This window comes from Panthera tigris, chromosome D1 (assembly GCF_018350195.1).
Source record: "Panthera tigris isolate Pti1 chromosome D1, P.tigris_Pti1_mat1.1, whole genome shotgun sequence".
Classification (NCBI taxonomy): domain Eukaryota; kingdom Metazoa; phylum Chordata; class Mammalia; order Carnivora; family Felidae; genus Panthera; species Panthera tigris.
The window spans coordinates 82,663-226,525 of record NC_056669.1 but is presented as its reverse complement, the minus strand read 5'-3'; the positions used below and the strand labels follow the sequence as shown (position 1 = coordinate 226,525).

Genomic DNA, 143,863 nt, shown 5'->3' with positions numbered 1-143,863 from the left:
AACATTACTTTGGCTATTTGGGGTCTTTTCTGGTTCCATACAAATTTTAGGATTGTTTGTTCTAGCTCTGTGAAGAATGCTGGTGTTATTTCATAGAGTTTGCATTGAATGTGTCTCTTGCTTTGGGTAGTATTGACATTTTATCAATAGTTGTTCTTCCAATCCATGAGCATGGAATGTTTTTCTATTTTTTTGTGTCTTCTTCAATTTCTTTCATAGACATTTTGTTGTTTTTTCTTTTAATTTTTTTAATGTTTGTTTTTGAGAGAGAGAGAGAGAGAGAGAGAGAGAACGAGAGATAGAGAGAGAGAGCGCATAAGCAGGGGAGGGGCAGAGAGAGAGGGAGACACAGAATCTGAAACAGGCTCCAGGCTCCTAGCTGTCAGCACAGAGCCTGACATGGGGCTCGAACCCACAAACTGGGGAGTCATCACCTGAGCCAAAGTTGGCGCTTAACCGACTGAGCCACCCAGGCACCCCTCTATTGTTTTCAGTGTACTAGTCTTTTACCTTTTTGGTTAGGTTTATCCCTAGGTATTTTATGGTTTTCAGTGCAATTGTAAATGAGATCAATTCCTTGATTTCTCTTTCTACTGGTTAATTATTGGAGTATAGAAATGCAATCAAGTTCTGTATAGCGATTTATATCCTGAGGCTTTCCTGAATTCCTTTACGAGTTCTAGCAGTTTTTTGGTGGAGTCTTTTGGATTTTCCACGGAGAGTATCATGTCTGCAAGGAGAGAAATTTGACTCCTCCTTGCCAATTTGGACACCTTGTATTGCTTTTTGTTGTCTGATTGCTGAGGCTGGGACTTCCAACAGTATGTTGAATAACAGTGGTGAGAGTGGTCATGCCTGTCATGTTCCTAACTTTAGGGGGAAAGCTCTCAGTTTTTCCCCATTGAAAATGATATTAGCTGTGGGACTTTTGTATCTGGACATTCTCATGTTGAGGCACGATCCTTCTATCCCTCCTTTCATGAGGGTTTTTTTTTTTCATCAAGAAAGGATGCTCTATTTTGTCAAATGCTTTTTAAGCATCTATTGAGAGGATCATGTGGTTCTTATCCTTTCTTTTATCAATGTGTTGTATCCCATTAGTTGATTTGCAGACATTGAATCAGTTGTGCCTCCCAGTAATAAATCCCACCTTATTGTGGGGATTCATTCTTTTTATGTATTGTTGGATCCAATTTGCTACTTTTTGTTGACAATTTTTGGATCCAGGTTCATAAGGGAAATTGGTCTGTAGTTTTCCTTCTTAGTGGGTTCTTTGTCCAGTTTGGATTCAAGGCCATACTGGACTCATAGAATGCGTTTGGAAGTGTTCCTTCCATTTCTGTGGCCATGATCTTATCTTTTTTTTTCATTTGGGATGCATTCCTCTTGTCTTGGAATTTTGGCTGAGTATTTGCCTTCTCTGTGTTATGAAAGCTCATGATGTTACCTGCCTGTGAGATGAATGGCTTTATGAAGAGGAGGTGATCTAGTGTCCAGGGACTGTCCCATCAGCGAGTGTCTGTGGTGTGTGTTGCATGCACTGTCTTGTGTTCTGGCTGCAATATCCTTCAGGCCAGTTGTACGGGCAATGTATGGTCCTTGGCCAGAATGTGGTGAGTCTTATCTAGTTCTGCTCTCATCTGCTTGTTAAATGAGACTTGAAACGACTGCCACTAGAAGTGAAGCCCTGCACAACTGTCTGGACAAGAGAGGTGGTGTGGTCATGGGCTTCATTTGGTCTTCTGGGGAAGGGGCCAGCTCCATTGGGTCTGAGGCAACCTTGAATGACCTAGAAGGGCAGTCTCGCCAGAGCATAGGAAGGTGAGGTTGGTGTAAGCAGCGTGGGCAGCCAGTGTGGGAATTGCCTGGTTTCCAGCATTTGGCTGTATGTTCATGCTGGGGGAAGAGGAGGACAATGGCGCCACCCAGCTCCTCTGTCCTAGCTCCTTTGTCCCCTCATTGTGAACACTACCTCTCAGGGGTGCTCTCCACGATGAGTGTATAATCTCCCCACTGTGTGCCCAGGCGATGTACAGACCTCTGTTTCCATGCCATCTGCCTGCAAGTTGTTTGCTGCCTTCTCTTCAGGAGTAGGCCAGTGCCCTAATGCCTGTATCCCAGCCAAGCCTGCTAACCTTTGAAACTCCACATTCTCGGGGTGCCTGGATGGCTTGGTTAAGTGTCTGAGTCTTGATCCTGTCTCAGATCATGACCTCGTGGTCGTGGGATTCTCTCTTTCCCTCTTGTCCCACCCCTCCCTTGCCTGTGCTCTCTTTCTCTCTCTCTCTCTCTCAAAATAAATAAACTTAAAACAAATTTAGTGGCATGGAGTACCTTATTTAGGCAAGATTGCCTCCCTGAGGGGAATGGAAGAGGTCTATGAGTTAAATTTCCAACACTGACTAGGAAATTCTTTGCTGACTGGTTAAAGGTTACATTCCTGCATGAATGAAATTAGGTTTAGTGACATGGGGCCTTGTAAGGGTTAAATTGTACTGTAGGGCTAACGCTTAGCTTGAAAGATAACAACTTTGTTCTGACACTGAAGGTCAAAAGATAACAGCCTCGCTTTTACTCTTGTAAATCATACTTCATACTCTTGTGAATCAGGCTCTACCAATGAAGGAAACAAAACCTCAAAAAAGAGCGTCAGAGACAAGGTCAAAGAGATCCACTGGTTGCAACTTAGTGGCAGAAAGTCTAAAATAATCACCTCATTCGATAACTGTTTCTGACTCATCTGGCAACTGTTTTTCTGTTCTGTTCCCAGATAATGATAAAACGATGTGATCGGCTTTAAAAACTCTGTACCCCGGCTGTTCAGGGCCACACTCTTATCAAGAGTGTTGGTCCTGATCGGTCGGCCTTGCCTCTCATTGTAATAAATTTTGTTGCAACTGTCACTGGTGCCCGTAGCATTCTGTTTCAGGAGTCGTGTGGATGCAACAGCCTTAACATAAGTAACTCCATGATGGGCCTGTGATTTTTCTTAACATTCCAAACACAAATTTTGACACATCCATTTTTTTATTAAAAATATAGCCCTAAATAATATTTTAGCTATCTACTGCTGGCCCGATGATCATATCCTGTAAAACTGTGACCATCTCCTAATCATAGATGAAGATCAACTCTGTGGCTCTAAGATCTTTGTGGCTCTAAGTTACGTTGATGTATGTTACTAAGACCTTTGTGAGTCTAGGTTACTGCTGGCCTTTTGACGTTTTGACCCAGGGACCCCCAACCAGGTTGCTGAGCCATCACTTAGGCACAGAAGCACCCTTTCCAAGTCAGCTCTCCCTAAAGCGTTGTCTTTTCCTCTGGTACTTCTGAGTCTTACCCTTTTGCAGATCACATGCTATGATGGACATCCCCTCATGCAAACATGTCAAAGTGGACCAGAGAAAGCTGCGTGCCTGTGACTGCCACTTCATGGTCACATCTTTTCCTTCTGAAACCCCTTGAACTCCCTATCGTTATTCCAGTCTTTGAATATCTCTTTGATTTGGAAATATTTGATACTCTTGTATTCCTGCCAAAAATATGCATGAAAATATTAAAACAAGGATTCTTTACAATAAGTGAGCCAGTCACAATGATTCATCTGGCCGTGTGTATATTTTTATTTTTGACAATGTTCAGGCATGATGTGAAGTACATCCTGAAAATCTGAGTGTCATTCATTATCTAGGATAACCGCCTTTATGAAAAGCCATTCAATGACATGCTCGTTCAAGATCACAAAAAACACTTAATTTACATACCACATAATACAGTGGTATATACATATGTTATTATCTTAAAATATGTAAAGTAGATGTTTCTATGAAGTGTGTATCATGCATTCAGTTTTCTGTACCATGAATGCTATTATTTAAATTAAACAATAGTAAGAACAGTAAGAATAGGTACATATCCATCACTAGTAACTAATACTGGAACTAGTCATATAATATAATGTGTTGAAAATATAAAAACCATGATTACTAATAATCTTTTCATTCGTGATGGGTTTGTAGTTACCAGAAAAATTGGGAAGATATTATTGAGTCTCCACATACATCAGACTCTTTTCTGACTATTGATGTCGTATGAGTTGGTACATGATCACAATCAACATCCCAAAGAGATATGGTAGTATTAACTAAAGTTTATATTTGTATTCAGATTGCTTCGGTTTTAACCTCTTCTGTCCCAGACTCATCCCAGCTGGCACATTACAGTCATCCTGTCTCCTTAGGTTCCACTTGGCCATGACTGCTTTTAGATTTTCTATATTTTTCATAATCTGCAAAGTTTTGAGGGTACGTTTGTAGAATGTATTTTGTAGAATGATCCTTGGTTGGGATATGTCTAACGTTTGTTCAAATGCTTAGGCCAGAGTTACTGTGTTTTGGACCAGAAGATCCAGAGGCATAATGCCATTCATAATTATCACTTCACATAAAGGTTGTTTACTCAGAAGATTGGGGTCTTTTGTGATTCCGTACAAATTTTAGGACTGTTCTATTTCTATGAAAAATGTTGTTGCTATTTTGATGGCGATTGCATTAATTGTGTCAGTTGCTTTGGGAAGTATAGACATTTTTTTTTTTAATTTTTTTTTTAATGTTTATTATTTATTTTTGAGACAGAGACAGAGCACGAACGGGGGAGGGTCAGAGAGAGGGAGACACAGAATCCGAAACAGGCTCCAGGCTCTGAGCAGTCAGCACAGAGCCCGACGCGGGGCCCGAACTCACATACCGCGAGATCGTGACCTGAGCCGAAGTCGGACGCTCAACCGACTGAGCCACCCAGGCGCCCTGGGAAGTATAGACATTTTAATGAAATTTGTACTTCAGATCCATGAGTATGGAATATCCTTCTATTTCTTTGTGTCATCTTGTATTTCTTTCATCACTGTTTTACAGTTTTCAGAGTATAAGTCGCTCACCACTTTGGTTAGATTTATTCATAGATACCTTATAATTTGGTGTACAACTGTAAATGGGACTGTTTTCTTAATTTCTCTTTCTACCACCTCATTATTGTTGTCTAGAATTGCAACAGATTTCTGTATAATGATTTTGTATCCTGTGGCATTGCTGAATTCATTTATCAGTTCTAGCAGTTATTGGGTGGACTCTTTAGGGTTTTCTATATATAGTGTCATGTAATCTGCAAAGTGTGAAAGTATCACTTCCAGATTTGGATTTATTTTATTTTATTTTATTTTATTTTATTTTATTTTATTTTATTTTATTTTACTTTACTTTAGTTTCTTTTTGTTTCATTTCGTTTATCTGCTGGCTGTGGCTTGGACTTCCAGTAAATTGTTTATTAACAGTGGTTAGAGTAAACATCCTTGTCTTCTTCCTGACCTTACAGGAAAAGCTCTCAGATTTTCCCCATTAAGGTTGATTATAGCTGAGGGGTTTTCATAGAAAACATTTATTATATTGATGTATGTTCCCTGTAAACCTATTTAGGGGGTTATAATCATGAATGGATGTTGTACTGTGTCAAATGCTTTTTTCTGCATGTATTTGAATGACAGTATGGTTCTTTTCTTTTAACGTTTATTAATTTTGAGAGAGACAGAGTGTGAGCAGGGGAGGGGCAGAGAGAGAGAGTGGGAGACACAGAATTTGATGGAGGCTCTTGGCTCTGAGCTTTGAGCACAGAGTCTGATGTGGGACTTGAACTTACCAATCATGGGGTCATGACCTGAGCTGATGTTGGCCTGTTAAAGGATTGAGCCATACAGGGGCCCCGATCGTATGGTTCTTATCCTTTCTCCTGTTGATATATTGTATCACATTGATTGATTTGCAAATATTGAACCATCCTTGCAGCTTGGGAACAAATCCCACTTAATTGTGGGATATATTTACAGTTGTTATATCTTCTTTTTGGACTGTACCCTTTACTGTTATATAGTGTCTTCCTCTGTCTCTTGTTATGTAGTTTTTTTTAAAGTGTATTTTTTCTGATACAAGTATTGCTACTCCAGCTTTTGTTTTTTCATCCGTTCTTACACCCTACATATCTAGATTGGAGCATTAATTGCATTTACCTTCAAAGAAATGATTGATGTGTATGTATTGCCATTTTATTACCTGTTTTCTTGTGGTTTCTAATGATTTTCTCCGATCCTTTGTTGTCTGTCTTTCATGTTTCGCTTATTTTCTTTAGTGATAGTTTTGATTTCTTTATCTTTTCTTAGCATATTTATGGCTAGTTTTAGTATATGGTTACTGTTAGGTGTTTATATAACCTCTTCTGCATTTAGCAGTTTGTATTAAGTTGATGGTCATTTACCTTGGAACCCATTATTATCTCCTCCCTAGGTTTTTTGTAGATGTTATTATATTTCAAATCCATTTCTCTGAGTTCCTTAACAGATTTTTTACAGAAATATTCATTTTTTTTACTTGATTTGTGTCTTCTACCTCTATACTGTCACTTTTAGTCTCTCCTTTCCACTCAAAGAGTCCCTCTTAATATATCTTGCAGGACTGGTTTAGTGGTACAAACACCTTTAGTTTTTGTTTGGGAAAGTTTGTGTCTCCTTCCATTCTGAATGGTAGCCTTGCTGTGTAGAGTATTCTTGGCTGCTGATTTTTCCATTCAGCACTTTGAATATGTGATGTTACTCATTTCTGGCTTGCCAAGTTTCTGTTCAGAAATCTGGTAGCTGGCCTTATGGGTCTTCCCTTCTAAGTTAAGGTCTCTTTTGTCTTGCTGCTTTTAAGAGTTTTTCTTTATTGTCACTGTAATTTGCAAGTTTGCTTATAATATGTCTGGGTGTTGGCCTGATTTTGTTGATTTTGATGGGAGTTCTCTAGTCTCCTAGATGTGGATGTTTGTTTACCTCCCCCCATAGGGAAGTTTTCAGCTATTATTTTCTCAAATAAGTTTTCTGCCCCTTTTCTCTTTATTCTGGGACTCTTACAATATGAATATTATTATGTTTGCTGTAGTCACTGAGTTCCCTTAGTCTCATCTCACGTTGCAGAATTCTGTTGTCTCTCTTTGGTTCAGTGTGATTAATTTCCATTACTCAGTCTTCAAGGTCACTGGTTTGTTCCTCTGCTTCTTCTATCCCTCTGTTCATTCCAGAAAGCATGTTTCTCCTTTATTGTGTCCTCAATGTGTACTGTGTTATTTCTTATCTCCCTCTTCTACTCATTTCGCAAATCCATTGAGTATCCTTATGATCATTGCCTTAAATTCTGTATCAGGTATATTATATCTCTGTGGCTTAGATCTCTGGCTGTGGCTTTGACTAGGTCTTTCATTGTGGATAAACATCTCTGTGTGTCCATTTTGTCTGTCTCTCTGGCTCTATTTCTCTGTGTTAAAAAGTCAGCTGTGCCTTCTGCTCTTGAAACTAATGCTATTATGAAGAATAGGTCCTGGAGACCTCAGCAGTGCACGTCTCCATTTATAGGACCAGGACCTCCAGGAGGATATCGTATGGGTATTGCTCACTCCCTGATGTTGTGTCTGGTTTACCTTTCCTTTCAGTGCAGATGTCTGCACTGATTGTGTGCCTGTTGTGGGCTGTGCTTGCTCTCAGTCGTGTTAGTGGGACCCAGGCAGGCCAGCTGTGGGGTGGTATGCCCGCTGGGTAAGGTGGGATCAGGGCAGGAGTATTAGCAAAATTTCACAGGACTACTAGTCCTATGCCAGATTTCCCGATGTCCTTTGGTGGCTGGGTACTGTGGACCAGCAGTGGAAGCTAGGGGCTTGAGGATATCCACAGACCTTGTCTGTGCCTGGGGACAAGTGGCTGGGTGAGAGATGAGGGTGCCTGGATATGCACAGCTGGGTGAGGTTCAGATGTGCACAGCATGCTGTAGCATCTTGTCGGACAGGGTGCTCTTGTGGTTTTAAGAATGTTTGCACTGAGACCAGCAGGCTTGGTGTGGTGAGTCCCCCAGGAGCCCTTGGGACTGGCACACTTCTAACGGGTTAGGTAGCAAGTGTCTGTGCAGCCTCACCCTCTGGTGGGTGCTTCTATGCTTATTCTGGGAGGCTGGGGGAGAAGAATGGTGACTGTGAGCTCCCTCATTGTTGGACAAGTCCTGCAAATACTCGAATCAGCATGAATACATCTGTCTCCTGTTGACTCGGTATTGTGTAAAATGCCATGTTTACGTTGCCTCCCTACACAGGCAAAGACCTGGCTATCACTCATCCTCCTGGATCACCCAGCGCTGGGTCAGCTGACCTCCAATGCTCCAGGATGTAAACTCAAGGGAATTCAGCCCCTCTGGGTTTTAATGCCAAATGTTATGGAGATTAGTCTTCCCTGTGTCAGCTCCCTGGTGTGAGGGCTCACTTTCTCTGCCCCTTCTGCAGACAGCCAGCCTCCACCTTTCTGGCCCTCCTAAACTTTCTGACGCAGCTTCTCTCTATTTAGGTGTGGAGTTTGTTCTGCCAGTCTTTGGATCGCTCTCTGGTTCATGGACTTGAATGTGGATGTTATGTAGTTGAAAACATGGGACAGGGTGAGCTCAGGGTCCTCATACTCTGTTATTATTAATTTTTTAAATGTCTTATCATTTTGGAGTTTTGAGACATGGACAGACAGACTCATATCACACATGCACTTCAGGATTATAAAGGAACTTTCACACATTTGCTTCTAGTATTTTATGTTTTGAAACTCTCTTTATTGAGGTATAATTTACATATGACAAATAGCCTCAAGTTAAAGGGTATAATTTGATGAGACATGAGGACACAGGACCATGGGTACAGCACCATGAAATCATATGGTTTCTCCCTAAACCTTCCATCATGATCCATTTGTGTCTAAAGCTAATGTTGCTTTTGAAGTAAGGTCTACTTTTTTTTCACGTCTTCAGATATTGTCCAGGTGTCTGAAAGCCTGCGTTGGGGTACCTCCTTTTCCAATAGTCTATATTTCCATAAGTATTGCATTCGGTCTACCTTTGGACTTCTTCTTTTCTTGTATCTCTCTGTATATTCACATACTTTTGTTGCACTACTTTAATGATGAGGCCTTCATCATTGCTTTAATTTTCACTAAGTGGTATGAACTGAAGTTCCACTCATGACAGAAAGCACAGGTTTCCTGTGTTAGGTATTCAAGAGCAAGGCAGATATCCTGAGCACTTGAGCTGAGAATGTCACTCTGTCTTTTTGCCAGCCCTCTTCCCTTCCCTGCAAGACAAGAATCTCCTTTGGTTCACACAGAAATGTGGGTGAAGTCAGTAGAAAACATTCCCTTCTCTCCTCTTCCTTTTATCTCTCAAACTCCTCTTTGCTACCCTCTGCCTTTCCCTTTCTCTGACTCAATCCCCCAAGGCACCTGCTCCACTCCAGCCATGATCAGGGTGTCCAGCTGCTGGCCTCTGCCCTGTCCATCCCTCAGTGAGAAATCTGGAGTAGGATTATGCAGTTCACAAGGCTGATCAAGAAATCTGATCCTCAGAGCCCTCCTGCACAAGGTTGCTGTCTGTGGAAACCTGCCATCTTGAGTGAGGATCTGACTCCCATGTGTGGCCTCCTCACCCATCTCCCACAGTCACTGCTCATCCCTGATCCTTACCCACGGTTAGAAATCAGCCATATGCTAGGGTCAGGTACCTGTCTCTCTGACCCCAAGGCACCAGGAGTCAGTGAATATTTCTAAAAAATGAGCAGGTATTCTCTCAGAGCACAAGAACCCCATGCATCTAGAGATAGGAAGTTACCACCACCCCCAAAAAGCTCTCTTGGGCTCCCCTGCACAAAGGGCTATCTTGCTACTATCCTCCATCACCACAATTTCTGCTAGTTTGTTACCTGTGTGTACAGGAACCACACTGTGTGCATTCAGTGGGGAGTGAGAGTAGGTCCTCCTAGAAGCAGACACTGAAACAGAGACATAATGGTGAAAGGTGTATTAAGGGATAATAAGATAAACAAAGTGGAGGGAGCAGGGTGGTCAGGGAAAGCTTGCAGGTAGATCTGACACATTTTAAGATATATAATCACCATACTCTGTCATCTCACACAGTCCTCTTCAAATTTCAAAATAGTTGTCGTATAAGGCAGTGAGATTTATGAGATTTGGGGTTATTTCCCTATGGTCTTATGTTTTCCTACATGCATTCTGTCTTCTGTAGTTTATCTGTGGCCTGAGATGAACACTTTAGTGTGTGGCTGTATCTGTGAGTCTTTATGTAATGGAATAAGATTGACTTCAGATCTCAGATGTAGATCTCTGATATCACATTCTCGTAATTATCGTTTCTTTGTCTGGTATGGCCTGAATTTTAATAGAAAAAGCGTGTCCTTGTCTTATTGTTTAAAATGGCAATTCCCAATCACTGGGCTGAGGTGTTAACAGTCTTAGTTTAATGAACTTCCGTGGCCATCTTTTTTTGATGATCATTTGTGTGGAGATATCTTAACTGAAACTGTGAGAAGGGTGAGTGGACACTTCCCAGATATTTTGCAGATGCATTCTGTATTCAATGTATTCTTTTTGTTATGTCCTTAGAAACAAATATTACCCATGTTTCACACATAACACACCTCAGGCTCTGTGTAGGTCACAATGAGAATTGGTATTCGGGCTGAGAGAGCAGGAACACAGGCAAAGCCTCGCGATATTGTGAGAGAAGTTTGAGGAGATAGATGCAAAGCTGTAGTCAGGGTGATGACAGGGGTCCAACAGGGGCGGCATCTGGCCAGCCCTGAATTGTAGGTTGACCGAGGCTGAAGGCCAATGCAGGCACTCAGCTGATCTAGATCCTGTCTTCACTTTTCGTCTCACTGAGGGATATGAACATAGGCAGACAAACATTTCCCTAAGACCAAGTTAAATTTCCTATGTATCCAGGGCATATTTTCACCCATAAGTATCCAGAACCTTCAGAAAATGCAGGGAGACAACAGCTTCTTTAGATGGTTACCTAGGTGCACTTTGACAAAAATGACATTTCAGAGATGAACCCTGCATCGTGCACTTAGAGTGATCCCACATAGCAGCTATGTGTGGACCTCATGCTCTCTGCTCAGGCTGTGGTCACGAATGGCCTCCAACTGCATCTCACTGACCCCAGCACCCTCCCCTCTGCACCTCCTCAAATTATGCTTTTGTCCTCAACTTCCCTTCTATTCCTGTGTGATTCAAGTTTCCCCCACTCCTTCACTGGTGTTTCCATTATGGTGACTACAAGGTCTCTGTCATATAATGCATGTGCCCCATTTCACACAGGACACCTGAGGGACCTATACTTAGCGGTGCATCTTATCTTTCACAGAACTCAAAAAATTGTATCTGTAAAATATGCAACTGTACTCCCAATACATCTGCCTTTGTGTAAAAATCCTCTTTCTTTTTGACAAGAGAAATGTACAGCTGACCTCATTACAGGGAACTGACACAGACCATTGTACATATGTCCTGAGAAACTTGAGATATGTTACACTGTCCTCAGGCAGGTTTGCATTGAATTTACAAGCCCTCACAAGCATCTCTACATCATTCCCTCCAAGTTTTTCACGAAGAAAGTGAATATGCTTTACAAGTTCTCATCCAGTTCAGGTCATCTTACCAAATGAAAGAGGTGGAGGAGAGGTGGCTAATAGCCCATGACTGGTGTAAAAGGACTGTCCATGGGGTATGACGTGCAAGGTGGTCGTGGGAAAGGACCAGGCTCTCTTCTATACTTAATGGCCCACAGAACATAAAGGTATAAGACTTCCGAGACTGTGTCATCCCCCTCTTTCCGAATAGTAGGATTAGGATTGTTATTTTGTTTTTAGTAGAGCATATAGAGGCTGAGCTTTAAGAGAGAAGTTGGGAATTCAGTTTTGAGAGTAGACAGCCTGTCCAAGAAAGCCTTGTAATTGGCTCTTAGTTTAGGTTGTGAGATGTTGTGGATACCTTGAGTCTGCCTGGATCTAGATGTGGGCCTTGTTCTGAGAACAGGTGAGCTAAATATCTAACCTGAGTTTGAGCAAACTGCAGTTTTTCTTTGGAGACTTTATGGGCCTTTTAAACCCAAATTTTTCCCAGGGGGGGGTGCTGTCTTCGTGTGAAGAGGCATGATCAGGGGAGAAAAGAAGCAAATCATCTAGACATTGTAACAAAGTATAGGCTCCAGAACACTTTCTATCATACAAATAAGCCTTTAAGGTTTGTGGGAAACATGAAGCACTCTGTGAAGCCCAGGGAGGTTGCAGTCCAGATGTATGGTCATTCCCTGCATGTGAAGGTAAAAAGATACTGGCTATCCTTATCAACTGGAATGCTAAAAACTACACCACATAGGTCAAGTACAGTGAAAACTTTGCTTTCAGGTGGAGTGAATGTTGGTAGAGTGTGAGGTTTGGAAGGAAGGGGATGTCGAGGGATTATAGTGCTATTTATTGCTCGGAGGTCCTGGACAAAATACTCTCCTCAGCATTGGGTTTTCTCACAGGTATGAGAGAGGTGTTATACGGACTACTGCAGAGGATCATGAGACCATGAGGCTTGTAACATTCTATTATGATGTTGATGCCTTGAAGGCCTTCTTAATTTATAGGATATTGATTAATTCTAGGGAGAAGTTTTGCAGGATCGATTTGAATCTTGATGGGAGGTACACTGTGGATTCTGCCAATATCAGTTGAAGATTTTGCCCATAGAGGATGGTAGCTGATCCAATAGGAATAAATGATCAGTACTTCCAGACTCACCTATAGTACCGGCACAGACACGGCACAGAAAAGGTGCCAAAGGATCATTTGTTTCCCCTTTTTGCTATTTTGGTTACTGTTGTCAAATTATAAGTCTTGGATCTCAAGTTCAGAGTATCTTCACATTATTTTAGAAAATCCTTCAAAGAATCCTCTTTGAGGATAGAGATTCCTGGTCTCCTGAGGGAGGCATTCAGTCAGTACTATCTTAAAGTTAGATCTATATTGTAAATGAGAGGGCAAATGGTCAAAATTTCCTCATGTAAGAGTTGTAAGTTAGGTGCCAACCTTCTGGACCTTAAAGGCGTCGAGAAAAGCAAGTTCTTGCAGACTTGCTCTCAGAGAGCTCTTCTTAGGAAAAGCCACCTGTTAGACCCTCATACCCTTGTTATCCAGGATTTTCAGAGATGAAAAATCTTCTCTTCAAGAGGAAGACACATTCAATGTATCTATTGACTAAAATGCTTCATGGTGAATTTGGTCCCATGAAGGTTCCATTTTTGTTGCAAGATTCTAAGCAAATAAAAGGGCCTGAGCAAAGTTGCAGACAACCCTGAGCAATATATACAAGTGTTCCAAAACCCAACCCAGGGTGCTGGGGAACGAAAAAGACACACACTATCCCTAACAAAGGGGACTTTAACACCCGTTTACTGTTTTTCCTAATACCTTCCGGTTACTGTAACTGCATGTGGGGGCTTCTTCCTCATTTATTTCCTGGATCAATGATTATGGTGATTAGAGCCAACTATCTCTAGTTGGTCTACCTCAGAATGGAGGGTTTCAGGAATGTTCCCAAGCTGCTGCCAAAACTCCTTTTAATCAGTGGAAGTTCTCTGTATTCTCTAGCCCGACATGGACTGCCTAATTCCACTTGTTGGTGGAAAAAAACCTGGCGTCTGCTCATCTGTTCAAGTTGACAGACTTTGGGACCAGGAGACCTCTCTCTCTGCCCTCTAGGCTTTTATCTGCCTCAGGCTTTTAGGCAGAATCTTGCCTCTTCTGTCTTCCACCCCTCCTCCTGTTTCTGCACCACCTTGGGTGAGACCTGCATAACTGGCTCCTATACCATCCTCAATGCCTCAGGCACCATTGGTTTCCTCTCCCACCCTCTAATGTCAGGGAGTGAAGAGCATTCCCTTGGACCACCCACTTCATATCTCCCCACCAGTGTCCCAGGTAAAAACTGGCAATAGGGAACAAATTGAGCTTCTTTTAACTGGATGCAAGAGAAACTTAATTAGGTATGTAAAGGAGTTTAAGTTTGTTGGCTTATAAAAAGTAGCGTTATCAACATTAAATACAAAATTTTATTCTATCTAGGTTTACTAAAGGTCAAATAAGCTCATGTTGTCTGTGTTGCAATTTGTTAGCCAAAAGGTTACTTAAAATGATGACTAATTCTTTCTCAAAGTTTTCATGGGTAATTGTGACGATAGCTTTCAAAGTCTTTGGTAACCTGAAAAGTATAAGTTTTGCTAGGATGATAAATTGAAATTGAATTCGTTGAATATCTAGGTCTTTTCCAAATGAGATAAAGTGCTAGAGCTCTGATTGCTAAACATAGGTTTGTGCTTTTTACTTCTTACTGCACAGAAACAAAGGATATTTGGGTCTTTCGAAAACATGCTTTTGCTTAATTGATAAATTTGCCATCTGCATAATTCTGCTGTAACAGTTTACAATTGATTATTACTTAGTTTTCACTGGAGACTAAGGTTTCTACGAGTTAAAATTCTGCTTAATATAATTAAGACGGATACAAATAAGAAATTTATTATGTAGAAAAGTAGGAGATATATAAGAAAGATATAAGGAATGGGAATAGATTTTTGTTGAAGATAAAAGAAAGTAATTTTGTCCCAAATGAGACTGGTTGTTTGAAGAAAAGGGGCTTAGGTCACAATCTGAAAGCAAAAGAAAGTTGTAGAAGGTTTGCGAGGGTAAATCTTTGGAAATAAATTTTATATGTGTTCAGGGTGGACTAAGGTTCAAATAAATGGATTTTAAAAGTACAGTGGTATAAGATTAAAATTCTGCCCTAGTCTCTGTCAAATAAAAGCAAAGGTTTCTTGGATTGTTGGTATGCTTTTGAGAAAAAAAAAAAAAAGGGTAAGCAAAGCCCCCCCCCCCATTTTGTCTGCCCAAAAAGATAGAAGAAATGTGATTTTAACCAAAAGGGCAGGACAGCATACTCTTTTGATTTGTTTTACTCTAGCCTTGGTTGAAATTTCCCCTCCTTTGATCCAAATCCTGGGGAGATGGTGACAGTGTCCTCGCTGCCAGACTCCAAATGCTCCACATTTGGGTTGTTTCTGTTTAGATAGGAATGGATGCCTGTGCCATTTAAGGGATCGATCACTATAATATATAAAGAGCTTGTACTAGAATACATAGGAGCCATTTTGCTACACTTAGCCCAGTGTCTGCCAGTTTGTAACAACCTAGATCCTCTAAATGGTGGAACATATTGCTCTGGGCACTGCTGAAAAAGGCAAGGAAATAGACCTGTACTTTGGCCCTTTTAGTCCTCTTGGCAGCCGATTTTGTCCTAAAAAATGGTTTTTGCAAGCCTTTTCAAATATATTTGTAAAGTCGATTACTGTTGGGCCAAAATAAAATTAGTGCATCCTTCAACATCCAGAGAAGTCTTGCTTGGTCGTAGTTGATACCCCCAAAGTCCTGCACATGGAAAACGGAGGGATAGGAGAAATCAGGGAAGACTAGGTCAATTCTAGGAGGTAGGGTCAAGCCTGGATTAGAGTGACTGCTCCCAGCATCTCATGAGACTGAGAAAGCTTTTGGCTGCCAGTCGAATAGCCAGACAAAATGTAGGGCTAGATGAGGCTTCTTCTCCTGTCCCACTATGAGGGTCAGGACATGAAGCTTCTCCTGGCCAGCTATGGAAAATTAAGATACGGGATGCCTCTTCCTCCTTTTCCTATAGATGGGCATTTCCCCAACCAAGGCCAATACTCCTGTGGGATGCATTCTGAAAAACTGGGATGATTTTGATCCATAAATTCTAAAAGAAAAAGATAAATACAACTCATTAATTATCATGGGGTTGGAGGCCCTATAGGGAACTTCCAGTTTCCTACTGGGCCCAGGTAATTACATCCCAAGATCCTACCTGGGACTATGACCATCCCATTAAGAAATGGTATTGCCACCACTTCCAAGCTTGTGCTTTAGAGACATTGATGAGGTCGAAGGTTAAGCCCTTAAATTATGTTAAATTAGGCACTATTTTACAAACACAAAATGGGAGCCTGATGGCCTTCCTAGAGAGGTTGAGGGAGGCTCTCTTTAAATATATGGCTATCTCCCCTGACACCCCTGAGTCTGAGATGATTTTAACGACAAATTTGTCACTCAATTGCCCCCAGATATTCAGAGGAAGCTGAAAAACTTGGCTATTGACCTGGAAGGGATACTGGAGGTGGTCTTATGAGCTGCCAATTGGGGACATTACAACTGAGATAAAAACAAATCAAAACAAAACAACAGGAAAGGAGACTTAAGGAAAAGCTGGGGCCTTAGTCATGGCCTTACACACTATGTCAGACAGAGGAAAATGGTCAGCAGAGGCAGGGCCTGAGGTGTGGCCTGAGCACAAGGTGGTTACCTCCTGTCTAGACAGAGAAGGTGGGGGAAGGGAAGAAGAGGACTCAGAAGCCACGTTTTGTGTTTTTAATCTATGCTTGCGTCATTTAGTTTGTAAATTGTATTTGGAGAGATGTAATTTTTGATTCTTGATAGTGTTTGGAAGCTTCAAAATACCTATTGAAATAGGCATCTCTTTCAGTTTTGTCAGTTTTAGGACCATAGTTGTTCAATTTAGCTTTGAGAAAATTAAATTTGAGATGACCGAAAGTTCCCCATCTTGGCCATTGAAGTTCTAAATTACTTCTGGTTAAGTCAATCTATTCATTTATAAATGTGCATATGGAGAGGGACCATAGTTTTTAAACATAAAACCATCCAGAGTCCCAGTAGGCAGGATGCCCTCAAAGCATTTTGATGTGTGGGATCCCATTTCTTAGAAATTTTTCAGGGATTCCCTATTTCCAGAAGGAATCAGACCCAAGGCTGGCACAGTTCCAGAGAGAACAGTCGAGCCCCAAACAGATCATAGACTGAAAGATAACATATTTCTAACTGGCAGAGTTCCAATGGGAACAGTCCAGTTGCAAAGGAGAATAGGAACAACGGCCTCACAATTCCGACTGGCACAGTTCCAACTGGAAAGGTCTGATTGTGAAGAGGACTCAGACTGAGGGCTAGCCCAGTTCAATTAGGTGCAGTCTGATTCAAAACAGGAATTAGACCAAAAGCTAGCACAGTGCCTTTAGACTGAAGACCAAACGAGTACCCTCTGAGATGATTAAAAAAAAAAAAAAAAAAAAAAAAAAAAAAAAGATCATATATAGATCCCAATTAAATCCTGGAGAACTGAGACATGAGATATGGAGCTTGAAATCCAAGATAAAACTTGTCCTTAAAACCCCAGGGTAGGCATGAAAGCAACTCAAAAAGGTCCATGGGTACTGCACCCGTTTGCTAGCCAGCTCTGGAGCAGTTGGGGTCTTCTCTGGAGCCCACTTCTGCTCACCAAGAATTGTCAACCTTAAAAATAGAAACCACCAGTTATTTTACCAGAAGAAGATGTTTTTATTGAGGTATGAAAGAGAATTGTAATCTGGGACATACAAGCTGTGGCAAAACCATAAGCAAGTACAGGAAACAAAGGAGAGGAATGCTTTTTTAAGGAGAAAGGGGGTAAGTAGGGAACGGTGATGAAAAGTCCATTGGAGTAAAATGGGGGTTTGAAATGTGGTGACTTCTCATTGTCTGAGCTGTTGCAGAGATGGTGTTGGTGAGGAAAGAGTTTCTCCCCTGTGGCTGGAGTAGTAGATTAGTGTCCACATGCAAGGTCAAGTCTTTGTAAGGTCAAGGCCTTCTCTTCCTGTTGTGTCTACAATTAATTTTCCATGGTAGGGTGGGAGAGCTGCCCCTACCAAAACATCCTGTATCCATTTTGTCAGGTTTCCCATTACTAATTTTCACAAGTTCATACATGTTTTTGATGAAATGTGAAAAAATCTTTTGAAGGTTTGGGTTTGAGAGAGCGAACGGCTAAGAAAGAATTCTTGAGATGTCTTTGGTGCAAAAATGTTTTTTGTTTTTTGTTTTTGTTTTTGTTTTTTTTTATAGCACAGGGACAGAACCTGTGGGCAGAAAGAGCTGTACTGGGATTTTTTTTTTAATTTTATTTTAAGGAGAGTGAGCACAAGTTGTGGAAAGTGGGCAGAGGCAGAGTGAGAGGGGAGAGAGGGGGAGAGAGAACCTCAAGGAGACTACATGCTCAGCTTCAAGCCTGATTTAGCTCTTCCTAATCTGGAAGAGCAAACATTAGAGAACAAATAATGTTTCAAACAAAAGTCATAAAAATCGTATTTTTTCAGTTCATTTAGTGTCATGTTGCTAATCTTTTGTTCAGTTTGAATGTAGCTTTTTAGTTCTAGAAATTCTTCACCATTTCACTTTTATGATTTTGAAGATATCAAAAAACCATATTTGTTTTTTAAAAAAGTTCTTTTTATGACTCTCCTTGAAGATGAAACTCCTTTTGCAAATTACAAATGACTGTAATGCACTTGACAAGAAAATTCAGTTATTTCTGTGACACAGAACACTTCAAAAATCAGAATATCAAGTGATGACCTTATTATCAAAGCATATTAAAACTTCTGGAATTTCATATATATATTTGAACACTTACAGCATTTACCCAAGCAATACAACCTAAGGTTTATCATTATTTGTTTGAGAGTTCTTTCCAAGTAATTTAACATACCAAATAAAAAAGCCTAATTAATCAAAAGGACTTCATTTACAATTCACATCTTGGGGAAGTTTGTTAAAACCCTCAGAGAATAAAATTCTCTATTTTTGAGAGAGACAGAGCACAAGCGGGGGAGGGGAAGGGAAAGAAGGAGACAGAGAATCCAAAGCAGGCTCCAGGCTCTGAGCTGTCAGCACAGAGCCTGATGTGGGGCCCAAACTCACAAATCGTGAGATCATGAACTGAGGTGAAGGTGGATGCTTAACTGAATGAGCCACTCAGGCAACCCAACCCTCAGAAAGTTTTAAAGTACATGTCTAAATAGGATTATGGTTTAATATAAAACTTAAAACTTAATTATTTATTTAATGAAGGTGGCAATAGATTTTGAAAGCAAATATGTAGGGTTATTTATATAGTTGTGAGTAAAACTTAGCTCCTTTCATATTGAGAAATTTTAACCATTTTTAAGTAACCAAAGACCTGGTAACGACAAAACAGAAACTTTGGTTATCTAGGGAGACAAAAGAGAAGAAAAAAACAACTTTGTTTACATTTTTTTTTTCATCAAGAGCCAACCAACAATCCAAGCAACCTTTGTCTTTTTTAACAGAGAGAAAAGTAGAATTTCAATCTTATACCAGTGTACTTGTTAAAATCCATTTATTTCAACCTTGTTCCAACAGCACATAAAATTCCTTTCCAAAGATTTCCCTTCATAAAACTTTTACAACCTTTTTTTAAAAAAAATTCACAGTTGCTTTCCTTATTTCCATCAAACCTAATTACATTTAGCAGAAGAATTTTAACTCTTTGAAAACTTAGTCTCCAGTGAAAACTAAGTAGTGACCATTTGTGAACTGTTACATCATAATTTTTCTAGATATGAAATTTTAAAACAGAGGTTTTTCCATAGTAGAAACTTTCATTAAAGCACAAAGCATATTTACCAACAAACCCAAGTATCCTCAGGTTCTGTGCAATAAGAAGCTGAAAGCACAAAACTACGTTCAGGAAACATTGCTTTCGTATTTTATCTCATTTGGAAAATGCTTAGATACCGATTGAATTCAACCCAATTTATCATTTAACTTAGCAAAACTTCAGCGTTTCAGGTTACCAAACCTCTTGATAGCTATCTTAACAATTACTCATGAGGGGCGCCTGGGTGGCTCAGTCGGTTGAGCGTCCGACTTCGGCTCAGGTCACGATCTCGTGGTCTGTGAGTTCAAGGCCCATGTCGGGCTCTGTGCTGACTGCTCAGAGCCTGGAGCCTGTTTCAGATTCTGTGTCTCCCTCTTTCTCTGACCCTCCCCCATTCATGCTCTGTCTCTCTCTGTCTCAAAATAAATAAACGTTAAAAAATTAAAAAAAAAAAAGAAAACAAAAACAAACGAAACAATTACTCATGAAAACTTTGAGACAGATGAGATTAACCATCATTTCAAGTCATCCCTTTGCTAAGAAATGGCCACAGAGATAACAGGAGCTTATGTGACCTTGAGCAAATGTTGGTAAAGTTTCACATTTCATGCTGACAACTCCAAAGACATGTCTATCTTAATTAAACCAACAAACTGAAATTAGTTTAAATGTTGAGTATGTTCCACCTGTGTCCACTTAAAAGTCAACCAATTTGTTCCCCATTGTCAATTTGTACCTGGGACATTGGTGGGGAATCTGAAGTGAGCATTTAAAGTCCAAGGGGTGCTCTTTTCTCTTCGACAGTGAAGGGAGCAGGAGGAGCCAATGGTGCCAGAGGCACCCAGGATGGTAGAGGAACGAGTCAGGCAGGCAGTACCCAAGGTGGTGCAGAAACAGGAGGAGGGGGAGGGGAAGGCAGGGATGGGAGACCATCTTCCTGCTGCCATTAAAGCTGGATGGAGGCAAGACAAAGCCCAGAGGGCAGAGAAAGGGCTTTTCTGGTCCTAACGCCTGTCATCAGACAGATGACCAGATGAAGATGTTTTTTCCACACAAAAAAGGGGAAATGGGCAGTCCATATCTGCCCAGAGAAGACAGGGAATTTCTCTGAAACAAAGGAGTTTTGGCAGCTGCTTGAGAATATTCCTTAAACTCCCTGTCCCAAGGTAGACTCACCAGAGACAATTGGCTCCAATTATCATAGCCATTAACCTGGGAAATGAATGAAGGAGTCGCTCCCACTTACAGCCAGAGGAACCTGAATCTGTAAGGAGGAACGAAGAATGTCAGCATCCCCTTTGATAGGGATGGCCTGTGTTTCTCCAGCAAGCTGGGTTTATTCAGAGGAGTCCTGTTTAGACAATCATCCAATATATCAGGAGGGAATTTATCAGCCTGGTTAGTGGCCAATCACATTCTGCAAGAGGCCCTTAGATCAGGGTCCCGATATAGGGCCATTCAGGCTTGGACATAGAGTACCTCAGTCCATGTGCCCTGTTTCCTGCAGAAGAGATCTAATGGAAAGGTTATACTGAAGCTTAATGTCCCATTAATGGGCCATTTCCCCTCATATCCTAAGGAATAATGAGGTCTTGCAGTGTTACAGAAGACTGTCCTTTTGTAAACCTTGCAATCCTAATTGGTTCCAGTCGGTTGAAAGGTAGGCCAAAGGAGAGTCCTTGGGAACCAATGAAGCAGCTAGAGAAGGTCCATTACTAAAAATTCACGCCATCCCCACCCTCGCTCCCACCCCCACAACTCCTGGGTGGAATCCCACACAGGTTATGTCTTTGACACTAGGTACCTATGTATGACATACCATAGTTTTCATTTGGGTTCACTCTTGGACTGTACATTCTGTTGGATTGGGCAACTTTTGATGACATGTATCCACCATTATACTATCATACCCACTAGTTTCACTGCCCTAAACATTCTCTGTGCTGCACCTATTCATCCATCCGCCTCCTTCTGCCCTAAGCCTTGACAGTCACTGACCTTTTTACTATCTCCATCATCATTCCTTCTCTAGAAAATCATATAGTTGGACTCATAGTGCATTTAGCCTTTTCAGACTGGCTTCTTCCACCTAATAACATCTGTTTAGGTTTTCCTCCATGATTTTTCATAACTTGATACATTATTTCTTTATAGCCCTGAATAATATTCCATTGTCTGGATGTACCACGGTTTTCTTTCTTTTTTTCTTAATTTTTTATGATTATTTATTTTTCAGAGAGAGAGAGAGAGAGACAGAGACAGAGCATGAGTGGGGGAGGGTCAGAGAGAGAGGGAGACACAGAATCCGAAGAAGGCTCCAGTCTCTGAACTGTCAGCACAGAGCCCGATGCGGGGCTAAAACCCACAGACTACAAGATCATGACCTGAGCTGAAGTCAGACACCTCACCGACTGAGCCACCCAGGCACCCCATGGATGTACCACGGTTTTCTTATCCGTTCGCCTACTGACAGACACCTTGGTTACTTCCCACTGTTGGAAATTATTATTAAAACTGCTCTTATCACCCATGTTCAGGGTTTTGTGTGGGTAAAAGTTTTCAACTTTTTGGATAAGTAACTGAGGACCACAATTATTGGATCGTAGGATAATGTTTTGTAAGAACCACCCAACTCTCTCAAAAGTGGCTATACCATCATTTTACAATCCCTCCAGGTATGTATGAGTTTCTGTGGCTCCACATCCACAACAACATTTGGTGTAATCAGTCTCCTAGATTCTGGCCATTCTAACAGGTGTACTGGTATATCACTGCTGTTTGAATTTGCATCTACCTTGTGACATATGATGTAGAGCACATTATCATATGCTTATTTATTATGTGTGTATCATTCTGTTGAAGCATCTGTAAAAGTCATAGCCCATTTTTCTATCAGGTTGTTTTTTTCTTTCTGTTGAGCTTGAAGAGTACTTGGCATATTTTATTTTATTTTATTTTATTTATTTTATTTTATTTATTTTATTTTATTTATTTTAAATATTTATTTATTTTTGAGACAGAGAGAGAGAGAGCATGAACAGGGGAGGGTCAGAGGAAGAGGGAGACATAGAATCTGAAAGAGGCTCCAGGCTCTGAGCTGTCAGCACAGAGCCTGACGCGGGGCTCGAACCCACAGACCACAAGATCATGACCTGAGCCAAAGCCGGACGCTTAACCGACTGAGTCACCCAGGCGCCCCAGGCATATTTTAGATAACAGTCCTTTACAGGTGTGTGCTTTACAAATATTTTCTATCAGTCTGTGGATTCTCTTTTTGTTCTTTGATGAGGATGACTTCTTACTTGGTTTTGCTCTTTAATTTTTTATTTGAAGTATTGGAATCCAAAACTTAATACTAGGGTTGAGAAAAAAAGCAAACTGTTTGAGAATTTGCCCTGAAAACATCTTGTGTATTTTACCTTACTTTGTGTAATAACTTTGAAGCTATAGTTCCAACTGTGTGCTCATTCCTGGCATAAAGTCATAATGAGTCAAGTGTTGATGCAGGAGAGTTTGGATGCAAATTTTCTGACAACAATTATGTGTCAACTATACTTTAATGTTTTGAAATCAATTCCTAATTGTACAATACTATCATGAAAATGTTTCTTTTTAAAAATTTTCTTTGGAGAGACAGCGCACATGAGCAGGGGGAGGAGCAGAGAGGGAGAGAGAGAGAATCCCAAGCACGTTCCATGCTCAGTGTGGAGTCCAACGCAGGTCTCCATCCCATGACCCTGGGATCATGACGTGAGCCAAAATGAAGTCAGACGCTCAACCAACTAAGCCACTCAAGCAACCCCAAAATGGTTCTTGTTTTATGAAAAATATTTGAAGGCTTCAGAAATGTTCTCAGGATACGGAATCTGCTCGTTTTCTTTTTTCTTAAAGGGCTTGTCACATCATTCCTCCTGTTCATTTTCTCTCCTTCCGATGTTTCTGATCTAACTCTATGACATCCTCCTTTGTCATTTTATGAATGATTCCAGTACTTTACAGCATCAGTCCTCTTAGCATCCTGAAATCTCACACCTCATAGACCATTGGCAGCAGAGGCCAGCATCAAGAATGTTGCAAGAAGGGTGAGGAATAGACACTTGAATGAATTAGAGAGGAATAAACGAGAACATTACCCAAGGACAAAACTTTCTACGGAAAGAATTTAGTGTGTTTTCAGTTGTACAAGGTTTAGTTGGATCCTGGGGGAAGCATGACTTAGTCATTGCAGTTGTGTGGAGGTTACATGTGGGTTAGGAAATGTGTGTGGTGCTGTGCTGATGCATGACAAAGCCATCACAGTGATCAGTGGTACATGCAACAGGTTCCATAGGATATATCATTGTGTTAGTGGCCAGTGCTGGTTCCCTCAGCATCATCCTACCCGTGGATCCTAATGAGGATCTGGATGATCTCTTCCGCATGGTTCAGTCTGAAGCAACTTACTGTTTTAGGGCTAAGATGAAATTTTCTAATGCCCACACCACCAGGGCCACGATAGTTGCTGCTTTCATCCCTTCTGAGATGGACAAGGCCTCTCAGGACTTTTCTACTCACTTCGAGGAGGAAGCGTGTGTGATGGAGCAAGGCCTCCCTCATCAGCCCTTCTTTGCTGCATGACGTGTGAGATCAACACCTGACCCTTCTAAGTCACTGCCTTCTTGTGCTCTACTATAAGGGGCTTTAAGAATGGTTAGTGGTCATTCAGGGAGAACATACCAAGTGGGAGAGGGCCTGGGGAGCCAACTAGGTGGCTGGAGGTGTCCTAAGCATCTTGATGTGGTAGGTGGTTCCACAGATGAATGCACATGTAAAAAATTCTTTGAACTGTTTTGCAGTATGTGTGCAAATTAAATTTTGTATTTTATAAACTCAAATATTATTTTAAAAACAATTTTGATAAGAATGAAGAGTACTTAAAAGAAAGTGCATCTAGCAGTGATGTTGGTAGAACCTTATGAATATACTAAAATCCACCACGATAAATTTCATGGTGTGCAAATATCTTTTTCTCTCTTTTTCTAAAAAAAAATTAAGGTACAAAATATCTACATAAAAGTGCTCAATGAATCATCCCACGGTATGTCAAGATCTCAATTAAAATATCCAACCCAGATTGATTCTGTGATCATTACAAGTTGTTCAGCTTCTCTGGAGCCTCAGATTATTCATCCTCCACTCAGCTTGTTGTCTTAATGTGACAGAGAAGGGGGAATGGATGTTGGATGATAGTTATCATCTTGGCTCTAAATGGCCTGGAAGGTCTAGACCAAGCCCACCTCTCAGTGACCCCTGACATCCAACCCCCGACACTCAGTAGTGTGTGCATGACCCTTCTGAGAGTTCCTCTGGTGCGAGCTGCCCCCTTCCAGGCACCCCACCCCACCTGGTAAAGTCCCATTTATCCTTCAGATATCAGGGCAAGTAGGACTTTTTAGGGAAGGTATCATTTTTCTCCTAAAATTGGTAATATCCTTCTAAACGTATCTTCGTGGCCTTATCTGGTCCTTCCCTTAATAGCACTTATTTTCATTTGTGGCTATTTTCTTACTACACGGTTATTAGGCTAAATTTTCTTCCTCTGCTGTATCTGAATCCCATGAGTCTGGGCCGTGTGTTCTGGTTCACCACGATGTACTTTGCTTAGAAGAGAATAGGCTTTCTGTTAGTATTCATGGAATGAATGAATGAATGAATGAATGAGTGAGTGAGTGAATGAATCAGAAGCTTGGATACAGACAAGGATGTAGGGGAACATATTCCTTCAGTTACATGTTCCTTCAATTGTTCCTTAGCACACGGGAAAGCTAGGTCTTGGATCTCAAGTTCAGAGTATCTCCACATTATTTTAGAAAATCCTTCAAAGTATAAGAAATGTTGACTTTGTTCATACCTCTGTGTGTTACCTGCCTACACGTTGGAGCGAGGCATATTTTTTTAAGTTTATTGGCTTATTTTGAGAGTGCAGGGAGAGGGAGGGGCACAGAGAGAGGAAGAGAGAGAGAATCCCTAGCAGGCTCCACACTCAGCGTAGAGCCTTATGTGGGGCTTGATCCTATGAACCTTAAGATCATGACCTGAGCCGAAATCAAGAGTCGGACATTTAATGGACTGAGCCACCCAGGCGCCCCAAGAGTGAGGCATTTTCATTAACCTAGAAACTCATAAGCTGAGGTAGCAATACAATAGGACATGTAGGAGGAAGTCTTCAACTTCAGATCAGAAAATCTTATTGACTTTGTTATGATTACAGTCCATGTGCCAAAAAAAACATGCAGCCTGAACATTAGGATGAAACAGGTGATAATTCAACTGAGTCCCAACACTAACTGGTGACATGGGACAAATTACTTCATATTTGAGTCTGTGTTACCTTAGAGAAACTGGGGAAGTAACTGTGTATTTTCTAATCCTTTATGAAGTCATGATGTATGGAAATGAATCTGCACTACGCTTGCATACTGTAACAGCTTAATCTGTGGTAACCTTCTTATCATTTTGAGAATGTAACTTACTGAGAGCAGGGACCCTATCTGTTTGTTCTCTACGGTGTCCCCAAGACGATGAATCATGTCTGATACATAGCAGGTACTTAACATTTGTTGAATGAATATTCGGTAGTCTTGGAGAGAAGGCAGAAGGAGGAATGGGACATGTTTGTAAAATAAAGTGATTTTTCTAGGAAAAAGTTTACATTATCCTACAGCACCCCATTTCCATGTATATTTAACAATAGAGAGTCTTTTCTTCTTTTTCCTAAAACATGCTCATATAATGAGGAATAGAATGCAGAGCTTCCCTGAAGGTTTCAGACAAAGCCCCAGAGCTCAGGGAGGACTAAATATGTGTCCTCTTCCCTGACCAGAGACAGTGAGGTAAGAAACTTTGGGGAGCATGCGACTATCATATTTCTTTTTTTTTATTGCTTATTATTTTTGAGAGGGCAGAGATAGAGTGTGAAAGGAGAAGAGGCAGAAAGACACTTAGACACAGAATTTAAAGCAGGCTCCAGGCTCTGAGCTGTCAACACAGAACGTAATACAGGGCTCGAACTCACAAACTGCTAGATCATGACCAGATCTGAAGTCGGATGCTTCACCCAGTCAGCCCCCCAGATGCCCTGTGACCGTCATATTTATTACATGGAGTGCCCATTCTTCATATTTGGGGCCCAAGACAGAGGCAGGTCACAGGTATCTGGGCTCCCTGAGACAGTTATCCCACATACCAAAGTAAGATGTGACACTCCAAAATATGACACTTGATGGCCTGGGTCACCCAGGCCTGCCAGCTGCTCAGAAACCGAGAAGGAGTCATTGATCCTCCAGGTGCTGAATCGGGTCAGTGAGGTGGAGAATGCCCTGATGGAATATCTGGCAGTAGCTGATTAAAAGGGAGGTAGGGACGAGGACACAGAGGGCATCATGTCTGTGTGTGGGCACCTGGAAGGCAGGTGCAGGAAAAAGATTTTCCAGGCCATATCTCCCCAGCCTCCCACCTAGGGTGGAGGGAGGGCAAAGTGCATATGCATGTGCATTTACGCTGTGTTGTCACCAGAGGGCATTGTGGCCCTAACTGTGTGTGACAGAAAATGATGCTTGTGAATGCTGCTTCTGCTGCTGCTGCTGCTGCCAATCTCCTGTTGAATGAGCCCTTACTATGTGCAAGCTCATTTCCCCCTTACAACACCCTAACTAGGTAAGGATTCTGGTACCCTTTTCTTAGTAGCAAAGAAACATAAAGAGTTTAAATAACTTGCCCAATCACAAAGCCCTTAAGTGGTGGAGGTTGAATGGGAATCTGAGAGGTCTGGCTTCAGAGCATGCATTCATTGATGCACCATGTGTGTGCTGAGTACTCACTATGTACAAGGCCCTGTGTCCTGCAGGTTTATGGTTGTAGGGTTATGGTTAGAGTTGGTATGAAGTTTAAGTGGAGGGGTATGTTTAAGGTCATGGTTAGTGTTAGGGGTAGGACCCAGGAGGTTCCAGGCGGTGAACCCCTAGCAGTGCAGTTGTCTCCACTGAGGGCTGAGTGGAGGCTGCATGGGAGCCTTCAGTTCAGACTTAGTCTTTTCATGCCAGGACCAGCCTCCCGTGTGTGCGACTCTTCAGTTGGGCCTCAGAAACTTCCTTGTGCAGTTCCATCCCGGCAGTGGAAATGATATGATGTTCCAAATCAAGTCTGAACAATACTGTAGGGATCGGGCCCTATGTGCATGGTGTTCTCAGAGTTAGGAAGTGGATCCCAATTGGGAGAGAGCCATAGATAGGGTGAGGGTTTGGTGCAGGGATATAAGAAGGGCCGAAGTGACACCAGTCCCGTTGTCTCCATGGAGGGTTGAATGAGGGCCCATGAATAGGTGTGGGTCAGGTGTAGGGTTAGCATTAGAGTTGGAGTGAGGTTGAGGTTGATGTATATGGTTCTGGTCACTATCAGGGTTAGGATTACTTCCCAGGTGGCTCCAGGTTCTGAACCACAGAAGTGCAGTGGTCTCCCCGGAGGGCTCATTGGAGGCATATGGGAGGGTGTCAGTCATGCTTAGTCTTTGTGTGCCAGGGAGAGCCTCCTTTGTGGGCCACTCTTTGGGTGAGTCTCAGAAACCCCCTTCTGCAACTGCATCTGGGCTTTGGATATTATATGGGTGATATTCCACATTCCATGCTGAGTAATCTCGCTCATCTTCTGGAACCCATGTGTGTGGTATCCTCAGACTTAAGAAATGGGTCTTCATCGGGAGAGAGCCTTAGTTAGACTAAGCGTTCTTTCCAGGGCCGAAAGCAGGGCCAAAGCTATACCAGTCCTGTTATTTCCGTGGTGGGCTGAATGAGAGCCCATGTGCGGGTGAGGGTTGGATGTAGAGTTAGCGTTAGATTTGGGGTGAGGTTTAGGTTGAGGACTATGATGAGGGTCACAGATAGGGTTAGGGGTAGGTCCAAGGAGCCCCCGGATGCTGAACCCCTAACAATGCAGTGGTCTCCATGGAAGGCTGAGTGGAGGCTGCATGGGAGCCTTCAGTTCAGACTTAGTCTTTTTGTGCCAGGGCCAAACTCCCTTGTGTGCAACTCTTTAGTTGGGCCTTAGCAACCTCCTTGTGTACCTCCATCCCGGCAGTGGAAATGACATCATGATGTTCCAATTCCATCCTGAACAGTACTGCAGGTGTTTGTGCCCTATGTGCGTGGTGTTCGCAGAGTTAGGAACTGGATCCCCATTGGAGAGAGACATAGCTAGGGTGGGGGTTCGATCCAGGGATATAAGCAAGGCCGAAGAGACATCAGTCCCGTTATCTCCATGTAGGGCTGAATGAGGACCCATGCATGCGTGCTGGCCAGGTGTAGGGTGAACGTTATAGGTGGTTTGAGGTTGAGGTTGATGTGTATGGTTTTGGTCACTATTAGGGTTGAGGTTATATCCCAGGTGGCTCCAGGCTTTGAAGCACCAGGAGTGCATGGTCTCCCCCAAGGGCTCAGTGGAGGGCACATAGGAGGGTATCTCTCATGCTTTGTCTTTGAGTGCCAGGGCGAGCCTCCTTTGTGGGCCACTCTTTGCTTTGCTGTCAGCAAACCCCTTCTGCAACTACATTTGGACATTTGATGTTACATGGTGATACTCCACGTTCCATGCCCAGTAGTTCATCTCCTCTTCTGGGCCCCATGATGTGTATGGTATCTTCAGAATTAAGAAATGGGTCATCATTGGGAGAGAGACTTAGTTAGAGTTAGGGTTCTTTCCAGGGCCAAAAGCAGGGCAGAATCTCACCAGTCATGTCACTTTCATGGAGGGATAAATGAGGGCCTGTGAGTGGGTGAGGGTCAGGTGTAGGGTTAGCATCAGAGTTGGGGTAAGGTTTACGTTGAGGAGTACAGTGAGGGTCAAGATTAGGGGTAGGGGTAGGTCTAAGAAGTCCCCAGATTCTGAACCCCAAGCAGTGCAGTGGTCTCCCTGGAGGGTTGAGTTGAGGACGTATGTTAGTGTGCCAGTCAGGCTTAGTCTTGGGACCTAGGGCCTGCCTTGGCTGTGGGACACTCTTTGGTTGGGCTTCAGCAACCCCCTTGAGCAGCTCCCTCTGGGCTTTTGAAATTACCTGGTGATGTTTCACGTCCCTTGGTGAGTACCACTGCACCGCCTCTGGACCCCATATGCGTGGTAATATCAGACTTAGGAATTTGGTCTTCATTGGGAGAGATGCTTAGCAGGGTTACGGTTCAGCCCTGTGATGTAGAGAGGGCTGAAGCTACACGAGTCCCATGATCGCCCTGGAGGGCTGATATGAGGTATTATGTACGAATGCAATTCAGGAGTAGGGTCATGGTTAGACATGGTGTGAGGTTTTGGTTGAGGGGTATGGTGAGGGTCACGGTTAGTATTAGGGTTAGGACCCAGGAGGTTCCAGGCGGTGAACCCCTAGTAGTGCAGTAGTCTTTATGGAGGGCTGAGTGGAAACTGCATGGGAACCTTCAGTTCAGACTTATTCTTTGAGGGCCAGGACCAGCCTCCCATGTATACCACTCTTCAGTGGGACCTCAGCAACCTCCTTGTGCAGCTTCATCCTGGCAGTGGAAATGACATGATGATCCTCCAAATGCATACTGAATAATAGTGCAGGGGTTTGGGCCCTATGTGTGTGGTGTTCTCAGAATGAGGAACTGGATCCCCATTGGGAGGGATCCATAGTTAGGGTGAGGGTTCGGGCAAGGGATAGAAGTGGGGCCGAAGCCACACCAGTCTTGTCATCTCTGTGGAGGGCACAATCAGGGGCCATGCACGGCTGTGGGTCAGGTGTAGGGTTAGCATTAGAGTTGGGGTGAGGTTGAGGTTGATGTGTATGTTTCCGTTCACTATTAGGGTTTGGCTTACGTCCCAGGTGGCTCCAGATGCTGAATCACAAGCAGTGCAGTGTTCTCCCCAGACAGCTCAGTGAATGGTCATGGGAGGGTTTCGGTCATGCTTAGTCTTTGAGTGCCATGGCGAGTCTCCTTTGTGGGCCACTCTTTGGTTGAGCCTCAACAACTGGTTCTGCAACTACATCTGGGCTTTGGATATTACATGGTGATACTCCATGTTTCATTCCAAGTAATCCTGCTCCTCCTCTGAACCCCATGTGTGTGGTATCCTCAGACATAAGAAATGGGTCACCATTGAGAGAGAGCCTTAGAGTAAGTGTTATGTCCAGGGCTGTAAGCAGGGCCCAAACTACACCAGTCTTGTTAAGTCCATGGAGAGCTCAATTAGAGCCCATGCACAGGTGAGGGTCAGGTGTAGAGTTAGTGTTAGAGGTGGGGTGAGGTTTAGGTTAAGGACTATGATGAGGGTCACAGATAGGGTTACAGAGAGTTCCAAGGAGGCCCCAGATGCTTAACCCCTAGCAGTGCAGTGGTCTCCACAGAGGGCTGAGTGGAGGCTGCATGGGATCCTTCAGTTCAGACTTAGTCTTTGCGTGCCAGGGCCAAACTCCTGTGTGTGCAACTCTTTAGTTGGGTCTCAGAAACCTCCTTGTGCAACTCCATCCCGGCAGTGGAAATGACATGATGATGTGCAAATTCCATACCGAATAATACTGCAAGGAATTTGGGCCCTGTGTACGTGGTGTTCTCAGCTTTACGAACTGGATCCCCATTGGGAGAGAGCCATAGCTAGGGTGAAGGTTTGGACAAGGGACATAAGCAGGGCTGAAGCAACACCAGTCCCTTTATGTCCATGGAGGGTTGAATGAGGGTCCATGCAAGGGTTCCTGTCAGGTGTATGGTTAGCGTTAGAGTTGGGGTGAGGTTGAGATTTATGTTTATGGTTCTGGTGACTTTAAGGGTTGGGGTTACGTCCAAGGTGGCTCCTGGTGCCGAACCCTCAGCAGTGCAGTGGTCTCTCCAGAGGGCTCAGTGGAGGACACAGGGGAGAGTGTCAGTCATGCTTATTCTTTGAGTGCCATGGCGAGCCTCCATTGTGGGTCACTCTTTGGTTGAGCCTCAGCAACTGCTTCTGCAACTACATCTGAGATTTGCATATTACATGGTGATAATCCACATCTGATATCCATTAATCCTGCTCCTCTTCTGGACACGCCATGTGTGTGGTGTCCTCATACTGAAGAATTGCGTGACCATTGGGAGAGAGCTTTATCTATAGTTAGGGTTCAATCAAGATGCGTGAGCTGGACTGAAGCGACAGTTGTCCCGTGATCTCCCTGGAGTGGTGAAATGAGGGCCCATGCGAGGATGTATGTCAATTATATGGTTATGTTTAGAGTAGGGGTGATTTTAATGTTGAGGGGTACGTTGAAGTTCACGGTTAGGGTTAAGTCCCAGGAAGATCCATGTGGAAACACCCCAGCATGGATGTGGTCTCCCAAAAGGGCTGAGTGAAAGCCCCATGGATCATGCTTGTCAGAATTTGTCTGTGAAGGCGAGGGCAAGCCTCTGGTGTGGGCAACTCTTCAGTTTGACCTCAGCATCCCCGTTGTGCAGCTCCATGAGGAAATTGGGAATGATATGATTATGCTCCACATTCCATGCTGAGTAATCCTGCACTGCTCTGGGCCCCAGGTGTGTGGTCTTCTCAGGAGTTGGATCTGCATCGGGAGTGTACCATAGTTAGGGATAAGTTTCGAACCAGGGACATATGTATAGCCAAACGACACTAATCCCATTATCTCCATTTATTTCTAAATGAGAGACCATGCACAGGGTGTGCATCATGTGTAGGGTTAGCGTTAGACTTAGAGTGAGTTGAGGATGATGTGTATGGTTCTGGTAAGTATTAGGGTTGGGTTTACGTCCCAGGTGGCCTCATGCACTGGGCCATCAGCAGTGCAGTGGTCTTCCCATAGGGCTCAGTAGACGGCACATGGCAGAGTATGGGTCGTGCTTAGTGTTTGCGTGCCAGGGCGAGCCTCCTTTGTGGACCACTCTTTGGTTTAGCCTCAGCAACCCCTTCTGCAATGACATCTGGGCTTTGGATATTACATGGTGATATAATCCTGCTGAGTAATCCTGCTCCTCTTCTGGACCCCATGTGTGTGGTATCCTCAAACTTAAAAATTGGGTCATCATTGGAGAGAGTCTTAGGTAGAGATATGGCTTGGTATAGTGACATAAGCAGGGCCGAAGCTACATCAGTTCCGTTATCTCCATGCAGGCCTGAATTACGGCCCATGAGCAGATGCGTGTCAGGTTTAGGTTTAGCATTAGAATTGGGGTGAAGTTTAGGTTGAGCATTATGGCATGGGTCATGCTTAGGGTTAGGGTTAGGTTCCAGGAGGCCCTAGGTGCTGAAACCCAAGCAGTGCAGCAGTATCCCTAGAGGGCTCAGTGGAGGGTGCCATTCAGGCTTAATCTCTAGGGGCTAGTGTCAGCCTCGGGTATAGGCCACACTTTGGTTGGGCCTCAGCAACCCCCTTGTGCAGCTCCTTCTGGGCTTTGGAAATTACCTGGTCATTTTCCACGTTCCATGCCGAGGAATCCAGCTCCTCTTCTGAACCCCACGTGTGTGGTCTCTCGGATTTCGGAATTGGATCACCATCAGCAGTGAGCCATAACTAGGTTGACGGTTCATGCCAGGAACATTGATAGGGCTGAGGTGACATTAGTCCCGTGTTTGCCCTTCAGGGCTGAAATGGGGGCCCATGCCTGAATGCTAGTCAGCTGTAGGGTTATTTTTAGAATTGGGGTGAGGTTACGTTGAAGAGTACGGTGAGGGTCACGGTTAAGGTTAGGGATAGGGCCAAGGAGGCCCCAGATTCTGAAATGCAAGCAGTGCAGTGGTCTGTACGGACAGCTGTGTGGAGGCTGCATGGTAGCCTTCAGTTCAGACTTATGCTATGTGTGCCAGGGCCAGCCTCCCATGTGTACCACTCTGCAGTTGGGCCTCAGCAACCTCCTTTTGCAGCTCCATCCTGGCAGTAGAAATGACATGATAATGTTCCAATACCATCCTGAATAATACTGCAGGGGTTTGGGGCTATGTGCCTGGTTTTCTCAGAGTTAGGAACCGGATCCACATTGGGAGAGAGCCTTAGTTAGAGTTAGGGTTCAGTCCAGGGCCGTAAGCATGGCTGAAACTACACCAGTCCCGTTGTCTCTGTGGGGGGCTAAATGAGGGCCCATGTGCGGGTGCGGATCAGATGTAGGGTTAGCATTAGTGTTGGGGTGAGGTTGAGGTTGAGGAGGACAACAAGGATCCTGGTTATGTTTAGGGTTAGGTTCCAGGAATCCCCAGATGCTGAACCCATAGCTGTGCAGTGGTCTCCCTGAAGGGCAGAGTGGAAGGTGCATGGAAGGGTGTCGTACAACTTAGTCTTTGGTTGCCAGGGCCAGCATCAGGTGTGGGCCACTCTTCAGTTGGGCCTCAGCAACCCCCTGTGCACCTTCCTCTAAACTTTGGAAATTACCTGGTGACGTTCCACTTTCCATGGAAAGTAATGCTGCACCGCTTCTGGGCCCACATGTGTGTGGTCATATCAGACTTATGAATTTGGTCCTCATCGGGAGAGAGTCTTAGCTAGTGTTAGGGTTTGGCCCAGGGACATAGATAGGGCTGAAGGGATAGGAGTCCCGTGATCGCCCTGGAAGGCTGAAGTGAGGGCCCATGCACTAATGCATGTAAGGTTTAGGATTATGGTTAGAGTTGGTGTGAACTTTAGGTTGAGGGGTATGATGAGGGTCACCATTACTGTTAGGGTTAGGTCCCAGGAGGTTCCAGGCAGTGAACTCCTAGCAGAGCAGTGGTCTCCACGGAGGGCTGAGTGGAAGCTGCATGGGAGCCTACAGTTCAGACTTAATCTTTGCATGCCAGGGCAGCATCCTATGTGTGACACTCTTCAGTTGGGCCTCAGCAACCTTCTTATACAGCTCCATCAGAGCAGTGCAAATGAAATGATGATATTCCAATCCCATTCTGAAGAATACTGCAGGGGTTTGGGCCCTATGTGCATGGTGTTCTCAGAGTTAGGAACTGGATCCCCATTGGGGGAGAGCCATAGCTAGGGTCACGATTCGGTCCAGGGACATAAGCAGGGCCAAAGCGACACCAGTCCCATTATCTACATGGAGGGCTGAATGAGCGCCCATGCAGGGGTGCAGGTCAGGTGTAGGGTTACCTTTAGAGTTAGGGTGAGGTTGAGGATGATGTGTATGGCTCCGGTAAATATAATGGTTAGGTTTGTCCTAGGTAGCTCCAGGCGCTGAAGCACCAGCAGTGCTGTGGTCTTCTCGGAGGGCTCAGTGGTGAGCACGTGGGAGGGTGTGGGTCATGCTTAGTCTTTGAGACCCAGGGCGAGCCTCCTTTGTGGGCCACACTTTGGTTGAGCCTCAGGAACAGCTTCTGAAACAACTTCCGGGCTTTGGATATTACCTGGTGATATTCCATATTCCATGCCGAGTAATCCGCCTCTTCTTCTGGACCCCATGTGTGAGGTATGCTTAGACTTAACAATCGGGTCACCATCTGGAGAGAGCTTTAGATAGAGTTGGGTTTCAGACAAAGGCCATAAGCAGGGCTGAAGCTACCCCATTCCACTTACCTCCATGGGGTGAAGAATGATGACCAGTATGCAGGTGAGGGTCAGTTGTAGGGTTAGCGTTAGTGTTGGAATGAGTTTGAGGTTCAGGGTATGGTGAGGGTCGTGGTTAGTGTTAGGGTTAGGGCCCAAGAATTTCCAGGCAGTGAACCCCTACCATCACAGTGGTCTCCACGGAAGGCTGAGTGGTGGCTGCATGGGAGCCTTCAGTTCAGACTATTCTTTGTGTTTCAAGGCCAGCCTCCCATGTGTGCCACACTTCATCTGGGTCTCAGCAACCTCCTGGGGCAGCTCCATCCCGGCAGTGGAAACGAAATGATGATGTTCCAATTCCATACCGAATAATACTGCAGGGGTTTTGACCTATATGTGTGGTGTTTCAGAATTAGGACCTGGATATCCATTGGGAGAGAACCACGGATAGGGTGAGGTTCCGTCCAGGGACATAAGCAGGGCTGAAGAGACACCAGTCCTGTTATCTCCATGGGGGCCTGTATGAGGGCCAATGCACGGGTGAGGGTCAGGTGTAGGGTTTGCATTAGAGTTGAGGTGAGGTATAGGTTGAGGAGTACGGGGAGAGTCACGGCTGGGGTTGGGGCTAGGTTCCAGGAGGCCCAGGTGCTAAAGCCAAGGCAGTGCAGTTGTTTCCTTGGGGGACTAAGAGGAGGGTGCATGGGACGGTGCCAGTCATGCTTAGACTTTGGGTGCCAAGGCCAGCCTCTTGTTAGCGTTAGACTTGGGGTGAGGTTCCGATTGAGGAGTATGGTTTGGGTCATGATTAAGGTGAGGGATAGCTCCTGGAGTCCCCAGGTGATGAACCCCATGCAGTGCGGTGGTCTCCCGGGATGGCTCAGTGGAGGGCGCACGGGAGGGTGCTGGTCAGGCTTCGTCTTTGGTTACCAGCGTCGCATGTGGGCCACTCTTCATTTGGGCCTCAGCAAGCATTTTTGCACCTCCCTCTGGTATTTGGACATGACATGGTGGTGGTCCACGTTCCATGTGGAGTAATCCTGAACCGCTTCTGGGCCCCATGTGCATGATACTCTCTGCGTTACGAATTGGATCCCCATTGGGATAGAGAAATAGCTAGGGTTACATTTTGATCCAGGGACATAAGCAAGGCTGAAGCAACAACATTCCATTTATCTCCATTGAGTCTGAGTGAGGGCCATGCGTGGTAGCAGGTCAGGGGTAGCGTTAGTGTTACAGCTGGGGTGAGGTTTATGTTGAGGAATATGGCTAGGGTCATGTTGAACGTTAGGGGTATGTTCCAGGAGGCGCATAAGTGCAGAAACCTAAGTAGTGCAGAGGTCTCCTAGAGGGTTGAGTGGAGGGCACAAAGGATGGTGCCATTCATTCTTAGTCTTAGGGTGTCAAGGCAATCCTCGGGTGTAGGATACTCCTTAGTTGGGCCTCAGTGGCGCCCTTGTGCAGCTGCCTCTGGGCTTTGGAAATGACATGGTGATGTTCCAGGTTCCGCGCCGAGTGATCCTGCACCGCTTCTCTACACCATGTGCGTGCTGTTGTCCATCACTGGAATTGGGTCCCCATGAGGAAGGAGACATAGCTAGGGTTAGGATTCAGTGCCGGGACATCACCAGGGCAGAGGGACTCCAGTCTCGTGAATTTCATGGAGGGCTGAAGTGAGAGCCCTTGCGAGGGTATGGGTCTGGTATACAGTTAGTGTGAGAGATAGGGTTAGGTTTTGGTTGAAGGTTATAGTTAGGGTTACGGTTAGGTTTAGAGTTAGGCCCCAGGAGTCTCCAGGCGCTGAACCCACAGCAGTGCACTTGTCTCCCTGAAGGGCTCGGCGAAGCGCACAATGGAGGCTGCCAGTCAGGATTAGTCTTTGGTTTCCAAGGGCAGACAAATGTTTCAGGCACTCTTCGGGTAACCCTGTTGAATCCTCGAGTGCAGTGGCAGCTGGGCTTTTGAAATGACATGATGATGTTCCACATTCCACACCGAGTATTCCTGCACTGATTCTCGACACCATGTGCGTGCTGATGTCAGACTTTGAATTGGGTCCCATGGGGATGGAGCCTTATCCAGGGTTAGGGTTCGGTGCAGGGAAGTCACCAGTGCCGAAACAACTCCAGTCTCGTGATTTCCCTTGAGGGCTGACCTGAGATACCGTGCGAAGGTGCGGCTCAAGTGTAGGGTTAGGGCTAGAAACAGGGTTACGATTAGGTTGAGAGTTATGGATAGGTGTACGGTTAGGGTTCTCATCAGTCCCTAGGCTCCAAGCACTGAATCCACAGCAGTGCAGTTGCCTCCCGGAATGACTGAGTGGAGTGCACAATGGAGGCTGCGGGTCAGGATTAGTCTTTGGGTCCCAAGGACAGACAACTGTATCCGGTCTGGTGTAAATATGTGTGTCTAGCGTGAGAGGTAGGGTTAGGTTTAGGTTGAGGTTTAGCGTACAGTTCTGGTTAGCATTCAGTTTAGGTCCCAGGAGGCTCCAGGCACTGAACCCACAGCAGAGTAGTTGTCTCCCTAAGAGGCTGAGTGGAGTATACAAGGGAGGGTGCTGGTCAGGATTATTTTTTGGGTTCCAAGGCCAGACAACTGTATGGGTCACATATCAGGCCTCAGGAATCCTCTTGTGCAGCTGCAGCCTCACTTGGAAATACATGGTGATGTCTACGTTCCATGCCGAGTGTTCGTGAACTGTTTCTGGTCCCCATGTGCATGCTGTTGTCAGTCTTTCGATATGGATCCCCATGGGGAGAGGGCCTTAGGTTTATAGTTTTATGGTTAGTGGGTAGAGTTAGAGCATTAAGGTTAGGGTTTTATGGTTAGAGTTAGAGGGTTAGTGTTAGAGGGTTAGTGTTAAAGGGTTAAGTTTAAGGTTAGGGTTAGTTTAGGTTATGTTTAAGTTAATGGTTAGTTAGAGTTAGGTGTAGGGTTAGGGGAAGGGTAGTGGCAGGATTTAGCATTAGGGTTATGGTTATGGTCAGGTTTTAGGTTTCTGGGTGGGATTTTGTCTAGTGATAGGGTTAGGAGTTGGGCAAGGCGTAGGTCATGCTTGCACCCCCACTTTGAGCGGGAAGGTGTTCATGCGTGGACACCACCCTCTATCTTCGAGGGATTGTGTTCATTCTATCACCCCAGTCTCTCTGCACTGCAGGTTGTTCTCACCTCGCCCCATTCCAGCTTTGCTCTGGAGTGTTTCACACCATAACCGCGCCCTCTCTTGGTATGTTAGGATTTCACATATCGCCCATTTCTTTTTTGGTGCATGGGTTGTGTTCACACATGCGACCCACCACACCCTCTGCGTAAGGTGGTATCGCCCATGAGCCTCACCACTCTTTAGATTGGGATTACTGATGCCAGTATTAAATCTTGAATATCTCTTTTCACTTTCACAGCTGAAAAAGCAGGCGTTTCATAAGATAAGGTTTATGGTAGCATTAATATTAGGTGTCAGTGTAAGGTTTAGGTCATGGTCGCAATCCCCCTTGTTGTGGGAGGGCTTCACGAATGTGTCCCATCTCCTCCCCTTTATCCGTGATGTAGCAGTGATATTCCTTTTGATTCAGATGTTTTCTTTGGCACCTGGGTGTCTCTTTGCGTTAAGTGTCCCACTTCGTCTTGGGTCATGGTCTCTCGGTCTGGTTTTGAGCCCTGGGTGGCTTCTGTGCTGATGGTTCTGAATCTGGAGCCTGCTTCAGATACCATCTGTCTCTCTCCTTCTCTGCCTATGCCCCACCTGTGTTCTTTGTCTCTTTCAAAAATTAATGTACCTAAAAGCATTTTCAATCCGATATTTTCTGGATGGCTCTTTTCAGTTTCATTCCTGAAGAAGCAGGGTGTCTGCCTCGTCCATTATTCTTTTGTTGTCTTTGGCGTAGCTGATGACATATACGACATTTCCCCAACCAGCATCAGGGGTGCGCAACATTTCTTCTATGAGCCGGACACCTCTCATCCACTGTAACACTGCATTCCTCTAGTGCATCCCACATGCTCCTGGATGCTGGACTGTAACTGTGGATGGTGTCACTGTCCCATAGTCTTCTGATGGTATTTCAGGAGGTTCTTCCTTCACATCTTTGGTTACCTGAGTGTCTTCTGACATCTTCTCTCATGTTTCCACTAGGCCGCTGCTACGATGCCCAACAGGGAACCCAAAGCAGAGAGGGATTCAGGAGCAGACCAGCTACTGCTTGGCTCCCACAAATGGTCCCCTTGGAACTCTTTATGGAAGAGGAGAAAACACCCACCACCACTGTTTCATAACCCTGCACCGAATGTGGAGACAACAACCACCTACCCCCAAAAGGAAACTCCAACAGGGTACATGTATCAAACCTAAGGTGTTGGTCATGTATTTTGGATCAATAAGTGAGTTTGTACTTTTGACTGGTAAGTGTACATCTAAATCCCTCAGAAGGAATATTCCCTGAAGTTACCCCAACCCCAAATGTTGGCCCAAGGGGAGATGTGTTGTCCCTATTTGTTGTATTGATGTTGTCTCTGTAGGCCAGTGAATTCAAGCTCCATAGGGTCTTGTCTTATTCCCGTCTCTTCATAGGAAGTTCCATTTCACTGATTGGAAGAGACAGTACAACCATCGTGTGGCCATTCATATGAGTCACTATTTAGGGAACAAGTGATTTTGTTACCTTTGCACGGCCATTTCACAAATGTCCCTGGGCAGGCAGGGCCTCTAAAACTACAAATGCTAGAGGTGATTTTATTGGTAAACAGGCAGGGTTTGTGTTCACTGAGTTCCTTTTATTTCTTTTCATTTTTCTTTGACTGCCTATCTGTGTTGGGTCAACAATTCGTTTGATATTGACTTTACAGTTAGGTTATTTTTATCTTATGGGTAATTCCATGGTTATCTGCTCTGATAGACGCTTCTGCAAGGACAAATACTTCTTGTTGCACATACTAGCATTATTGCTTCTATTGTGAAATTAACCAGGTCATAACTTAGGGGTTGGTTGCTTTTTTTCGTATTCAGATCTTAAGATCATATACCAGTGCCTGAGCCCTACTATGAATGCTCATCGTCACAGCCCTAACAACCGCCTACAGGACGTGAATCCTATCTTTCGCCCTTCTAGGACAGCCTGATACACGTACTTGGCGATGCAGGGGTGTAATGCTCGAACCCCTCATCGGCGATGGATGGGTGTCATGTTAGCACTCCCCCATCGGCAAGGGAGTAGTGATGCCACCACTAAATCTAACATTTCCTGAATAGTTTTCATCACTGTCAGAGCTGAAGAAGCAGTCTTATGTTACAGTTAGGGTTAGGGTTAGGATTAGAGTTAGAGTTAGGGGTTAGGATAAAGGTTAGGTCACACTTACACCCCCCGTTAGGTGTGGGAGGGAGGCACTCATGCACACTGCCACCCCTCAGCATGGGAGGGTGTCATCCATGTGCCGGCCCCCCCGTGGCGAGGGAGTAGTGATGACACTATTAAATATGATATTTCATGAATGGGTCTTTTCACTTTCATGGCTGAAGTAGCAGCATCTCTTATGATGAGGATTAGGGTTTGGATTACCCTGAGGGATAGGGTAAGGGTTAGGTCATGCTTGCACCCCCCGTTTGGCAAGGGAGGAAGGTCACACCTGACCCCCGCCACCCTTGGTGCCAAAGGGTGTTCAGGCATGCACCCTGCCTCCCCTCCACAAAGGAGTAGTGATGCCACTATTTAATGTGTTTTTTTATGAATGGCTCTTTTCACTTTCACAGCTGAAGAAGCAGGCATTTCTTAAGGTAAGGGTTATGGTTAGGATTGCCGTTCATGGTTCGGGTAAGGGATAGGCCATGCCTGCACCCTCCCTAGGAGTGGGAGGGAGTTCACACATGCTCCACGCCCACTCACATCTTGAGAGAGTGTTCATCAATAGGACCCAGCCCCCTTCAGCGGGGGAGCGTGTTGATGTATGAGCCTGCACCCCTCTAGTGTGCGAGGGTGTTCACGCATGGGCACCACAACCCTAGCCGAGGGAGGGCATTTGCCCCTGCGCCCTGCCCTCTTTGGCTGAGGAGGGTGTTCATGCATGCGCACAGTCCCCTTTGGCTTGGGAGGGTGTTCAGGTATGTGCACGCACATGCCTCCAGGTGCGGGAGGGGGTTCACGCATGTGCCCTGCCCCCCTTAGGTGCTGGAGAGGGACACTTGTGCACAGCACCACTACTCAGTAAGGGAGTAGTGACGTCACTATTAAATCTCATTTTTCATGGACGGCTGTTTTCACTTTCACAGCTGAAGAAGCATAATTCTCTTAAGGTCAGGGGTAGGGTTAGCATTACAGTTAGGGGTTAAGGTAAGGGTTAGGTCATGCTTGCTCTCCCCTCTCAGCATGGGAATGTTTCACGCATTACCCTGCTATCCTGAGCAAAGGAGAGTGTTCACCCTTTCACCCCACCCCCTGAGAGTGGTAAAATATTGAAGCATATGCTCCACTCCACTTCTGCTGGGGACGGCTTTCATACATGCGTAGGTCCCCACTTCAGGACAGATTGTTCATACATGTGCACCACCACCTCTCGGTGTGGGAGGGTGTTCACTCATGGGAACACCTCAACTATGCATGGGAGATGGTTCATGCATGTGTCTTGCCCACCTCAGCATGGGAGGGTTTTTACACATGTGCACAGCCCCACCTTGGTGTGGGAGGAGGTCACCCATGCAGAGGGCCACCCATCAATGAGCGAATAGTGATGCCACTATTAAATGTGACGTTTCATGAATGGTTCTTTTCCCTTTCACAGCTGAAGTAGCAGACAACTCTTAAGGTAAGGGTTCAGGTTAGCATTACCATTAATGGTTAGGGTAAGGGTTAGGTCATGCTTCCACACCCCCTCGTCACCAGAGTATATTCACGCAATAGCACTGCCCCTCAGTGCGGGAGAATATTCATGCATGTGCCCTGCCCCTTTCAGCGTGGTAGGGTGTTCACACATGTGCCCCATCCCCTTCCACTTGGTAGTGCGTTCATGCATTCGCACATTTGCACAAACCCCCCCAAGGTGAGGGAGGGTGTTGACACATGTGCCCTGTGTCCCTCCACATAGGAGGTAGTTCACACATGCTCCTCACCCCTTGGCGAGGGAGGGTGTCACCCAGGAACAGTGCCACCCCTCAGAGAGGGAGTAGTGTTGTCACCATTAAGTGTGACATTTCATCAATGATTCTTTTCACTTTCACAGCTGAAGAAGCACGCATCACTTAAGGTAAGGGTTAGGGTTAGCATTACATTTAGGGTTTAGGGTAAGGGTTAGGTCATTCTTGCTCCCCCTCTCTGCACGAGAGGTGTTTCACTCATGTTCCCTGCCCCAATCGGCACGTGAGGCTGTTCACGGATGTGCACAGCCCTCCCTCGGGGTAGAAGGATGTTCTCATGCACAACCCCCCTTTGCAACGGAGGGCGTTTGCACATGCACCCTGCCCCACTAGCACGGGAATTTGTTCTCATGTGTGTAAGGCCCCCCCTCCTGGCGTAAGGGCATTCACCCATGTGCACCATCCCCCCTTTGGCATGAGAAGGTGTTGACCTATGTGACTTGATACATCAAGTCCCACATTCTCATGGGAGAATATTCACGCATCTGCTCCGCCCCCCTGTGCCCGGGAGGGTGTTTTCATGCATGGGCACAACAACCCCTCAATGAGGGAGGGTGTTCACGCATGCGCCATGCATCCCTCAGCAAGGGAATGGTTCAAGCATTCGCCCCATACACACTTTGGCACGGAGGGTGTTGACCTATGCACCTCGCCCCCTCAGCACTGGAGGGTGTTCATAGATGTGCCCAGCCCCTGTCGTGGAAGAAGTGTGTTCACGTTTGTAAACAACACCGGCTAGGGGAGGAATGCCATTCGCACGTGGGCCACACCCCATACCATGGGGGGCTGTTCACACATGTGCACAGCTGTCCCTAAGGCGGAAGTGTGTTCACACATGCACAAAACTCCCGCTCAAAGATGTAGGGCATTTCCACATTAGCACAACCCCTATCAGCTAGGGAGGGCATTCATGCATGCTCCTTTAGCGCTACTGCTGTAGGCTCTACAGGCATGCGCACAGCTCCCCCTACTGGCAGGTGTTCACGCATGCGCACAGCCCCCCCCTTAATGAGGGAAGGCATTTGCACATGTGCCCCCCTTCCCTTGAGCAAGGAAGGGTGTTCAGACATGCGCAGAACCACCACGTCAGCCAGGGAGGTCGTTGGCGCATGCGCCCTGCCCCACTTAGCACAGGAGGTGCTTCAGGCTTCCGTCTGGCTCCCTGTCAGCATGTGAGTCGGCCACCCATGCACAGCGCCACCCCTCAGGGAGGAAGTACTGATGTCACTATTGAATGTAATGTTTTATGAATGGTTCTTTTCACTTTCAAAGCTGAAGAAACACGTATCTCTTAAGGTTATGTTTAGGGTTAACATTACCATCAGTGGTAGGGTTAGGGTTTGATCAAGCTTCCTTCCCCTGCCCATGGATTTCCAAGCATTAGCGTGTCCCCCTTTGGCATGGGAGCATGTTCACCCATAAGCCCAACCCCACTTTGGCACAGCAGGGTGTTGACATATGCGCCCCACACTTATTGTGGGAGGCTTCACGCACGGGCACTGCCACACCTAGGGACAGAAGGGTATTCACACATGTGCACAAACCCTCTCATTGTGGAATGTTGTTCATGCATGCGCTCAGCCCTCTCCAGGGGGAGAAGGCTCTCATATGCACCACGCCCCCTTGACATGGCAGGGTGTTCACGCATACAAACAAGCCCCTCTCTATGAGGGAGGGGTGCTTTCATGCATGTGCCATGCAACTCTGCGGCCAGGGAGGCCGTTGACATATGCTCCCCACTCCCCTCGCCAGAATGGTGTTCGTGCATATGCAAAGCCCCCACCCCGTCCGAAGGGGGTTCGGGCATGCCCACAACCCCCACTCTGTGAGGTAGACCGTTTGTACAGGCAACAACCCTCCCTCAGCAAGGGAGAGCATTCACGCTTGGTCCAATTCACCTGGGCGGGAAGGGTGTTCACACATGCACAGAATCCTCCTCAACGATGGAGGGCGTTCAAATATGCGCCCCACCCCACTTAACGCCAGAGGTGGTTCAGGATTCTGCCTTGTCCCTGGTTGGTGTATGAGATGGTCACTCATGCACACTGCCATCTTTCAGGGAGAGAGTAGTGATGTCACTATTAAATGTGATGATTCACGAATGGTTCTTTCACTTTCGCAGCTGAAGAAACATTCATGTCTTAAGGTAAGGGTTAGGGTTGGCACTGACATAAGGGGATGGTAAGTCTTAGGTCATCCTTCCTCCACCCTTGGTATGGAAGGTTTTCAAGCATTAGCGCTCCCCCTCCTTTGGACAGGCAGGGGTTGAAACATGCACCCTCCCACATCAAGGGTGGGGGGTTACCATTGTGCCATTGTCTCTGGAATGGAGGGGTGTCACTCATGTGCTCTCTCCCACCTCAGCATGGGAGGGGATCATGCATGTGTCCCTTCTGCATCCCTTCATCGGCGATGTAGCGTTGATGTTCCTCTTAGGTCACACGTATTTTGCACTGCCTCAGGCATTCAGTGGATTAAGTGTCCCACTTTGGTTCAGGTCATGGTCTCACAGTTTGTGAGTTCAAACCCTGGCTTCACCTCTGTGCTAATGACTCTGACCATGGAGCCTGCTTCAAATACTGTGTCTCACCCTCTGTCTGCCCCTTCCCCACGTGTGTTCTGTATCTGTCTTTCCCTCTCCCTCTCTATCTCTCTTCTCTATCTCTCTCTCAAAAAAAAAATGAAGCTAAAAACATTTGAAAGCAGATCCATCAGTCTATGTGTCTTCTTGCCCTATTCCCACCTCTTCACAGGAAGGTCCATTTCACCGATTGGAAGAGACAGTAAAACCCTTGTGTGGCCATTCATATGAGTCACTATTTAGGGAACAAGTGATTATGCTACCTTTGCACGGTCAGGATACCATGGCCATTTCACAAATGTCCCTGGGCAGGCAGGGCCTCTAAAACTACAAATGCTAGAGGTGATTTTACTGGTAAACTGGTGGGGTTTGTGTTCACTGAGTTCCTTTTACTTCTTTTCATCTTTCCTTGATGGCCTATCTGTGTTGCGTCAACAATTGGTTTGATATTGACTTTACAGTTAGGTTATTTTTATCTTATGGTTAACTATCCATGGTTATCCGCCCTGATAGAGCTTAGGCAAGTACAAATATTTCTTGTGGCACACACTAGCATTATTGTTTCTATTGTGAAATACACCCAGTGTTAACTTAGGAGTTGGTTGTCTATTTTTGATACTCAGATCTTAAGATCATATACCAGTGCCTGAGCTCTACTATGAATGCCCATGGCCATATCGCTAACAGCCGCCTACAGTGTGTGAATCATATATTTTGACCTTCAAGGACAGCCTTGATACCCCTACATCGGCAATACAGGGGTCTGATGCTTGCAGCCCTTCTGTGCCCCCTCATTGGCCACGTAGATATGTCACACCTGTGTCTCTTCCTGGGCCATGTAGGGGCAAGCCACCTGTGCCCCTTCATGGTCTATGTAGGGGTGTGCCGCCAGCACCCCTTCATGGCCACTATAGTGTTTGTACTGTCATGGTTTCCGGGACCCACCTGGGGTCTCCGGACATATCCCCATGGATAATGGGGAGCTTCTGTAGTCGTGTTCCTCTGCATTACACCTCCCCACAAGGCTCTCCTCTCCAGATAAATATTACAGGATCAGGAACCACTTTTCTTTGCAGTTTATTCCTGGTGGAAACATCTTGTCTTTGCTTAGCATGGCTGCTTTGACCTCTCCACCATCTCCTGGAGGTTCCCTTACCTTTGCGCTGCTCTTCACTCACTGCTTTTGGGTGTGCTCTCTGCCTCTGTCGCAGTCCTGCACCAGTGGTAATTTGTACCATGAGTGGCCACAGGAAACCGGTTGGAACTGGGACTCTGGGACTGGACTGCTCTTCCAGTAGAAGACATACAAGTAGCTTCCTTGATGGCAGAGTGGATACTGGACATTGGTGGTAAGAGGTGATTTCACATTTGCTCACATTACCACTAGTGCTGGTGTGGAGTGATGGAGGAGAGCACGCTGGAGGATCACGGGTGGAGTTGTCACTGTGACCATGGGGGGCAGTTACAGAGCCTGTCTGTGGTCAGTTTTGGGTGTCTGGGATATACGCAGGAAATTGGAGAGGTTGAAAGCAAGGGAAAAACACCAGAAAATGTATGACTTCATGAGGTGAGTGTCTTGTGTTTGTTGCCAAGAGAAGCAACTCCCCTGTCTGAGGAAAATAGTCCTATCCCACCCCAGGACCCCTAGAGAAAAGGTTTCAATGGCTTCACCTACGACAATACTGTCATGACCAAGAGCAGTGATCTTCACGCTCCACGTCTACCATCTGTGTTTACTTCCTGGAAAATAGAGGGATTCCAGTGTACTCCAAACGGAAGTGTGGGATCAGGTCCACGCATGTTCAGGTGTCCATGCAGGGGAGTTTCAGGATATTACCATTTAGCACTGGTAGTAGATGGGGGACGAGTATGGGAGTGGGTTCAAAGAGTATTACACCAAAGAGGGTGACATAAGATAGACCAGACATGGATACACGGTTCTTCCTGCAGGAAATGTAATTTAAAGTGTTGCCTGGAGAACTGGGAATGTTCATAATAATGACTCAATGGCTGCCTGCAGTCAACTAGGTTGAAATGCCAGAACTTCCCTGACTTTCTCAGGGAAGGAAGACTCCAAAGTCCAAGGGAGATGGGAATGGGGGCCTGTTGTGTGCACACTGTTGCGACCTGCACTACAAACACCGAGATCAGGGTCCTGAGGGTAGGGGAATGCAAGAAAGAAAAGAAGAGAAGCCAGTTTGGGAACACGAGGGTCCCCTGGGCTGATGGCCCAAGTGACGGCTTTATTGTTGCTGTACACAATCTTTTATATCAAGACTCTTATGGGTCAGGCCATTCTAAGAATAAACAGGTTTCACATGATCGCTGCCAGCCAAAACATTTAGTTTCGTGTACATTGTGAACTTTCTAAATGGGTCACGGCCAGGTCCTGTTGATAGATTACTAGCAAAACACAGTTCCCATGTTTGTTTCCATTTGACCCGGGTGGAAAAGGGGGGTAACATTACTGCCAACACCCACAGACCACAGGCTTCAGGAATTAGCTTTCTCAGCCTTGACAAGGCTTTCGTATGCCTTTGCAAGTGGGGGAATGGGAGGGGGAACCACCGGGTTGGCTGAGTCAACAGGGAGCCATTGCTCAACCCGATCTCAGCCTGGCACCGGGGTCCAGCCTCTCACAGCACACCTGCTATTGATGGCTTATGAGAACAAAATCATGTTCTCTCAGAGTTCTGGAGGCCAGGAGCCCGAAATCCCTTTACTGAGACTAAGGTGTCAGCAGGGCTGTACTCCCAGTGGAGACTCCAGAGCTCCAGGGGACCGTGAACTCCTTCCATCTAGTAGCTCCCGGTGGCCACCAAACTCCCTTGGCTTGTGACCACATTACCCCAGTCTGTCTCCATGGACACAGTGCCTCCTCTTTTGTCAAGTCTCCCTTTGCCTCTCTAAGGATGCTTGTCATTCCATCTAGGGCTCACGTAGGCAACCCAGGACTCAAGATCCTTAACTAGATCCCATCGATGGGAGTTAGATTCCAGCTATTAGGACTTGTTTTCTTTGAGTGCCATTGCACAGCCTAGTACGACGTGTCCTTCCATAGGGAGACAGCCAAACCATACTATCCCCCTGTGGTGGGTGCTCACCTGTGAGCAGTGCCAGTGCACACACTGCTGACAGACACTGCAGCAGGACCGAATCTCTGGAGAATTATGCCCAGAGTGGAAAAGCAAATCCTAAAAAGATCACATGCTTTTCGATTCAACTTGTATAATCTTCTCGATGTGACAAAATCATAAAAATGGTTAGCAGATCAGGGATTGCCAGGCATCACAAAGGTGATGGGTGCAGAAAGGAGGTGGGAATGTCTGCTGTAAGAGATTAACTTGGGAGTCCCTATGGAGGGCTTGATGCTCTGTTTCTCGTGTGCATCAGTATTGAAATGCTGGCCATGATCCCATTCTACAGGCAGAGAGAACGTAGGGCATCTTTATCGTGTTTCCTAATCACACACATTCCCAACAACCACAGCCACCCACTTGGCTACATCTATCCCCACGGCTCTGGCCGGTGTCCCGTTGACACAGTTGGGATGTATTCCTAAGGGAGGAATCCATCTCTTGCTAACACACTTCCCATACCACTTCCCTCTCTCCTGCACACCGCAGGTTTTCTCAGGACCTGGCCATCCAGTGCACCTGCAGCTGTTTCTCCCAGCCCACGGGAAGCTATCACTTCCTATCCAGCACCACCTCTTTGGTCTTCCTATGCCTAGCATTGCACGTGCCGGTGCCTGCAGACCTTCCCTTGTCTCTGTCAGCTGAGTCTGAATGGGCTTCCTCTCCCACTCGTCCCTAGTTCTCATCTCTTTAATTAATGACACACATCGCTGAAGGTCACAGTGAAGTCTCAACCCCCCAGTATGTGGATGACATGGCACCATTTTACAGACTCACTTGATTACTCCCTTTCTTTAAAAATTACTTCCTTCCTCCTCCCACCATCCGGGCCACTGCTCACCAGTGTCTGTGTTGGTTGGTACTCATCTTCTTCCCAACCCCCCCCCCCCCATCTGCTTTCAGTTCACCCTTACTCTGGTGTGATGGCAGCCAGCCTCAGGCTTCTATCTACCAGCAGCTGGGGCCTCCAAGTCATTATTCCCTGCCCCCAGCTCTTCATGTCTCCAGACTACTGACTCCAATGTATACCACAAAGGTGCTACCTTCCCCAGATTCTGCTACCTGCCTGAAGGCCTCTCCTATTCCCCTCCCCTTGTTTACTAGGCTGCAGCCACACCTGCCCCCTCCCTGCTCCCTGAGCACATCAGGCACATATTCCTGCTTCAGGTCTTTGCACTCACTTTTCCTCTCTCTGTCCGGAATGTTCTCCCACATGCCAACATGACATACTCCATCATTTCCGTCATATCTTTGCTCTGCCATCACCTGCTCAGTGGAGTCTCTGCTAGCTGTCTATCTAAAACCAAAAACTGCTCCTTCTCCGACCTGAACACTTGATATCCCTTCCCAGCTTTCTTTTTCTTCCTGGCCCTTGGCACCATCTGTTTTTCTTTCTTGCTTGCTGGATGTCGCCTACTGCAGTCCCTGCCAGAAAATCGGCTCCATGGGGTTCAAAGACCAAACTAGCTTGTTTAGGGCTCTTTCCTTAGGGCCCTAGAACAGTGTCTAACTCCTTCAAAGGCTCAAACATCATTTACTGAGCAAGTAAATATTGGGATTTCATATTACTTTGCTGGGTCCACCATCACAAAGTACCACAGCCTGGTGGCTTAAGCAACAGACATTGATTTATTTATTTTCTCACACTTTATTTTTTTAACGTTTATTTTTGAAACAGAGAGAGACAGTTCATGAATTGGGGAGGTTCAGAGAGAGAGAGAGAGGCACAGAATCTGAAACAGGCTCCAGGCTCTGAGCTGTCATCACATAGCCCAACGTGGGGCTTGAACTCATGAACTGCGAGATCATGACCTGGGCCAAAGTCGGACGCTTAACAGATTGAGCGACTCAGGTGCCTCCAACTTTCTCACACTTTAGATCAAGGTGTGGCCAGGGTGGGTGTCCTGTGTCCATGACTGGTGGACGACCTCCTCTACTGTCTTCACGTGGTCTTCCTTCTGTGTGTGTAGGTGCCTACTCTCTTCCTATACGACACCAGTTATGATTAGAGTCCCTCCCCACAATTGAGCTCATTGGAACTTCACTTTACCTTTCAAGATCTGGTATCCAAGTACAGTCCCATGGGTAGTTAGGACGTCAATGTATGGACTTAGGGGGCAAATGCATTCCATAACAGATTTCTGTCTGTTGTACCTAGTCAGTACCTACATGTTTTTTTTTCTCCATGCCCTTTTCCCCATTATTTGCTCACACAGTGCTAATCCCAGTTTGCCCTTAGCCCAAGTTATAACTCCGTTTATTTATTTGTATAGGCTTGCATCTTCCCTCTACCTCTATACTCCAAATTCCTGGCTGGCACTGGAATTACATCCTTAGCATGGACATCATAGCCTCCAGGTGAGGTAAGTATGATTATTCTCATTTTGAAAATCCACAATCTGAAGCTCAAGAGAGAGTAGGTCATGTTTCTGAGATCACAGTACTAGTAAGTGCTGTCCTTTGGATAACTTTGTTCTCATGGGCTCCAAAGCCCACTTTCTTTCATCTACCAAACTGTCCCCAAGATGAACGGGGAAAAGCCATACTTCAGCCTGGTATATTATAAGCAACGGTACATGTAAAGCTGCTGTCACATTCCAGGAAATGGGATTAAGTTTAGTATCTGAGTAATTATACCCATGGGTTGAATTTCAATGTCACATCCTTTTATTTTTTACTGCTGCAATTTCTGTTATCCTTAATGATTATATAAATGTATTCGTCCCTTTGAAAAATTTAGCCAGCAAGAATACTGAGTTTGTTTCCTTTGTAACAGTTCTCAATTATACAATGAATTCATAATGTCAAGATAATAGCTGTTATTTTTTCCTTCAATATAGAGGAAAAGGTCATTGCCTCTGTTGTAAGAGTTTACCATGTGTTCTTGGTAACATGACTGAGCTGTATTGGTGAAAAACCGTCGTAGACTTTGAAAGTCAGTTATTTATACTTAAGAGAGTATTGTTCTTTCTTTGGGTGCAGCTGGTTGTTGGAAATAGAACTTAGGAGTTTTCTGCATAGATTGTCTATTTCAGAATGAGCTTTGTTTTAAAAAGTATATTTGCATTCATGCGAGTTGTACAATTATTCCTTTGGGTTGCTAAGTAATACTCCATTGTGTATGTATATATACATACATATATATACCACATCTTTTTATCCATTCATCCATCAATGGACATTTGGGATTTTTCCATACTTTAGCTGTTGTTGGTAGTGCTGCTATAACCTTTGGGGTTCACTTGTTTCTTCGAAATGGCATATCTGTATCTCTTGGATCAATACCTAGTAGTGCTACTGCTGGGTTAGGGTAGTCCTCTTTTTCGTTTTGTGAGGAACCTACCTACTGTTTTCCAGAGTGGCTTCACCATTTTGCATTCCCGCCAGCAGTGCAAGAGTTCCTCTTTCATCACTTCCCTGCCAACATCTGTTGTTGCCTGAGTTGTTAATGTTAGTCATTCTAATAGGGGTGAGGTGTTATCTCATTGTGGTTTTGATTTGTATTTCCCTGATGATGAGTGATGTTGAGCATTTTTTCATGTCTCATTTGGCCATCTGGATGTCATCCTTGGAGAAGTGTTTGCTCATGTCTTTGCCCATTTCTTCACTGGATTACTTGTTTTTTGGGTGTTGAGTTCGATATGTTCTTTATAGATTTTGAGTACTAATCCTTTATCTCATATGTCGTTTGCAAATATTTTCTCCCTTTCTGTTGGTTGCCTTTTAGTTATGCTGATTGTTTCCTCCTCTGTTCAGAAGGGTTTTATTTTAATGAGGTCCTAATAGTTCATTTTTGCTTTTGTTTCCCTTGCCTCCGGAGACTTGTTGACTAAGAAGTTGTGGAAGCAAACATCAAAGAGGTTTCTGCCAGCTTTCTCTTCGAGGGTTTTTATGGCTTCCTATGTTACATTTAGGTCTTTCATCCATTTTGAGTGTCTTTCATCCATTTTGTGTCGTGAATTACATGGAGGGCTGAAGTGAGGGCATATGCGGGTCTGCTGTAGAGTTACTGTGACAGATAGGGTTAGGTGTAGGTTGAGGGTTATGGTGAGAGTTAAGGTTAGGGTTAGGGTTATGTCTGAGGAGACTCCAGGCCCTGACCCCACAGGAGAGCAATTGTCTGCCCGAAGGGCTGAGTGTACACAGGGAGGGTGCGAGTTAGGATTAGGCGTGGGTTCCAAGACCAAAGTATGGTCAACCCTTCAGGGATCCTCTCGTATCCCTGCAGGTACACTTTGGAATACCCCTCAGGTATCCTCTTGTGCAGCTGCAGGTGCACTTTGGAAATGACATGGTGATATTCCACATTCCATGCCGAGTATTTCTGTACTGATACTCGAACCCATGTACGTGCTGTTGTCAGACATTGGAATTGGGTCCCGATTGGGAGAGAGCATTAACATTGCTAAGTATTCGATCCAGGCACTTCACCAAGGCTGAAGCAACTCGAGTCTCATGACCTTCGTTTATACAATAGGGATCGGTTGAGGAATAAGCTTAGAGTTAGGGTTAGGTTAGAGTTAGAGTTAGGGTTAGCCCATGAGGCTCAAGGGGCTAAAACCACAGCGGTGCAGTTATCTCCCCAAAGTCCTGAGTTGAAGGCAAAATGGAGGGTGCTGGTCAACATTAGTCTGTGGTTTCCAAGACCAGTCAACTGTATGGGCCACTAGTCAGGTAGGCATCAGGAAACCTCTCGGGCAGCTGCAGCCAGGCCTTGGAAACGACATGCTAATGTACCAGGATCTAGTCCAATGATCCTTCATCTCTCTGAGACCAGGCATGTGGTGTTGTCAGATTCTGGTATTGGATCCCCATGGGGAGAGAGTATTAGCTAGGTTTGAAGTTCAGTCCAGGCTCGTCCCAGGGGGAAAGCAAATCCAGACTCGTTATATCCCTCAAGAGTTGAAGTGAGGGCCCAGGCAACGGGGAAGTTCGAGTGTAGGATAATCTCTGAGAAAGGGTTAGGCTTCCATTGACCATTGTGGTTAGATTTATGGTTAGGGTAAGGCCACAGGAGGCTCCAAGTGCTGAAGCCAGAGCACTGCAGTTGTATCCCCGCAGGGCTGAGTGGAGGGCACAAAGGAGGGTGCTGGTCAGAATCAGAATTTCTTTCAAAGGCCACAAAATTCTATGGGCCACAGGTCGGATAGGCCTCAGGAATTCTCTGGGGCGGATGCAGCCGGGCCTGGGAAACGACATGGTGAACTTCCAGGTTCCATGCGGAGTGACTGTGCAACGCTTCTGGACCCCAGGTGTGTGGTGTTGTCAGACGTTGGTATTCGGGCCCCATGGGGAGAGAGCCTTAGCTAGGGTTAAGGTTCGGTCCAGGGACTTCGCCATGGCCAAAGGGACTCCAGTTTCATGATCTCCCTCCAGGGCTGACCTGAGGTCCCATGAGAGAGTGCGACTCAAGTGTAGGAGTACCGTTCGAGGCTGGCTTAGTTTCACTGGAGGGTTCCGGTTAGGGGTAGGGTTAGATTTAGGGTTAGGTCCAGGAGGCTTCAGGAGCTGAACCCACAGCAGTACAGCAGTCTCCTCGAAGGGCTAAGTTGAGGGCCCAAGGGAGGGTGCGGGTCAGGATCAGTGTTTGGCTTCCAAGGCCACACAACTCTATGGGCCCCTGGTGGGGGAGGCCTCAGGAAGCCTCTCGGACAGCTGCAGCTGGGCCGTGAAATGACATGGTAGCTCCCAGGTTCCATGCTGAGTGACCCCGCAATGATTCTGCACTATAGGCGCGTGGTGTTGTCAGACTTTGGTTTGGGCACCATGGGGAGAGAGCCTTTGCTAGGGTTAGGGTCGGTAACAGACGTCGCCAGGGCCGAATCGACTGCAGTCTCATGATCTCCCTCGAGGGCTGAAGTGAGGGCCCATGTGATGGTGTGGCTAAAGTGTAGGGTTAGGGATCAAAGCCGGCTTAGGTTTTGGTGGAGGGTTCCGGTTAGGGATAGGGTTAGGTCCCAGGGGGCTCCAGGCGCCAAACCCACAGGGGTGCAGTGGTCTCCCCGAAGGGCTGAGTTGAGGACACAAGGGAGGGTGCCAGTCAGGATCAGTCTCTGGCTTCCAAGGCCACACAACTCTATGGGCCACTGGTCTGGGAGGCCTTCGGGACCTCTCGGGCAGCTGCAGCTGGAACTGGGAAATGACACAGTGAGCTTTCTGGTCCCATGCCGAGTAACCCCGCACCGCTTCTGGACCCCAGGCACGTGGTGTTTTCAGACTTTGGTATTGGGTCCCCATCAGGAGAGAGCCTTAGCTAGGGTTAGGGTTCGGTCCAGGGACGTCACCAGGGCCGAAGCAACTCTGGTCTCGTGATCTCCCTCGAGGGCTGAAGTGAGGGCCCATGCGACGGTGCAGATCAAGTGTAGGGTTAGGGTTCGATGCTGGTGTAGGTTTCGGTGGAGGGTTCCAGTTAGGGGTAGGGTTAGGGTTAGGGTTAGGTCCCAGGAGGCTCCAGGCGCCGAACCCACAGTGGTGAAGTTGTCTCTGCGAAGAGCTGAGTTTAGGACACAGGGAGGGAGCAAACCAGCATCAGTCTCTGGCTCCCAATGCCATACAACTGTGGTATTCGGTCCGCATGTGGAGATAGCCTTAGTTCCGTTTAGGCTTTGGGCCAGGGAAATCTCTAGGGCTAAGTGACACCAGTCCTGTGATCTGCCTGTGTCAATGATGTGTGGGCACATGCATGGTGCGAGTCAGGTTTAGGGTGAGTGTTAAAGATGAGGTGAGGTTTAGGTTCACGTATATACTGTGGGTCACCGTTAAGATTAGGGCTTGGTCACAGGGGGCTCGTGGCACTATACCCCCAGTAGGTCAGTTGTCCCCCCGCAGGGCTGAGTAGAGGGGTCTAAGGAGGGTCCCAGTCAGGCTGAGTTTTGGGTGCCAGGGCTACTCCTTGCTTAGACCTCAGGAAGTCCCCTGTGGAGCTCCTTCTGGTCTTTGGAAATGACCTTGTGTTATTCCAGGTTCCATGCTGAGTAATCCTCCTCCGCTCTGAAGCCCATGTCCATCATGTGCTCAGACTTAGGAATTGGGTCCCCATTAGGAGAAAGCTTTAGCCAAGGTTAACTTTCGGTCCAGGGACGTTGCCAGGGCCGAAGCGACATCATTGCCATGATCACCCTGGAAGGCTGAATGAGGGTCCATGCGCGGGTGCGGGTCATGTGCAGGGTTAGGTTTGAGTTGGGATGAGGCTTAGTTTGAGCGGTATGTGAGTTTCACAGTTAAGGTTAGGGTTAGGTCCCAGGAAGCTCCAAGCACTGAAACGTTGCAGGGTAGTGGTCTTCCCAGAGGATTGAGTGTAGGCCTCATTGGAGCGGTCTGTTCAGGCTTAATCTTTGTGATCCAGGGCCAGCTGTGTGTGCCATCTTCAGTTGGGTCTCATTATCCCCCTTGTGCAGCATCATGCGGGCATTGGAAATGTCATGATGATGTTCCATGTCCCATGCCAAGTAATCCTGCACCGCTTTGGGCCCATTGTTTGTGGTGTTCTCAGAGATAGGAATTGGGTCCCCATTCAGAGATATCCTTAACTAGGGTTAATGTTCTGTCCAGGGACTTCACCAGTGCCGAGGTGACACCATTCTTGTGTGTCATGTGTGTTGGGTTAGGGTTTGGGATTGGGTTTGGTGTTAGGGGTTAGGGTTACGGTTAGGGTTGGTGTTAGGTGTTAGTGTTAGGGGCTAGAATTAAGGCATTAAGGTTGGGTTTAGGGTTATGGTTAGTGTTTTGGATTATGGTTAAGTGTTAGGGTTTGGAGTTAGAGTTAGGTTTAGGCATTAGCTTTGGACTTGGGTTAGGCTTAGGTTTAGGGTTATGGTTTGGGTTTGAGAGTTAGGGTTATGGTTGATGGTAGAGTTAGGGTTAGGTGTTAGCGTTAGTGTTAGGGTTTGCGTTAGGTTTAGGAGTAAGGTGAGGTCTAGGTCTAGGACTTTGGTTTGGGTTATGGGTTAGGGGATTGGATTAGGGGTTAGCGTTAGGGTTAGTGTTAGAATTTTATGGTTAGGGTTAGTGTTAGTTTTTGGGTTTACAATTTTTGGGTTAGCAGGTAGAGTTAGACCAATAGGGTTAGGGTTTTAGGATTAGAGTTTTACGATTAGGGTAAGAGGGTTAGGGTTAGTACGGGATATGTTTACTTTTACGGTTCTGTAGGGTTAGGGTTGGGTTTAGAGCTAGGGATAGGGGCAGGGTTTAGTATTAGGGCTATGGTTAGGGTTAGCTGTTAGGTTTAGGACTTCTTGGGATTTGGGTTAGTGTTAGGGTTAGGGCTTCAACAAGAAGTAGGTCTTATTTGCACTCCCACCTGGAGCGGGAGGTTGTTCATTTAGGACACCGCCCTCCATCTGTGAGAGATTGCGTTCATTTTATCGCCCCTGTCTCCCTGCACTGGAGGTTGTTTTGCCTCGCCCCATTCCAGCTTGGTTGTGGAGTGTTTCATGCCATCACCCTGCCCTCTCTCAGTGTGGTAGGATTTCACTTATTGCCGTATCCATTTTTTTCCTTGGGTTGCATACTTTTAATCTTGATATCATTTATTTCTCCTCTGATTTGAATTATTTTCTTCATTCTGCTGTTTGTGAGTTGTGTTTGTTGTCCTCTGTCTGGCTTTTATAGTTATAAGTTCATGGAGTTTACTTCAGGGTGTTCTTTTTCTTGAGGCAGACCTGTATTGCTATAAACTTCCCTGGTAGAACCAGTTTTCTTGCTTTACAGAAATTTGGATTGCTGTGTTTTCATTTTCATTTGTTTCCATGTCATTTTGGATTTTGTCTTTGATTTCTTGGTTTAGGTATTGATTGTTTAGTAGCATGTTATTTAACCTCCATTTTTTTGCACCTTTTCAAGATTTTTTTTCTTGTTGTAGTCTTCTACTTTCATAGCATTGTGGTCTGAAAAGACACATGGTATGACGTCGATCTGTTTGATTTTGTTTTGGCTTGTTTTATGATGTAATATTTTATCGAGTGTGGGAATATTCCATGTGCACATGAAAAGAATGTGTATTGTGCTGTTTTAGGCTGGAATGTCTAAAATATAAGGTTTAAGTCCATCTGGTCTACTCTATCATTCAAAGTCACTACTTGTTGATTTTCTGATGGAATGATCTCTCTATTGATGTCATTTGGGTGTTATAGTGCCCCACTATGATTGTATGACTATCAGTTCTTTAGGTTTTGACTGTTTTGTGTATTTGGATGCTCTCAGGTTGAACGCTTATATGTTTACAATTGTTCTATCTTTTTGCTGGATGGTACTTTTTATTAGTATAGTGTCTTCTTTGTCTCTTGTTACAGTTTTCTTTTTAAATCTATTTTTTTATGATATAGGTATGGCTACTGCAGTTTTCTTTTGACACTTTTGTTTTTTAACTAGTCTTTTGTAGGTGGAAATAGATGGGTCCTATATTGTATTCATTCTATCATCCAGTGCTTTTTATTATGAAGAGAGAGAGCACAGGCATGGGAGGGCGGGGTGGGGGGAATGGGGGAAGAGAGAGACAAAGAGAGAAAGAGGGAGAGAGAGAATGAGAATGAGAATGAATCCTCACCAAGTTCCACGCTCAGTGCAGAGCTCAATTGGGGCTCAATCCCATGATCCTAGGATCATAACTAAGCTGAAATCAAGATTCGAAATTTCAAGCGATTGAGTAATCCACTTGTCCCTATCTGGCACCCGTTGCCTTTGATTTGAGCACTTATTCTGATACCATTCAAAGTAATAGACATGTACTTGTCCTATTATCACTTGATGTTGGTTGTTTCTGAATTTTTCTGATCCTTTCTTCTCTTTCTCTTTTTTTGGTTTGCTGGGTTTCATCACAATTTCACAGTTGAAATTGCTTATCTTTATACTCTGTATATGTATTAGTGGTGTTTGTTCGGTGGTTATTATGAGGTTTGTACCTAACCACTTCTGCATATAGAAGTCTATATTAAGTTGATAGTTGCTTAAGTTTGAACCGGTTCTTTACTCCTCTCCTCCCCGTGTTATAGCTATGTAGTTGTTCTTCTTTCAAAACCTTTCATATCCCGAATACCTTGACTGATGTTTTACAGATATACACATTTGTATTGCTTTTGCATTTTGCACTTTAATATGGTCACTTTCGGTGTTTCTTTTCCACTTAAAGAGTCCCCTTTAACATTTCTTGCAGGGGTGGTTTGTTGGTGTTGAGCTCGCTGAGTATTTATTTGGGAACCTCTTGATCTCTCCTCCCATTTGAATGATAGTGTTGTGGATAGACTCTCTTTGGCTGCAGATGTTTTCCATTCAGCACCTTTACCATACCATTCTGGTCACTTACAGTTTCAAAGTTTCTTCTGAAAAACATCCAGTGATAACCTTATGGGGTTTCCCTTGTAGGTAAATGTCATCATTTGTTTTTCTGCTGTGAAAATTTTTCTTGATCATGACATTTTGGGTTTTAATTACTATATGACTTGGTGTGGGTCTGCTTCTTTTGAATATATTGGGGGTTCTTTGTGCCTCCTGCTTCTGGATCTGTCTCCTTCTCCGCATTAGGGAAGTTTTCATCTATTGTGTCTTCAAATAAATTTTCTGATCCTAATTCCTCAGAGTTCTGAAAATGAGAAATAGGACAGAAAAGACCTATTGAAGGTTCTCTGATGATCCACTGGATTTGCATGCGTGGAGGATAGATTTGGGACTCAAATGAACAACCTACCTTTAACTTCAAAGAACTAGAAAAAAAAAACAACAATCTATGTCCAATGTTCTCAAAAGGGAGAAAGTAATCCATATGAGAGTGCAAACCAATGAAACTGAGACCATGAAGTCAATAGAAAATATGAAGAAGACCAACAGGGGTTTTCAGAAGAGTGAAACAAAATTGTCAAGACTATACATAGACTATGGTAAGACAGAGAGAGGACCCAATTCAAAAGAATTATAAATAAAAGATAAGACATTACGCCTTATACCAAAGAAACATAAAGGAGACAAAGAGATGACTATGGCCAAATTAGATGCCAGCAAACCGCCTGCCTAGAAGAAATGGATAGGTTCTTAGAAACACACAACCTACTAAGACTGTACCAGGAAGAAATAGAAAGTTTGCACAGACCCATTAAAGGAAGACTGTATCAATACAAGAAGATAACCAATGTAAGTAAGTTGAATCAGTAATTGAAGTTCTCCCAGGGAATAAAAGCCCAGGACCAGGTGGATTCACTGGTGAATTTGACCAAACGTTTGTAGAAGAACTAACAGCAGCCGTCTCACTGATTCAAAAGGAATGAACACCACCAAACTCATTTCCTGACACTGGAATTACCCTGGTGGGAAGCCAGAGAAGGATACTACCTGAACAGAAATCTATAGGCCAGTATCCCCGTGATGAATGTAGATGAATAATTCCCAATAATGTACAGGCAAACCAAATTCAGCATCACATTAAAAGGATCATTGACCGTGATGAAGGGTTTTTTCCCTGCAAAGGAAGGATGTTTCAGAAATGCAAATCAATCAGTGTGACCCCTCACATAATTGAATGAAAGAAAATCAACCAGAAACAATATTCTTAACTATAAATAGCAAACAGAGGGTTACTATAAGGGAGGTGGGCAGGGGGATGGGTTAAATGGGTGATGGGCTAAGGAGGGCACTAGTAGTGAGGATCACTGGGTGTTGTATGTAAGTGATGGATGACTACATTCTATATTTGAAACTAACATTACACAGTAAGCTAACCAACTGGAATATAAATAAAAACTTGAAAAAATAAATACTAAAGAAAGACATAAATACATTTAAACTAAACTAAATAAATAAATTTTAAAAAATAAAAAGAAAACTCATGTGACGATGTCAATAGACACACAAAAGAAGTCCCAAGAAATTTTGGTATCCATTTGTGCTAAGAAACTCTTTAAAATTCAGTGTAGAAGGAGCATATCTCACCATAAGAAAGGCCATGTATGTGAAGCCCACAGCTAATATCATATTCAATAGTGAAATTGTGAAAGATTTTCCACTAAAATCAGGCACAAGGCAAGGATGCCATATATATGTGAAGGGGATTGGGTGATGCAGGCTTCTGGTTATGCAATGTATGAATCACAGATAGAAGATATAGCATAGGGAACATAGAGAATGGTACTGGAGTAGTGATGCATGGTGACAGATGATAGCTACACCTATGTTAGCGTAGCAGAATGTATACATTTTTCCAATCACTATGTTGTTCATCTGAAACTAATGTAACATAGTGTGTCAGCTATTCCCAAATAACATGTTTTTTTTTTAAATAAGGTAAAGGACTGAAATAAAAAGTTTAATGTAACAGAACCTGTTAATATCTAATCAAGAAATGCAGTGAAGTTCCAAAATAGAAAGTCACCATATCAAATTCTGTATCATTCCTATACACTAACCCAATTATCTAAGAAGAAGTAAAGAAAACAATCCCATTTACAATAGCATCAAAAACAATAAAAATTATAGCAATACAGTTAGCCAAGGAAATGAAAATCTCTCTACAGAAAACTATAAAACCTGTGTGCAGGAATGGAGGAAATTCAATTTGGGTGAAAGAAAGAGGAGAACACACAAGTCAGTGAAAAGCCATCCCATGTCCAACTTTCGGAGGAATTAATATAGATACAATGTCCATATTACCCAAAGCCATCTAGAGATTCAGTGCAATCTCTATCAAGACTCCGATGCAATTTTTATGCAATTAGAAAATCATATCCTAAAATGTATTTGGAATCACACAAAGACCCCAAGTAGCCAACGCAAGAAAGAACAAAACAGGAGGCATCACATTTCTTGATTTCAAGCTTCATTCTAACACAAAGAAATCAGTTATGTTACTGGCATAAGCACACACACAAGACAATGGAACAGAAATTGAGAGCCCAAACTAAACCCAGGCATGCACAGTCACCTTGTATTTGACAAGGGAGTCAATAATACACAGTGGAGAAGAGTAGTCTCTTGAATAACTGGTGCTGGGAAAATTGGATATTCACATGTATAAGAACAAAGCTTGGCACTGTATGTTACACCACTCCCTAGAGAGTGAAAGGAAGAAACAGAGAGATGTGGTAAGAGAGAAACAGAGACAAAGAGGAAGTACAAGGTGGAAAGTAGAGACCTGGTCCAGGTAGGTGGACAGGGTTAGAGGGGCCAGGGGAGAGGGGATGTATGAAGTGGCTCTGAGTGCTGGGGCAGAAAGGGCTTGTATCATGGGCATCAGAGTTCCATGACCCCAAGACTCCAACATCCCTGGGTCCAAGTTCTGCAGAGGCCATTGGAATTGAAAAGATGGGTATCCCTCATTTCTTCGGGAATTGTGAGGCTCAGCCTCACGTTCTGTCATGGAGAGATGTCTTGAGGGAGATTGTGCTGCTCTTTGGCAGGTACACCCCAGAGCCTGCCCTGTGGGGAGGTGTCCCAGGGCCATCTCCCTCAATGCCCCAGGCCCTGTTGGATTTCCCCCCTCCCCCCACCAGCTGGCCTTCCTCAAGCTCTGGACTCAGCCATCAGGCATTGTGTTGCCCCCAGGTCTGGCAGTCTGGACCTGGCAGAGGTGGACTAGTAATATTGATAGAAAAATATTTGACAATAAGGTCCATATCCTCCCTCTGGGACTAGAGGTGTGCATCCATATCATAGGTTGCTATCCTCCTGTCCACAACAAATCTGAGGATTCCAGAAGGTAGGTGGACCCTTTAAAACACCATAGTCTTCTCTTACATCAAATTCAAAGACATTTTCTTGTCCCAGCTTTCTTTTAATTCTGAAGAGATGGCAATTAGTAATTGAAGGCATAGTGGTCCTATAGGATATTTACCTATATGACTGATGGACGTTATTTCATCCATCCGTATCCCTAAAGCACATTTCATTGGAAATATTAGCCAATGATACATACTGTAAATTCACAACAGATGTGTAGCTCCCTGTAAGTTGCATTCTGACCTTGTCACATATGTGTCATCAAAGATATTATTAGTGACTTTTCAGATAAGCTTTCAACATCAAGAAGGTGATGTTAGAGAATCTGGTATAAATGGGAATTCACAGATTCTAAATGAGGAATGATTTTTCATTTTTAATGTTTCTTTTTTTGAGAGAACCCAAGCTGGGGAGGGGGGAGAGAGTGGGAGACACTGAATCTGAGGCAGGCTCGAGGCTCTGAGCTCTCAGGACAGAGCCTGACGTGGGGCTCAAACTCATGGATGCAAAATCATGACTTGAGTCAAAGTCGGACGCTTAACCGACTAAGCCACCCAAGCGCCCCAGGAATGATAGTTTATTGGCAAAGTAGGAGAAATTGAAGATAGTGTAAAGCATGTCTATTTTTAATTGAAATATTGTTCACACATTTGTTGTGTTAGTTTTAGGCATACATTGTCGTCATTCCATTCCATATGTCTATACATTATGTTGTACTTAACCACAAGTGTAGCTATCATGTGAAAGCATGCAACAGTATTATGACAGGATTGACACCATTACATTGGCTGTCCCTTGTATCCCTAGGACTTATTCATTCCATAGCTGAAAGCCGGTATCTCTTTCTCTCAAGGTGTCCATTCTTTATCTAACCTAATTATTTTGGTGGTAAATAAAATTACTTCTTGTTCAGCATGTGTAAATTGGCAGTCTATTTTTCTGTGAACATTGCTTAAAACATTAAAAATGATGTCATTACGTTAATAAATTCTGTTTCATTCTTCGTTCACAAGAAAGGAGAAGAAAAGATTTCTTTGTGTTCCAGGCCCTGTCACTACAACCCTTCCCCATGTGGAGAACAGGCTTAGTTGCTCAGAGCACCTTTGGTCTCTCAGCTGAGCAACCAGGGCCTTCAACATTGAAGAAATTCCCATGGTGGTCAGCAGAGAGAGCTCGAGCACCACAGACCCGGAGGGGCGGGTTCCTCTGCTGGGCAGTGATAGCCAGCAGAGGGCACACCATCTGCTTTTCTGACCCAGGGCACCTCAGAGCAGGAAGGGCTTCTATTGCTCTCAGAGGACTCAGGCCTCTGCTGGCGCCTCAGTACAGACAGCAGAGCTGCATTTGCAGCAGGTTCTGCCACCAGCCCCAGGGGAGATCTTGGGAGCTTTGCAGCAACTTGGCATCTCCTGAGTCGCCAGAGAGAGGCTGTCTTGTTGTACTGAGTGCTGAGGAGGGGGCGCCAGGTGGCTTCACTGGGCAAGCTGGTTGCTGAGCTGCACAGGCCTTTGCATTTTCTGGGCTGTTCCCGTGTTTCATTCCACCCCTTCCAGGACAGTTTTTGAACAAGACGTATTTTACTAAAGGACTCGTGGATTGCGGGGTCTCATGACATCACCTCATAGATGCAGTCGATGGTTTGTTCCAGATTCAGGTTTGTTTCCGGGAAGAAACCCTAACAGAAATTCAGAAGCACGGGAGCTGCATTCAATTAGGACGTGGATACATGAAATGCTCATCTCAGGACCTTCTAGAAGAATGAGCTGGGACCCATGTTCCAAGTCCTGCTGGAACCAGAGACCGAGGTAAGGGCACAAACTGTCCCCACATCATACATGCTTTTTTAAAAATTTCATGGTTATTTTTCCAACCTAGTGAAGTGATTGAAAACTACAGAAAACTTGGTTTGTACCTGTCATTAGCCTTATGTTATCTTCTAATTTAAATTACAGTGAGTAAAGATACAGTGTAATATTAGTTTCAGGTGTACAATATAGAGCAACAATTCCACACGTCGCCCGGTGCTCATCCCAGGTGCACTTCTTAATCCCCAGCAGCTGTTTCACCCATTCCCCCACCTCGCTGTGGAACTCCTCAGTTTGTTTCCTAGTTAAGAGTCTGTTTGTCACTGTCTCCTCCCCCCCCCCCCCCGGCTTTGTTTTGTTTTATTGCCATGGGTTCGTGAAATCATCGGGTATATGTCTTTCTCTGACAGGCTTATTTCACCCAGCATAACATTCTCTCCCTCTATCCACCTCATGGCAAATGACAAGATTTCATGCTTTTACGGCTAAATAAAATTACATTCCATATACTACATCTCAATTTATTCATCATTGATGGATGCTTGGGCAGTTTCCATAATATGGCTGTTGTAGAAAATGCTTCTGTAAACATCAGGGTGCATGTATCCCTTTGAAGAATTATTTTTGTATTCTTTGTGTAAATACCTCGTAGTGAAATTGCTGGATCGTAAGGTAGTTCTATTTCCAGGTTTTGTTGTTGTTGTTTTTACAAATCTCCATGATGTTTTCCAGAGTGGCTGCATCAGTTTGCATTCCTCGCCACAGTGTAAGAGGTTTCCTCTTTCCCCATATCCTTGGCAACAACTGCTGTTTCATCATTCATTGATTTTAGTCATTCTGACAGATGTGATGTGTTATCTCATTGTACTTTTGAATTTAATTTCCCCGAAGATCAGTATTGTTGAGCATCTTTTCATGTGTCTCTTGGCTACGTGTATGTCTTCCTTGGGAAAATGTCTATTCGTGTCTTCTACCCATTTTTAATCAGATTTCTCATTTTTTGTGTGCTGTATAACTTTATATATTTTGGACACTAACCTTTTATCAGATGTCTTTGCAAGTATCATTCTGTAGGTGTTTTAGTTTTGTTGATTATTTCCTTGGTGATGGAAGCTTTTTATTTTTACGATGTCCCATTATTTTTGCTTGTGTTTCCCTTACCTCAGGAGATATATCTACAAAGACATTTGTACAGGCAATGTCAAATAAGATACTGCCTGTGTAAATTATCCTCTGGGATTTTTATGGTTTCAGGTTTCACACATAGGTCTTTATCCATGTTGGATTTATTTTTGTGTATGTTTTAAGAAAGTTGTCTGTTGTTTTGTTTTGTTTTGTTTTGCAGGTTGCTGTCCAGTTTTTCCAAAACCATATGTTGACGAGACTTTAAGTTTATGTATTTATTTTGAGAGAGAGAGAGCATGAAAAACAGGGGCAGAGAGAAATGGAGAGAGAGAATCCCATGCATGCTCTGCACTGCCCTGGATCATGGCGTGAACTGAATTCGCAATCACACGCTTTCGTGACTGAGCCACCCATGTGTCCCAAGACTATCTTTTTTTCCATTGGATATTCTTTCCTGCTTTGTTGAGAATTAATTGACCATATAGGTGTCCGTTCATTTCTGGGTTTCCATTCTATTCATCTATGCCTCTGTGTTTTGTTGTTGTTGTTGTTGTTGTTGTTGTTGTTGTTGTTTTGCCAGTACCATACTGTTTTGATCAGTACTGCTTTGTAATATAACCTAACGCCTGGAATTGTGATGTCTCCAGCTTTGCTTTTCTTCTTCAAGTTTTTTTTGGCAGTTTGGGGACTTTTGTCATTCCATACATTTTGAGATTATTTGTTCCAGGTCTGTGACAAATGTTTTTGTTAGTGTGATAGGGATTTCATTACATGTGTAGATTGTTTTGAGGAGTGTAGACATTGTAACAATATTTTGTTCTTGCCATCCATGAACATGAAATGTATTTCCATTTCTTTGTGTTCTCTTCCATTTCTTTCATCAGTGTTTCATAGCCTTGAGAGTACAGGTCTTTCACCTTTTTGGTTAGGTATATTCCTGGTATCTTGTGGTATTTGTGAACCTTTCAGTGGGATTGATCCCTTACTTTCTCTCTGTGTTAATTCATGATTCGTGTACAAAAATGCAATACATCTATGTAGCTTGATTTCTGTATATTGTGACTTGTCGAATTCATATATCAATTCTAGCAATTTTTAAGGTAGTCTTTCATGTTTTTTATAGAGCACATCATGTCAGTTCCAAATAGCAAAAGTGCTACTTCTTCCTTGCCGATTTGGATGCCTCTTATTTCTTTTTGTTGTCTGAGTGCTGTGGCTAGGATTTCCCGTACTATGTGAATAACAGTGGTGATAGGGGTCATCCTTGTCTTGTCCCTGACCTTGGAGGAAAAACCTTCAATTTTTCCCCATTGAGGATGAGATAAGCTGTGGGTTTTTCCTAGATGACTTTTATTATGTGCAGGTAGGTTGAGTCTCAATGTACTTTGCTGAGGGTTTTTATCATGAATGGATGTGACATTTTGTCAGGTGGTTTTCTTGCATCCGTTGAAAGCATCATATTGTTCTTATCCTTTCTTCTATTACTGTGGTGCATCATGTTGATTGATCTGTGAATGTGGAACCACCCTTGCAGCCCAGGGATATATGTCACTTGATTATGGTAAGTGATTCTGTTAATGTATTGTTGACTTTAATTTGAAGGTATGTTAATGAGAATTTCTGCATACATACTCATCAGGCTATTGGTATGCAGTTTTATTTAAAATTTTTTTAACATTTTTTAAAATGTTTATTTCTTTCCTTAGATAGAGTACATAAAAGTGAGGGAGGGGCAGAGAGACAGGGAGAGAGAGAATCCTGGTCATGCTCCACACTGTCATGGCAGGGCCCAACGTGGGACTCGAACCCATGCACCACAAGATAATGTCCTAATCCAAAATTAAGAGTTGGACAGTAAACCGACTGAGCCACACAGGCGCCGCTGCAGTTTTTGGTTTTAGTGGAGGCTTCATCTGGTTTTGGTATCAGGGTAATGATGGCCTCATACGGTGGATTTGTAAGTTTTCCTTCTTTTTTATTTTTTGTAATAATTCGAGGAGAATACATATTACCTCTTCCTTAAATGGATGGTAGAATTCATCACTGAAGCCATCTAACCCTGAACTCTTGTGTTGGGGGGAGATTTTTTTAATTACTGATGTGGTATCTTTCTGTTTTCAGATTTTAGATATTGTCCGTTTCAGGTTTGGTAGTTTGTGTGTTTCTAGGAATTTGTTCGTTTTTCTCAGAGTGTCCAATTTGTTGCATATAGTTGTTCATAATATTATCTTCTAATTGTATTTTTGTGGTGTTGACTGTTATTTCTCCTTTCTTATTTGTGATTTTATTTATTTGAGTCCTTTCTGTCTTTTTTTTGTGAAAAGTCTGCCTAGGAGGTTTTCAAGTTGATTACTGCTTTCAAAGAACCAGCGCCTGGTTTCATTGATTTGGTCTAGTGTCTTTTTGCTTTGTATATTCCTTACTTCTTCCTTAAACTCTATTATTTCCTTCCTTCTGCTGTTCTTTTTCTCATTCCTTTAGTTGTAAGTTAGGATTGTTTGAGATTTTTCTTGCTCTTTAAGGTAGGCTTCTATTGCTATATACTTCCATCATAGACTGCTTTTGCCACATTCCGAAGGGTTTTACCAGTGTATTTTCATTTTCATTTGTTTCAGTGTATTTTCTCATTGATTTCCTGTTTGACCCATTCATTTCGTAGCATGTTATTTAACCTCCCTTTATTTGTTTCCTTTCCTCCTTTGTGTGTGTGTGTGTGTGTGTGTGTGTGTGTGTGTGTGTGTGTGTGTATGAGTGTGGTTACCTTCCTAGCTTTGTGGTCAGAAAAGAAGCTTGGTCTGATCTCTGTCTTTGGGCACCTGTTGAGGCCTGATTTGTGACCTAGAATGTGATTACTTCTGGAGAATGCCCCATGTGCGCTTGAAAAGAATGTGTACTCTGTAATTTTAGTATGGAGTGTTCTGAATATATCTGTTAAATTCATCTGGTCCAGTGTGTCATTCAAAGCCATTGTTTCCTTGTTGATTTTCTGTTTATAGATTCTGTCCATTGATGTGAGTGATGTGTTAAAGTCCTCTACTATCGTTATATTATTATAAATGAGTTCCTTTATGGTTGTTGCTAAATGTTTTATATACTTGGCGATGGCATGTTGGGTGCATCAAAATTTACAATCATTGGATATTCTTGTTTGGCTGTCCCCTTTAGTATGAGATCGTGTCTGTCTTCATCTCATTATAGCTTTATTTATTTATTTATTTATTTATTTATCTTAATTTAAGTTAATTTAAGTCTTAGTTGACATACAGTGCATTCTCAGATTCAGGAGTAGTATTCAGTGATTCATCCCTTACATACAACACCCAGTGCTCATCACAACAAGTGCTCTCCTTAATACTCGTCCTCCATCTAGCCCAGTGCTGACCCATCTCCCTCCATCAACCTTCACTTTTTTTTCTCTAACATTAAGAGACTCATGTGGTTTGTTACCACGCTTCTCTTTTCCTGCCCCCTTCCCTAGTTTTCATGTGTTTTGTTTCATAAATTCCACATGAGTGAAATCATATATTTGTCTTTCTCTGATTGACATATTTCACTTAGCAAATACATTCGAGCTCCATCCACATCGTTGCAAATGGCAAGATTTCATTCTTCTTGAAGCTGAGTTATGTTTCATTGTACATACATATGTATGTATATATGAACATACACATATGTACATATGCATATACATACGTATACACACACACACACACACACACACACCACAACTTCTTTATACCTTCATCAGGTGATGGATACTTGGGCTTTCTCCATAGTTTGGCTACTGTTGATAATTCTGCTATAAATATTGGGTGCATGCAATGTCACTATTAGGTATTTACCCAAAAGGTACCAAAATAGAGTCTCGGTTTTAAAGTTTATTTTGCCTGATATAAGTATTGCTACTGGCTTTCTTTTGACATTATTGGCATGATAAATATTTCTTCATTCCCTCACTTCAAATCTGCAGGAGACTTAAGTCCAAATAAGGCTTTGTAGGCAGCATCTAGATAGACATTGTTTTTTGTTTGTTTGTTTGTTTGTTTGTTTGTTTGTTTTTTCCATTCTGACGCCCTATCCAATGTCTTTTGATTGGAGCATTTAGTCCATTTATATTCAGAGTGACTATTGATAGGTATATATTTAGTCCCATTCTACTAGTTGTTTTGTCATTGTTTCTTGATGTTTTCTCTGATCCTTTCTTGTCTGTAACACTTGTAGTCTTTCATTTCCACTCAAGAGCCTGATGTAAATATTCTTTTCTTTTGACTGGTGGTACATTTTTTACTTATTTTTAATATTTCTTTTTTTTAAATTTAAGCCCAAGTTAGTTACCTTATAGTGGAATACAGTTTCAGCAGTAGAATTTAGTGATCCATCAAGTACAAAATATACCCAATACTCATCCCAAGGGCCACCTCTAATGCCCATCACCCATTTAGCCCATACCCTTATTCAGTAACCCTCCAGGAACCCTGAGCTTCTTCCCTCTATTTAACAGTCTCCTATCATTTGACTCCCTCTCTATTTGTATCTTATTTTTGCAGTCTTTTCACTATGTTCATCAGTTTTATTCAATTCGACAGATGAGAGAAATCATAGGATGTGTGTCTTTCTCTGACATATTTTGCTTAGCATAATAAAGTCCGGTTCCATCCACGTTGTTGCAAATAGCGAGATTTCATTCTTTTTGATCGCCGAGTGATAGTCCATTGTATGAATATACCATATCTTCTTTATCCATTCATCTTTCAGTGGTCATTTGGGCTCTTGGCATAACTTAGCTATTGTTGATAATGCTGCTTTAAACATTGGAGTACATGTGCCACTTCGAGTCAGCGTTAGTGTATTCTTTGGATAAATACCTAGTAGTGCAATTGCTGGGTCCTAGTGTAGTTCTATTTTTTGTTTTTGTGACGACTCTCCATACTATTTTCCAGAGTGGCTACACCACTTTGCATTCCCATCAGCATTGCAAAAGGGTTCCCTTTCCCCCTATCCTTGCCAACATCTGTCGTTTCCTGAGATGTTAATTTTAGCCATTCTGACAGGTGTGAGGGGATATCTCATTTTGGTTTTGATTTGTATTTCAGTGATGACGAGTGAGACTGAGCATCTTTTCATGTGTGACCAATCTGGATGTCATCTTTCTTAAAGTGGCTCTTCATGTCTTTTGTCCATTTCTTCACTGGATTATTTGGTTTTTGACTGTTGAGTGTGGTAAGTTCTTTATCGATTTTGGATACTAACCCTTTATCTGATATGTTACCTGCAAATATCTTCTCCCATTCCATTCAGTTGCCTTTTAGTTTGGCTGATTGTGTCCCCTGCTGTGCAGAAGCTTTTTATCTTCAGGACCCAATAGTTCATTTTGGTTTTTATTGCCCTTGCTTCTGGAGACATGACAAGCGAGAAGTTGCTGCGGCCAGGATTAAGGAGGTACATTGCCTGTTATCTCCTCTAGGATTTTGATGGTTCCTGACTTACATTTAGATCTTTCATCCATTTTGAGGGGTTTGTGTGTGTGTATGTGTGTGTGTGTCGTTTAAGAAGTGTCCAGTTTCATTCTTCACACTGCCCAGTTTTCCTACTACCATTTACTGAAGAGACTCTTTTATTCCATTGGATCTTCTTCCTGTGTTATCAAAGATTAGTCCCATAAGTTTGAGGGTATATTTCTGGGTTCCATATACTGGTCATTGACGTCTGTCTCTGTTTCTGTGCCCGTACCATACTGTCTTGATGAATGCGGCTTTCTAATACACCACAAATCCAAAATAGTTATGTCTCCAGGTTTGTTTTCTTTTTCAACATGACTTTGGCTTTTGGTTTCTTTTCTGGATCCTCACACATTTTAGGGTTGTTAGTTCTTGCTCTGTGAAGAAAGCTCATGTTATTTTGATAGGGATTGCACTGAATGTGTCAATTGCTATGTTAGTATTGATATCTTAACAATGTTTGTTCTTCTAATACATGAGCACGGAAAGTTTTCCATTTCTTTGGGATTCTTCAAATTTCTCATAGAAAATTTATGATTTGTGCCTTGTGTCCCCAATGGAAGGGAGTCTGAGCAAGGGTTAGGGTTAGATCCAGGACGTTGCCAGGGCCAAAGCAGCAACTCCAGTCTCGTGATCTCCCTCGAGGGCAGAAGTAAGGGACCAGGTGACCCCGAGGGTCAAGTGTTTGATAAGGTTTCAAGATCAGCTTAGGATTCGGTTGAGGGTTCTGATTAGGGGTAGGGTTTGGGTTAGTACTCAGGAGGCTCCAGGTGCTGAACCCACAGCAGGGCAGTGGTCTCCCAAGTGGGCTACATTGAGGGCACAAGGGAGGAGCCGGTCAGGATTAAACTTTGGCTTGCAAGGTCACACAATTCCATGGGCCACTGGTCGGGTAGACCTCAGGAATCCTTTCGGGCAGTTGCAGCCGGGCCTGGGAAACGACATGGTGAGCTTCCAGGTTCTATGCCGAGTGACCCTGCACTGCTTCTGGACCCCATGTGTGGTGGTGTTCTCAGACTTAGGTATTGGGTACCCATGGGGAGAGTGCCTAACCTAGGGATACGGTCCGGTCCAGGGACGTCTCCAGGGCCAAAGGACCTCCAGTCTCCTGTTCTCCCTGGAGGGCTGAAGTGAGGGACCATGCGACGGGGCGGTCCAATTATAAGGTCAGGGTTAGAGGTCGGCTTAAGTATCCGTGGAGGGTACCGGTTCAGGGTAGGGTTAGGGTTAGGTCTATGTCCAAGGAAGCTCCAGGCGCTGAACCCACAGCAGGGCAGTAGTGTCCCCGGATGGCTCAGTTGAGGGCACAGCAGAGGGTGCCGGTCAGGATTAGTCTTTGGCTGCGAAGGCCACGCAAATCTATGGGTCCCTGTTCGGGGAGGCCTCAGGAATCCTCTCTGGCAACTGAAACCGGGCCTGGGAAACGACATGGTGAGCTTACAGGTTCCATGCTGAGTGACCCTGCACCGCCTTGAACCCCAGGCGCCTGGTGTTGTCAGAATTTGGTTGGGTACGGATGGGGAGGGAGCCTTAGCTAGGGTTAGGGTTCAGTCCAGGGACATTGCCAGGGCCGAAGCGACTCTAGTCTCGGGATCTCCCTCGAGGGATGAAGTGAGGGCCCATGCGACGGGGCATCTCAATGTGGGGTTAGGGTTCAAGGCCGGCTTAGGTTTCGTGGGAGGGTTCCAGTTAGGGGTAGGTTTCGGGTTAGGGATAGGTCCCAAGAGGCTCCAGGCGCCGAACCCACAGCAGTGCAGTGGTTTCCCCGAAAGGCTGAGTTGAGGGCACTAGGAAGGGTGCCAGTCAGCATCAGTCTCTGGCTTCCAAAGCCACACAACTCTAAGGGCCCCTGGTCAGGGAGGACTCAGGAATCCACTCGGGCAGCTGCAGCCGGGCCTGGGAAAAGACATGGTGAGCTTCCTGGTTCCATGCCGAGTGACCCTGCACCGCTGATCGACCCCAGGAGCATGGTGTTGTCAGACTTTGGGATTGGGTCCCCATTGGGAGAGAGCCATAGCTACGGTTAGGGTTCGGTCCAGTGACGTCGCCAGGGCCGAAGCGACTCCGGTCTCGTGATCTCCCTCGAGGGCTGAAGTGAGGGCCCATGCAATGGGGCGGCTCAAGTTCAGGGTTAGGGTTTGAGGCCAGCTTAGGGTTTGGTGGAAGGGTCCATTTAAGGGTAGGTTTAGGGTTAGGGTTAGGTGCCAGGAGGCTCCAGGCCCCGAACTCACAGCAAGGCAGCAGTCTCCCCGAAGGGTTGAGTTGAGGGCACAAGGGAGGGTGCCGGTCAGGATCAGTCTTTGGCTGCCAAGGCCACACAAGTCAATGGGCCCCTGGTCAGGGAGGCCTCTGGAATCCTCTCGGGCAGCTGCAGTCGGGCCTGGGAAACGACATGGTGAGCTTCCAGGTTCCATGACAGGTGAGCCTGCACCGCTTCTGGACCCCAGGCACGTGGTGTTGTCAGACGTTGGAATTGAGTCCCCATGAGGAGAGAGCCTTAGCTAGGGTTAGGGATATTTTCCACGGATGTCACCAGAGCTGAAGAGGCTCTAGTCTCGTGGTCTTCCTTGAGCACTGAGGTGAGGGCCCATGCGACGTTGTGACTCAAGTCTAGGGTTTGGTTTCGTGGTCAGCTTAGGTTTCAGTGGAGTGTTCTGGTTACGGGTAGGGATAGGGTTAGGGTTTGTTCCTAGGAGGATGTGGTGGTGACCCCTCAGCAGTGCAGTGTACTCCCCGGAGGGTTGAGTTTAGGGCATATGCGAGGGTGCCGCTCAGGATCAATCTTTGGCTTCCAAGACCACAACCTCTCTGGTCCCCTGTTGTGGGAGGCCTCAGGAATCCTCTCTGGCAGCTGTAGCCGGGTTGGGAAATTACATGTTGAGGTTCCAGGTTCCATGCCACGTTAGCCTGCACCTCTTCTGGACCCTTGGCACGTGGTGTTGTCAGACTGGGGTATTGGGTCCCCGTGGTTAGCTAGGGTTAGTGTTCGGTCCAGGGACGTCGCCAGGACCACTGCAACCCGAGACTCATGATCTCCCTCGAGGTCTGAAGTGAGGGCGTATGCGACAGTGGGGCTCAAGTATAGGGTTATGGTTCGAGGTCGGCTTAGACTTCGGTGGAGGATTCCGTTTAAGGGATGGGTTAGGATTAGGGTTAGGTCCCAGGAGGCTCCAGGCGCTGAACCCACATCAGTGCAGTGGTCTCCCCGAAGTTCTGAGTTGAGGGCACAGGGAGGGTGCCTGTCAAGACCACTCTTTGGCTTCCAATTTCACACAAATCTATGGCCCCTGGTAGGGTAAGCCTCAGGAATCCTTTCGGGCAGCTGCAGGTGGGCCTGGGAAGTAACATGGTGAGGTTCCAGGTTCCATTCCGAGTGACTCTTTACCACTTCTGGACCCTAGCCACGTGGTTTTGTGAGAGGTTTATGGTTCGGTCCAGGGAAGTCACCAGGGTCGAAGCGACATCAGTGTTTTGAATTCCATGTAAGGCTGAAATGTGGGCACATGCTCCAATGTGCATCTGTTGTAGTGTTAGTGTGATATATAGGGGTAGGTGTAGGGTGAGTATCCTGGTTATGGTAAACATTTGGTTTAGGGTTAGGTCCCTGGATGCTCCAGGTTGTTACCCCAGAGCAGAGTAGGTGTCTCCCCAAAGGGCTGAGTGGAGTCACCAGGGTGTGTGCCGGTCAGGATTATTCTATGTGTTCCAAGGCTAGACAAATGTAATTGCCACCCTTGGAGTAGGCTTCAGGAATCCTCTCGTGCCGCTGCCGTCGCGCTTTGTAAATGACATGGTGATATTCTAAGTTCCTTGTCGAGTATTTCTTCATTAATTCTGGAACCCATGTGCATGCTGTTATTAGAAAATACACAAATGTAGGGGCGCCTGGGTGGCTCAGTCGGTTAAGCGGCCGACTTCAGCTCAGGTCATGATCTCGCGGTCCGTGAGTTCGAGCCCCGCGTCGGGCTCTGTGCTGACAGCTCAGAGCCTGGAGCCTGTTTCAGATTCTGTGTCTCCCTCTCTCTCTGACCCTCCCCCGTTCATGCTCTGTCTCTCTGTCTCAAAAATAAATAAACGTTAAAAAATTTAAAAAAAAAAAAGAAAAAAAAAAGAAAATACACAAATGTATATTTTCTGATGGAATGATATCTCCCTTGATATCTTTGCAGTGTTAAAGTGCCCTTCTATGATTGTATGAGTATCAATTATTTACTTTAGGTTTTCAGTGTTTTGTGTATTGGATGCTCTCAGGTTGAGCACATATATGTGTACAATTGTTGTATCTTTCGTTGGATTATACCTTTTATCATTATACTGTCCTTTTTTCTCTCTTGTTAGAGTTTTATTTTTAAATCTATTTGTCTGATATAGGTATGGCTACTGCTGTTTTCTTTTGATAATTTACTTCTATAATTACTCTCTTATAGGTAGAGGATAGAGAGGTCCTATATTTCATTCATTCTCTCACCCAGTGCCTTTTATTAAGAGGAGAGAGAGCTCAGGGATGGGAGTGTGGGGTGGGGGGAATGAAGGAAGATAGATTGAATGAGAGAGAATGAGAGTGAGGATGAATCTTAAGCAAGTTCCATGCTCAGTGCAGAGCCTCATTGGGGCTCAATCCGGTGATCCTGGCATCATAGCGTGATCCAAAATCAAGAGTCAAAATCTCAAGTGATTGAGCCATCCAGGTGCCCCTATCTGTCACCCTGTGCCTTTGATTTGAGCATTTATTCTCTTTCCTTCAAAGTAATTGATAGACGTATACTTGTCCTTTTATTACTTGATGACTGTTGTTTCTGAATCTTTCTGATCCTTTCTCCTCTTTCTCTTTTTTAGGGTTTGCTGGGTTTCTTTAGTACCACAGTTGAAATTGCTTGTCTTTATAGTCTGCATATGTATTGGTGGTGTTTGATTTGTGGTTATTATTAGGTTTGTACCTAACCACTTGTGCATATAGAAGTCTATATTAAGTTGATAGTTGTTTAAGTTTGAACCAGTTCTTTACTCCTCTCCTTCCCGTGTTGTAGATATGTAGTATCATATTTCAAAACCTTTCATATCGCGAATACCTTGGCTGATGTTTTACAGATATACTCATTTTTATTGCTTTTGCGTTTTGCACTTTAATACTGTCACTTTAGGTGTTTCTTTTCCACTTAAAGAGTCCCTTTTAACATTTCTTGCAGGGGTGGTTTGTTGGTTGTAAAATCCCTGAGTATTTATTTGGGAACCTCTTGATCTTTCCGTCCATCTGAATGATAGTGTTGTGGATAGACTCTCTTTGGCTGCAGATGTTATCCATTCAGCACCTTTACCATACCGTGCTGCTCACTTACAGTTTCAAAGTTTCTTCTGAAAAACATCCAGTGATAACCTTATGGGGTTTCTCTTGTAGGTAATTGTCATCTTTTGTTTTCCTGCTGTTAAATTTTTTTCTTTATCACGGCATTTTGCATTTTAATTACTAGGTGACTTGATGTGGATCTGCTTCTGTTGAATATTTTGGGGATTCTTTGTGACTCCTGCTTCTGGATCTGTTTCATTCCCCGCATTAAGGAAGTTTTCATCTATTGTGTCTTCAAATAAATTTTCTGGTTCCATTTCTCAGAGTTTGGAGGATGAGAAATAGGGCAGGAGAGACCTATTGAAGGTTCTCTGATGAGTCACTGGTTTTGCATTAGTGGGGGATAGATTTGGGACTCAAATGAACAACCTACCTTTAACTTAAAAGAACTAGAAAAAAACAACAATCTGCAATGTCCAATGTTCTCAAAAGGGAGGAAGTAATGCATATGAGAGTGGAAACCAATGAAACTGAGACCATGAAATCAATAGAAAATATGAAGACCAAAAGTGGGTTTTCTGAAGAGTGAAACAAAATTTTCAAGATTATACATAGACTATGCTAAGGCAGAGAGAGGACCCAACTCAAAATAATTATAAATAAAAGTGTAGACATTACACCTGATACCAAAGAAACATTAAGGAGACAAAGAGGCGACCATGGCCAAATTAGATGCCAGCAAACCGCCTACCTAGAAGAAATGGATAGGTTCTTAGAAACACACAACCTACCAAGACTGTATCAGGAAAAAATAGAAGGTTTGCACAGACCCATTAAAGGAAGACTGCATCAATACAAGAAGATAACCAAAGTAAGTAAATGGAAACAGTAATCGAAATTCTCTCAGGGAAGAAAAGCCCAGGACCAGGTAGATTCACTGGTGAATGTGACCAAACGTTTGTAGAAGAAATAACGGTAGTCCTCTCACTGATTCAAAAGGAATGAACACCATAAACTCATTTCATGAGAATGGAATTACCCTTGTAGGAAACCAGAAAAGGATACTACCTGAACAGAAAACTATAGGCCAATATTCCCATGATGAATATAGATGAATAATTCCCAGTGATATACAGGCAAACCAAATTCAGCATCACATTAAAAGGATCATTGACCGTGATGTAGGGTTTTTTCCCTGTAAAGGAAGTATGTTTCAGAAATGCAAATCAATAAATGTGACTCCTCACATACTTGAATGAAAGAAAAATCAACCAGAAACCAGACTCTTAACTATAAATAGCAAACAGAGGATTACTAGAAGGGAGGTGGGCAGGGGCATGGGTTAAATGGGTGATGGGCTAAGGAGGGCGCTAGTAGTGAGGAACACTGGGTGTTGTATGTGATGGATGACTACATTGTATACCTGAAACTAACATTACACTGTATGCTAACCAACTGGAATTTAAATAAAAACTTGAAAAAATAAATACTAAAGAAATACATAAATAAATTTAAACTAAATAAAATAAATACATTTTTTAAAATTTTCTTAATGTTTATTTATTTTTGACAGCGAGAGAGAGAGAGAGAGAGAGAGAGAGAGAGAGAGAGAGCATGATCAGGGGAGGGGCAGAGAGAGAGTGAGACACAGAATCCGAAGCAGGCTCCAGGCTCTGAGCTGTCAGCACAGAGCCTGATGCGGGGATGGAACCCATAGACCGTGAGATCATGATGTGAATCAAAGTCGGATGCTCAACCAACCGAGCCACCCAGACGCCCCATACATTTTAAAAATTAAAAAGAAAACCCTGTGACGATGTCAATAGACACAAAAAAAAAGTTCTGAGAAAATTTGGTATCCATTTGTGCTAAAATACTCTTTAAAAATTCCCCGTAGAGGGAACATATCTCAACATAAGAAAGGCCATGTATGTGAAGCCCATATGTAACATCATACTCAATAATGAAATTGTGAAAGATTTTCCTCTAAGATCAGGAACAAGACAAGGATGCCATATATATGTGAAGGGGATTGGGTGATGCAGGCTTCTGGTTATGGAATAATAAATTACAGATGGAAGATATAGCATAGGGAACATTGAGAATGGTACTGGGATAGTGATGCATGGTGACAGATTGTAGCTACAACTGTGTTAGCGTATCAGAATGTATACACTTGTCCAATCACTATGTTGTTCATCTGAAACTAATGTAACATAGTGTATCAGCTATTCCCAAATAACATCATTTTTTTAGTAAGGTAAAAGAATGAAATAAAGTTCAGTGTAAAAGAACTTGTTAATATCTAATCAAGAAATGCATTAAAGTTCCAAACTAGAAAGACACCGTATCAAATTCTGTAGCTTTCCTATACACTAACCAAATTATCTAAGAAGAAAAGAAAACAATCTATTTGCAATAGCATCAAAAACAATAAACTTTATAGGAATAAATTTAGCCAAGGAAGTGAAAGATCTCTCTACAGAAAAGTGTAACACCCATGTACAGAAATGGAAGAAATTCAATTTGGATGAAAGAAACAGGACAACAGATAAGTCAGTGAAAAGCCATCCCACGTCCATCTTTCAGAGGAATTAATACAGATACAATGTCCATATTACCCATAGCCATCTAGAGATTCAGTGCAATCTTTATCAAGACTCCAATGCAATTTGTATGCAATTAGAAAAACATATCCTAAAATGTATTTGGAACCAAAAAAAAAGACCCCAAGTAGCCAATGCAAGAAGGATCAAAACAGGAGGCATCACACTTCTTGATTGCAAGCTGAATTCTAACACAAAGAAATCAGGTATGTCACTGGCATAAGCACACACACAAGACAATGGAACGGAAATTGAGAGCCCAAACTAAACCCTTGCATGCACAGTCAACTAGAATTTGACAAGGGAGTCAAGAATACACAGTGGAGAAGGGTAGTCTCTTGAATAACTGGGACTGGGAAAATTGGATATTCACGTGTATAAGAATAAAGCTTAGCACCTTGTGTTATACCACCCCAAGAATTAACTTGAAATGGATTAAATATGTAAATGAACAGTATGGAAACAAAATTCTTCCTCATCGCTTCAGCTCTTACTATGCCAAGACGGAGCTGTTGAGGTGGTGAAGGGCTGGGTGGAGAGTAGTCCTGGACATAGAAGCCTGTGTGTGTGGAACAGACTTTCTTTAGTAGTCTGGAAGTATCCCTCTGATCCTTTAAGACTAGCCACTTCCTTCCCCACATTGCAGACACAGCTAGTACCATGTTGCCAGCAATGTACTGCTTTGTCTCCTCCAACTCTTAGAAATTCTAGGTGGGACCCAGTGGGAAGGGTGGAGTTTAGTGGCACTGATGCTGCCCTGTTGAAACCAGGTGGAGAGGAAAGAGACATGTGTCATTCGGCTTCATTGGGATTCAGGTATGTTGGTGTTGGTGTTGGTGTTGGATTTTTCACCTTTTACCCTACCACATCTCAAAAGTTTAATTTCTGTCCTGCAGGTCCACGTGGTTTCCAGGATGTTTCCTCCTTTCCTAGAAGTGCCCCCCATGTCATACCCCATGGGCTGACCTTTATCACCACCCATGGGCTTAGGGTCACCCCCACCTTCTCCAAACTGGAGTCCTCTGGGACCTCACCTTCCTCCTCCACCATGTGGAAAGATGATATGACCAGTATGAGTTGACTTATAAAACACGTTTTGTCTTTTACTTGTTATGTGTTTGGAGAAGATGCAGTGATGGCACCACAGGGCTTTCAGGTCAGCCTGAGTGAGGACGTTGTAATGTTCTTCAAGTTTCTCAGGACATGCATGAAATGGGCAGTCATTTCCACATAGTGAGATGGGCAACACGTGTCTCTGATAGAGAAGGAAAGAGGCCTTATACATGCTGACAGACATAGCACTCCCTAGGATGTAGCTTGTACAGAGACCATGTGCTGGGCTCTCTGAGGGATGAAACACACCCCTAACATACTTTCTAGCGAGTTGAGACCTGAGCTGTTCACAGCTGCTTGATTAGTTATAAAAACACCTGAACCAGGGCCCTGTGAACCTTCCTCAAGAGACAGGATCAGAATTCCCTCTTGTCCTCAAGGGTCACCTGAGGCACATGAAAAACGCTCTGTCCCTGGTAAGGGATGCGAGAGTGTGAATGAGTTGAATATAATGAAACATGTTGTGAATGGTTTGATTTTCTTCTACACAGTCTATGCAAGTCAGAATCAACCTCCATCCACCTCCATCCTTTATGAGACCTAAGACGTGATGCAGCTCCCTCCCATGGGAAACATCATTTGTGTCTCTACCAAGGATGCAGAGAAAGACAAGGTAAATTCTGTTGCCCGTTTCAGTTGAAATGCTTTCTGGAAACTTTTATCTGGCCTTGTCTGGTTTTCTTTGTCCTCTGGTGTCTTTACTGTTTGATTTATGTGCTCCCAAGCCTCCAGACCTCTCCAATGTAACATCGTCATGTTAGCTAGTGCCTCTGGACACCACAAGTGTGTGGAGGCTGAGGACCACGTGGCTCTCACTTAGCATTTGTGGAAATAACTTGAGGATGACACTTCACTGTACCCTCAAGTCTTCTGAAGCGTCTGACTCCTTCCGCACCTTCTTTACATGGGATTATCCTGATTATTTTCATTTTTTCCTATTTCAGTGTAGGCCATGAATTTGTTCAGAATGTCTGCTATGAGCCTCATGACTGGAATAGATAAAAACTCTTTCCAACATTATATTGTGTGCTTTGTGCAGTGCTGAGGGTTCTTAGAAAAAATTCAGAATTCATTACTGGTCCTTCTGTGTTGGTAAATGTACAAGAGAGAATTTCTCCAGTTGTCCCCTAGGTGGAAATATTCTGAATTTTCAAGAAGTGGCACGTGTAATAAAAAAATGTACGTGGAACTGCAGTCGTGAAGGGAGAGAATCAGTGATTACCTGCAGGGCCAATACCTCACAGAGTTCTTCAGTTGTGTTTATATGAGCAGGTCCTCTTGTGTCCCGGGAGCAGTTGTAATTGGTACTTTGTGTCATGATACCTTAAGGGAGTTTTGCACCTGAAATTGAGACATGTTTCTGTTCGTTCTTTTATGTAGAATTTCTACCTCCCGTTTACAATGGCACAAAATAGCTCTGCAACTCATATTGTATTTAAAAGCTGAATTACCTGTGAATTAAGATAAACATACTTGAGGCCAATGAATATGTACAGGTAATGTGTTTCCCTCAAAAACACATTTCCAGGCCCCGTGCAGGACTCCAGGAATCCCCATCTCCTCAGAGGTCTCTGTGGCCTTGCACAGAAGATGTCTTTTTCAGGGAGGGAAGCAGAGTGAGGACAGAAATGGGATGGCAGGTTGAGCTTTGACCTTGGGGTGGCCATGGATCTCTGTGTGGTTCTGGTCATTTCTTTCATTACTTCATGTTCTGTCTGTTTTCAATGTGCAAATAAAAAGTCTGCAGATCTGGAGGAAGAGGACACCAGAGGGGTCCTGGACACAGATGCCTGCCTCTCTGGAATACGTTCCTTTATTAGACTGGCATTACTGCCATCAATCTTCTAGAATAGGACTCCTTGGCTTTCTGCATTTGTAAACATGTGCAGTGACGTGTGGCGACAGTAGTTTTTCCTTGTGGCATCTGGTAACTTCAGGCTATAGGTGGGACCTCATGGGAGGGTAGGGTTTTCTGACACCGATGCTCTGTTCTACTAGAACCCATGAATGAACAAGGGGTCAGGTGTTGACACCTGCTTCATTGTGTTTCAGCTCCTGTGGGCATTCTGCTTCTGTCTGTCATACCAACACACCTGTCACTTCTGTTCTGTAGGTCCCTATGGATGCAAGAGGACCTCCTTCTTTCCCAGGTCCATCCCCCACAGATACCCTTTATCACTGTTCATGGGTTCTATGGGCTACCTCCAGCTCCTTGGTGTTCTCAGTGACAGGACCCACCACCTCCACCTCGACTATTTGTGAGATGAACTGAGCTGTATGAGTTGACATGTTCAGCATGTTCAGCTTCTATGTTGTTGAGTCTTTGAGAAGACGTAGAGATGGCCTCACATGCTTTGTAATGCAAGGGTGCTGCTGGATGTGGACACTGTTAAGATTCCTCAAGTTTCTCAGGACATACATATGTTGGGCTGTCATTTCCATTATTGAGCTGGGCTGCATATATCCTTTATGGAGAAGGAAAGAGTCTTTTAATAGAAAAGCAGGCATATCAGTTCTGCAGATGTGCCCAGTACACAGTCCATGTCCCTGGCTCTGTGAGAGATGAGGCAAACCCTTACCATCAGGGGCTTCAACTGTCCTAATGGGGAGAGAGTCACATGCATTAAATTACATGGAGATTCTGGTCTACAATAATGGCAGCTCCAGTAATGGGTCCTCAAGGACAAGAGACGGAGACATGAATCTCATGGGAATGAATTGGAGACTGTGCATGAGAAGGGAGAGCTGAGATGGTGCAGAGGGGAGGGTGTTGGACTCAGTGAGATGGAGTTGGAGGCCATTTGTGGCAGGGCCCACACCTGGGCAGGGAGAGTGAGCGCAGGGTGACATCCACACCGAGCTGCTGTATGAGTTCAAGGATAGTTCATGCAGGTATCATCTCTGAAATGTCATTGTGGCCAAAGTGCACCTAGTTCATTATCTAAATAAAGACTGTTGTTTCCCTTGGAGGTTCTCCTGAAGGTTCTGGATCCTTGTGAAAGAATGCCCTGGAGATTTGTAGTTTACCTTGGTTCTTATGGGATGCTTGTCTGCTAAGTTTGTGTGCCTCTGTGATACTAAATGTGATGAAAGGTTGTAGATTATCTGTGTGGCTTCCTTGGCCTTCAGCCTGAATAGGACTCTTAGCAGGGAAATCAGGGTTGACCAGGAAACGCCCCTGCTGGAATCTTGTCACCGCACCCCTCAACCTACTGTCATGACCCTGAATGAAGGTTTGCACCTCTGAAACTTCCCTCACAATTTCCAGAGGCACCGCCTGTGATCCTGCTGTCTCAGCCCTAATGCCAGCTCTCAGTGGGGCCATCTCATAGCCTCAGCATTGTAATCTGAGAAGCAGGAACAATGTTGGTCTCTGAGGTCAGTGCGATGAAGAGGTGGTTAAGCACATAAGGAATTTGTAAAATGTATGGGATGAGTGGGCATTCACCCTTCTCAGGGTGGAAATGAATGTATCTGCACACAGAGGATAATCAACAGATGTTCATTCAGTTTCATGAAACTAAGGATATAATGCCTGAGGTTGGGAGATTGGCAATTCCTGTTTCAAAAGATACAACAAAGACCCGTGTGTTTTTTCTATTAAAATTCAGGTCCTGCTTTACAAAGAAGGAAAATATAAGTATGAGAATGTGTATATTCAGGCATCTACACCTAAGATCTGAGGTAGACACACAAATGCAGCCACACAAATATGTGCTCATCCAAGGCCACAGATGTATTGTAGAAGACAAAATGCATACAAGAGAACAGAAGATCCCTTTGCAATGACTCAAAATCACTTTGACGTAGAGGACAATCTGTTTGAAATTTGAAGAGGACGATGAACCATTACAAACCAGCTGTGGTTATTATATATTTAGAGACGGTGTCTAATCTGTCCCTTGGTCTGAATGCTTTCCCTGACCACCCTGTCCACTCCACTTTGTCCTTCCTAATGTCCCCTAATACACTTGTCTCAGTTGTGTTTCTGTGTCAGCGTCTGCTTCCAGGAAAATCAACACTCATTCCCCATCAAGTGTACACTTTGGGGTTCCTGTATACACAGTTAGCCAACACATAGTATGTACACGATTGGTGGAAGAAGACAGATCATTCTTTGGGGTTGTAATGCCTGGAAGGGACCTATAGTTCCATCTGAGGAGTTGGATACATCCTTTAGGGAGATCTGGTCGCGGTTGTTATATCTGTAGATAGATACTCATGAGCACGCAGCGTGCGTGCTAGTTGATGGGGTTTGTGCTGATGAGGAGGGCAGGTATCTGTCTCCAGGAAAGGGTCTCTTGCGATGGTGAGGAATGGATTCAGGAGACCAGTAAGGAGGCCTTGCATTAACTCAGCTCTTGTGCCCTTGTGCACCTTCCAGCTGCCCCCATTAGCACCAATCCAGGTGGCCTCCAAGGGGGCAAATGGCGCAGCTTTTGTGGTGAGTCACATGATATCCCACAAAGCTTCCCCTGTTGCCTTATTGAGGGATGAGGAGGGCAGAGCTCCATGGTCTGAGTTAGGTTCCTTCGACACCACCCAGGAGAGTTGGGTGTAAGCATATGGCTCCTTCTACATAGGCCAAACCAATCCACTTTGCCCCAGGGACACTGAACCCTGTGAGCCCCTTTTTCCTCCCAGCTTAGGGAAGCAGCCATCCCTCCAGGAGCTTTTGGGTCATGGCTGGGCCACCAACGGTAAATGTCTGGCTGTCCACATGCTGCCAGCATTGCTCTAGCAAATGTCAACATGAGCAGCTGCTGTACAGGGGATTCTCCTCCATTATGATCAGGGCCTGGGGCAAAACAAGACATGAGAGAGGGAGAGACAGGAGTGCCCTGCGCTCCTGGACAGGGCTGCATGCGCAGAGCAGATATCCTGAAACCTGGGGAGAGGTGGAGAAAGAGACAGGCAGGGAGAGAGACACTGAATTTGTGATAGGGGAATTGGGCAAGTCCTAGAGAGTGAAAGGAAGAAATAGAGAGAGATGTGGTTAGAGAGAACAGAGACAAAGAGGAAGTACAAGGAGAAAGTAGAGACCTGGTCCAGGAATATGGATGGGGTGAGGCGGGCCAGGGGAGAGGGGATGTATGAAGTGTCTCTGAGTGCTGGGGTAGAAATGACAGGTATCATGGGCATCAGTGTTCCATGACTCCAACATCCCTGGGGCCAAGCTTTTCAGAGGCTATTGCATTTGAAAAGATGGGTATCCCTCATTTCTCCTGGAATTGTGGGGGCACAGCCTCATGTTCTGTCATGGAGAGGCATGTCTTGAGGGAGAGCGTGCTGCTCTTTGGCAGGTAAACGCCAGAGCCTGGCCTGTGGGGAGGGGACCCGGACTCATCTCCCTCATTGCCCCAGGCCCTGTTGGATTTTCCCGGCGCTCCTAACCAGCTGGTCTTCCTCATGTTCTGAATCCAGATATCAGGCATTGTGTTGCCCCCAGTTCCAGCAGTCTGGACCTGGCAGAGTTGAACTGCTGATATTATAAAAAAGTATTTGACAAGAAGGTCCATATTCTCCCTCTGGAACTAGCGGTGTGCATCAAGATCGTGGGTTTCTATCCTCATATCCACTGCCAAACTGAGGATGCCAGATGGTAGGTGAACCTTTTAAAACACCATAGTCTTCTCTTAAATCAAATTCAAAGACATTTTCTTGTCCCAACTTTCTTTTAATTTTGAAGAGATGACAATTAGTAATTGAAGGCATAATGGTCCTATAGGAATTTGACCTCTATGACTGATGGACATTATTTCATACATCTGTATCCCTAAAGCACATTTCATTGGAAATATTAGCCAAGGATACATACAGTAAATTCATAACAGATGCTTAGCTCCCTGTAAGTTGCATTCTGACCCTGCCACATATGTGTCATCAAAGATATTAGTGACTATTCAGATAAGCTCTCAACATCAAGATGGTGATGTTAGAGAATCTGGTATAAATGGAATTTCACAGATTCTAAATTAGGAATGATTTTTTTTAAATTTATAATATTTCTGTTTTTCTTTTTTGGAGAGAGTCTGAGGGAGGAAGGGGGGAGAGAGCAGGAGACACCGAATCTGGGGCAAGCTCCAGGCTCTGAGCTGTCAGGATGGAACCTGACACAGGGCTCAATCTCATGGACTGCAAGATCATGACCTGAGGGGAAGTCGGACGCCTAACTGACTAAGCCACCCAAGCGCCCCAGGAATGATAGTTTATTGGCAAAAAAAAAAAAAAGATAAATTAAAGATAGCGTAAAGGATGTCGACTTTTAATTGAAATATTCTTCACACATTTGTTGTATTAGTTTTAGGCATACATTTCAGTCATTCCATATGTCTATAAATTATGTTGTACTTCAGCACAAGTGTAACTATCCTGTGAAAGCATGCAACAGTACTATTACAGGATTGACTCCATTCCATTGACTGTCCCTTGTATCCCTAGGACTCATTTATTCCATAGCTGGAAGCAGTTACCTCTCTCTCTCAAAGGTGTCAATTCTTTATCTAACCTAAACACTCTGGTGGTAAACACAATTACTTGCTCAGCATGTGTAAATTGGCGGTCTATTTTTCTGTGGACATTGCTTAAAACATTACAAATGATGTCATTGTGTTAATAAAATTGGTTTCATTCTTCACTCAAAATAAAGGAGAAGGAAAAGATTTCTTTGTGTCCCAGTCCCTGTCACTAAGACCCTTCCCAATGTGGAGAACAGGCTGAGTTGCCCAGAGCACCTTCAGTCCCTCAGCTGAGCGACCAGGGCCTTCAACATTGCAGGAATTCCCATGGTAGCAGAGAGAGCTCAAGCACCACAGACCCGGAGGGGCGGGTTCCTCTGCTGGGCAGTGATGGCCAGCAGAGGGCGCACCATCGGCTTTTCTGACCCAGGGCACCTCAGAGCAGGAAGGGCTGCTGTTGCTCCCAGAGGGCACAGGGCCTCTGGCGCTGTCTCAGGACAGAGAGCAGAGCTGCGTTTCCAGCGGGTTCTGCCGCCTGCGCCAGGGGAGACCTTGCGAGCTTTGCATCAACTTGGCATCTCCTGAGTCGCCAGAGAGAAGCTGCCTTGTTGTACTGAGTGCTGAGGAGGGGGCGCTGGGTGGCTTCCCTGGGCAAGCTGGTTGCTAAGCAGCACAGGCCCTTGCATTTTGTGGGCTGTTTCCGTGTTTCATTCCTCCACATCCCAGACAGTATTTGAACAAGACCTATTTTACTAAAGGTCTCGTGGATTGCGGGGTCCCACGACATCACCTCATAGATGCAGTCGATGGTTTGTTCCAGATTCAGGCTTGTTTCCGGTAAGAAACCCTGACAGAAATTCAGAAGAATAGGACGTGAATACACGGAATGTTCTTCTCAGGACCTTCTAGAAGAATGAGCTGGGACCCACTTTCCAAGTCCTGCTGGAACCAGAGACCGAGGTAAGGGCACAAACTTTCCCCCACATCATACATGCTTTTTAAAAAATTTATGGTTATTTTTCCAACCTAATTAAGTGATTGAAAACTACAGAAAACCTGGTAGGTAGGTGTCTTAACCTTATGTGATCTTTTACTTTAAGTTGCACTTAGTAAACATGGAGTGTAATATTAGTTTCAGGTGTACAATATAGAGCAACACTTCCACGCGTCACCTGGTGCTCATCCCAGGTGCACTTCTTAATCCCCAGCAGCTGTTTCAACCATTCCCCCACCTCACTGTGGAACCCCTCAGTTTGTTTTCTAGTTAAGAGTCTGTTTGTTTGTCACTGTCTCCTCCCCGCCCCCCTTTGTTTCATTTCATTTCCATGTGTTAGTGAAATCATCTGCTATTTGTGTTTCTCTGACAGGCTTATTTCACCCAGCATAACACTCTCTCGCTCCACCCACCTCGTGCAAAATGACAAGATTTCATGTTTTTACGGCTAAATAATATTACATACCATATACTACATCTCAGTTTAATCATCAGTTGATGGATGCTTGATCAGTTTCCGTAATTTGGCTGTTGTAAAAAATGCTGCTGTAAACATCATGGTGCATGTATCCCTTTGAAGAATTATTTTTGTATTCTTTCTTTAAATACCTCGTAGTGAAATTGCTGCATCGTAACATAGTTCTATTTCCATTTTTTTTTTTTTTGACGAATCTCCATGATGTTTTCCAGAGTGGCTGCACCAGTTTGCATTCCTTTCCACAATGCAAGAGGGTTTCTCTTTCCCCACATCCTTGACAACACCTGCTGTTTCATCATTCATTGATTTTAGTCATTCTGACAGATGTGACATGTTATTGTACTTTTGAATTGTATTTCCCTGAAGATGAGTAATGCTGAGCATCTTTTCATGTGTCTCTTGGCTATGTTTATGTCTTCCTTGGGAAAATGTCCATTCATGTCATCTGCCCATTTTTAATTGGATTTCTCATTTTGGGGGTGCTATATAACTTTATATATTTTGGACGGTAACCCTTTATCAGATGTCGTTTACAAATATTCTGTAGGTGTTTTAGGTTTGTTGATTATTTCCTTTGTGACAGAAGCTTTTTACTTTTATGAAGTCCCATTATTTTTGCTTGTGTTTCCCTTACCTCAGGAGATATATCTACAAAGATGTTTGTACAGCCAATGTCAAATAAGATACTGCCTGTGTTAGGTATCCTCTGGGATTTTTATGGTTTCAGGTTTCACACATAGTTCTTTATTCATGTTGGATTTATTTTTGTGTATGTTGTAAGAAAGTGGTCCGTTTGTGTTTTTGGTTTGTGTTGCAGGTTGCTGTCTAGTTTTTCCAAAACGATATGTTGAGGAGACTTTTTAAAGTTTATGTATTTATTTTTGAGAGAGAGAGAGAGAGAGAGAGAGAGAGAGAGAACATGCAGAAGAGGGGCAGAGAGAAATGAAGAGAGAGAATCCCACGCATGCTCTGCACTCTCCTGAGATCATGACCTGAGCTGAATCCACAATCACATGCTTTGCAGCCACCCATGTGTCCCAAGAGTGTCTTTTTTTCCCCCATTGGATATCCTTTCCTGCTTTGTTGAGAATTAATTGACCATATATGTGTGAGTTCATTTCTGGGTTTCCATTCTATTGATCTCTGCGTCTGAGTTTTTGTTGTTGTTTTTGTTGTTTGCCAGTACCATACAGTTCTGTTCAGTACAGCTTTGTAATATACCCTAAAGTCTAGAAGCGTGATGTCTCCAGCTTTAGTTTTGGTCTTCAATTTCTTTTGGCTGTTTGGGGTCTTTGTCATTCCATACAAATTTTGGGATTATTTGTTCTAGTTCTGTAACAAATGTTTTGTTTGTGTGATAGGGATTTCATTATATGTGTAGATTGTTTTGTGGAGTGTAGACCTTTTAACAGTATTTTGTTCTTCCTATCCGTGAACATGAAATGTATTTCCTTTTCTTCGTGTCCTCTTCCATTTCTTTCATCAGTGTTTCATAGCCTTTAGAGTACAGATCTTTTACCTCTTTGGTTAGGGTTATTCCAGGTATCTGGGGTATTTGGTGCACCTGTCAATGGGAATGATCCCTTGTTTTCTCTTTCTGTTAATTCATTATTCGTCTACAGAAATGCAGTAGATTTATGTACATTGATTTCTGTATATTTTGATTTGTTGAATTCATATACCAATTCTAACAATTTTGGGGGGAGTCTTTCATGTTTTTTTATAGAGAGCATCATGTCAGTTCCAAATAGCAAAAGTTCTATTTCTTCCTTGCCAATTTGGATGTTTCTTATTTCTTCTTGTTGTCTGACTGCTGTGGCTAGGACTTCTAGTACTCTGTGGAATAACAGTGGTGAGAGGGATGTCCCTGTCTTGTCCCTGACCTTGGAGGAAAAACTTTCAATTTTTCCCCATTGAGGATGAGCTGAGCTGTGGGTTTTTCATAAATGACCTTTATATGTGCAGGTAGGTTGAGTCCCAATCTACTTGCTAGGGGGTTTTATCGTGAATGGATGTGACATTTTGTCGAATCGTTTCCTGCATGTCTTGAAAACATCATATTGTTCTTATCCTTTCTTCTATTACTGTGGTGCATCATGTTGATTGATCTGTGAATACGCAACCACGCTTGCAGCCCAGGAATATATCCCACTTGATTATGGTAAATGATTCTATTAATGTATTGTTGACTTTACTCTGAAGGTATTTTGATGTGAATTTATGCATACGTACTCATCGCGGTATTGGTCTGTAGTTTTATTTAAAAACTTTTTAACATATTTAAAATATTTATTTAGAGACATATTGTACATAAAAGTGAGGGAGGGGCAGAGAGACAGGGAGAGAGAGAATCCTGGCCATTCTCCACACTGTCAGCACAGGGTCCAACGTGGGCATCGAACCCATGCGCTGCAAGATAATGTCCTAATCCGAAATTAAGAGTTGGACACTAAACCGACCGAGCCACACAGGTGCCCCGGCAGTTTTAGGTTTTAGTGGAGGCTTTATCTGGTTTTGGTATCAGGGTAATGGTGGTCTCATAAGATGAGTTTGTAAGTTTTCCTTCTTTTTTTATTTTTTGTAATAATTCAAGAAAAATACATATTATCTCTTCCTTAAATGGATGGTAGAATTCATTAGTGAAGCCATCTGGCACTGAACTCTTGTGTTGGGGGGAAATTCATTTTATTACTGATTTGATTTCTTTCTGTTTTCAGATTTTTTATATCTTCCCGTTTCAGTTTTGGTAGTTTGTGTGTTTCTAGGTATTTGTCCATTTTTCTCAGAGTGTCCAATTTGTTGCATATAGTTTTTCATAATATTATCTTCTAATTGTATTTTTGTGGTGTTGACTGTTATTTCTTCTGTGTTATTTGAGATTTTATTTACTTGAGTCCTTTCCTTCTTCTTTGTGAAAAGTATGCCTAAGAGGTCTTCATGTTGATTACTGTTCTCAAAGAACCAGCCCCTGGTTTCATTGATTTGGTCTAGTGTCTTTTTTTTTTTTTTTCTAACGTTTATTTATTTTTTTGAGACAGAGAGAGACAGAGCATGAACAGGGGAGGAGCAGAGAGAGAGGGAGACACAGAATCCGAAACAGGCTCCAGGCCCTGAGCTGTCAGCACAGAGCCCGACGCGGGGCTCGAACTCATGGAGCGTGAGATCATGACCTGAGCCGAAGTCGGACGTTTAACCGACCAAGCCACCCAGGCGCCCCTGGTCTAGTGTCTTTTTGGTTTCTATATCCCTTATTTCTGCCTTAATCTCTATTATTTCCTTCCTTTGGCTGTTCTTCTCATTCTTTTAGTTATAAGTTAGGATTGTTTGGTATTTTTCTTGCTTTTAATGGTAGGCTTGTACTGCTGTATACTTCCATCATAGACTGCTTCTGCCACATTCCAAATATTTTTTCGAGTGTATTTTCATTTTCATTTGTTTCAGTGTATTTTCTCATTGATTTCCTGTTTGACCCATTCATTTGGTAGCATGTTATTTAACCTCCCTTTATTTGTGGCCTTTTCCCCTGTGTGTGTGTGTGCGTGTGCGTGTGCGTGTGTGTGTGTGTGTGTGTGCGCGCGCGCGCGTGCATGGTTAACTTCGAGATTCCTAGCTTTGTGGTCAGAAAAAATGCTTGGTCTGATATCTGTCTTTGGGTACCTGTTGAGGTCTGATTTGTGACCTAGAATGTGATCAATTCTGGAGAATGCCCCATTTGCACTTGAAAAGAATGTGTACTCTGTCATTTTAGTATGGAGTGTTCTGAATATATCTGTTAAACCCATCTGGTCCAGTGTGTCATTCAAAGCCATTGTTTCCTTGTTGATTTTCTGTTTACAGGTTCTGTCCATCGATGTGAGTGATGTGATAAAGTCCTCTACTATCGTTACATTATTATAAATGAGTTCTTTTATGGTTGTTGTTAAATATATACTTGGTGGTTGCATGTTAGGGGCATCAAAATGTACAATCATTGGATCTTTTTGTTTGGTTGTGCCCTTTAGTATGAGATAGGGTTCATCTTCATCTCTTGTTACAGCTTTATTTTTTTTTTTAAATTTAAGTCTTAGTTGACATACAGTGCATTCTCAGATTTGGGAGTAGTGTTCACTGATTCATCCCTTACATACAACACCCAGTGCTCATCACAACAAGTGCTCTTCTTAATACAGGTCCCCCATATAGCCCAGAGCTGACCCATCACCCTCCATGAACCTTCACTTATTTTCTTTATCATTAAGAGACAGATGTGGTTTGTTACCACTCTTCTCTTTTCCTGCCCTCTTCCCATGTTTTCATGTTTTGTATCTTCAATTCCACGTGAGTGAAATCATATATTTGTGTTTCTCTGATTGGCACATTTCACTTAGCATAACACATTCTAGCTCCATCCACATCGTTGCAAATGGCAGGATTTCATTCTTTTTGAAGCTGAGACATATTTGATTGTATATACGTATGTATGTATGTATGCACGTACGTATGTATATATACATACGTATATGTATGTATGTATGAACATATGTATATATGTACATACATACATATACACACATGCATATACATGAATACAGAGACACACACATGCACAGGCCCCACAACTTCTTTATACCTTCATTAGTTGATGGATACTTGGGCTTTCTCCATAATTTGGCTACTGTTGATAAAGCTGCTATACATATTGGGTGCATGCAATTTTACTACTTGGTATTGACCTAAAGGGTACCAAACTACAGTCTCGGGTTAAAGTTTTTTTGTCCGATATATGTATTGCTAATGGGTTTCTTTTGATATTATTGGCATGATAAATGTTTTTTCATTCCCTCAATTTAAATCTGCAGGTGACTTAAGTCCAAATAAGGCTTTGTAGACAGCACCTAGATAGGCCTTGGGTGGTTTTTTTTGTTTGTTTGATTGTTTCTTTTCTTTTTCTTTTTTCTTTCTTTTTTTTTTTTTTTTTTTTTTTTTTTTTTTGGTCCATTCTGACTCCCTATCCAAGGTCTTTTGATTGGACCATTTAGTCGATTTACATTCAGAGTAATTATTGATAGGTATATATTTAGTGCCCTACTAGTTGTTTTGCCATTGTATCTTGTTTTCTCTGATCCTTTCTTGTCTGTAACAATTTTGGTCTTTCATTCCCACTCAAACACCCCGATTTAAATATTCTTTTCTTTTGACTGGTAGTATATTTCTCTACTTAGTTTTAATATTTCTTCTTTTTTAAAATTTAAGCTCAAGTTAGTTACCTTATAGTGGAACACAGTTTCAGGATTAGAATTTAGTGATCCATCAATTACAAAATATATCCAGTACTCATCCCAAGTGCTGTCACTAATGCCCATCACCCATTTAGCCCATACCCCTATTCAGTAACCCTACCAGGAACTCTGAGCTTCTTCCCTATATTTAATGGTGTCTTATCGTTTGACTCCATCTCTGTTTGTATCTTATTTTTCCTTTCTTTTCACTACATTCTTCAGTGTTATGAATTCTCTCATCTGTGGAATTTAATATGATGTGTGTCTTTCTCTGACATATTTTGCTTATCATAATAAAGTCCAGTTCACTCCACGTTGTTGCAAATAGCAAGATTTCACTCCTTTTGATCGCCGAGTAATATTCCATTGTATGAATATACCACATCTTCTTTATCCATTCATCTGTCAATGGTCAATTGGCCTCTTTGCATAATGTAGCTATTGTTGATAATGCTGCTATAAACATTGGAGTGCATGTGCTACTTCGAGTCAGCGTTAGTATATCCTTTGTGTAAATACCTAGTAGTGCAATTGCTGGGTCCTAGTGCAGTTCTATTTTTGGTTTTTGTAATGAATCTCCATACTATTTTCCAGAGTGGCTACACCATTTTGCATTTCCACCATCATTGCAAAAGCCTTCCCTATGCATTCTTGCCAACATCTGTCGTTTCCTGAGATGTTAATTTTAGCCATTCTGATAGGCGTGAGGGGATATCTCATTGTGGTTTTGATGTGTATTTCACTTATGAGGAATGAGGTTGAGCATCTTTTCACGTGTGACAAATCTGGATATCATGTTTGTTAAAGTGTCTCCTCATGTCTTTTGCCCATTTCTTCACTGGATTATATGGTTTTTGGGTGTTGGGTGTGATTAAGTTCTTGATAGATTTTGGATACTAACCCTTTATCTGATATGTCACCTGCAAATATCTTCTCCCATTCCATTCAGTTGCCTTTTAGATTTGCTGATTGTGTCCTCTGCTCTGTAGAAGCTTTTTATCTTGAGGTCCAAATAGTTTATTTTGGTTTTTATTGACCTTGCTTCTGGAGACATGACAAGCAAGAAGTTGATCCTGTGGCCAGGATCAAAGAGGTAGGTTGCCTGTTTTCTCCTCTAGGATTTTGATGGTTTCCTGTCTTACATTTAGATCTTTCATCCATTTTGAGATGTGTGTGTGTGTGTGTGTGTGTGTGTGTGTGTGTGTGTGTGTGTGTGAGAGAGAGAGAGAGAGAGAGAGAGAGAGAGAGAGAGTAGTTTAAGAACATAGTCCAGGTTCATACTTCTCACTGTCCAATTTTCCCAGTACCATTTGCTGAAGAGTCTCTTCTTTTTCCTTTGGATATTCTTTCCTGCTTTGTGAAATATTACTCAGCCATATGTTTGAGGGTCCATTTCTGGGTTCCCTATTCTGGTCCTTTGCTCTATGTGTCCGTTTTTGTGCCCATACCATACTGTCTTGATGATTCGGGCTTTCTAATGCACCATAAAGTCCAGAATTGTAATGTCTCCATCTTTGTTTTTCTTTTTCAACATTACTTTGGCCCTTTGGGGTCTTTTCTGGTTCCATACAATTTTAGGATTGTTGTTTCTAGCTCTGTGAAAAATACTGGTGTTATTTTGATAGGAATTGCATTGAATTTGTCGATTGCTTTGGGTAGTATTGGCATTTTAACAATATTTGTTCTTCTAATCCATGTGTATGGGATGTTTTTTTCATTTCTTTATGTCTTCCTCAACTTCTTTTATAGACGTTGTATGGTTTGTTCTTTTAATTTTTTTAATGTTTATTTGTTTTTGAGAGAGAGAGAGAGAGTGCAAGCGAGAGCGCATGAGAAGGGGAGGGGCTGAGAGAGAGAGACAGGGAGACACAGACTCTGAGGCAAGCTCCAGACTCTGAGCTGTCAGCGCAGAGCCCGTCGAGGGACTCAATCCCACAAATGCAGGATCATGTCCACAACCGAAGTCGGCACTTAACCGACTGAGCCACACAGGAGACCCTCTAATGTTTAACTGTACTGATCTTTTCCCTCTTTGGTTGGGTTTATCCCTGGGTAAATTTTATGGTTTTCAGTGCAGTTGTAAAGACATCAATTCCTTGATTTCTCTTTCTGTTGATTCATTACTGGTGTATAGAAATGCAATCAACTTCTGCATATTGATTTTATATTCTGATACTTTCCTGAATTCCTGTATCAATCCTGGAAGTTTTTGGGTGGGGTTGTTTGGATTTTCCACGGAGAGTATCGTGTCTGTGTGCAGGGAAAGATTGACTCATCCTTGCCAACTTGGACACCTTGTATTCTTTTTGATGTCTGATTGCTGAGGCTTGGACTTCTAACAGTATGGTGAATAACAGTGCTGAGAGTGGACATCCCTGTCGTGTTCCTGACCTTAGGGGGAAAGCTCTCTGTTTTTTTGCCATTGAAGATGATATTAGCTGTGGGACTTTTGTATCTAGATATTCTCATGTTGAGGCACGATACTTCTATCCCTCCTTTCATGAGTTTTTTTTTTTTTTTTCAGGAAGAAAGGATGTTGCTGCATTTTGTCAAACGTTTATTCTGCATCTATTGAGAGGATCATGTGGTTGTTATCCTTTCTTTTATCAATGTGATGTATCGCATCAGTTGATTTGCAGATATTGAATTGGTTGTGTATCCCAGGAATAAAATCCACCTCATTGTGATGAATGATCCTTTTTATGTATTGTTGGATCCGGTTTGCTACTTTTTGTTGAGAATTTTTGCATCCAGGGTCATCAGGTACTTGGCCTGTGTTTTCCTTTCTGGTGGGGTCTTTGTCCAGTTTGGACCAAGGCCATGCGGGCCTCATAGAATGAGTTTGGAAGTGTTCCTTCCATTTCTCTGGCCATCACCTTATCTTGTTCTTTCATTTGGGATGCATTCCTCTTGTCTTGGCATTTTGGTTGAGTATATGCCTTCTCTGTTACCAAATCTCATTATGTTACCTGCCTCTGGGATGAAGGGCTTTATGAAGAGGAGATCATCTAGTTTCCAGGGCCTGGCACATCAGGGATTGCCTTTGGTGTGTGTTGCATGCATTGTTTTGTGTTCTGACTGCTCTATCCTTCAAGCCAGTTGTATGAGCAATGTATGGTCCTTGGCCAGAATGTGGTGAGACTTATCTAAGTCTGCTCCGATCTTCTTGTTAAATGAGACTTGAAACGATTGCCACTAGAAGTGAAGCCCTGCAGAACTGTCTGGTCAAGAGAGGTTGTCTGGTCATAGGCTTCCACTGGTGTTCTGGGGAATGGGCCAGCTCCATTGGGACTGAGGCAAGCTTCAATGACCTAGAAGGCCAGTCTCGCCAGAACACAGGAAGTTGGGGTTGGTGTAAGGAGCTTAGGCGCCCAGTGTGGGGATTGCCTTGTTTCCAGCAGATGGCTCTGTGTTTTTGTTTTGTTTTGTTTTGTTTTTTTTTGGCGGGGGCGGGGGGTGGTGTACAGAGCAGGGAAATGGTTCCACGCAGCTCCTCTGTCCTAGCTCTTTGTCCCCTCATTGTGAACACTGCTTCTCAGGGATGCTCTCCACGATGAGTGTGTAATCTCCCCAGTGTGTGCACCAGGCGTTGTACAGATCAGTTTCCATGCCATCTGCCTGCACGTTGTTGGCTGCCTTCTCGTCAGGAGTAGGCCAGTGCCATCATGGCTGTATCCCATCCAAGACTGCTAACCTTTGAAACTCCACATTCTTGGGGTGCCTGGATGGCTTGCTTAAGTGTCTGACTCTTGATCCTGGCTCAGATCATGACCTCTTGGTTGTGGTAATCTCTTTCCCTGTTGTCTTGCCCCTCTCTTGCATGTGCTCTCTTTGTCTCTCTCTAACTTGAATAAACTTAAAAAAAAAAGTGGCATGGAATACCTTATTTAGGCAAGACTGCCTCTCTGAGGGGAATGGCAGGGATCTATCAGTTAAATTTCCAGCACAGACTAGGAAATTCTTTGCTGACTGGTTAAAGGTTACATTCCTGCATGAATGAAATTAGGTTTAGTGACATGTGGCCTTAAAGTAAGTAACTCCATGATGGGCCTGTGATTTTTCTTAACATTCCAAACCCACATTTTTACACATACATTTTTTTCAATTAAATGTATAGCCCTAACTAATATTTTAGCCATCTACTGCCGGCCCAAAGATCATATCCTGTGAAACTGTGACCATTTCCTAATCATAGGTGAAGATCGACTTTGTGGCTCTAAGATCTTTGTAGCTCTAAGTTACTTTGATCTATGTTACTAAGATCTTTGTGAGTCTAGGTTACTGCTGGCCTTTTGAAGTCTTTGACGCAGGGACCCCCAGCCAGGTTGCTGACCCATCACTTAGGCACAGAAGCACACTTTCGAAGTCACCCCGCGCTAAAGTGTTGTCTTTCCCTCTTGTACTTCTGGGACTTACCCTTTGGCAAGTCACATATCTCATGCAAACATGTCAAATGGGCCCAGAGAAAGCTGCTTGCCTGTGACTCCCCCTTCATGGTCACATCTTATCCTTCTGAAACCCCTTGAACTCCCTATCGTTCTTCCAGTCTTTGAATATCTCTTTGATTTGGAAATATTTGATTCTCTTGTATTCCTGCTAAAGATATGCGTGAAAATATTAAAGCAAGGGTTCTTTACAATAAGTGAGCCAGTCACAATGCTTCATCTGGCCGCGTGTATGTTTTTATTTTTGACAATGTTCAGGCATGATGTGACGTACATCCTGTAAAATCTGAGTATCATTCATTATCTAGCATAACCACCTTTATGGAAAGCCATTCAATGACATGCTCGTTCAAGATCAGAAAAATACTTAATTTACATACCACATAATAGAGTGGTATATGCATACGCTATTATCTTAAAATATGTAAAGTAGATGTTTCTATGAAGTGTTTATCATGCATTCAGTTTTCTGTACTATGAATGCTATTATTTAAATTAAACAATAGTAAGAACAACAAGAATAGGTACATGGCCATCACTAGTAACTAATACTGGAACTAGTTATATAATCTTATGTGTTGAAAAACCATGATTACTAATAATCTTTTCTTTCATGATGGGTTTCTAGTTACCAAAAAAAAATAATTGGGAAGATAATACTGAGTATCCACATACATCAGGCTGTTTTCTCACTATTGATGTCATAATGGTTGGTACATGATCACAATCAATATATCAAAGAGATATGGTAGTATGAAGTAAAGTTTATATTTGTATTCAGATTGCTTCGGTTTTAACCTCTCCTAGCCCAGACTCATCCCACCTGGCACATTACAGTCATCCTGTCTCCTCAGGCTCCACTTGGCCATGACAATTTTTAGATTTTTCCATATTTTTCATAAGGTGCAAAGTTTTGAGGGTACGTTTGTAGAATGTATTTTGTAGAATGATCCTTGGTTGGGATATGTCTAACGTTTGTTCAAATGCTTAAGCCAGAGTTACTGTGTTTTGGAGCAGAAGATCCGGAGGCATAGTGCCATCCATAATTATCACTTCACATAAAGATTGTTTACTCTGAAGATTGGGGTCTTTTTTTGTTCCATACAAATTTTAGGACTGTTCTCGTTCTGTGAAAACTGCTGTTGGTATTTTGATGGAAATTGCACTAATTGTGTCAATTGCTTTGGGAAGTATAGACATTTTCACTATATTTGTGCTTCTGATCCGTGAGTACGGAATGTCCTTCCATTTCTTTGTGTCATCTTGAATTTCTTTCATCACTGTTTTATACTTTTCAGAGTATAGGTCGCTCACCACTTTGGTTAGATTTATTCATAGATATCTTATTTTTGGTGTACGACTGTAAATGGGACAGTTTTCTTAATTTCAATTTCTACTGCTTCTGTATTGTCTACAAATGCAACAGATTTCTGTACAATGATGTTGTATCCTGTGACATTGCTGAATTCATTTATCAGTTCTAGCAGTTATTGGGTGGACTCTTTAGGGTTTTCTATATATAGTGTCATGTAATCTGCAAATCGTTTCGTTTCGTTTGTCTGCTGGCTGTGGCTAGGACTTCCAGTAATTTGTGTACTAAAAGTGGTAAGAGTAAACATCCTTGTCTTCTTCCTGACCTTACAGGAAAAGCTCTCAGATTTTCCCCATTAAGGTTGATTATAACTGCAGGGTTTTCATAGATCACCTTTATGACGTTAATGTATGTTTCCTGTAAACCTACTTTAGGGGGTTACATGCATGAACGGATGTTGTACTTTGTCAAATGTTCCTTTCTGCATGTATTGAAATGACTGTATGCTTCTTTCCTTTTAATGTTTATTAATTTTGAGAGAGACAGAGCGTGAGCAGGGGAGGGGCAGAGAGAGAGGGAGACATAGAATTCGAAGGAGGCTCTTGGATCTGAGCTTTCAGCACTGAGTCTGACACGGGACTTGAACTCAGGAATCATGAAGTCATGACCTGAGCTGATTTCAGACTGTTAAAGGATGAGCCACCCAGATGCCCCGATCATCTGGTTCTTATCCTTTCTCCTGTTGATGTATTGTATCACATTGATTGATTTGCGAATATTGAACCACCTTTGTAGCTTGGGAATAAATCCCACTTAATTGTGGGATATATTTACAGTTGTTATATCTTCTTTTTGGATTGTACCATTTACTGTTATATACTGTCCTCCTCTGTCTCTTGTAATGTACTTTTTTGAGTGTATTTTTTCTGATACAAGTATTGCCACCCCAGCTTTCTTTTGACATTCATTTGTGTGATGTTTCTCTATCCTCACTATCATTCTTGAGGTGTAAAGTGGGTCACTTGTAGGCATCTGAATCTGTTTTGTTTTTTCATCCATTCTTACACCCTACCTCTGTAGATTGGAGCATTCACTCCATTTCCCTTCAAAATTTATTGATATGTATATATGCATTGCCATTTTGTTGCCTGTTTTGTTGTGGTTTCTAATGATTTTCTCTGATCCTTTCTTGCCTTTCTTTCATGTATTGCTTATTTTCTTTAGTGATATATTTTGATTTCTTTATCTCTATTCTTAGCATATTTATGACTGGTTTTAGGATATGGCTACTGTTAAGTGTTTATATAACCTCTTCTGCATTTAGCAGTTTGTATTAAGTTGATGGTCATTTACCTTTGAACTCATTACTTTCTCCTCCCTAGGTTTTTGGTAGATGTTATTATATTTCAAATCCATTTCTCTGAGTACTTTAACTGATTTTTTTCCAGAAATGTTCATTTTTTACTTGAATTGTGTCTTCTACCTCTATACTGTCACTGTTGGTCTTTCATTTCCACTCAAAGAATCCCTCTTAATATTTCTTGCAGGGCTGGTTTAGTTTTACAAACTCCTTTAGTTTTTGTTTGGGGAAGTCTGTGTCTCCTTCATCCTGAAAGATAGCCTTGCTGAATAGAGTATTCTTGGCTGCTGATTTTTCCATTCAGCACTTTGAATATGTGATGTCACTCACTTCTGGCTTGCCAAGTTTCTGTTCAGAAATATGTAGCTAGCCTTATGGGTCTTCCCTTCTAAGTTAAGGACTGTTTTGCTGCTTTTACGAGTTTTTTCTTTATTCTCACCCTAATTTGTAAGTTTCTTTACAATAGGTTTGTGTGTTGGCCTGATTTTGATGGGAGTTCTCTAGTCTCCTGGATGTGGATGTTCGTTTTCCTCCCCCAATTAGGGAAGTTTTCAGCTATTGTTTCCTCAAATAAATTTTCTTCCCCATTTTCTCTTCCTTCTGGGACTCCTACAATATGAATACTATTATCTTTCCTGTAGTCACTGAGTTCCCTTAGTCCCACCTCACGTTGCAGAATTCTTTTCTCTCTCTTTGGTTCAGTGTGATTAATTTCCATTACTCAGTCTTCGAAGTCACTAGTTTGTTCGGCTCCTTCTTCCATCCCCTGTTCATTCCAGCAAGCATGTTTCTCCTTTATTGTGTCCTCAGTGTCTAAATGTGTTATATCTTATCTCTGTCAGGGATCTCACTCTTCTACTCATTTCGCAACTCCAGTGAGTATCCTTATGATCATTGCTTTAAATTCTGTATCAGGTATGTTATTTATATCTCTTTGGCTTAGATCTCTGGCTGTGGCTTTGACTAGGTCTTTCATTGTAGATAAACATCTCTGTGTGTCCATTTTGTTTGTCGCTCTGGCTCTATTTCTCTGTGTTAAGAAAGTAAGCTGTGCCTTCTCATCTTGAAATTAATGCCGTTATGAAGAAGAGGTCCTGGAGCCCTCAGCAGTGCACGTCTCCATTTATAGGACCTGGACCTTCAGGAGGATATTGTATGGGTATTGCTCACTCCCTGCTGTTCTGTCTGGGTTACTTTTCCTTTCAGTGCAGGGGTCTGCAATGATTGCGTGCCCGTTGTGGGCTGTGCTTGCTCTCAGTGGGGTCAGTGGGACCCAGGCCGGCCAGCTGAGCCAAGAATCAAGAATCAGCATGAATACATACGTCTCCTGTGGCCTGGGCACTGTGTAAAATGCCATGTTTACATTGCCTCTCTACACAGGCAGGGACCTGGCTATCACTCATCCTTCTGGATCACCCAGTGCTGGGTCAGCTGACCTCCAAAGTGCCAGGATCTAAACTCAAGGGAATTCAGCTCCCCTGGGTTTTAATGCCAAATGTTATGGAGATTAGTCTTCCCTGGGTCAGCTCCCTGGTGTGAGGGCTCACTTTCTCTGCTCCTTCTGCAGACATCCAACCTCCACCTTTCTGACCTTCCTAACCTTCCTGATGCAGCTTCTATTTAGGTGTGGAATTTGTTGTGCCAGTCTTGGATCCCTCTCTGGTTCATGGACTTGGATGTGGAAGTTATGTAGTTGAAAACATGGGACATGGTGAGCTCAGGGTCTGCTTACTCTGCTATTATTAATTTTTTAAATGTCTTATTATTCTGGATTTTTGAGACAGTGGCAGACTCATATCACCCGTGCACTTCAGGATTAGAAAGGAACGTTCCCACATTTGCTTCTAGTATTTTGTGCTTTGAAACTCTCTTTAATGAGGTATAATTTACATATAACAAAGAGCCTCAAATTAAAGGGTATAATTTGATGAGACTTGATCTCATGGATACAGCACCATGAAGTCATATGGTTGCTCTCTAAACCTTAAATCATGATCCCTTTGTGTCTAGCGCTAACGTCGCTTTTGAAGTAAGGACTACTTTTTTTTTTTTTTTTTTAACATTTTCAGATATTGCCCACATGTCTGAATGCCTGCACTAGGGAACCTACCTCCTTTTCTGATAGACTGTATTCCGTAAGTATTGCAGTCAGTCTACCTTTGGACTTTATCCTGTGTTGTATCTTTCAGTCTGTTCACTTAATTTTGTTGAGTACTTTAATGCTGAGGGATTCATAATTGGATTGATTTTCACTAAATGGTATGAGCTGCAGTTCCAATCATGACAGAAAGCACATGCTTCCTGTGTTAGGTGTCCAAGAGCAAGGCAGATACCCTGGGCATTTGAGCTGAGTATGTCACTCTGTCTTTTTGCCAGCCCTCTTCCGTTTCCTGGGAGACAAGGGTCTCGTTTTGGTCACACAGAAATGTAGGTGAAGTCAGCAGAGAAGGGTCCCTTCTCTTCTCTTCCGTTTTTCTCTCAAACTCCCTGTCACTACCTTCTGCCTGTCCCTTTCCCTGACTTAATCCCCCAGGCCCACTGCTCCACTCCAGCCATGATCAGGGTGTCCTCCAGCTGCTGGCCTCTGCTCTAGCCATCGCTCAGTGAGGAAACTACAGGAGGATTATGTAGTTCATGGGTCTGATCAAGAAATCTCTGCTCCTCAGAGTCCTCCTACATGTGGTGCTGTCTGTGGAGACCTGGCATGCGGGGCATGGGTCTGACCCTCACTCCTCTCCACAGTCACTGCTGGTCCCTCATCCTTCTCCACCATTAGAACTCGGCCATTTCCTAAGGACAGATACCTGTCTATCTGACCCCAAGGCACAATGGAGTCAGGGAATATTTCCAGAATAATTGAGCATAAGCACCCCATCAATCTAGATATAGGAAGTTCCCATCACCCCGGAAAACTCCCTCAGGCTCCCCTGCACAAAGGGGGATCTTGCTTCTATCCTCCATCACCACCATTTCTGGCACTTTGTTACCTGTGTGTACAGGAACCCCACTGTGTGCACTCAGTGGGGAGCGAGAGTAGATGGCCCTAGAAGCAGACGCTGACACAGAGACAAAACGATGAAAGGTAGATTATGGGACAGTAGGAAGGACAAAGTGGAGGGGACATGATGGGCAGGGAAAACATTCAGGTAGATCTGACACCTTCTTAAAATGTATATACAAACACGATTGTCTGTCACCGTGCACAGTCCTCTTCAAATTTCAAAAGAGTTGTCCTATAAGGCAAAGAGATTTTGGTTTATTTCCCTGTGATCTTATGTTTTCCTACATGCATTCTGTCTTCTGTAGTTTATCTGTGGCCTCAGATGAACACTTTAGTGTGTGGCTGCATCTGTGAGATTATGTGTAATAGAAAATGATTGTCTTGGGGCACCTGGGTGGCGCAGTCGGTTAAGCGTCCGACTTCAGCCAGGTCACGATCTCGCGGTCCGTGAGTTCGAGCCCCGCGTCAGGCTCTGGGCTGATGGCTCAGGGTCTGGAGCCTGTTTCTGATTCTGTGTCTCCCTCTCTCTCTGCCCCTCCCCCGTTCATGCTCTGTCTCTCTCTGTCCCAAAAATAAATAAAAAACGTTGAAAAAAAATTAAAAAAAAATGATTGTCTTCAGATCTAGGTCTCTGAATGTACACATTCTCATAATTATCTTTTCTTTCATTGTGTGACAGGGCCCGAATTCTAATAGAAAAACGAGGGACATTGTCTTATTTTTTAAAACAGTGATTCCCACTCCCTGGGATGAGTTGTTAACAGTCTTAGTTTAGTGAACTCCCGAGACCATCTATTTTGGAGGATCATTGTGTGGAGATATCTTAATTGAAACTGTGAGAAGCGTGAGAGGACACTTCCCAGAGATTTTGCAGATGCTTTCTGCACTGAATGTCTTCTTTTTCTCTTGTTCTTAGAAACAAATATTACCCCTTAGAAACAAATATAACACAGCTGAGGCTCTGTGTAGGTCCCACTGAGAACTGGTATTAAGGCTGAGACAGCAGGAACACAGGCAAAGCATCATAATATTATGAGAGAAGTTTGAGGAGATGCAAAGCTGTAGTCAGGGTGATGACAGGGGTCCAGCAGTGGTGGCATCTGGCCAGCCCTGAATTGTAGGTTGACCCAGGCTGAAGGCCAATGCAGGCACTCAGCTGATCTAGACCCTGTCTCCACTTTTAGTCTCACTGAGGGATATGAACTTGGGCATACAGCATTTTCATAAGACCAAGTTAAATTCCCCATATCTCCAGAGCTTTTTTCCCCCACAAATATCCAGAACCTTGAGGAAAATCCAGGGATACAACAATCTTTTTAGAGGATTACCTGCGTGCACTTTGGCAACATGCTGACATTTTAGAGATGAACACTGGATTGTGCACTGAGAGCGATCCCACATAGCAGCTCCATATGGACCTCATACTCCCTGCTCAGTCTGGGGCCAGGAATGACCTCCAACTGCATTTCACTGACCCCCAACACCCTCCCCTCTGCACCTCCTCAAACTCTGCTTACTGTGCTCAACTTCCCTTCTATTCCTGTATGATTCAAGGTCCCCCCGTTTTTGCACTGGATCCTTCATTGGTGTTTCCATTATGGTGATCACAAGGGCTGCATCATTTAATGAATGTCCCTCTTTCTTTTTTTTTATTTTTTCAATATATGAAGTTTATTGTCAAATTGGTTTCCATACAACATCCAGTGCTCATCCCAAAAGGTGCCCTCCCCAATACCCATCACCCACCCTCTCCTCCCTCCCACCCCCCATCAACCCTCAGTTTGTTCTCAGTTTTTAAGAGTCTCTTATGCTTTGGCTCTCTCCCACTCTAACCTCCTCTTTTTTTTCCTTCCCCTCCCCCATGGGTTTCTGTTAAGTTTCTCAGGATCCACCTAAGAGTGAAAACATATGGTGTCTGTCTTTCTCTGTATGGCTTATTTCACTTAGCATAACACTCTCCAGTTCCATCCACGTTGCTACAAAGGGCCATATTTCATTCTTTCTCATTTTCACGTAGTATTCCATTGCGTATATAAACCACAATTTCTTTATCCATTCATCAGTTGATGGACATTTAGGCTCTTTCCATAATTTGGCTATTGTTGAGAGTACTGCTATAAACATTGGGGTACAAGTGTCCTTATGCATCAGTACTCCTGTATCCCTTGGGTAAATTCCTAGCAGTGCTATTGCTGGGTCATAGGGTAGGTCTATTTTCAACTTTTTGAGGAACCTCCACACTGTTTCCCAGAGTGGCTGCACCAGTTAGCATTCCCACCAACAATGCAAGAAGGTTCCTGTTTCTCCACCTCCTCTCCAGCATCTATAGTCTCCTGATTTGTTCATTTTGGCCACTCTGACTGGCGTGAGGTGATATCTGAGTGTGGTTTTTATTTGTATTTCCCTGATGAGGAGCGACGTTGAGCATCTTTTCATGTGCCTGTTGGCCATCCGGATGTCTTCTTGAATGCCCCTCTTTCACACAGGACACCTGATGCTCCAAAATTTAGGGGTGCACCTCATTCATTACAGAACCTAACACATTGTGTCTCCAAAATACACACCAGTACTGCTGATACGTCTGCTTTTGTGTAAAAACTCCTCTTTCATTTGACAAGAGAAACGTATAGCTCACTGTATTACAGGGACATGACACTGCCCATTGTATGTATGTCCTGAGAAACTTGAGATATGCTACGGTGTCCTCAGGCAGTTTGTTGTTGGATTGCCAAGACTCACAACCATCTCTACATCATTGCCACAAAGTCAATCATGAAGAAGATGAATATACTTTACCAGCCACTCATCCAGTTCAGGTCATCTTAACAAATAGAGTAGGTGGAGGAGGGGGATGTGGCCTATAGCTCATGACTGGAGGTGAAGGGTGGTCCACAGGGTACAGCCTGCAAGGAAATCCTGGGAAAGGACCAGGACTCTTGCATACAAAATAGCCTGCAGAAAAGAAATGAAAGGTAAGTTCATAGGACAGAACCGAGCACCAACACCAGCAAAAAGCGGAAACCCAAAGCAGCAGTGCTCATATCCTACTAGCTTCCCCACCACCAGGTTCCAAGAGGGCAGCATCAGTGCCAAAATCTCTACCCATACTTTGGGTTCCACTTACAGCTTTGGGGTGGGAAGAGGATGTGATTGGGGTAAACTAATGTCCCCACGTGTCTGGAAACATAGAAACAGCAAGCGTCCTTTTCCTAGAAGATTTATAGGCTGAATACTAAATTAACAAAGTAGCATATTCCAGATAGGAAGTCAACTATGTCCAGGATCACACTCCACCCTTCATCCCCTCCACCACAGAGGCTGTTTATTGTGTATGTGAAGAACTACAGAATGAGAAGGAATGACAAAGCCAGTGTCCACACATGGAATCATAGCCCTCGTGGCTCAAAGTTCTGCCTCTAAGCCCCTGCCTGTGTCCAAACTACTGTCCCGACAATGGGATCTCCTCCTCTCTGGAAGTGCTATCCATGGGCACAGTGAGGGCCTGTAGAGGACCTGGGAAAGCATGCTCTTAGAGAAACAGGTAGCCTATACATGTTAGTTGGGTTCAGCTAATTTATTTGAATTCAGAGGTACTTCTCAGCTTAAGTGCAGTACACTTTGCAGGGTAATTGTGTCCTCTGGAAAAATGAGCTGAAATTCTAAAAGACAAAATTAACACAAATGCACTTTGATGTCTGGTGTAAGTTTCCATGTTTTAGCTGTACCTGTGACACAGGACACGAGAGAATGTGCTCATGTGAACACAAGTGAAGGACACCGTGGGGACTTGACACACAGGTAATTTTGGATTTTTTCTCTTCACAACTTAAGTTTCAGTGCATGTTTTCTATGGCAAATATGCCACCTCTTATAGTTCAGATATTTGTGCCCAGGGCACACCTGAAGGGACTCTGGACAGCATGTTTACCAAAATGCTGATGGGTATGAAATTTACTTTGTCTAAGACCATTGTAAATGACACATACAAAAATATAAGTTGGAGTAAAGGCAGTTCGCATTTTCAAATTTTAAGGATACCCACAGATTTTTCTGAGCATGTTAAAACCCTCAATAGAAGGAAACAGGAGAGGAAGAAACAGCAAGAGCAATGATTCCACATTGAGGAGATCCACAAAGAATGAGGCAAGGTAGGAGACTTCCAAGTGGAGTGTGGTGTCATCCTCCTTGATTTATTCCAGGAACACATTGGAAAAGCCCTATGGTTCTCACCCTTAAGCACGCTTAGCTTCTAAAGTTACCACAAAGAGATGCCAGCTGGAAAATAGGGAATCCCATAGACTCGGTGATAAAGGTTTTGCATTTGGGAAAAAAAAAAAAAAACAGCAGAGAGGCCATACTTCACACAAACCAGAGACAATGGCAGGAGAGTGTCCTGTACAGAAAGATGTGGCTGTCCGTAAAGACTTAGAACTGAAAATGGCCACAGTATTTACTTTGTGCTTCTTGGTAGTTTTGGCAGAGCCAGTGTCGATGTCACTCTTGGTTGTGACACCTACTTCTGGACCTGCAAAAAGCTCTAGAAGAGATGGAGGTTTATTCTGACTTGAGTAGACTGTTTGGAGGTCAAAAAAAACCCCAAAAAACCCTCCCCTCATACTTCCATCAACTTAAACTCTTTGTCCCAGTGAGATCCCAAATTACATGCACAGGGTGTCCCACATGCCTCCGGTGATACCCAAAAAGAACTTGAAGAACCATCCCTTATAACTTGATGAAGACTCCTAAAAGCCCTGATTCAGATGTATTCATCACTCATAGAACAACTATGGATGGCTGTGAGCACAACTAGATGGATGTATGTTACATTGTGCCTCATGCCTCACAGATCCCAGCAAGTGGACTGTGTACAGGGCATTTCTGCTGAAGCGCTATGTCTGCTTTTCTGCATACGGCCCCATTCCTTTTCCACAAGAGATGCCTGTACCAACCCATGGTGGGGGAAATGACAAAGATGAGATCCTGAGCAACTTGAGGAATATGGTAATGGCAGCAGACACATTCCCGTTGCATCACAATGGTCTGTGGTACCGCCTCTGCACCTTGGCCCAAGACCTAACAGCAACAAAATAAGGTGAGTGTGTTTTAGAGTCAAATCCTAGTGCTTAGATCATCTTACCAAGTGTTGCAGGTGGAGGGGTTCCGGGTGGCCTCAGGGCCACTAAGGTTCAGGAGGTGGACGTGCCTAATAGTCCATGGGGGTGGGGCATGTCTAGGGTAGGGCATGCAGAATCATCCAGTTAACGGAGGAGGTCCCCAGGATCCAGACCTCCCTGCAGAACAGAAGTGACAGCTACATCCATATGCCAGACAAGAGAACAAATACCAAAAGCAGCTGTAACCCAGAGAAGAAGGTGTCAGCACCTGCCACCTCTCTACCACCAGGATCCAAGAGAGTAGCATCAGTACCTGAAAAGTCTGTCCCTGCCACTGGATACCACCTACAGCTTGGGGTAGTAGATGCAAGAGGTTGACCTACTGCCACCACACATCATTGCCCATGTCTGCGGAAGTAAAATGGCAAGGGTCCTGTCCTAGAGGGTTAACAGAAGTAATTACAGATTAATGAAGTAGCATTCTCCCGACAGGCAGCCATCGATGTCCAGGTTCACCCTGCATCCCTCCTCTACGGAGACTCCAGATGCTCTGCTTTTGCTATATTAAGAACACAAAAAAAATGATTGGGAATAAACGACTCATATTCTGCTCATGGAATCACAGCCACTCCTGGCAAAACGTTCTGCAGCCGGACCCTCACTGTGCCTCCTCTGGTCCTCTCCCTGAGAAAGGAGTCTTCCCTCTTGAAGTGTTGTCAAAGGCCTCGGAGACCTCTGGGGAGTGGAGGATGCCTGGAATCTTGCAGGGGATGAGAGTCTTCTGTGAAGAACGAGTTACTTGTGGTGAATGTCTACAAAGTTCAGATGTGTTCATCTTAATTCATAGGGAATTCTGACTTTAAGCATACTAAAGGACACAGAGTAGTTATGTGCAACAGAAAAAAAGAGGGAGAAATTCACATAACAGATTTCATGCAAGTGTTTTGGTATAAAACTGGTATGTGTCATGAGATTATATCAGCTCTAACAGTGACTGGGGACACAACCAGAAACTGCTTATAGAAACACAACAGAACGACACAGTGTTCAAATTGTTTTTTACCTAAGGTATAGCTGGAGGATTCCAGACAAGTCATTTACCAACAAAGACAGAAAGGTGTTGACATTGGCTTTCTCTATGACCACTCTAAATGGCACAGGGCACATAATAAAAAGTTGGAGTCATGATGTCGTTTCTAACAGGTTCATCTCCTAGCGAGAATCAAGAAAGGAAGACACAGCAGCCACACTGTTCCCACAGAGGTGAGGTCTGGAAGGGATCACCCAGGCCGGGAGACCTCTGTTTGGAGTGTGCAGTCATCCTCCTCTCATTATTTCCTGAAACTCATGGAAAAACCTTAAGGTACTCAGTCTCTAAGCGCTTTTGGCTTCTAAACTTACCACAGAAAGCTGACAGACTAAAAATTGAGAAGCCTGTGGGCTCCTGGGTTATGAGTGTGCATTTGGAAAAGAAAGAATGAACAGACATATCACACAACACGCAAAATGAGACAAGGCCGGGGGAGCATGCTGTACATAAAGATGAGGGTTTCCCAAAAGAGTTACAACTGAGAATGGCCCTGGCATTTACCTTGTCCTTGTATGCATTCTTGGTACAGTCAGAGCCGCTGTAACCCACAAAGGTTTCAGCAGTTTCTCGATCTACTAAAGACCCTAGAAGGGACAGAGGTTTATTCTGCTTTTAGAGGACTGTGCGGAATGAAAACAATCCCTCAACTCATTCCTCAAATATCTTAAACTTTTCCCTATGGTCAGGTCCCCAAGGATAAGGGGGAGAACCATCCTCTCACCTTGATAAAGACCTCATGGTGCCCTAGTTCATGTTGTTTCATAATTAATCACATAATTGTGGACAGGCCAGGCAAACTAGCAATTTAGAATTCACCAGTAAAACAGTTTTCTCAGTATACATCATGGGAAATCACGATTCCATTACAGATCAAGAATTAATCTGAGGATGCTTGGATTCAGCATCCAACTCTTAATTTTGGCTCAGGTCACGATCTCACAGCTTGTGAATTCAAGCCCAGCATTGGGTTCCTCACTGACAGTGTGGCGCCTGCTTGGCATTCTGTCTATGCGTCTCTCAAAATAAATAAAATTAACAAAAAAGAATAACATTGAGAATACTGGTTTGGTGTATATCCTCAATGAGTCCTCAAGAAGGGTGCATTTCTTCAGGCTTCAGGCAAATTGTTCAATCTCCCAGCTTATCTACAAGCTACCTTCCACATGAGAGCAGTTAGTATATAAGGAAAGACTAATTTGACACTATCAAGAAAAGGAAAACTGTCAGAAGTTAGCAGTGAACCTGCAGAGTTGCACTGATACCATCAGAGGACTAAGCTAAGCTTTATGGAACTTGAAATGAGGGATGTAGGGCTACAGTTCCCAAAACAAACAAAAAGAAAGACTGTTAAAACTAGTGAATAAATGACCTTCTCCTCAAATAAACTAAAGTCTTCGTATTGTGTCCGGGTGGGAAGAAGGTTTCCAGGCTCTTCAGACACCGGGATGTTAGAGGAGGTGGGAGGGTCACCGTCAGAGGAGGGGCATGAACTCCACCAGTCACAGGGACAAGTGCCTCACTGTCTGCGGCAGCAGAGGAGAACACCCTTCTGTCACCCCTTCAGACCACCTGCCGTCCTTACTGCTTGTGATTCTTTCCAGACCACACGATGATCACACACAGGAACAGGCTGCACAGCAGAAATTAGACTGCGGCACATCACAACGTGCTCCTTACCTCTCCGTGGAGGGTTCTTGCAGTGATTGGTTTCTGCCTCGTGTATCCCTCAGGCAGTCTCTTTGCTTCCATCCCGTCCAGTCTTGGATACAGAAAAATAATGGACTTCTATAAGAGTTGCAACACCGCGTCGTCTACTAGACAACAAACAGTGCAGGCGTCATCCCTGGAAACACCCATAAAAACGCAAGTCAAATGACCACACCTGTATTTCAAGTAAGCGACCTCCCTGCCCTGCTCCACCATCTCCCTGTCCCAGATCTGAGTCTTGATCTGGGGGAGAAAAAACACATACACCTTCAGTCGGAAGGTGGTGCCACACTGTGCACCAAAGAAAGAGGAGGAAACAAGAAAACACTTACCTAGTTGTCCTGAGCATTCTTCTCATGAACTGCAAGCTGAAAAAGCCAACAATGAAAAGCCCGTGGTCAGGGATTCCAAGGGCCACTACACTCACCCGCGTGAGGTGCTAAGGGTTCAGTATGTCAGGCAGAACTCAGGTTACCTGGTATCTAAAGGGGAGCTCTGCCTGCTGCAGCTGTTCCCGTGTTTGTTCAATTTGTTGCCTGTGAGTTACAATTGCTCTTGTCAGATAAGGCCCGATATTGGGTATGATTTTAAATAAGCTGCCCACGTTCCCAACAACCTCATATTTGTCCCAGGATACAATTTATTCTTACACATGAAACACTTTGCACATGATTATCAATGACCAGTAGGATCAAAGCTATTGTTACATCTTTTCCTTACTCATTATTCCATGCCTGTAGGGTTCAGAGTTCATAGAATTCCTTCCCATTTTCAATCTTTCTCTAACTCATCATGTGACAAGTGTCTTTTATCATAAAGATCTATTCTTCTATAACTTATATCTTCATCATGTTTCCCAGGGTTGCAAAGATGAGGGCCATGAAATGGCACTACCACGTTGATGGATATGATTCATTGTATGACACACTGCTTTCCTACATATGATGACAATTGACACCACCTCCGAGGAATGTTAGCATGGACAAAGTTTCCACACAGTCTGGCCACTACTTGAGATCTGCTAATGTTTAGAAACTTAATTGTTTTATTCTTTCTAAACTTACCTTTTTTATCTGTTAATACTCTATGCATATGTTGACTTTAAACACTGCACAAAGATTAAAAACCAAAAAATGAACAGCGGTTTCATGAGCTGCTGGTAATTACTAGCTGAACTCACTTGTACTTGTTTATTTCTTCTGTAGCTATTTTCTTTTTTTTCCTAATGTTTATTTTTGAGACAGAGAGAGAGTGAGCACATGCATAAGCGGGGGAGGGACAGAGAGAGATGTAACAGAATCTGAAACAGGCTCCAGGCTCTGATCTGTCAGCACAGAGCCTGACACGGGGCTCGAACTCCTGGACTGTGAAATTATGACCTGAGCTGAAGTTGGATGCTTAAACGACTGAGCCACCCAGGCGCCCCTTAAGTAGCTATTTTCAAATTTTACCTGCAGCTGCCAGCTGATTCTTCTTTGCCACCAGTTCACAGTGTCATTTTCAGCTTCCTATGATGGGAAAGATACATACACAGTCAGGAACAAGGTCCAGAGGTTCTCCCTTTTTACCTCCCAGCACTCTTGAAGTCCTATGCAAATATCCCTTCCCCCACTTCTCCCATAAATGCACAGACTGACAACCCAATCAGAGAAATGAAGTGAACACCCCATTTAAGTTCAAGAAAATTCAACTTCTGTCTGCTGCCACGTCTCTACTATTGGAACTGTCTTTCTAGTTTTCGTTTCCTCTCCTTTATCATAAAGTCATCAAATAACATTGTACTTTGTGCCTTCCCAGAGTTGGTCTTTTGTTTGAGATGGTGAAGACTCATTTCATCAGTGAGTGAAAAACCATATCTGACCAACTGTACCCATTAGGATGAAGCAGGGGATCATCACTAGTCTTACACCTCCATGGGGAGCCCTGATTCTCAGTCCAAAAGTTGTACCATGACACAGGCAATCACCTGAAAGACGACCTTCCAGAATATGGTTTCACTAACATTGCAGCTCACTCCCAGACATCGCTAGAGTTCAGGACTGCAACCCCTGCCTCCACCTTCAAAAGGCCAATCTTAGAACAACATCATCTCCTGACGTACAACATGACATGAACTGTCACACAGTCTGGGATTACTTCCAAGAAAGAGATTTCAGGTGGAAAACTCTCAACTTCATGGAGCCAAATCTACTTTAACAAGACTCATTCCATTGATAATGAAGGCAGCAAAAGGCAATGCTTGGCAAGGCTGGGTTGCTGTGTTACCCTCAGACTATTTTCTTTGTGGTGTTGATTGAGATGGTTTCAACTTGACACTTGATGTACTCAAGAATCACATGCAAAATTGAAAATCTCTTAGAAAATGACACAAAAGCACTAGACAGAGAAAGGCACATGCATTTCCTTCTGGCCTCTCAGGCAGTCCTTCGGCAAATGCTCACTGGAGTGGTTGTAATGTAGTGGCTCTGTTGTAAGGGGTTGAAGATAGAGAGGTGGTCAGGGTGCTGCACCCACTCACAGAAAGTGCTTACGAGTTAACAAAAACAAGATGCCAGTGAGACAGAGCAAGCCCTAACCCCAGCCCCAGCTGTGGGAAGGACAAATATAAGGTGAGTCTCCAGAGAAGAGAAGACTTCATTTTCCAACACGAGTGAGGGACTCTAAAGTCCCGCATCTCCTCCTGAGAACAAAAGGAAATACTGTACAAAGGAGGAAACATGTTACTGAATGCACCAAGTGTCTGACAACCCCACAAAGACACACAAGACCAAGATGGAGAAGAAGGAAGCCCAGGACAAAGCCAGCCTGGCAGTTGGACCCAAACTCCCTAGGACTCATCATTGAGGTGGGGGGCATACATTTGAATGGCAAAGAAGCTGAACAACTTTATGGGCACAGACTTAGAAGTAAACAAGTGTAGTTCAGGGGCGGCCAGCAAAGATGAGCCCTAGTGAAGCTGCGGGCTTTGGCCAAGACTCAGAAGAGTTACACTTAAAAAATCAGGGGACAGGAAACAACTTGACTTTCTTAGGGATTGGGCCTGCAGTGAGCAATCTCACTGGCAGTATGGATGCAGGGATTCAGTACTGCTGGTACCCCTACCCACTTTCCAGAAAGCAACTTCCATAGTTTCTGCAGCAAGATAATTCATTTTTTTTCCCCACACATTTTTGACCCATGTCTGGTCCTGAAGAAAAATGACCTAATTGCTGGGTGACAAAACAGTGTGATGCGATTGAAACCTGTAGGACAGTGTAGGTGGATCCAGAGTGGATCCAGGTATTAAAGTTATTAATGATGGTACCTTCCCTCTTCCACCCCCAAAACATGACACAATGTGTGGCAAGCACTTAGGACAGAAAGGAAAATGCAGGTTACATTACAGAAAGCAAGGTAGGAAGGGAAGGTCCAATACTACTGAATGCATTGGGCAAAAATACTCTGGACCCAGTTCCAAAAGAAATACAATTATCTCTACTGGCTGCCATGTTCTCCCATACAATCCGGTCCTTGTGACAGTTCTCACATGAACATCTTACTTTTCTAAATTTTTTTTAACGTTTATTCATTTTTTGATAGAGACAGAGTGCGAGTTGGGTAGGGCCAGAGGAAGATATAGAATCCAAAGCAAGCTCCAGGCTCTGAACTGTCAACACAGAGCCCGACATGGGGCTTGAACTCATGGACCGTGAGATCATGACCTGAGCCGAATTTGGACGTTCAACCGACTGAGCCACCCAAGCGCCCCCATGTTACTTTTTTGTAGGCACTTTTCTTTGTTCATAGAATTCTTCCAGGTTATGTGCTTTCTCCTTCAGCTGTTTGACTTTTGCTTCCTTTGTGGCTTTCACAGACCTCAATGCATCACACTTGTCTTCCAGGGCATTTTTATTTTCTGGAAAAAAAAAAAAGTGTTTTCTTGATAAACGTGCACATGACCTGAGTCTTGATTTTGGTGAGACAGAAAAAAGGCAAGAACCACGAAGGCATGAAAGTATTCTTTCCCTTACCAATGCAAAGTCATTGCCATCATACGGGGATTTCTCCCCAACAGAAAATATAACTTCTAGTTGACAGTTATTGGACCTGAAGGCTCTTAGCTCTACATCCTTGAATTCAACATTTGCATCTTGTGGTTAAGACAGATATGAGGAAAGACTTTCACGGAAAACTGATCACACAACAATTTGTACCTCACACAGCAAGATCGTGCATTGCAATCAACAAACACCTTGAGGCATGAATATAACTAGAAGACAAAGATGATGGAAAATAGTTCATGTCTAACAACTCATGGCTTTCTTAGTGGTATACATATGTATGTATGTATGTATGCATGTTTCTCCCCCATTCACGTTGAAAATTTACTATTCAGCATTCAGAGAGAAAGAGACTATTGAGCACCTGGGTGGCTCAGTCAGTTGAGCATCAGATTCTTGATTTTGGGTCAGGTCATGATTGTAGGATCATGTGACCCAGACCTGTGTTGGGCTCCACACTGAGTGTGAATCCTGCTTAAGATTCTCTCTCTTTCCCTCTGCCCCTCTCCCCCACTTGCATGCCCCCTCACTAAAATTTAAAAAAAATCATAAAGCATAATTTAAACATATTTTTTAAAGGGAAAGGATTATACACTTTGGCTATCACCCTTTCTCTCTCAACTATATTTGGGTATTTTCTACATATCTTGGAGGGCAAAGTTGAACGATGTGATAATTACCTAGTTGTGAAAATAAAAGATAACTCCTAGTCCTTGAAATAGCAAATCTCATCTTGGCGGTCCTAGTAAAATTCCAGCTCATTGGTCAGAAAGAGTTTTGGCTCCCAGAGGCCCATTGTCTACTGTGGTAAATGGCAGGCAAATATGCTGTGCTCACTTCACCCAATGAACAAAAACCCTCCAAAGCCAAATTACGGTAAAACTCAGCAGCCAACTCTTAACCACTTCCTGATTCTTCACATTTCTTTCTCTCTGAGTTTTCAAGGTAGCAAGTGCACTTTGAACGGTGTCATTTAAAATTTCATTAAAGTGGGTGCCTGGGAGGCTCATTCAGTTAAGCATCTGACTTCAGCTCAGGTCGTCATCTCATGGTTTGTGAGTTTGAGCCCTGTGTCGGACTCTGTGCTGACAGCTCAGAGCCTGAGGCCCGCTTCGGATTCTTTGTCTCCCTCTCTCTCTGCCCCTCCCCCGCTCATGCTTTGTCTCTCTCTCTCTAAAATAAGTAAACATAAATAATTTTATGTTTACTTGTACTCAACAAGTACAAAAAGATAGAGATCACACCGTGCACAGTTTCAGACCCCAATGCTATGAAACTCGAAATCAACCACCAGAAAAAATTTGGAAAGATAACAAATACTTGTAGAATAAAGAACATCCTACTGAACAATGAATAGTGGAATGCAAGCTGCTGCAGCCACTCTGGAAAACAGTATGGAGGCTCCTCAAAAACCTAAAAAGAGAACTATCCTACGACACAGCAATTGCAATACTAGGCATTTATCTAAGGGACACAGGTGTGCTGTTTTGAAGGGACACATGCACCCCCATGATTATAGCACCACTATCAACAATAGCCAAAGTATGCAAAAAGCCCAAATGTCCATCGATGGATGAATGGATACAGACGTACATACACACACACACACGGTATGTATATGTGTGTGTGTGCGTGTGTGTGTGTATACACATACATACATACACACACCCTGGAATATTACTTAGCCATCAAAAAGAATAAAATCTTGCCATTTGAAACTACATGGATGGAGAGCCTCCTGGGACCTAACACTAACCGTAAACATAACCCTAACCATAACCCTCACCCTACACTTAACCCTATCTAGCACATGAAAAGTAAACCGGATCCACAGCCGCACATGTGCCCTCATTTCAGACCTCCATGGAATCAATAACATTGGTGTCGCTTCAGCCTTAGCAACTTCCCTGTACCGAACACTTACCCTAGCTAAGTGTCTATCCCCATGGAAACCCAATTCCAAAGTCTGACAACAGCACGCACACGGGTTCGAGAATCGGTGCAACAATACCCGGAATTGAACATGGAACATCACCACCATTTCTTTTGCAAGGTGTGATTGCAGCTGCACGACAGGATTCCTGAGGCCTATTCCAAGGGTGGCCCAAACATCTCTCTGGTCTTGGATCTTATGAACTGATACTGACCGGCACGCTCCCTTATGTACTCCACTCAGCCCTTCGGGGAGACAACTGCACTGTTGTGGGTTCAGTGCCTGGAGCCTCCTGGGACCTAAAACTAACCCTACCATAACCCTAAACATAACCTCAACTTACACCTAACCCTATCTCTAATTGAACCCTATACTTGACCCCCACCTGCTCTAGGGCCCTCAACACAGCCCTCGAGGGAGATCATTAGACTGGAGTCGCTTCAGCCCTGTCGACTTCCTTGGACTGAACCCTAACCCTAGCTAAGGCTTTCTCCCCATGGGGACGCAATTCTAAAATCTGACAACAGCACCCACAAGGATTCGAGAATCGGTGCAAAAATACTCAGCATGGAACATGGAACATAACCATGTCATTTCAAAAGCACGACTGCAGTTGCACAAGAGGATTCCTGAGGCCTACCCGAAGGGTGGCCCATACATATGCCTGGCCTTGGAACCCAAAGACTAATCCTGACAGGCACCCTCCCTTGTGTCCTACACTCAGCCCTTCGGGGATACAATTGTTCTGCTGTGCGTTCAGTGCCTGGAGCTTGCTGGGTTAGGACCTAACCCTAACCCTAATCATAACCCTAATCGTAAACTTCAACCTACACCTAACCCTATCTCTAACCCAAACACTACACTTGACCTGCACACTCGCATGGACACTCAATTCAGCCCTCCAGCGAGATCACGAGACTGGAGTCTCTTCGGCCATGGCCACACCGCTGGAACGAACTCTAACCCTAGCTCTGGCTCTGTATGCATTGGGACCCAATTCCAATGTCTGACAACAGCTCTCACACTGGTTCAAGAATTGGTCCAGAAATAGTTGGCATGGAACTTGGAACATCACCATGTCACTTCCAAAGCACGACTGCAGCTGCACGGGAGGAATCCTGAGGCCTACCCAAAGGGTGGCCCATACATTTGTTTGGTCTAGGAACCCAAATACGAAGACTGACGGGCACCCTCCCTTGTGTACTACACTCAGCTCTTCAGGTTGACACCTGCTCTGTTTGGGGTCAGTGTCTGGAGTCTCGTGGGACCTAAACTTAAACCTAACAGTACCCCTAACCATAAATATCACCCTACACCGAACCCTATCTATCTCATTAAGTCTACACCAGACCCACAGCTGCGCATGTGCCCTGACTTCAGAGCTCCATGGAATTCACAACACTGGAGTTGCTTTGGCCCTGGTGACATTCCTGGACCAAACCCTAAACCTATATAAGTGTCTCTCCCATGGGGAAACAAGTCCAAAATCTGACAATAGCACACACAAGGTTCGAAAACAGGTGTAGAAATACTTGGCACGGAATATATATCATCACCATGTTATTTCCAAACCATAACCCTAACTGCACCCCTAACAATTACCCTCACCCTACACCTACCCCTATATCTAACCCTACCCTACATTGAACCACACCCTCGCATGTGCCCTCAATTCAGCCCTCGAGGGAGATCACGAAAATGGAGTTGCTTCAGGACTGGCAACTTCCCTGGACCAAACCCTAATGCTAGCTAAGGCTCGGGACCCAATTCCAAAGTCTGACAACAGTACACAAATGGGCTCGAGAATCAGTGCAGAAATACTTGGCATGGAACGTGGAACATCACCATGTCATTTCCAAAGCGCGACTGCAGCTGCACGAGAAGCTTCCTGAGTCCTACACGAAGGGTGACACATACATTTCTCTGGCTTTGGAAGACAAAGGCTAATCCTGACCGGCACCCTCCCTTGTGTACTCCACTCAGCCCCTCGGGTTAACACCAGCTCTGCTATGGGATCAGTGTCTGGTGTCTTCTGGGACCTAAAACTAACCCTAATCCTAACATAATCCTTACCCTACACCTAACCCTATCAACCTCAATAAGCTACACCAGACCCATAGCCACGCACGTACCCTCACTTCAGCCCCCCATGGAATTCACAAAACTGCTATGGCTTCTGCCATGGTGACGCCCCTGGACTGAAACCTAACCCTAACTGAGGCTCTGTCCCCATGGGGACCCAATTCCAAAGTCTGACAAGAGCACGCACATAGGTTCGAGTATCAGTGCAGAAATACTTGACATGGAACGTGGAACATCACTATGTCATTTTCAAGGCGGAACTGCAGCTGAACGAGAGGATTCCTGAGGCCTATATGAAGCTTGCCCAATATTTGTTTGGCATTGGAAACCAAAGACTAATCCTGACTGACACCTTCCTTTGTGTACTCCACTCAGCCCATCGTGGAGACAACTGCTCTGCGGTGGGGTCAGTGCCTAGAGACTCCTGGGACCTAACCCTAGCCCTAAAGTAACCCTAACCATAACCTTCACCCTACACCTAACCCTAACATTAACCCAAATCCTACACTTGACCCGAACTGTCACATGGGCCCTCAATTCAGTCCTCGAGGAAGATCACGAAACTGGAGTCGATTCACTCCTGCTGACTTCCCTGGACCTAACACAAACCCTAGGTAAGGCTCTCTCCCCGTCAGAACCCAATTCCAAGTCTGACAACAGTATGCACACGGTTTCGAGAATCTGTACACAAATACTCGACATGGAATGTGGAACATCACTATCTCATTTCAAGCGCGACTGCAGCTGCACGAGACGAATCCTGAGGCCTACCTGAAGGGTGACTCTTACATTTGTCTGGACTTGGAACCCAAAGACTAGTCCTGACTGACACCCTCCCTTGGGGACACCACTCACCCCTTCGTGGAGACAACACCACTGTTGTGGGTTCAGTGCCTAGAGCCTCCTGAGACATAACCCTAACCCTAATCGTAACCCTAAACACAACCTTCACCCTACACCTAACCCTATCTAGCACACTAACTCTAAACCAGATTCACAGCCGCGTATGTGCCCTCACTTCAGCCCTCCATGGAATTCAAAACACTGGTGTCGCTTCGGACTTGGCGACTTCCCTATACTGAACCCTGACCCTAGCTAAGTGTCTATCCCCATGGGGACTCATTTACAAAGTCTGACATCAGCACATACATGGGATCGAGAATTGGTGCATAAATACTAGGCATGAAACGTGGAACATCACCATGTCATATGCAAAGCACGACAGCAGCTGCACGAGAAGAATCCTGAGGCCTAACCGAAGGGTGGGCCATATGTTTGTCTGGCTTTGGAACCCAAAGATTAATGCTAACGAAAACCCTCCCTTCTGTACTGCACTCAGGCCTTCAGGAAGACAACTGCTTTGCTGTAGAGTCACTGCCTTCACTCACCTGGGACCTAACCCTAACGGTGAACCGAAACATAACCCTCACCCTAAACCTAACTGTATCTAGCACACTAACTCTGCAGCAGACTCACAGCCACACATCAGCCCTCCATTGAATTCACAACAGTGGTGTTGTTTCAGCCTGGCGACAACCCTGGATGGAACCATACCCTAGCTAAGGCTCTTACCCATGGGCACCCAAAACCAAAGTCTGACAACACCACAAGCCTGGGGTCCAGAAGCAGTGCAGGATCATTCCGGATAGAACCTGGAACCTCAGCATGTTGTTTCTCAGGCCCAGCTGCAGCTTTCCGAAAGGATTGCTGAGGCCTACACGACCAATGGTCCATACAGTTGTCTGGAATTGGAACGGAAATACTAAAAATGACCAGCATCCTCCCATGTGCCCTCAACCCAGCCCTTCGGGGAGACAACTGCACTGCTGTGGACTGAGTGCCAGGAGCTTCCTGGGACCTAACACTATTCCTAACCAGAACCCTCAACCGAAACCTAATGCTACACTTGACCCGCACCGTCACATGGGCCCTCACTTCAGCCCTCGAGGGAGATCACGTGACTTGAGTCGCTTTGCATCTGGGGACATCCCTGGACCGAACCCTAACCCTAGCTAGGGCTCTCTCCCCATGGGGACCCACCAACGTCTCGCAACAGCATGTGCTTGGGGGCCAGAAGCGATGTAGGGTCCTTCGGCATAGAAACTGGAACATCACCAAGTCATTTCCAAGGCCTGAGTACAGGTGCACAAGAGAATTCCTGAGTCCTAACTGATGAGTGGTCCATAGAATTGTATGGTCTGGGACCCAAAGACTAATCCTGAGCGGCACCCTCCCTTGTGCCCTCAACTCAGCCTTTCAGGGAGACAACTGCTCTGCTGTGGGTTCAGTGTAGGGAGAATCCTGGGACCTAACCCTAACCCTAACCAGAACCCTCAACAGAAACCTAACGGTATCTCGAACCCAAACCCATGACTCACACCGTTGCATGGACCCTCAATTCAGCCATTGAGGGAGATCACGAGACTGGAGTCGCTTCGGCCCTGGTGTTGTCTCTGGACCGAACCTTAACACTAGTTAAGGCTCTCTCCCCATAAGGACCCAATACCAAAGTGACAACACCACGCGCCTATGGTCCAGAAGCGGTGCAGGATCACTCAGCATAGAATCTGGAACATCACCATGTCATTTCCAAGGCCCGGTGGCAGCTGTCCAAGAGTATTCCTGAGGCCTACCCGAACACTGGCCCACAGTGTTGTCTGGCCTTGGAATCCAAAGACTCATCCTGAGGGCACCCTCCCTTGTGCACTCAATTCAGCCCTTCGGGGAGTCAATTGCACTGCTGTGGCTTCAGCGCCTAGAGCCTGTTGGGACCTAATGCTAACCAGAACTCTCAAGCAAAACCTAACCCTAACTCGAAAACTAACCCTACATTGAGCACACCGTCACATGGGCTCTCACTTCAGCCCTCGATGGAGATCACAAGACTGTAGTGGCTTTGGCCCTGGCGACGTCCCTAGACCGAAACCTATCACAAGCTAAGATTCTTTCCCAGTGGGGACCTCATACCAAACTCTGACAACACCAAGCGCCTGGGGTGCAGAAATGGTGCAGGATCACTCAACATATACTCTGGATCATCACCATGTCGTTTCCAAAACCCGGCTGCAGCTATCTGAGAGGAATCCTGATGCCTACCCAACAAGTGGCCCATAGAGATATCTGGAATAGGAACCCAAAGACTAATCCTGACCAGCACCCTCCCTTGAGCCCTCAACTCAGCCCATTGGGTAGACAACCACACTGCTGTAGGTTCAGTGCCTGGAGCCTCTTGGGACCTAACCATAACCCTAACCCCAACCAGAACCGCCAACCAAAACCTAACCTAGTCTCGAACCCTAACCGTACACTTGACCCGTACCATCACCTAGGCCCTCACTTCAGCCCTCGAGGAAGATCACGAGACGGGAGTTGCTTCAGCTCTGGTGACGTCCCTGGACCAAACCCTAACCCTAGCTAAGGCTCTCTTCCCATGGGGACTGAATACCAAAATCTGAAAACACCACACGCCTGGGGTCCAGAAGCGGTGCAGGATCACTCCACATAGAACCTGTAACATCACCATGTCATTTCCAAGGCTGGGATTCAGGTGCTCGAAAGTATTCCTGAGGCCTAACCGACCAGTGGCCCATAGAATTGTCTGGCCTTGGAACCCAAAGACAAATCCTGACCGGCACCCTCCCTTGTGCCCTCAACTCAGCCCTTCAGGGAGACAAGTGCACTGCTATGTGTTTAGCGCCTTGAACCTCCTGGGAACAAACCCCGAACCCTACTTCTAACCCTAATCAGAAACCTCAACTGAAACCAAACCTAACTCGAACCCAAACCCTACAATTGCTCCGCATCGTCATATTGGCCCTCACTTCAGACCTCGAGGGAGATGACAAGACTGGTTTCACTTGGAGCTGGAAACGTCACTGGACCGAACCCTAACCCTAGATAAGGCTCTCTCGCTATTAGACCCAATAACAATGTATGACAACACCACATGCCTGGGGAACACAAGCGGTGCAGCATCACTCCTCATAGGACACATAATACACTATGTCCTTTTGAAGGACCGGTTGGAGCTCCAGAGAGATTTCCAGAGGCCTACCTGACTGGTGGCCCATACAGTTGTCTAGCCTTGGAACTCAAAGACTAATCCTAATCGGCACCCTCCATTGTTCCTTCAAATTAGACTTTCAGGGAAACAACTGCACTGCTCTGGTTTCAGCGACTAGATCTCCTGGAACTTAACCCTAAGCCTATGCCTAAACCTAACAGAACCCTCAACCGAATCCTAACACTATCTCAACCCTAACCGTACAGTTGAGAAGCAACGTCGCATGGGTCCGCAATTCAGCCCTAGAGGGAGATCACGAAACTAGAGTCGCTTACGCCCTGGCGACGTCCGTGTAACAAACCATAACCCTAGTTAAGGCTCTCTACCCATGCAGACCCAATAACAAAGTATGACAAAACCACGCCCTAGGTACAGGAGTGGTGCAGGATCACTTGGCTTAGAACCTGGAACATCACCATGTTGTTTCCAAAAGCTGGCTGCAGCTGCCCAAGAATATTCCTGAGGACTGCTAGAACATTCTCCCATACAGTTGTCTGGATTGGAACCAAAAGACTAATCCTGACAGGAAACTGACCTTGGAACCTCTACTCAGCCCTTTGGGGAGACAACTGCAATGCTGTGGGATCAGTCCCTGCAATGTGCTAGGACCTAATCCTAACTACTATTCCTAACCCTAACCCAAACACAAACCCTAACCTGAATCATAGCCCTAAATCCTATCCCTAACACAAACCATGGCACTGACCTACCCTAACCCGAACCGCAACAATGATACTAACCCTAAACCCTACACCGAAACGCTGAACCCTAAACCCCAAATCCTAATCCAAATCCTAACTGTAACCATAAACTTAAACCCTAGACCTGAACACTAAACTCTAACCCTAATCCGTAAACCATAAATCCTAAACACTAACCCTAAACCAAACACTGACCCTGACCATAACCCTAAAACCTAACCACTAACACGTAACCACGAAAACCTAAAACCTACCCCAAAACCTAAAACCTAAACTCTAAACAATAAAACCTAAATCCTAACCCCTATCCCCTGACCCTGACACTACCCTGACCGTGACCCTAACCCTGAAGCTAATGCTGATACTAACACCTAAGCCCTACCCTAACACTAACCATCACCCCAACCCTAGCCCCTAAACCCTAAACCTAACCTTCACCCTAATCCTAACATTTAAATCTAACCATCTAATCCTAATCCTAACCCTAACCCCGAACCGCTAACCCTAACCCCTAACCCTAACCCCATGGAAAGTCCTTCATCACCAGTCATGGGCTATGAACTACCCCCCCCCCATCCTCTGCCTCCTCTATTTGGGTAGATAAACTGAAGTGGTTAGGGATTTCTAAAGCATATTCATCTACTTCGTGAAACACTTTGTGGGAAAAATGTAGAGATGGTTGTTAGGGCTTGGCAATTCAACTGCAAAACTGCCTGAGGACTTTGTAACATATCTCAAGTTTCTCAGGACATATGTTCAATGGACTGTATCATTTCCCCATAATGAGGTCAGCTTTAGGTTTCTCCTGTCAAAAAGAAAGAGGATTTTTACACAAAGACAGATGTATCGGGCGTACTGGTGCATATTTTACAGACACAATGTTTTGAGTTCTGTGAAGAATGAGATGCACCACTAAGTGTAGGTGCCTTAGGTGTCCTGTGTGAAATGGGGCACATGCATTATATGACACAGACCTTGTGGTCACCATAATGGAAGCACCAGTGAAGGAGTGGGAGAAACTTGAATCACACAGGAATAGAAATTTGAGAAATTAGAGGACAGTAAGCAGAGTTTGAGGAAGTGCAGAGGGGAGGGTACTGGGTTCAGTAAGATGCAGTTGCAGGCCATTCCTGACCACAGCCTGAGCAGGGAGCATGAGTTCCACACGGAGCTACTATGTGGGATCACTCTCAGTGCACAATGCAAGGTTCCTCTCCAAAATGTCATATTTGTCAAAGTGCACCCAGGTGATCATCTAAAAAGGTTGTTGTCTCCCTGCGTTGTCTGAAGGTTCTGGATATTTATGGGTGAAAAAATGCCCTGGATATATAGGAAATTTAACTTGGTCTTAAGGAAATGCTTGTCTGCCTAAGTTCATATCCTTCAGTGAGACTAAAAGTGAAGACAGGATCTAGATCAGCTGAGTGCCTGCATTGGCCTTTAGCCTGGGTAAACCTACAATTCAGGGATGCCAAGATGCCACCCCTGCTGGACCCCTGACATAACCTGACTACGGCTTTGCATCTATCTCCTTAAACTTCTTTCACAATATCCCGAGCGTTTCCCTGTGTTCCTGTTATCTCAGCCAGAACACCAATTATCAGTGGGACCTACACAGAGCCTGAGATGGGTTATCTGTGAAAGAGGGCTAATATTTGTTTCTAAGGACATAATGAAAAGAAGACATTGAATACAGAATGCATCTGCAAAATGTCTGGGAAATGTCCACTCACCCTTCTCACAGTTTCAATTAAGATATCTCCACACAAATGATCATCAAAAAAAGATGGTCACAGAAGTTCATTAAACTAAGACGGTTAATGCCTCAGCCCAGGGATTGGGGATCGCCACTTTAAAGAAGACAACGGCACACTTATTCTATTAAGATTCAGGCCTTACCAGACAAAGAAAGAAAAAGATAATTACGAGAATGTGTATATCAGAGTTCTACATCTGAGATCTGGAGACAATCATATTCCATTACATATAGACTTGCAGATGCATCCACACACTAAAGTGTTCATCTGAGGCCACAGATTAAGTACCGAAGAGGGAATGCATATAGGAAAACATAAGACCATAGGGAAATAACCCAAAATCTCGTAAATCTCACTGTCTTATATGACAACTATTTTGAAATTTGAAGAGGACTGTGTGAGGTGACAGAGTATGGTGATTATATATCTTAAAAATGTGTCAGATCTGCCCGCATGCTTTCTCTGCTCACCCTGCGCTCTCCACTTTGTTTTTCTTAGTATCCCTTAATAGTACTTTTACTGTTCTGTCTCTGTTTCAGTGTTTGCTTCTAGGAGGACCTACTCTCACCCCCCATCGAATGCACAGAGTGCGGTTCCTATACACACAGGTAACAAACTAGCAGAAATTGCAGTGATGGAGGATAGTAGCAAGATCGCCCTTTTTGCAGAGGAGCCCGAGATAGTTTTCTGGGGTGATGGTAACTTCCTATATCTAGATGCATGGGGTGCTTGTGCTCATTTATTTTAGAAATATTCACTGACTCCTGGTGCTTGGGGTCAGATAGACAGGTACCTGACCCTAGCATATGGCTGATTTCTAATGGTGGGTAAGGATCAGGGACCAGCAGTGACTGTGGGAGATGAGTGAGGGGGCCACACATGGCGTCAGATCCTCACCCAGGATGCCATGTCTCCACGACAGCAACCTTGTGCAGGAGGGCTCTGAGGATCACATATTTCTTGATCAGTCCTGTGAAATGCATAATCCTACTCCAGATTTCTCACTGAGGGATGGACAGGGCAGAGGCCAGCAGCTGGAGGACACCCTGATCATGGCTGGAGTGGAACAGTGGGCCTGAGAGAATGAGTCAGAGAAAGGGAAAGGCAGAAGATAGTGGCAAGGATTTTGAGATATAAAGGGAAGAGGAGAGAAGGCAACGTTTTCTACTGACTTCACCCACATTTCCGTGTGAACAAAAGGAGATTCTTGTCTCGCAGGGAAGGGAAGAGGGCTGGCAAAAAGACAGGGTGACATTCTCAGCTCAAGTGCTCAGGATATCTGCCTTGCTCTTGAATACATATCACAGGAAGCCTGTGCCTTCTGTCATAAGTGGAACTGCAGCTCATACCATTTGGTGAAAATTAAAGCGATGATGAAGACCTCATCATTAAAGTATTGCAACGAGAGCATGTGAACATACAGAGAGATACAATAGAAGCAAAAGTCCAAGGTAAACCGACTTCAAAACTTATGGGAATATAGACTATTGGAAAAGGAGATACCCCAATGCCAGCTTTCAGACACCTGGGCAATATGTGAAAACGTGGAAAAAAAAGTAGTCCTTACTTCAAAAGCAACATTAGCATTAGACACAAAGGGATCATGATGGAAGGTTTAGGGAGAAACCATATGATTTCATGGTGCTGTACCCATAGTCCTGTACCCTCAATCTCATCAAAGTATACCCTTTAACTTGAGGTTTGTTATATGTAATCATATCTCATTAAAGAGAGTTTCAAAACATAAAATAATAGAAGCAAATGTGGGAAAGTTCCTTTCCAATCCTGAAGTGCATGTGTGATATGAGTCTGTCTTCCCATGTCTCAAAAATCCAAAATAATAAGACATTTAAAAAATTAATAATAGCAAAGTAAGAGGACCCTGAGCTCACCCTGTCCCATATTTTCAATGCATAACATCCACATTCAAGTCCATGAACCAAAGAGCGATCCAAAGACTGGCAGAACAAACTCCACACCGAAGTAGAGAGAAGCTGCATCAGAAAGGTTAGGAATGTCAGAAAGGTGGAGGCTGTCTGCCTGCAGAAGGGGCAGAAAAAGTGAGCCCTCACACCAGGGAGGTCATACAGGGAAGACTAATCTCCATAACATTGGGCATTAAAACTTAGAGGGGCTGAATGCCTTTGTGTTCAGATACAGGAGGTTTGGAGGTCAGCTGACCCAGCACTGGGAGATCCAGGAGGATGAGTGATAGCGATATCCCTGCATGTGTAGAGAGGCAATGTAAACATGGCATTTTACACAATGCCGAGGAAACAGGAGACAGATATATTCATGCTGATTCTGGAGTGTGTTGGAGGACTTCTCCAACAATGAGGGAGCTCACAGGCACCACTCTTCTCCCCCAGCCTCCCAGAATAAGCATAGAAGCACCCACAAGAGGGTGAGGCTGCACAGACACTTGCTAACTAACCCATTAGCAGTGCACCAGTCCCAAGGGTTCACTAGGGGACTCACCAAACCAAGCCTGCTGGTCTCAGGGCAAACATTTTTCAAACCACAAGGGCACCCTGTCTGACAAGCTGCATGCATAGCTGCCACAACATGCTGTGCACATCTGCACCTCACCCAGCTGTACATATCCAGGCACCCTCATCTGTCTCACTAAGCCACATGTCCCCAGGCACAGACATGCTCTGTGCATATCCTCAAGCTCCTAGCTTCCACCGCTGGGCCACAGCCCCCAGCCACCAAAGGACAGCGGGAAATCTGGCATAGGACTTGTAGCCCTGTGAAATTTTGCTAACACTCCTGCCCTGTGCCCAAGTTATCCAGCGGACATACCACCCCACAGCTGGCCTGCCTGGGTCCCACTAACACCACTGAGACAAAGCACAGCCCAAAACAGCACGCAGTCAGTGCAGACACCTGCACTAACAGGAAAAGTAACCCAGACACAGCAGCAGGCTGTGAACAGTACCTATACGATAGCCTCCTGAAGGTCCAGGTCCTATAAACGGAGATGTGCACTGCTGAGTTCTCCAGGACCTCTTCTTCATGACGTTATTAGTTTCAAGAGCAGAAGGTACAGCTGACTTTCTTAACACAGACAAATAGAGACAGAGAGACAGACAAAATGGACACACAGAGATGTTTATCCACAATGAAAGACCTAGTCAAAGTCACAGCCAGAGATCTAAGCCAAAGAGATGTAGGTAACATACCTGATACAGATTTGAAAGCAATGATCATAAGGGTACTCATTAGAGTTGTGAAATGAGTAGAAGAGTGAGACTGACTAAGATAAGAAATAGTACAGTAGACATTGAGGACACGATAAAGGAGAGACATGCTTGCTGTAACTAACAAAGGGATGGAAGAAGGAGAGGAGCAAACCAGTGTCCTCGAAGACTGAGTAATGGAAATTAATCACATTGAACCAAAGAGAGAGAACAGAATTCTGCAACGTGAGATGAGACTAAGGGAGCTCAGTGACTACAGCAAAGATAACAATATTGATATTGTAGGAGTCTCAGAAGAAAGAGAAAAGGCGGCAGAAAATTTATTTGTGGAAACAATAGCTGAAAAATGCCCTAATTGGGGGAGGAAACAAACATCCCCATGCGGGAGGCTAGAGAATTCACATCGAAATGAACAAAATCAGGCCAACATCCAGACATATTGTAAGCAAACTTGCAAATTACAGTGACAATAAAGAAAAACTCTTAAATGCAGCAACACAAAGAGACCTTCACTTAGAAGGGAAGACCCATAAGGCTAGCTACCAGATTTCTGAACAGATACTTGGCAAGCGAGAAGCAAGTGACATCACATATTCAGAGTGCTGAATGGAAAAATCAGCAGCCAAGAATACTCTATCCAGCAAGTCTATCATTCAGAATGGAAGGAGACACAGACTTTCCCAAACAAAAACTAAAGGTGTTTGTACCACTAAATCAGTCCTGCAAGAAATATGAAGAGGGACTCTTTGAGTGGAAAGGAGAGACCAAAACTGACACTATAGAGGTAAAAGACACAAATCAAGTAAAACATGAATATTTTTGTACAAAATAGTTAAGGAACTCAGAGATATGGATTTGAAATATAATAACATCTACCAAAAACCTAGGGAGAAGAACATAATGGGTTCCAAAGTAAATGACCATCAGCTTCGTACAAACTGCTAAACGCAGAAGAGGTTATGTAAATAACCCAGCAGTAACCATATATCAAAAACAAGTCACAAATATGCTAAGAATAAAGATAAATAAATTAAAATACTTCACTAAAGAAAATAAGCAAAACATGAAAGACAGACAAGAAAGGATCGGAGAAAATCATTAGAAACCACAAGAAAACAGGTAATATAATGGCAATACATACATACATACATAGCAATCATTTCTTTGAAGGTAAATGGAATGAATGCTCCAATCTAGAGACATAGGGTGTAAGAACGGATGAAAAAAAAAATTAGAGTAGCAATACTTGTATCAGAAAAAATACACTTAAAACAAAGTACATAACAAGAGACAGAGGAGGACGTTATATAACAGTAAAGGGTACAGTCCAAAAGGAGATATAACAACTGTAAATATATCCCACAATTAAGTGGGATTTATTCCCAAGCTGAAAGGGTGGTTCAGTATTTGCAAATCAATGTGATACAATATATCAACAGGAGAAAGGATAAGAACCATATGATCGGGGCACCTGGGTGGCTCAATCCTTTAGCAGTCTGACATCAGCTCAGGTCATGACCCCATGATTCGTGAGTTCAAGTCCCACATCAGACTCTGTGCTGAAAGCTCAGAGCCAAGAGCCTCCATCGAACTCTGTGTCTCCCACTCTCTTTCTGCCCCTTCCCTGCTCACACTCTGTCTCTCTCAAAATTAATAAACGTTAAAAGAAAAGAACCATACGGTCATTTCAATACATGAAGAAAAAGCATTTGACATACTACAACATCCATTCATGATTATAACCCCCTAAAGTAGGTTTACAGGGAACATACATCAATGCAATAAATGTTTTCTATGAAAACCCTGAAGCTATAATCAACCTTAATGGAGAAAATCTGAGAGCTTTTCCTATAAGGTCGGGGAAAACACAAGGATGTTTACTCTTACCACTTTTAATAAACATAGCACTGGAAGTCCAAGCTACAGCCAGCAGATAAATCAAATGAAATGAAACTAAACAAAACGAAACGAAACGAAACAACGTAAATTAAAGTAAAAGAAAAGAAAAGAAAAAAAAGAAAAGAAAAGACAAAAGAAAAGAAAAGAAAAGAAAAGAAAAGAAAAGAAAAGAAAGGAAGAAAAGAAAAACTAATCCAAATCTGGAAGAAGTGAATCTTTCACACTTTGCCGATTACATGACACTATATATAGAAAACCCCAAAGAGTCCACCCAATAACTGCTAGAAGTGATAAATGAATACAGCAATGTCACCGGATACAAAATCATTGTACAGAAATCTGTTGCATTTCTAGACAATAACGAATCAGTAGAGAGAGAAATTAAGAAAACAGTCCCATTTACAGTTGTACACCAAATAATAAGGTATCTATGAATAAATCTATCCAAGGTGGTGAGCGACCTATACTCTGAAAATTATAAAAAAGTGATGAAAGAAATACAAGATGACACAAAAAAGTGGAAGTATATTCCATACTCATGGATCGGAAGTACAAATTTCATGGAAATGTCTATATTTCCCAAAGCAACTGACACAATTAATGCAATCGCCATCAAAATAGCAACAACATTTTTCATAGAACTAGAACAGTCTTAAAATTTGTACAGAACCACAAAAGACCCAAATCTTCAGAGTAAACAACCTTTATGTGAAGTGATAATTATGGATGGAACTATGCCTCTGGATCTTCTGCTCCAAAACACAGTAGTCAGCCTAAGCATTTGAACAAACGTTAGACATATCTTAACCAAAGATCATTCTACAAAATACATTCTACAAACGTACCCTCAAAACTTTGCAGATCATGAAAAATATGGAAAAATCTAAAAATTGTCATGGCCAAGTGGAGCCTGAGGAGACAGGATGACTGTAATGTGCCAGCTGGGATGAGTCTGGGACAGAAGAGGTTAAAACTGAAGCAATCTGAATACAAATATAAAGTTAGTTAATACTACCATATCTCTTTGGGATATTGACTGTGATCATGTATCGACTTAGAGGACATCAATAGTCAGAAAACACTCTGATGTATGTGGAGACTCAATAATATCTTCCCAATTTTTCTGGTAACTAGAAGCCCACCACGATTGAAAATATTATTAGTAATCATGGTTTTATGTTTTCAACACCTAATATTATATGAATAGTTCTAGTATTATTTACTAGTGATGGCCATGTACCTAGTCTTGTTGTTCTTACTATTGTGTAATTTAAATAATAGCATTCATGGTACAGAAAACTGAATGCATGATATACGCTTCATAGAAACATCCACTTTACATATTTTAAGATAATAACGTATGTATACACCACTGTATTATGTGGTATGTAAATTAAGTGTTTTTCGGATCTTGAATGAACATGTCATTAAATGGCTTTCCATAAAGTCGGTTATCCTAGATAATGAATGATACTCAGATTTTACAGGATGTACTTCACATCATGCCTGAAGAGTGTCCAAAAAAGAAAACATACGTACACACGGCCAGATGGATCATTGTGACTGGCTCACTTATTGTAAAGAATCCTTGCTTTAATATTTTCACGCATATTTTTAGCAGGAATACAAGAGAATGAAATATTTCCAAATCAAAGAGATGTTCAAAGTCTGGAAGAATGATAGGGTGTTCAAGGGGTTTCAGAAGGAAAAGATGTGACAATGAAGTGGCAGTCACAGGCAAGCAGGTTTTTCTCACCCACTTTGACAGGTTTTCATGAGGGGATGTCCATCACAGCATGTGATCTGCAAAAGGGTAAGACCCAGAAGCACCAGAGGGAAGACACACTTTAGGAAGAGGTGACTTGGAAAGGGTGCTTCTGTGCCTAAGTGATGGCTCAGAAACCTAGCTGGGTGTCCCTGGGTCAAAGATTTCAGGCGGCCAGCAGTAACCTAGACTCACAAAGATCTAAGTAACATACATCAATGTAATTTAGAGTCACAAAACTCTTAGAGCCACAGAGTTGATCTTCATCTATGATTAGGAGATGGTCACAGTTTTACAGGATATGATCATCGGGCTGGCAGTAGATGGCTAAAATATTATTTAGGGTTATGTTTTTAATAAAAAAAATTGATGTGCAAAAATATGGGTTTGGAATGTAAAGAAAACTCACAGGACCATCATGGAGTTACTTACCTTAAGGCCTCATGTCACTATCCCTAAATTCATTCCTGTAGGAATGTAACCTTTAACCAGTCAGCAATGAAATTCCTAGTCATTGCTGGAAATTTAACTGACAGACCCCCACCATTCCCTCAGGGAGGAAATCTCGCCTAAATAAGGTATTCCATGCCACTAAATTTGTTTTAAGTTTATTTATTTTGAGAGAGAGAGAGAGAAAGAGAGCACATGCAAGGGAGGGGCAGGAATAGAGGGAGAGAGAGAAGCCCATGACCACGAGGTCATGATCTGAGCCAGGATCAAGACTCGGACACTTAACCAAGCGATCCAGACCCCGAGAATGTGGAGTTTCAAAGGTTAGCAGTCTTGGCTGGGATACAGCCCTGAGGGCACTGGCCTAATCCTTGAGAAAAGGCAGCAAACTACTTACAGGCAGATGGTATGGAAACAGTGACCTGTACATCGCCTGGTGCACGCAGTGGGGAGATTATACACTCATCATGGAGAGCATCCCTGAGAGGCAGTGTTCACAACAAGGGGACAAAGGAGCTAGGACAGAGGAGGTGTGTGGGACCATTTTCCTCCTCTTCCCCACAGCATAAACACAGAACCATCTGCTGGAAACAATGTCATCCCCACACTGGCTGCCTAACATGCTTACATCAACCCCACATTCCTGTGCTCTGGTGAGACTGGCCTTCTAGGTCAATCAGGCTTGCTTCAGTCCCAATGGAGGTGTCCCCTTCCCCAGGAGACCAGCGGAAGCCCATGACCACATCACCTCTCTTGACCAGACAGTTCTGCAGAGCTTCACTTCGAGTGGCAGTCATTTCAAGTCTCATTTAAGAAGCAGATCGGAGCTGACCTAGATAAAACTCAGCACATTCTGGCCAAGGACCATACATTGTCCATACAACTGGCCTGAAGGACAGTGCAGCCAGAACACAAAACAGTGTATGCAACACACACCACAGACACTCCCTGATGGTCAGACCCTGGACACTAGGTGACCTCCTTTTCATAAAGCCATTCATCTCACAGGCAGCTAACATAATGAGCTTTTGTAACACAGAGAAGGCAAATACTCAGCCAAAATGCCAAGACAAGAGGAATGCATCCCAAATGAAAGAAAAAGATACGGTCATGGCCAGAGAAATGGAAGGAACACTTCCAAACTCATTCTATGAGGCCAGCTTGGCCTTGAGTCCAAACTGGACAAAGACCCCACCAGAAAAGAAAACTACAGACCAATTTCCCTGATGAACCTGGATGCAAAAATTCTCAACAAAAAGTAGTGAACCGGATCCAACAATACATACAAATAATTATTCACCACAATGAATTGGATTTATTCCTGGGATGCACCACCCATTCAATATCTGCAAATCAACTGATGTGATACATCACATTGATAAAAGAAAGGATAACAACCATATGATCCTCTCAATAGATGCAGAAAGAGCATTTGACACAATGCAGCATCCTTTCTTGATGAAAAAAAAAAAGTACTCATGAAAGGAAGGATAGAAAGATCTTGTCTGAATATCAGTATGTCCAGATACAAAAGTCCCACAGCTAATATCATCTTCATTGAGGAAAAACTGAGAGCTTTCCCCCTAAGGTCAGGAACACGACTGGGATGTCCACTCTCACCACTATTATTCCACAAACTGTTGGAAGTCCTAACCTCAGCAAGCAGACAACAAAAAGAAATACAAGGCGTCCAAATTGGCAAGGAGGGTCAAACTTTCCCTCTTCACAGACATGATACTTTCCAAGGAAATCCAAAAGACTCCATGGAAAAACTGTTAGGACTGATACTGGAATTCAGGAAAGTCTCAGGATATAAAATCAATATACAGAAGTTGACTGCATTTCTATACACCAATAATGAGTCAGCAGAGAGAAATCAAGGATTGATGTACTTTACAACTGCACTGAAAACCATCAAATACCCAGGGGTAAACATAACCAAAGAGGTAAAAGATCGGTACACTTAAAACAATAGAGGGGCACCTGGGTGGCTCAGTCGGTTAAGTGCCAACTTCGGTTCAGGACATGATCCCTCATTTGTGGGTCTGAGTCCCGTGATGGGCACTGTGCTGACCGCTCGGAGTCTGGAGCCTGCTTCAGAGTCTGTGTCTCCCTCTCTCTCTCTCTTTCTGCCCCTCCCCTGCTCATGTGCTCTCTCTTTCTCTCTCTCTCTCTCTCAAAAATAAACAAACATTAAAAAAATAAAGGAACAAACCATACAACATCTATGAAATAAATGGAAGAAACACAAAGAAATGGAAAAACATTCCATGCTCATGGATGAGAAGAACAAATATTATTAAAATGTCAATACCACCCAAAGCAATCGACACATTCAATGCAATCCCTATCAAAATAACAACAACATTTCTCACAGAACTAGAACAAACAACCCTAAAATTTGTAGGGAGCCAGAAAAGACCCCAAATCGCCAAAGTCATGTTGAAAAAGAAAACAAAGCTGGAGACATTAAAATCTGGACTTTATGGTGTATTAGAAAACCGCAATCATCAAGACAGTATGGTACGGGCACAAAAACGGACACAGACATCAATGGAATGGAATAGGGAACCCATAAATGGACCCTCAAACATATGGCCGAGTAATCTTTGATAACACTGGAAAGAGTATCCAATGGAAAAACAAAAGTCTCTTCAGCAAATGGTACTGGGAAAACTGGACAGTGAGAAGATTGGACCTGGACTATGTTCTTAAACCACACACACACACACACACACACACACACACACACACACACACACACCTCAAAATGGATGAAAGATATAAATGTAAGAAAGGGACCATCAAAATCCTAGAGGAGAAAACAGGCAATCTACCTCCTTGATACTGGCCACAACAACTTCTTGCTTGTCATGTCTCCAAAGCAAGGGCAATAAAAACCAAAATGAACTATTGGGACCTCAAGATAAAAAGCATCTGCACAGCAGAGGACACAATCAGCAAAACTGAAAGGCCACTGAATGAAATGGGAGAAGATATTTGCAGGTGACATATCAGATAAAGGATTAGTATCCAAAATCTATAAAAAATCATCACACTCAACACCCAAAAACCAAATAATCCGGTGAAGAAATGGGCAAAAGACGTGAAGAGACACTTTAAGAAAGATGACATTCAGATTGGTCACACATGAAAAGATGCTCAATCTCACTCGTCATCACTGAAATACAAATCGAAACCACAATGAGATATCCCCTCACACCTATCAGAATGGCTAAAATTAACATCTCCGAAAAAAACAGATTTGGCAAGGATGCAGAGAAAGGGAACGCTTTTGAAATGCTGGTGGAAATGCAAAGTGGTGTAGCCACTCTGGAAATAGTATGGAGATTTGTCAGAAAAACTAAAAATAGAACTACACTAGGCCCCAGCAATTGCACTACCACGTGTTTATCCAAAGGATACACTAACGCTGAGTCGAAGTGGCACATGCACTGCAATGTTTATAGCAACATTATCAACAATAGCTAAACTATGCAAAGAGCCCAAATGACCATTGACAGATGAATGGATAAAGAAGATGTGGTATATTTATACAATGGAATATTACTCGGCGATCAAAAAGAATGAAATCTTGCTCTTTGAAACAACATGGATGGAACCTGACTTGATTATGCTAAGCAAAATATGTCAGAGAAAGACACACATCATATGATTTCTCTCATCTGTGGAATTTAATACAACTGATGAACGTAGTGAAAGGAAAGCAAAAATAAGATACAAACAGAGAGGGAGTCAAACGATAAGAGACTCTTAAATACAGAGAAGAAACTCAGGGTTCCAGGAGGGTTATTGAATAGGGGTATGGGCTAAATGGGTGATGGGCATTACGGGCGCACTTGGGATGAGTATTGGGTATATTTTGTACTTGATGGATCACTAAATTCTACTGCTGAAACAGTATTCCACTATAAAGTAACTAACTTGAGCTTAAATTAAAAAAAAGAGAGATATTAAAAAGAAGTAAAGAAATGTACTACCAGTCAAAAGAAAAGAATATTTAAATCGGGCTCTTTGAGTGGAAATCTAGGACTAAAAGTGTTACAGACAAGAAAGGATCAGAGAAAACACCAAGAAACAATGGCAAAACAACTAGTAGAATGGCACTAAATATATACCTATTAATAACCACTCTAAATGTACATGGACTAAATGCTCCAATCATAAGACATTGGATAGGGCGTCAGAATGGACAAAACAAACAAACAAACAAAAACAACACCTATCTAGATGCTGTCTACAAAGATTTATTTGGACTTAAGTCACCTTCAGATTTAAAGTGAGGGAATAAAGAAACATTTATTATGCCAATAATGTCAAAAGAAAGCCAGTAGCAATACTTATATCAGGCAAAATAACCTTTAAAACCGAGACTCTATTTTGGTACACTTTGGGTAAATACCTAATAGTGACATTTCATGAACCCAGTATTTATAGCAGCATTATCAACAGTAGCCAAACTACAGAGAAAGCCCAAGTATCCATCAACTGATGAAGGTATAAAGAAGTGGTTTGTGTGTGTGTGTGTGTGTGTGTGTGTGTGTGTATGTATACGCATATATATATATATATGTACATATGTGTACGTTCATATATACAAACATATGTATATACAAAGAAATATAACTCAACTTCAAGAAGAATGAAATCTTGCCATTTGCAATGATGTGGATGGAGCTAGAATGTATTATGCTAAGTGAAATATGTCAATCAGAGAAAGACAAATATAGGATTTCACTCATGTGGAATTGAAGAAACAAAACAGATGAAAACATGGGAAGGGGGAAGGAAACGAGAAGAGTGGTAACAAACCACAGGAGTCTCTTAATGTTAGAGAAAAAAAACGAAGGTTGATGGAGGGAAATGGGTCAGCGCTGGGCTAGATGTCAGATGAGTATTAAGGAGAGCACTTGTTGTGATGAGCACTGGGTATTGTATGTAAGGGATGAATCACCAAATTCTTCTCCCGAATCCGAGAATGCACTGTATGTCAACTATGACTTAAATTAAAATAAATAAATAAATGAATAAGTAAGTAAGTAAGTAAATAAATAAATAAATAAAGCCATAACAAGAGATGAAGACGGACGCTATCTCATACTAAAGGGGACAATGAAACAAGAAGATCCAATGATTGTAAATTTTGATGCACCCAACATGCGATCACTAAGTATATAAAATATTTAACAACCACCATAAAGGAACTCATTTTTTATAATATAACGATAGTAGAGGACTTTAGCACATCACTCACATCAATGGACAGAAGCTGTAAACAGAAAATCAACAAGGAAACAATGGCTTTGAATGACACACTGGACCTGATGGGTTTAACAGATATATTTAGAACACTCCATACTAAAATGGCAGAGTACATATTCTTTTCAAGCGCACATGGGACATTCTACAGAATTGATCATATTCTAGGTCACATATCAGAAGAAGAACAGCAGAAGGAAGGAAGTAATAGAGATTCACAGGGAAATAAGGGATATTCAAACCAAAAAGACACTAGACAAAATCAATGAAACCGGGGCTGGTTCTTTGAAAACAGTAATCAACATGAAAACTTCTAGGCAGACTTTTCAGTAAGAAGAGAGAAAGGACTCAAATAAATAAAATCACAAATAAGAAAGGAGAAATAACAGTCCACACCACAAAAATACAGTTAGAAGTTAATATTATGAACAACTATATGCAACAAATTGGAAACTCTGAGAAAAATGGACAAATTCCTATAAACACACAAACTACCAAAACTGAAACAGGAAGATACATAAAATCTGAAAACAGAAAGAAATCAAATCAGTAATAAAAAAATCTCCCCCCAACACAAGAGTTCTGGGCCAGATGGTTTAACTGATGAATTCTACCATCCATTTAAGAAAGAGGTAATATGTATTCTCCTCGAATTATTATGAAAAATAAAAAAGAAGGAAAACTTATAAATTCATCTTATGAGGCCATCATTACCCTGATACCAAAACCAGATAAAGCCTCCACTAAAACCGAAAACTGGTAGGGCGCCTGTGTGACTCGGGCTGTTTACTGTTCAACTCTTAATTTCGGATTAGGACATTATCTTGCGGTGCGTGGGTTTGAGTCCCATGTTGGACCCTGCCATGACAGTGTAGGGCATGGCCAGGATTCTCTCTCTCCCTATCTCTGAGCCCCTCCCTCACTTTTATGTACTCAAAGGAAAGAAATAAACATTTAAAAAATGTTTAAAAAAATTTTAAATAAAACTGCAGCCCGATAGCCTGATGACTATGTATGCAGAAATTCTTATTAAAATACCTTCAAATTAAAGTCAACAATACATTAATAGAATCATTTACCATAATCAAGTGGGATATATTCCTGGGCTGCAAGGGTGGTTCCACATTCACAGATCAATCAACATGATGCACCACAGTAATAGAAGAAAGGATAAGAACAATACGATGCTTTCAACAGATGCAGGAAAACTATTTGACAAAATGTCACATCCATTCATGATAAAACCCCTCAGCAAAGTACATTGAGAGTCAACCTACCTGCACATAATAAAGGTCATCTAGGAAAAACCCACAGCTCATCTCACCTCAATGGGGAAAAATTGAAAATTTTTCCTCCAAGGTCAGGGACAAAACAGGGATGACCCCTCTCACCACTGTTATTCCACATAGTACGGGAAACCCTAACCAGAGCACTCAGACAACAAAAAGAAATAAGAGGCATCCAAATTGGCAAGGAAGATGTAGCACTTTCGCTATTTGGAACTGACATGATGTGTTCTATAAAAAACATGAAAGATTCCCTTAAAACTTGGTAGAATTGATATATGAATTCCACAAGTCACAATATACAGAAATCAAGCTACATAGATGTATTGCATTTCTAACAAAAATCATGAATTAACACAGAGAGAAAGTAAGGGATCAATCCCATTGACAGGCTCACAAATGCCACAAGAAACCAGGAATAAACCTAACCAAAGAGTTGAAAGACCTGTACTCTATGAAATAGAAATATGAAATAAATGGAAGAAGACACAATAGATAATAGAACAATAGAATAGACAATAGAACAATAGACAATAGAACTATGAAATAAATGGAAGAAGACACAAAGAAATGGACATACATTTCATGTTCATGGATGGGAAGCACAAAATACTGTTAAAAATGTCTACACTCCTCAAAACAATCTACACATATAATGAAATCCCTATCACACTAACAAAAACATTTGTGACAGAACAAGAACAAATAATCTCAAAATTTGTGTGGAATAACAAAAGTCCCCATACAGCCAAAACAAACTTGAAGAAGAAAAGCAAAGCTGGAGACATCACAATTCCAGACTTTATGTTATATTACAAAGCTATACTGATCAAAACAGTATGGAACTGGCAAAACAACAACAACAACAACAACAACACACAGAGGCATAGATCAATAGAATAGAAATGTAGAAATGAACTCACACCTATATGGTCAATTAATTCTCAACAAAGCAGGAAAGAACATCCAATGGAAAAAAAGATAGTCTTGGGACACAGGGGTGGCTCAGTCAACAAAGCATGTGATTGTGAATTCAGCTCAGGTTATGATCTCAGGACAGTGCAGAGCATGCGTGGGATTCTCTGTCTCCATTTCTCTCTGCCCCTCTACTTCATGCGCTCTCTATCAAAAATAAGTAAATAAACTTAAAAAAAGGCTCCTCAACATATGGTTTTGGAAAAACTGGACAGCATCCTGCAAAACAAAACAAAAACAACGGACCACTTTCTTACAACATACACAAAAATAAATCCAACATGGATAAAGACCTATATGTGAAACCTGAAACCATAAAAATCCCAGAGGATAACACGCGTAGTATCTTATTTGACATTGCCTGTACAAACGTCTTTGTAGATATATCTCTAGAGGTAAGGGAAAAACAAGCAAAAATAATGAGACTTCATAAAAATTAAAACCTTCCATCACCTAGGAAATAATCAACAAAACTAAAACACCTACAGAATGATATTTGCAAACGACATCAGATAAAGGGTTAGTGCCCAAAATATATACAGTTATACAGCACCCAAAAAATGAGAAATCTGATTTAAAAAGGGCAGAAGACAAAAATGGACATTTTCCAAAGGAAGACATATACCTGGCCAAGAGACACATGAAAAAATACTCAACAATACTGATCTTCAGGGAAACACAATTCAAAAGTACAATGAGATAACACATCACATCTGTCACAATGACGAAAATCAATGAAGGATGAAACAGCAGGTGTTGCCAAGGATGTGGGGAAAGAATAACCCTCTTGCACTGTGGGTAAGAATGCAAACTGGTGCAGCCAGTATGGAAAACATTATGGAGATTTCTCAAAAAAACAAAACAAAACAAAACAAAACAAAAAAAACCCAAAAAACTGGAAATGGAAGTACCTTACGATCCAGCAATTTCACTACAAGGTATTTCCACAAAGAATACAAAATCTTCAAAGGGATACATGCACCATGATGTTTACAGCAGCATTTCCTACAACAGCCAAATTACAGAAACTATCCAAGCATCCATCAACTGATGAATAAATTGAGATGTGGTATATGGAATGTAATATTACTAGGCCGTAAAAACATGAAATCTTGCCATTTGCCATGAGCTGGATGGAGCAAGAGAATGTTACCCTGGGTGAAATAAGCCTTTCAGACAAAGACAAATACCAGATGATTTCACTAACACATGGAAATAAAACAAAACAAAGCGGGGGGGGGGGGGGGCGGGGAGGAGACAGTGACAAACAGACTCTTAACTAGGAAACAAACAGGGCTTCCAGAGCAAGGTGGGGAATGGGTGAAACAGCTGCTGGGGATTAAGAAGTACACCTGGGATGAGCACCGGATGACTTGTGGAAGGGTTGCTCTATATTTTACACCTGAAACTAATACTACACTGTAACTTTACTCACTGCAATTTAAATTAAAGATAACGTACGTTAATGACAGGTACCTACCAGGTTTTCTGTAGTTTGCAATCACTTAATTAGGTTGGAAAAATAACCATGAAACTTTTTTAAAGGCATGTATGATGTGGGGGACAGTTTGTGCCCTTACCTCGGTCACTGGTTCTAGCAGGACTCGGAAAGTGGGTCCCCGCTCATTCTTCTAGGAGTTCCCAAGACGAGCATTTCATGTATTCATGTCCTAACGGAATGCAGCTCCCATTCTTCTGAATTTCTGTCAGGGTTTCTTCCCGGAAACAGGCCTGAATCTGGAACAAACCATCGACTGCATCGATGAGGTGATGTCATGAGACTCCGCAATCCACGAGACCTTTAGTAAAATATGTCTTGTTCAAATACTGTCCGGGAAGGGGAGGAATGAAACACAGGAACAGCCCAGAAAATGCAAGGGCCTGTGCAGCTCAGCAACCAGCTTGCCCAGGGAAGCCACCCAGCGCCCACTCCTCAGCACTCAGTACAATAAGACAAATTCTCTCTGGCGACTCAGGAGATGCCAAGTTGCTACAAAGCTCCCAAGATCTCCCCTGGGGCGGGCGGCACAACCTGCTGGAAATGCAGCTCTGCTCTCTGTACTGAGGCAGCGGCAGAGGCCCTGAGTACTCTGGGAGCAATCAACGCCCTTCCTGCTCTGAGGTGCCCTGGGTCAGAAAAGCCGATGTTGCGCCCTCTGCTGGCCATCACTGCCTGGGCAGAGAAACCCGCCTCTCCGGGTCTGCGGTGCTCGAGCTCTCTGTTGGCCATCATGGGCATTTTTGCAATGTGGAAGGCCCTGGTCACTCAGCTGAGACACTGAAGGTGCCTGGGCAACTAAACCTGTTCTCCACATTGGGAAAGGTTTTAATGACAGGGCCTGGGACACAAAGAAATCTTTTCCTTCTCCTTTCTTATGAGTGAAGAATGAAACCGAATTTATTAACGTAATGACATCATTTGTAATGTTTTAAGCAATGTTCACAGAAAAATAGACCGCCAATTTACACTTGCTGAGCAAGTGGTAATTGTGTTTACCACCAAAATACTTAGGTTAGATAAAGAATGAACACCTTTGAGAGAGATACCGGCATCAGCTATGGAATGAATGAGTCCTAGGGATACAAGGGACAGCCAATGGAATGGAGTCAATCCTGTAATAATACTGTTGCATGTTTTCACAGGATAGCTACACTTGTGCTTAAGTACAATATAATTTATAGACATATGGAATGACTACAATGTATGCCTAAAACTCATACAACAAATGTGTGAACAATATTTCAATTAAAAATATACATCCTTTACACTATTTTTAATTTCTCCTTCTTTGCCAATAAACTATAATTCCTGGGGCGTTTGGGTGGTTTAGTCGGTTAAGCGTCCGACTTTGACGCAAGTCGTGATCTTGCAGTCCATGAGTTTGAGCCCTGCGTCAGGCTCTGTCCTGAGAGCTCAGAGCCTCGAGCCTGCCTTAGTTTCAGTATCTCCCACTCTCTCCCCCCTCCCCAGCTCGGGCTCTCTCAAAAAAAGAAAAAAGAAGCATTAAAAATGAAAAATAATTCCTAATTTGGAATTTGTGAAATTCCATTTATACCAGATTTTCTAACATCACCATCTTGATGTGAAGAGCTTATCTGAAAAGTCACTAATAATATTTTTGATGACACATATGTGACAAGGTCAGAATGAAACTTACAGGGAGCTATGAATCAATTGTGAATTTACTGTATGTATCCTTGGATAATATTTCCAATGAAATGTGCTTTAGGGACATGGATGGATGAAATAATGTCCACCAGTCATATAGGTAAATATCCTATAGGACCGTTATGCCTTCAATTACTAATTGCCATCTCTTCAGCATTAAAAAAAATCTGGGACAAGAAAATGTCTTTGAATTTGATTTAAGAGAAGACTAGAGTGTTTTAAAGTGTTCACCTACCTTCTGGAATCCTCAGATTAGTTGTGGACAGGAGGATAGCAACCCACGATTGGGATGCACCCCGCTAGTCCCAGAGGGAGGATATGGACCTTATTGTCAATTTTGTAAAATCAATATCAGCAGTCCACCTCTGCCAGGTACAGACTTCAGGACCTGGGGACAACATGATGCCTGATGCCTGGGTTCAGAACTTGAGGAAGGCCAGCTGGTGGGGGGGAGGGGAAATCCAACAGGGCCTGGGGCAGTGAGAGAGATGGCCCCAGGACACCTCCCCACAGGGCAGACTTGGAGTATACCTGCCAAAGAGCAGCACAATCTCCCTCAAGACATCCCTCTCCATGACAGAACATGAGGCTGAGCCTCACAATTCCAGAAGAAATGAGGGATACTCTTCTGTTCAATTCCAATGGCTTCTACAGAGCTTGGACCCAGGGATGTTGGAGTCTTGGGGTCATGGAACTCTGATGCCCACGATACGATCCCTTTCTGCCCCAGCACGCAGAGCCATCTCATACATCCCCTCTCCCCTGATGCATCTAATGCCATCCACATACCTCGAGCAGGTGTCTACCTTCCTCTTTGTACTTCCTCTTTGTCACTGTTTCTCTCTAACCACATCTATGTTTCTTCCTTTCACTCTTTAGGGAGTGGTGTAACATACAGTGCTAACCTTTATTCTTGTACATGTGAATATCCAATTTTCCCAGCACCAGTTATTCAAGAGACTATTCTTCTCCACTGTGTATTTTTGACTCCCTTGTCAAATACTAGTTGACTGTGCATGCATGGGTTTAGATTGGGCTCTCAATTTCCATTCCATTGTCTTATGTGTGTGCTTATGCCAGTAACATAACTGACTTCTTTGTGTTAGAATGAAGCTTGAAATCGAGAAGTG

At 43.6% G+C, this 143,863-nt stretch overlaps 3 long non-coding RNA genes across 11 annotated transcripts; 2 read left to right on the top strand and 1 right to left on the bottom strand.

Moving 5' to 3' along the window:
- Nucleotides 1-39,030: 39,030 nt before the first annotated feature.
- On the top strand, nt 39,031-42,166 carry LOC102948597. The gene is made up of 4 exons (XR_444080.3): nt 39,031-39,323; nt 40,690-40,713; nt 41,715-41,738; nt 42,153-42,166. It is a non-coding gene; the product is annotated as an uncharacterized LOC102948597 (long non-coding RNA).
- A 3,599-nt stretch (nt 42,167-45,765) lies between these two features.
- Nucleotides 45,766-111,146, top strand: LOC107180464. 8 transcript variants are annotated; one of them, XR_006208234.1, is made up of 13 exons: nt 45,766-45,996; nt 50,058-50,147; nt 63,131-63,287; nt 79,405-79,526; nt 84,338-84,515; nt 86,192-86,331; nt 101,288-101,353; nt 105,925-106,017; nt 107,066-107,311; nt 107,826-108,137; nt 108,537-108,696; nt 110,025-110,316; nt 110,991-111,146. It is a non-coding gene; the product is annotated as an uncharacterized LOC107180464 (long non-coding RNA). The 8 variants fall into 8 exon arrangements; XR_006208231.1 differs by having other exon boundaries at nt 105,939-106,017; nt 107,826-108,696; XR_006208229.1 differs by having other exon boundaries at nt 107,826-108,696.
- LOC122231094 lies at nt 102,310-142,352 on the bottom strand. Of its 2 annotated transcripts, none has more exons than XR_006208237.1 (9): nt 141,145-142,352; nt 113,887-114,025; nt 111,582-111,638; nt 110,606-110,666; nt 110,463-110,498; nt 110,101-110,373; nt 107,797-107,892; nt 105,016-105,171; nt 102,310-102,451 (listed from the first exon to the last, which is right to left on the bottom strand). It is a non-coding gene; the product is annotated as an uncharacterized LOC122231094 (long non-coding RNA). The 2 variants fall into 2 exon arrangements; XR_006208238.1 differs by having other exon boundaries at nt 110,101-110,266.
- Nucleotides 142,353-143,863: the final 1,511 nt, after the last annotated feature.